This window comes from Diadema antillarum, unplaced genomic scaffold (assembly GCF_040938485.1).
Source record: "Diadema antillarum isolate AM-2024a unplaced genomic scaffold, OU_Dant_1.0 seq00001479_RagTag, whole genome shotgun sequence".
NCBI lineage: Eukaryota > Metazoa > Echinodermata > Echinoidea > Diadematoida > Diadematidae > Diadema > Diadema antillarum.
In genome coordinates, this window is record NW_027272218.1 from 291,085 (window position 1) to 435,263 (window position 144,179).

At 38.1% G+C, this 144,179-nt stretch overlaps 5 protein-coding genes and 1 long non-coding RNA gene across 6 annotated transcripts; 3 read left to right on the top strand and 3 right to left on the bottom strand.

The window, feature by feature from the left end:
* Positions 1-13,209: 13,209 nt before the first annotated feature.
* LOC139709888 (mitochondrial intermembrane space import and assembly protein 40-B-like) lies at positions 13,210-18,627 on the bottom strand. Its single transcript, XM_071621844.1, has 3 exons — positions 18,466-18,627; positions 15,134-15,229; positions 13,210-14,182 (listed from the first exon to the last, which is right to left on the bottom strand). The coding sequence occupies exons 1-3, from the start codon at positions 18,485-18,487 to the stop codon at positions 13,884-13,886; spliced, it is 417 nt and encodes a 138-aa protein (XP_071477945.1). The 5' UTR covers positions 18,488-18,627; the 3' UTR covers positions 13,210-13,883.
* Positions 18,628-23,954: 5,327 nt separating this feature from the next.
* On the top strand, positions 23,955-47,201 carry LOC139709889 (UDP-galactose translocator-like). Its single transcript, XM_071621845.1, has 4 exons — positions 23,955-24,088; positions 37,579-37,913; positions 45,352-45,474; positions 46,005-47,201. The coding sequence occupies exons 1-4, from the start codon at positions 24,022-24,024 to the stop codon at positions 46,551-46,553; spliced, it is 1,074 nt and encodes a 357-aa protein (XP_071477946.1). The 5' UTR covers positions 23,955-24,021; the 3' UTR covers positions 46,554-47,201.
* Positions 47,202-60,571: 13,370 nt separating this feature from the next.
* Positions 60,572-69,419, bottom strand: LOC139709890 (cyclin-dependent kinase 20-like). The gene is made up of 10 exons (XM_071621847.1): positions 69,293-69,419; positions 68,285-68,358; positions 66,277-66,316; positions 65,727-65,915; positions 64,927-65,048; positions 64,510-64,572; positions 63,524-63,647; positions 62,652-62,744; positions 62,176-62,238; positions 60,572-60,745 (listed from the first exon to the last, which is right to left on the bottom strand). Exons 1-10 carry the CDS (start codon positions 69,365-69,367, stop codon positions 60,572-60,574), a joined length of 1,017 nt encoding a protein of 338 aa, XP_071477948.1. The 5' UTR covers positions 69,368-69,419.
* A 14,841-nt stretch (positions 69,420-84,260) lies between these two features.
* LOC139709898 (DALR anticodon-binding domain-containing protein 3-like) lies at positions 84,261-103,744 on the bottom strand. The gene is made up of 10 exons (XM_071621854.1): positions 103,586-103,744; positions 96,723-97,024; positions 94,283-94,683; positions 93,783-93,853; positions 91,227-91,530; positions 90,358-90,440; positions 89,621-89,750; positions 87,743-87,915; positions 87,311-87,379; positions 84,261-85,824 (listed from the first exon to the last, which is right to left on the bottom strand). Exons 1-10 carry the CDS (start codon positions 103,604-103,606, stop codon positions 85,705-85,707), a joined length of 1,674 nt encoding a protein of 557 aa, XP_071477955.1. The 5' UTR covers positions 103,607-103,744; the 3' UTR covers positions 84,261-85,704.
* A 17,755-nt stretch (positions 103,745-121,499) lies between these two features.
* LOC139709899 (uncharacterized) lies at positions 121,500-122,366 on the top strand. Its single transcript, XM_071621856.1, has one exon. It carries the CDS (start codon positions 121,500-121,502, stop codon positions 122,364-122,366), a length of 867 nt encoding a protein of 288 aa, XP_071477957.1.
* Positions 122,367-132,851: 10,485 nt separating this feature from the next.
* Positions 132,852-135,051, top strand: LOC139709891 (uncharacterized). The gene is made up of 3 exons (XR_011709419.1): positions 132,852-133,214; positions 133,871-134,016; positions 134,898-135,051. It is a non-coding gene; the product is annotated as an uncharacterized lncRNA (long non-coding RNA).
* Positions 135,052-144,179: the final 9,128 nt, after the last annotated feature.

Here is a 144,179-nt window from a genome sequence, read left to right on the forward strand (position 1 = left end):
CATTATTAGCAACATGTCGGGGAAGGGGGTCGGGGTATGTTGAGCTAATTTTTGCTTTTGGCTTGATACAACAGAAGTTACTGGTTTTCTTGCAAAAAGTAATATCTTGTCATCTTATTTTATAACCCGCTGCAAACATTTTGTTGCTAGTTTTTACTCGCTATCCCCACACAGGTCAGTATGACCTTTGAAAAAAAAAAAACAGAGGTCAAATGGCTCAATTTGCCCGCCTATGGGGTAAGTTAATCCAACAAGTGTGGCAAGTTGTGCAGACTGGGGTAAGTCGAGCATTGATCTAGATTGATAAATCAATTACAAAAACATTATTCTGCTTGATTTTTTTAATAAAGTTTGACAACACCCAACAAAATGATTACCTTCTGTTCATACATTATGGTTAAACATTATATATACATGTGATTATCACTCGGAAACAAATTTAGTCATTTTCATACATGCACTATTGATTAACAAAACGAAGATTGTCTGCTTGGTACGAAAAGCCACCTCCATGCATTAAATTGTCAGAGTGTCTTAAGCAAATCATGTCCCAAGTAGTGTTGACCATAATAGCTGAAGCATGCAAACTTCAAGTACATTGTATTGTCAATGTTGCGGTCACAGCAGTGAATTAATGAAATATTTCAAACACGTCCGGTACTTGCTGTTCCTTATATTTCAATAAAACAAATCCAAAACAGTATCTCATGTAAAGTACACCATTGTCCCAATAAACATAAGAAAAGTCCAATCCACTGTTTTGTCTGAAGAAAAACAAAATCTGGTCACTACAAAATTTACGAAAGATTTGTATCCCTGTACAGAGTTACAAACAAATTGATCCTTCTAAAAATCAAAATTGGCAAATATGGTAAGGAAAATAAGTTTAATCCAGCAGCAAGTTTCAAGTTACATGTTTGTATGTATAGTTTGACGGTGGACTCTCATTATGACCGGGGTTATGACAAAGTCCTCAGACCCAGTGAAAATACTTTTGTATTACGGAGAATGAAAAGACCGTGAAATAAGAGGAAAATCTAAATGTTAGGACCAAGAAAATTGTTGTGTTATCGAAATGTCAATCAACGTTATTCATAACAATTGAAACAAGAGTCCACTTGGTAATCAGTTTCAAAAGAATAAAACTATCATCAATGCTGAACTATATTCTCTCATTTCTCGTGTGCTTTCGAAAGAGAGAAAAATTGGCTTTAAATTACGTGGCAATGATATTCTATCTCAGAAAACTGCAATAGCTTTCAATGCAATGACCGACTTTAGGCCAATGGCATTAATGCCTTGGCCCAAGTAGAACATGAAAGTTTCTCATCAAGATCAAAAGGATAAGATAAGCAAAGTCCATGATATTTGACATTATCAACTTCCAGCTATTTGTGCAAACCAATGACACAAATATCAGGATTAAGTTTATATATCAAACAGAACTGTTAATTGTCTTTAACTACAACGACTCAACCTTTTCAAGAAGAAAAATCAATGTTTTTCTTTTATTTTTTTCTTCCTACCTTTGAACATAATATCTTAAATCTTTGTTTCCTATCTAAAAATCAAAATACTTCATGTATATTGTTTAAGATTTATAGCAAGATGGGCCAGGCATTGTGGGGGCTCAACTTGTCCCATAAATAGGTCTTGCTCGACTTACCCCATAGTCCCAACATTATAAGAGGTTAACAGAAATACACAAATTCTGTGCATCTATTATTTCAAAGGGTATGATAGAATAAAGACCCATATCTGGACTGCACAATCATCATCTAATATCCATGTAATTATATAGCTACCTGTCATGCATATTATGGAAAATTTTTGCACTTCTGACGGTGTTTCACACCTTTTTACTTTTATGGCCGAAAATTGCGTATTTCATTCTGCAACATAAGCTTCTGTTTCAATCTAGAAAATAATGTGGTGGTGTCAGGGGTTATGGCATGTGTCTGCAACAAATGGCACCGGTCTGCAACAAATGGCACCACTGGAGTGTCTAACTCCTTAAAGGGATAGTATAGTATTGGTGGAGATGAGAATTGGGCTTATAACTTTTTGCAAGATACCAAGAAAACACTTATTATATAGTACAGAGCATACCAGTTTAAGAGGAATTCAAAGTTTATTTGATGAAAATCGGGTTTGGAATAACTGAAACATCCAAAAACAAAGTAAAACAAAGCGATCGTAATAAAGTGTGGGTCCCACACTTTATTAGAATCGCTCTTTTTTGGATATCTCAGCCATTCCAAAACCAATTGTCATCAAATAAACGTTGAATTCCTCATAGAATAACATGCTCTTTCATATTTTATAAGAGGTTTCTCATTATCTCACCAAAAAATGTTAGAAACCTGAAATTATGTCTCAACCAGAACTGTGCGATCCCTTTAATACATGCATTTGGGCTAGGGGCTCACTTATAATTATACCCCTTGTATTCAACTTACCCCGCCTTCCCCTATATACTCTACCTCACTATAACCATCCATGCTGTAACCACCATAACTACTTCTCTGCATATACCAAGAATATCATGAAACCTGATCACTCTCTGGTTCGCTCAACCATGCCGTATCGTATGATACAGTATATTGCATGCCTGATTGCCGAAAGAAAAAAAGAGGAGAATAAAGCAATTCAGACACAAGACTCAGACAGCTCATGTATCATTGATCAGCTGTACACGTGTGAATTTACAACAGAGGTCAATCACAGCGTGTGTTAGGTGACAGTCATAGTATTCACGATGCGCAGCAAATAACGTTGCTCGACTTCACTGCTGCTTGTGGAGAGGTTCTTTAAATCTTGTAAGCCCACTGAGCATCAAATGTTTACCGAGGAGGCTGTGCTGCTCTTCGATGTAGAAGGCACAACAGCGGTATACTGCTCACGGTAAGGCTGTGGAAGCACACTCTGAAATACTATTATGTGCCTGTATAGCGACCGTACACCGGCTGAACTGCACATGATAAATTATTATCTCTATGCGTATGTATATTATACTCGATAGCATACTTTTGTCAGATATTGCGCAACAGCTAACGCCGCCTCGGTGGCATATAGGAGGTAGTTGTACAATAGTTACGGTCAGCCATGTCCCTCGCAATGTCCAGTGCGTGTGTGTTTTGCTTCGTGCTTGTTTTGTTTTGTGTTGGAGTTTTGAATAGCCACTTTCTCTAGATGTGACGACTGCTCATCATTCGCTATCACAGGATGTTTGAAATGCTACAGCTAGATTATTATCACCTATAGCTGCAATTATCTGTATTGTTTTTTGCTGAAATCAAATTCCTTCCACGCCGAGGTATAACCAACACGCAACAGCATGCACTCCAACCAACCACCCCCCCCCCATCATTCCAGCTGAAATGTTTGTTTTTTGTTAATAGTTTCTTTGTTTTGTTTGTTTGTTGTTGTTGGGTTTTTGTTTGTTTGTTTTGTTTGTTTTTTGCCGATGAAGCCATGTTAAGATCTGTTGCATGTATACATCGGATCGTTGGCCTATTCTATAAATACGATATAGAGAGTACTAGTATGCGCGTTCATATTGTAATCTTGACTTTTCAATGAAAGTGCCTCTTCAAGCTCCCCCCCCCCCCCCCCTCCATCATCAGTCTTGGTAATCTCCTGTTAGCGTTACTAGTACGTTTACTTTTATTAATTTAATCTATTTCCTCGTTTTCTCTTGTCTTCTGTTTTTTTCCCCTTACCTGGTAGTAAGAACCGAATCAGATAACACTTGCACGATCGAATCATGGCTGCCTTAGAGGAGCAGTCATGATAACAGAAAATTTGATCGCCATTATAGCCTGTTGCCGTCCATTAGCGGATACTGTTTGCCATAAATTTGGAAACTACGGGATCCGACCAAAGGAAGTGCTCTTGCCACGTGTAATACAGGCTACATGTATGCTCGTAGGAGAAATTTTTATCTTGGGTGGAGGTCACAATGTCAAACCGGTAGATCGGGTCTTTCGTTACTCGTCCCGCTAGATGTGATTGTGAGACTATTATCTCGCTTTCAGCTGCTGTCCCAGAGCAGAAGTTCAGAGAGGCACACCGGCAACGCGCAGCCAACTAACCGAATTGGTAGGGACGTTCATCTGCATTAATTTTGGTTGCATGAAGAAATCTTTTCGCATGATTTTTGTGTGGTTAGGGGAGCTTAGTTTGTACATGGAGTCATTCATGAGATGGTTTCGGAATAGGCCTACACACAGTGTAAACGTCAGTGATTGTGGTTATCTGTGCATATAATTTGCGCTGTATTTAGGTGATACGTTTCTGATGTCCTCAATTACTATAGTATTAGTACTGGTGTCTGTCGACTGTCCATTATTATGGTCAGGTTTTCATCCTCCTCTATCTTGAAAATCACGAAATTTGCACGAAATGAAATTAACATCATCCTATAAGAGGGTGAGCCTGATTATATTAAAGCCTTTTCTGCGTTGATATTTAAATCTCCGACTTCATTATACATATTTATAATCGCTGTATATCATTAACCTAAATCTATAACCACGCAAGGAGGTAATGTTACTAATGTATAGGACTATTATACTCGATGTACTCAAGTACCTCATTGGACCATGGACCATGACTGGACTGCCTCTCAACGAGCAGCATCATAGTGACACCATGATAGTGATACAGTTAAAAAAAATAAATAAAATGTTGTTCCGGATAGAGATCGGCTGTCATGGAACTGCTGTGCTGCAATTGGATACACGTGCACAGGTTGCATGCAGGTCTCCGTGGATTTTCTCAAACGTTAATTACAATAATGTGTATTGTGTTCTCTTTCTCTTCCCTCTCTCTCTCTTTCTCATAAAATTATCTCCTTTTGTACAATGAATATACGTCCCTGGATATGCCACGCTTGAATAGAAAGAGGTATATATACGCAAAGACACTATTCTTTTCCACGCACGAATGGCGTTCCTTGCATGGCAGAATACAATTGCACTTACTTCTCAATGAAAAACAAACGAACAAACAACGGTCCGTTATAGTGAAGGAGTCATGTTTTTGTTCATTTGTGTGTGTAGTATGTATGTGGGTATATCCACGTTGTATACACTCTATATAATAAAGTGTAAGAAATATTGTTGTGTGTGATTGTTGCCACAGTATACTCATCTTTGTTGTACATGCAGTACTTCGTATAACAAATGCCGGTTTTTCTTCCGTTTTTGTTTGTTTGCTTGTTGTTGTTAGATTTTTACTTTTTTTGGGCGGGAGGGTACTGCTATAAGCTGACGCGTTTGAACCAAAGTGTGCGTGGATATCATCATTATAATCTATGTATGTGATACCATAAAGGTATTGTTTTGAAAGGAGCTCTACAGCCTAGCATGGTGTCTGCGACGTATTATCATTGCATTCAGTCAACTTTCGCAATCCTGAAAGCACATTTTAAGCGAGCGGATAGATAATATCAACGATAAATAATTATGAGAATGTAGAGCCTATGATAACATTACGACTCCAATACAAGTAATATTTTACGTTAAATATTAGTTTTTAAAGCTTTCATTCTAGTATGTTGTAATTATGCATTATTTCAGTCGTCACCAAAATAAAAGAGCCAAGGATTTCTTCTTTTTTTTTTGGTAATTCATGGAGTATTTTTTTCCCCATTGCATGATGAAGTATAATTATGCTTTAAAATTGCAGTATGCAAGCAATTTATATGTAAGCTTACACCATATTCAAGATAATTTTCCATATCCTGTGGGTTTCCATATCTCAGTTTCTTTATACATGTATTTCCGCTTTTTATTTATAACAGTATACTGTATAACAGGTTGTCACCGTTGTTGTACGTGTGCGGGGGAATGCACCCTATATACAAGCACTGCTTTTTAGCAATCATCCCTTCCCATTTCCAGCATTTCCGTATGCTTAATGATATATTCTGTAAACTTATATTTTATGTATTGAAATGTAATTTATGTATTCAATTTCTGTAAAATATTGATGTTTTTGTTGGAAATGGGAGAAATAATGAATAATTGAGAAAATTAAATTCATAATAATGTATAGAACAGAAAAGAACTGTTTAAAGGTTTCATCAGACTTCGACTTGGTGAGAGTTGTTAAAATAATAAATGACATGCTTTCATGGAACAGTGATAAAGTATTAGCAAGCACAAAGTCGCTTTGCGGTGGATGATGCCAAGTCTCCCCTCAACCCGTAGACATAAAGAAACTACATGTAGTTCTGACTTTCCGTCATTGCTGTACACTATTTCTTAATTATTATAAAATCTTAAAGAAGGGTATTACAGTGGAAACTCTGTATAACGAGATCCTTGAGACCAATACAATTTCTTCTCTATATCAGATATTTTGTTACAGTATGTCAGTAGTCAATAAACAGTGCAAAACCAAGTATCTAATTTCATCGGGACACCAGAAATTATTTTGTTATATCAGGTATTTTGTTACATCAGATCTCTTCTTTATATCGATTTCCACTGTATTGGCATCATGCGTGGTTATGCTATTAGATTTCAATCATTTGCAACAATGACTTGTTTCTGGACTTAAGTGATAGAAGTATAGATTGTCCAAAACAAAAACAAAAACGAAACAAAAACGTTTAAACAAACCACGGATCGAGTTGTAACCTCTAAAATAGTCCATACTTTCAATCTCCGTTATACACAGACGCAGAACCTCAAAGTGAGACGATCCACATTCAATTTCTGGCGGAATGGAGGTCAGGGCGAAAGAACGAAAATATAATACCCGTCAGCGTTGGATCCAGATGGACAAAGAAACTGAGAGACACATCGAGATGAACGCGGACAATAAAGGCAAGTTTGAAGACACATTTTCCAACCAACAAAAAAGTTGTGAAACTTTGCGACTTATGGGTGGTTAGTGTGATGCAAACATCTCGATGCGTTAAAAACGCTATCAATCAGCAGGGGCCGCGGAACGTTTCTCAGGGTAGAGGCGCTCCGGGACTCGGGACGGGAGGGGGTGGGGCGCACTGTCGATGGAGCATCCCACGTCCATCCTGTTGGCACTGGCGTAGCCGGGGGGGGGGGGGGGGGGGGATGGGGGCGGTCCCCCCCCCCCCCCCCCCCCCCCCCCCCAAGATTTTGGACCGGGGATTTGGGAGGCGGAAAAAAAATGCGTGTATACTGTATGCATGCACATGAAGCGGGTCTCCTTTGCAACCTTTCATCAAATAAGATATTTTTTGAATATTTCACTCAAAGTGTGCACCAGATTGTTGAATTTCAATTCAAAATACGCAAAATCTCTCGTGCTTGGGAGGGGGTATCCCCCTCCCAAACCCTCCCCCTCTGTGCCTCTTTCCCTAGCTTAGTACACTTTTTCGATTTACAAAAAAATTATGAATAATTCTGAGTGCACAAGACTTATCACTTATATTCCGAAAATCATGTATAAGGGGAATTTCCCCTTTTAATCGACCCTTTCCTCCCTCAGTCCCCCTCCCCCATCAGTTTGTGTGTGTGTGTGTGTGTGTGTGTGTGTGTGATTTCCCAAATGTTGATTCCATCAAATATGCGTATACGAGATATCTCAATTTCAACCTTAAAAAGGCAAAAGCTCCATCGGAAGGGAAGGGTGGAGATAACACTCGCCCACGCCTTCTCCCTGCTCGCCCGCCCCCCCCCCCCCTTTCCGCCATACATAGAAGTAGACTGTGGCTATAACCAGATAGCTTTATTTCAATTCTAAAAACGGGGGAATCCCCCTTCCCCTAAGCTCTACCTCACTAGACTTTTATACATACACACAGATGGTGCACATTCGGAATAAGAGCTAAATTCCGTGATTTTAACACTTCGATGAAAAAGCATTGCACCAAAGATTTGCACCAGATCGCTGAATTTCAGGTCTGAAAACGCAAAATCACCTTCGTGTGGGAGGGGATATGCCCCTATCTACACCCTCGTGTGCATGCCTTTTCTGTTTGATTGCTGAACAGACAGCGTTCATGATATTCAGTGTAAGAATAAATATAAGAAGATTATTTAAATGATACCATTTTATAGGCAAATTGTTCAATAATAATCTACACTAAAATATACTGCAACCTTAAACAAGTGGAACTGTTTCAACTCGTTAAAACACGCAAAAACATGCATCAAATTGCACCATTTGCAACATCAAAATGCAAAAAGTTCTCACCGTGGGAGGGGGGACACCCCCTCCCACACCCTCCCCTCCCACTTCGCTCGCTCCGCTCGCTCGGGTTCAGTCGCGTTCATGATATTCAGTGAAAAGAATTAATACAAGAAGATTATATAAATGATACCATTTTATAGGCAAATTGTTCAATGATAATCTACATCAAAATATACTGCAACCTTAAACAAGTGGGACTGTTTCACGTCGATAAAACGCGCAAAAACATGCATCAAATTGCACCATTTGCAACATCAAAATGCAAAAAGTTCTTACCGTGGGAGGGGGGACACTCCCCTCCCACACCCTCCCCTCTCCCCTTGCTCGCTCCGCTCGCTCGTGTTCAGTGGCGTTCATGATATTCAGTGAAAAGAATTAATACAAGAAGTGTATTTAAATTATACCATTTTATAGGCAAATTGTTCAATAATAATCTACATCAAAATAAACTGCTACTTTAAACAAGTGGGACTGTTTCACGTCGATGAAACGCGCAAAAACATGCATCAAATTGCACCATTTGCAACATGAAAATGCAAAAAGTTCTCACCTCGGAGGGGGGTCACCCCCTCCCACACCCTCCCCCCCCCCCTCGCTCGCTCCGCTCGCTCGGGCTCGGTCGCTTCGCTCCCTCGCAGACTAACCGCCCCCCCCCCCCCTAAGATGAAATCCTGGCTACGCCGTTGCCTGTTGGGTTATTTTTGTTCTCTCAAAAGTGCAATAATCCCACAGGCAGTTTAAAACACGGTGAACCCAGCTTTGCAAATTCGGTGGACTTTTTCGCCGCTATTTGGGCATGTAGCAAGAACAGAAAACAAAAGCCCAGCTCAGTCATACGTCGTCCTTGAAAGGTGTTTTTTTATGTAGGGCCTACACGTATATTTCTTTATCGACCAGTTGCATGGGCAGTACAATCCCGATAACAGCTTGTCTTTTGCATATCTAGCATCGCCATTGCCAACCCGAGTACTCGTCTCATTAATACTCATTACACTCCTCATTTAGATATCATAATGGTGAGGATTCGAAGTTCAACAAATTACACTGACAATAATTTTTGATTCAATTTCACAGTATACCGTTTTACATGTAAAACGTATTCAGAACTTGTACCCAACATGCTACTGTGTAAAAAGTTTACAATACCGGTAAACTTTTTCACAAAAACCTGAATTCAATTATATTTATGCCTTTGTGCATGTGCATGAGTTATGTCACGAATAAGTACATACATGCTTCCATACAATTACAAGTTAATTTGGGAAGCGATGATGCAATGAGACATGTGAAAATGTAGTACTGTAAAGAATTAAAGGCATAATTTACCATTTGCAGATGAAACAAAAACCCAGCAGTAGTGCTTCAAAATAGTTCTAAAATGTGAGTTAGGGATAGAAACAACCACTGTAAAATTTAGAATCATTGTAATCAATGTGAAGTATTGTTCAATATAAAAAATGTGAACAATAGTTATGATAATGTTTCCGGGCTTAACGGTCTACAGTTATTGTTTATTGAGAAAAGCCGTGAAATCTCCTTATATTTTAGGCTTTATCGCGAAAATTTTATATGGTAGGATGTTTTGTGATACAGCTGATCTACACATATGCATCAAATGTGATATCTTGAACATTTTTTAAATCACTGTTCCCAAAGGTAAGCAGGACCTTTAACTTATGGAATCAAATTGTGGTTTATTCTAATGTTTCAGACAGGTCTAGTAAATATCCAGCAAAGAAGATTGGACAAAATACATGTACATGTATGGTATTGTAAGGAATTTCATCCATGTTGCTTCACTGGCAAAAGAGTTGTAAAGTATCCATGTTCAGAGTGATCAAATGAAAACAAATTTCACCTCATATACAACTGTACAATATACCATGATTGCTGAATGCACACCGTCAGTTTTATTCATGAAGAAAATGAAAATGTTCTGAAATCACAACCACTGTATATAGTTGTCATCTCAAAGAGGGATAACACCAGATCATAAACAGTACATTATACTGACAGACAGTGATGATACCATCTACACACAAGATATCATTGTAAGGTACATTCATGATTCGGTATCTTCCATAACTGTTAGTACGTGCACTTGCAACTGAGATCAGAGAGACTGGTACAACAAGCTTCGAGTGGTACACCTCACTTGACATGTGTCTCAGCCGTCAATGTGCAAACAGGATGGTTCTTTCTTTTTCTGGTGTACCATTTCACATTCCAAGTAAGGGCATGAAAGCCAAGCCTCAACACTTCTTGATTGACTTTTACTTTGTTCTCTTCTGTTTAAGAACGTCAACTCCATTGAGTGGAGCACTTAGTAAACTCAGAAAACACATCTGAGTTGACCCAACTCCTTGGTTGACCTAAAAATTGCATATTATGGTGTATTTCACCTAATTTAAGTTTATCTAAGGTGCGTTCGAGCACTCTCCTAAAGTGTACCATACTGTATCGAGCCAAAAGTGGACCACTTCCTGATGTGCTCCAAAAGCGTACCAAAAACGTATCAAAAGTTTGCTGTAAAGCATGCGCATATCATGCGCATATGTCACAATGCAAAAACATAATTCTCTTTGTTCGGGACAGCTGTAAGTAGTTCAAGCGCCAGGTGGATGACATTCTTGCTACAAAAATGCATGACCTTTTCTAAAAATAACTTGTGAAGTACGTTTTCTCGACAGAGCACTCGAATGCTTCAATTTCGGTACGGTACGCTTTGGTACAGTTCGCTTTGGTTCGCTTTAGAACGCTCGAATGCACCCTTTGGCTCCATACAAGATCCAGCTAAACTCTCACACAATACACATACAGGTGTTGGACGTACGGGCAGACCAACACTGCAAACAATGAGGACATTTCTTTGAAGGGGACTGCCACGTGGTTGCCCATAATTTTTGAAGAATAATTCTGATTCAAAAAGAGACCTTTGAAAAAAAAAAGGTGCCCAAACCTGTGATTAGCCAAAATGGTGGCAGTTTCAGATCCTTGTCAGAACTGACAACCCAAGTAACAATTATTTCACTTATAGCTTGGAAACATAATTTCATGTGCTGAGAAACTTTTTATCAGTACTGCTAGATCTTTGTCAGGTCCAAACCTACATTCCTCATACAGTAAAATACTGCTGTGGATTATTCCACAAACCTGCCTCACATGTAACATTTCCTTCCTGTGACAATACAAACTACGTAGGATACGCCTCTAAAATGTAGGAACTGACACTAATTAAATCAGAATAGAGTATTGTCTCTCCTTTCCATGGTCATAGTATACAGTGGAACCTTAATCAAAAGAGGTTGGATAAAATAAAACAACACCCTCTTATTGATGTACAGGTTGCAATTTTTCATATTTCTTTGCTTTTGTACAGAGAAACTGGATATCTAACAAGGTAAAATATCATGGTTTTCACATCCTCATTAGACCAAGGTTTCTCTGTACCTCAGAGTTTAATTTGGAATGAACTATCCTTGTATGCTTTTATGTCTTTCCTCATACACAAGGTGGTGCAACATTCAATGGCAATTATAAATGCCCAACATTTTTTACCCATGGATGTTGCTATGTGTCTTGTGAGCTTCTACATCTAGTAACTTTTTACAAGAAAGCATACACTGAGAAGTCTTATCCAAAACTCTGCAAGCTAGGAGATATGGTAGACAACATTGCATTCACCCCTTCAAAAATCGATGCAACTGTGTAAACAAACACTGAGCATTTACTTTTTTAGAAACCAAGGTAATCAACACTGTGCTACAGTGGACTCCCGTTATAACAAAGTCCTTGGGACCGGCAGTTTTCTTTGGTTATATCAAAATTTCGTTATAACCCAACAAATAAACAATGAAAAAACATAAAGTGGATAATGTTGCGGCCTGAATTTTTACTTTGTTGTCTGGAATTTCGTTATAACGGGAGTGCACTGTGCTCTTCCTGCCTCTCTGTGTAGAGTCTGCACTAAGTTGCTTGTTAGGTTTATAAATAACAGTTGCACCGATACAGTGTGACGTATTGGATAATTATACAATCGGATGTACAGTCTATGTCTTCACAGTCCTTGGGTTAATCATTCAAACTTCCTTGAAATAAATACTTTCTCTTTACCTCTGCTTACAATATCATAGTAGACCATTTTGGTAATGTATTCAGATTTTAAGCATGCTTTCCCTTTACCACAAAGCTTGCTGGAGGCTTGCCCCACATAGCAAAAACTGAGTCTGGTGAATTCCTGCCCAAGAAACTGATACAATATCCATGAAAGACAATACATTAAAGGGTTTATTTCTGGTAGAAATGAAGTAAATACATGTACACGTACTGTGTACCAGGTAACATATTTTTGGTCTCTCTACTTATCGTGTATGACACATGAGAAACACTGTAGGTGATTCCCGTAATAGGCGAAGTCATCAGGACCGGCAGTTTACTTTCGCTTAATTGAAATTTCATTAAAACCAAACAGTAAAAATAGAAAATGTAGGGATATGAATCTTTACTTCATTGTATCAAGAATAATGTCATAACTGTGTTAACTATAACAGTCCGAGTGCACTGTAAAACACTAGTGACATTTCAGTCAACTTGAGACAGGTAGGTTTAGGTGTCTTTGATTCACATGCCAGTTATTAAAACTTTATTCAAACCTGGCCTTTTCACACAAAATTTAAGTGTCTTAACTTTAATTTTGCTAGAGTTTATGCCACTGTCTTGAAGCTGCAGTATTTCTGTGATAGAGGTAGATAATGCAAACCAATTGTTCATGCAATTCACAAGACTTTCACTTGTGATTAACATCAAGTCCAGTTTTAAAATACTCTAAAAAAAAAAAAGCTCAACAATATCTACACTTATATTCAGTATCATTACTGTAGGTCTAGGATATGGGAACCATATTTAATCTAAAGAATCCAGCTTCTATGGCTCAGAGATATGACTACATCATGAATACCAAATACGATTCACAACTGTTTTTTTTTTGTTTTTTTCAAAAACAGAAAATTGAAGGGTTCTGTCATTAAAAAGTTTTCATTCTCTATCCAATGTCAAATCAATAATCTTATCAAGCGCTCAAAATACATGTAAAAGAATTTGCATCTTGTATGTTGTTGAATATCCTGTACAAGTCTAACCAGGGCATCCAGGGCATTTCTCGCAAGATTGCAGCAATATATCTGACAATCTCCTTCATTTCTCCAGTAGGTGAGGACTAAAAATTGACAATCTTGCTATACAGGAGGTCATGACCAGACTAATTCATCCCATACATATTCTGTGCGTACGTCTATAGTCCATTTCTTTACGTATAATCACATCCAGCATTAATACTGATTTAATTTGACCCCAAATATTGACAGCTGATTCGCAGCAGAGTTTGCCATATCCAAGGGAGCAGATGCCTTCATCCTTCAATCAGCACAAATAGCTTCTCCAAATTCCTCATGTCACAGATCCATTCATGAGAATTATGTCTGAATTAGAAAATCATTGAAAATGCATACCATTACGACATCCACCGAGCGAACCATCTTGAGTGCGATGGAAATGCTGATCAGAAATCAACCAAGTTACAGGGTTGGCAATCTTGCATAAAACAGGACAGTCCAACAGCTCCCGCTGGGCCAACACCGTAAACATCATTAAAATATTGTAATTCTGATACAAATTACAAAATCACATCATTTTGACTCATGCTAGCTGCCTGCACTGTCTTCTTTTTGCTTATCGGCACCGTCATCTTCCGGTGCCGCTGTACCTTGGTCCGGCTCGTCGTGTGGCTGCGACTTGTCGTCCAGCGGGTAAAGTTCAGGGTAGGATACCATGCATTCCTGCATCTTGCGGAAATTGTCTATGCAGTCTGAGCCTTTGGGTTCCGCCGTGCTGTAGTGGAAGCAGGAGAAGGCCTCTCTGAACTCCATCCCGCAGGGACCACTGGCCATGCCCCCTAGGCACGGGCAGCTCCAGTTGATCTCACCATTGGCTAGAATCAAGCCTGTGGGAAAACCATGAAAAAGCAAACATTTTGCTGAAATTAATAATCACTTTTGAAAAAAAAAAATGTTTTGCTCCGATCAAAGTCCTCATCATACCTGCTTTCACTTCACTAATGATACATTGCACTTGCCATTGTATGTGGCACACAGGTTAGCCAGTTTTCTAGCAAAATGCCCAAGCAAAACCTTATTAGCTGCTTGTCATGTTCTTCTGGAAGGAAAACAAAGCAAGGGGCCTGTCTGTATCTTATTATCTCTGTGATTGTCAGATAATGTATGCTGGTAACTCAAGATAGCTTTTCCTCCAGCCATAGCTTACATGCCATCAGCATGATTACACTGTAGTGTATCACTTTACACACACACTACATACAATACAGAGGAATTTTGTTGTATTGAGGTCTGCTTTGACAAACCCTCTTTTAACAAGGTGAATTTGCTGGTTCAAACTCCTTTTTTTTTCTCTGTTTGTACCCTGATTACTGAGAAACCTGGGGCCTGTTCCATCAAACTATCTACCTGAGAAAAACTCTCGTACGACTGAAAACTCAGGTGAGCAGGATTCTGCCGTTAACTTTAACACAGGAAAAAAGCATTGTTATAAATAACCTGAGTTTTCCCAGGTTGACAATTTTACGTAACTGGCCCCTAATATAAAAAGGTAATTATTATCATGGTTTCTAAGCTCTTGTTACAGAGAGTACCACCAAAAATTCAAGTTGAAAGTCTGTGATACTTCAAAGTACTTTGACAGACTCATTCAACATACAAGACAATTACTTTTTCGTCAGGATCACAGTGGAATGTTCTACCCTCAGTATTTGAAATGCTATCTGGGGGAGATCAGAAGATCCTCAATTAATTTCAAACCCCCTGGATTGAACAAACATTCTGTATGTTCACCCGCTTGCCAGACATCATCTATAGATCATGTACAACTGTAAAGATACCTTCTGCCTCTTCATCATCTTCTTCCAGGTATTTCAATTCATCCTTGATTGGGGCCTCGAGATCCTCCTTTGTTGCAAATAAAATTTTGTCCTTTCCTGCGCAAACAGTAAAACATACAGAGAATAAATGTTCAATAAGTAGTGCATTTGGCTTTCTTAGCATCAAAACAATGTTATACACTGTACTAATCCAACACTCATTTTGGTGTCCAAGATCATTATCAGCTAGTCACTCGACACTCCAAAAGCTGAGCAGCATTTAGGCAACCTCCAACAAACATTCAGAGCAAAAAGGGAGTGCTAGGCAGAAAGAAGGAGGTCCTCTCTCAGTGAGTTCCAGAGGTAGACTGACTCTTTATTATGAACCCATAGGGTTCTTTCCATTCGCATACAATGTATCATAGACTACACAAACCAATCAAAACGAAGAGAGTGTGACCTGAGGTCAAAGAAAGAACCAATGGAAAGTAAAGATGGGGTGATCATGAGCTGATCTGAACTTAAACATGAATGGGACAGAACAAGAGTCATGAGGTGTGGAGCTGGGTGAGAAGTAAAAGTTCTAAGGTACTGAAAAGTGCATAATAGGCACAAGGGAGGGGAAAGGATTGGGATGTAGTGTATGGGAGGCTAAGTATGAGAAGAAATGATAAGGGGCACCGCATGTATGGAAAATAATCTCTATGGAAAGCCAAAAGAAAAATCGAATTTGATACAAATATATCTTTAGATCAATTTCACGCTCTTACACCTTACCATACCGTACAGTAGACTACATGTACAGCTGTTGTATGTACACTTTAAAATGGGAAGCGAAAATCTATTGGAAGGACTATGCTGTAATGATGCAGTTATGAGGTTATTACTCTCCTTAATTCAACTTCTCATGCATTGCTTTCCATTTTGTCCCAAATAAGTTGGCTGCAAGTAGACAAAAATAAAACAGCCTTGTTTGTTGTCATCAATCTAAAAGCTACTTTTGTTTGTACAATTGTATGATGGCTCCTCATCTAGCAGGTAGTGCAACTTGTACTGGTAAGCAGTGAAGGACATACAATGTAGATGTACATGTATCTCAGCTGAATCAGCAAGAAATGCATGTACACACACATAGATCTACATGTACATACTGTACATTGTAATGTTTTGTGGACATCAAGTAGGGGTTTAGACTGCATCTAACAATTTCAGATTTTGTACTTAGATCATTGGATGAATTTTTTTTAAGCCTATTGTGCATGATGACGGATGAACGCAGAATCTCCCATGGACCTAACTTTGAGGAAGCCCTGTTCATGTCCTGAAGTCTTTCCCTTTAATTGTAGAATATTTCATAGAAAAGGTGACTTGGTTTTCATTGTAATGACCATACACCTGTAGATACAATTCTACATGTATATAAAGATATTGTTAGTTGAACAGGATTTTACAGATGCATTAACTCCTAAGGAAGTTCTTTGTGTCCCCCCCCCCCCCCTTCACTCATTTGCCATACCACTTTACACTATCCTATCCTATTATAGCTATGATGTATATTGTAAATATAATGCATGGACGCATGCATGTCCTTGCCAAATGTGCCTGCATCTGTGCGTATGCTATAATAAGGGAAGGCTATGCTAGTCACGAAGTCTAGAGAGGTATGGCAAAATTAGTTCTAAAGGGAGACATCAACTCTTTCCAACACCTATAGGCCTACAGTGGAAATTTGATAAAAGAGATCAGATAACAAAATACCTGATACATGTATAACAAAATAATTTCTCAACCAGTGCCAAAATTTATTTCCTTTGTTTTGTATTGTTTATTGACTAGATCCGTCTACTGATATAACAAAATATCTGATACAAAGAAAAATTATCTTGGTCACAAGGACCTCGTTTCACATGTTAACACATTGTATACCGAGTTTTCACTGTAGACTCTACAGTGTATTTCATTTTATTATATATCATGGTCCATTTCAATGACTGAGAATGTTCCATTTCAGTGAGGTGTTAGATTCTAACTAAAACGCATTCCAATGTACAACGTGTATCAGCATATTAAAAGTGACTCCTACTAAACTACACCGTAAGTTACAGCCTCTACATTAGTACAGGTGTAACTGATATGGTGATAGTGACAGACTGACAGATAGTCTCTCAGCTCACACAGTGAGCCGAGCTGACATAAACCAAATGGGCAGTCAAGTGACACTGCACTGCATTCAAGTCATATTAAACTTACTCTTCACAAGTGTACTTTTACTGTCAGTGTTTGAACTTACAAATGCCTAATGTCTAAAGTTTTACAGTTTTGCAGTTTAGCAGTTTTGGTACTAATATAAAAATTTTACTGGTAGAACAGATCAATAAGACTAAGAGAAAAGTAACGTTAGAGTCCTACAAACGTACTACAGAGATGTCAAGTTCAAAAAACTTTTATGAGTGAGATTTTCATGACTCGGCATCTCGGCATGAGCGCGCTAACGAGGGGGGTGTCCCCCTTCCATGGTAGGGAGCTTTTTTAAATCATTAGCTCTTAATGATGCGATCTGGTGCATACTTAAAGGGAAAGGCTAGTAACTGATCAGTGGGAATCGGTGGAAATGCTGGGAGATGATTGTTCCAATCCTTATGGGATTCATTCAAGAGTTCATTGTATATCTATTGTTGTGTGAAAATGATTTGCTTCAGAATGGTCTCATATTCAAGTAATGTGCAGTTTAATGCTTCCAGGTTAGCGTCCCTGGTCAGTGACGGAGCATTAATCTGCACGTTACTTGAATATGAGACCGTTCTGAAGCAAATCATTTTCACACAACAACAGATATACAATGAACTCTTGAATGAATCTCATAAGGATTGGAACAATCATCTCCCAGCATTTCCACTGATTCCCACTGATCAGTTACTAGCCTTCCCCTTTAAGTGACTATTTTTTACTAATTTTGAAAGACAAAGGGGAAATATACCTTCAATTGCAACTATCACTTTAGTCCTTTGAGCTATGCTCCTTATTTTTGGCCCAAATTGCAGACTTCACCCGATGCGTGAGAAAAATGGGTGCCATGCGTGAGATCGTGAGACAGACCCTAAATGCGTGAGACTTGGTAGCTCTGGTACTAAACTACAGTCCATGCAATGCAGAGTTTAATGCAGTGACACGACAGTGTCGCTGAAGTGTTACCATTTACCATCTTGGGTACAACTAGTGGAACTACAAAGTATATTCAGTGTAACCGGGTGTTACAGACTACAATTTTGCAAATAGCTCCAGCCAGTGCAGCATGCAGCTCAGTGGCAGTGCAGTGGCAGTGCAGTCAGTGGAATTAGATAGTGGCAACTCACCTTCTGCTCGACAGTGAGACATCTTCGTTTCAGGCGCCGGGCGTAGATCTACATCAGATTTGCTAAACAATTTTGGTTTTGGCAATGTGATGTTATTGTGACACAATTCGTCGTAGTTTGGAACTGAACAGTACTGGAGATCGGATCATGTACAGTGTATCAAACTCGTACTTGCGTGGTCATACGCAACATTATTACACGTTCTTCCCTGATGTAATGTCTAACGCTGTTGTATTACGCAAGACAGTACGAACACATGTGGCCGGTGGCTCGTCCGTATACTTAGTATTACAGCATGTGCCAGTGCCGTATGTGCACTGCTGGTAATGCGTGTGGGCAAACTGCATATGCGGCGCGCGCCGGCGAGCTCTTGCCGAGGCTGCCAGCGTTAGGGAATGCATGTTGGGCGTCACCTCGGCCTAAGACATCTATGATCTATGTCACTGTTGCTAGACGACTCGACCTGAGGAAAAAAAAAAAAAAAAAACTGATGCGAAGAAATTCTAAGGACACTTGAACTTTGTGGAAGTGGGAATGAATGTTGGTTTATGTCCTCTCATCCCGGGAGTATATACCCCTAAAATATGTTCGTACGACATTAGATCGAGAAACTAAAATCAGCAGAACAAAAGAACTCATCTGTTTAAAAAAAAAAAAAAATGTTCTCAATGGAGCAATTAATCACGAAACTACAATTTGACATGTATACGGTTTCACGATGAAGCCGGTTAGCATACGATTGCCTTTAAATCCATGTTGATCCTCTTGACAGTTTAAAGGGAGTGTACAGTTCTGGTGGAGGTGAGGATTTAACATTTTTCGAGACATTCAGAAACCAATCTATGAGATGTCAAAGAGCGTGCAATAAATTCTAAGGGGTATCAAAAGTTTATTTGATGAAAATCGGTTTTGGAATGGCTGAGATATCCGAAAAAAACAATTAAGGTGAAACAAAGAGATTCTAATAAAAGGCTTGGCCTTTTGCTTTTTAGTATTATTATCACTTTTTTGGATTTCTCAGCCATTTGAAAACCAATTTTCATCAAATAAACCTTGAATCCTTCTTAAAATTACATGTTCTTTCATATTTCATAAGAGGTTTCTCATTACCTCACTTAAGAATGTTCAAAACATGAATCCCCGCCTCAACCAGTACTGTACAGTCCCTTTAACACTGACCCGAGAAAATATCAAAGTGTCATTGAGTTCCCACTTCCAACTCCTCAGTTAGCACAGACATAGAAGGCCTATACACGAGTATGTGGCATATCACTACCGAGCCTGCGTTTGGGGAACTCTGCGAGTTTACCACCCATGTAAGCCCCCGGCTGGCCCCCGGGCCCCTCCCGGTCTCCCGGTTTCGGACAAATTAATAAGAGGAAAGAACTGAAAATGACTGGGAAATCTTAGAGCATAAAAAACTCTGTTCTCTCCTAGAGATTCACTCTTAGAAAAACATGTAGAGCATCGCCTGTTCCCAACCATTTACTACCCAATAAATTATATAGTGAGCCACTCCCTTTGTAATTTCTTCTTCTTCTTCTTCTTCTTCTTCTTCTTCTTCTTCTTCTTCTTCTTCTTCTTCTACTTCTTCTTCTTCTTCTTCTTCTTCTTCTAAGTCTGCCTCCTTTATTTCGTCAGTAGGAACCTCTGGTGTATATATGAATTGAAATGTTCCTTGATAATTGGCGGCTTCATTTATTAGATATATTATATCCATCAGAAATAATTGCCGCATCTGCGGTTTTATTGTTGTGGAGCTGATACTGACTGGTATCAGGTTACCCCGATCCGAGGACAATTACAGAGCCCCCCCCCCCCCCCCCACCCCTTCCGTTAAAAGTTCAGGAGTATGGTTAGGGTTAGAGTTTGGTATAGGATCAGGATTACACTCAGGATTGGGATTAGGGGAATGGTCAGGAGAAGGGCCTGGAGTAATTGTCCATCGAGTAGGTTTACAATTGTCCTAGTTACTCCCAACCGTAAACATGTATCAAGTTAGCAAGTTATAACTAGTCGGGTGGGAGTTTATTCGGCCAAATTGTTTATTGGTCGAACTGTCCACCGGTTTACGTAGCTGTAACGTAGAGGGCGACAGAGTACGTCGTGTTATTGGTACAAGTAGGGAACCACCAAAGAGATTTTCTCCACCTGGGGAAAAGCTCTTTGGGAACCGGGCACCCCAGCCTCATCTCTCTATCACTTCCCACTCCCTGGTGCGTCTAACATCGAGATCAGTGATTTGTACGAAATCTTTGCAATAGTTGACAATGATTAGAGATATGAGGTCTTGGTATATAATATCTAGGTCCATCCCTCATTACAGCCTTTATCTTTATCTTCTAAGGCTGGCAGCATGAAAATCACTTGGAATCACAGTCAGTTTAAAACAACGACAACAACTATAACAGCAACAAACATGACAAATATGCACACTTATAGAAGAAATCCATTCCTGAATTTTATCAATTTCATAAGAGAAAAAATAAAATCCCTGCAGAAAAGTGCAAAAATTATCAAAATCGGATATGAAATAAGGAAGATATGACAGTCCGATTTTTTTTTTCGGAAAACACTAACCTCTTGACCAGTCGGTTTTTGGTATGAATGTTTAAATCAGCACGTTGATGATCACGCTGTCACAATTTCCAACTCATTTCATATTAGAAAATGACGAAAATCTCACATTTTAGCTGTGTGAATATAAAACTTGTCTTAAAACTACCCAAAATAGAAAAGAACAAAAATGTTGACTGATAGATACATGTAATATATTTTGGTATGGGAATATGATTTATCTCCCCTCCCCTCCCCCCGCCCCACCCACACGCACGCTAGGACATTAAAATGAAAAATAAAAAGGAACCGTCGTCACAACACACGCATTATCAAATGGTTCTGTCCGTAAAGATGGGAGGGGAAGGGGTTCACTGATGACACCAAGCGTCCCTCTCCCCCCGGCTCGAGGCCCGTGATCATGATGGCAAGATAGACTATACCATAGGCCTACATTTTCACTTTTCACAATTTTTTTTTCAAAAAACATTTCTAAACCAATCTTTATGAATATGCAAAATGAGCAAGTTGATGAAATCATGCCCTCACAATTTTTATGTAACCTATTAGGAAAAAAAATCCGATTTTTTATATTTTTTTATTTTTTTTAGCAAGACCTTGCCTGCAGCGGGTAAAAGCAAAATAAGCCATACCAACATGAGTATCTGTCAGATGTAGCATCAATTTGTTTATTTATTTTTTTAGGGGAGGGGGTGGTTTAGTCAAGTTTTATATACGTACAGCTGAAAATTGAGATTTTGTGATTTCTGTAGGACCTAGGCCTATAAATATAAAATTGTGAGAGCATGATATCTTTATGAGTGCTAATCAGAATTCAGTCAAACCTGTCTATAGCGGCCACCCAAGGGAGACGAAAAAAGTCGCCGCTTTTAGACAGGTTATCCAACTATGTGTGCATTGCCTACATTTATTGTACATTTTATATCATCGTTGTATACATCCTACTAACTTACATGTGCATGTACTAGTATGTATGGGTGTACGTATATATGGGGACCGTACAGGTACGTATGAAGAGTTGAAGGGTTTGTTTGCAAAAACCGATAAGTCCATTTTTGAAAATTTTGAAGTGCGATCTCTGTCATAAAGTTCAAAATAATACCTTTTAAATGATATATTGGTCACTACATATTATGGTATATTTTTTAAGTTATGGTCAAAAGAAGCAAGAATTTTCTTATTCTCTTTATTTTTCTTGACCTTTAATGGCAAATATCTCTATTTTACAAATATGGACTTATCGGTTTTTGCAAACAAACTCTTCAGTTTGTTCGCAAAAACCGATAAGTCCATTTTGATGATTTTGAAGTACGGTCTCTGTCATAAAGTACAAAATAATACCTTTTGAATGATATATTGGTCACTACATATAAAGGTACATTTTTGAAGTTATGGTCAAAAGAAGCAAAAATTTTCTTATTATTCTCTTTATTTTTCTTGACCTTTTATCGCAAATATCTCCATTTGACAAATATGGACTTATCGGTTTTTGCGAACAAACTCTTCGTATGCACACGTGCCTGTCATATACATTGAACAATATTAAATGGGTTAGTCAAATACCGGTTACAGTCATCATCTATATAATGCTCCCGGTATTTATGTAATTGTTGCACAGTGGCTGCATGTGGAGTGTACAGTCGTGAAGAAAGCTTAATATAGTGCATTACAGGGGCGGCGCAGCCGTGGGGGCCGTGGGGGCCGTGGGGGCCCCACACTTTTTGTACACCATACAAAGGAATACATAAGGGGGCCCCCACACTTTTTTCAACCCGGAAGTACGTAAGTGGGACTAAAATGGGAGGGGAGAGAATGAGCTGAGGACCTTTTTTTTTTTTTTTTTTTTTTTTGCTTGTTAGCTGAAGAAACCCGGAAGTGGACGGGGAGAGATGAGCTGAGGACCTTTTTTTGTTTTTTGTTTTTTTGCTTGTTAGCTCATGAAACCCGGAAGTGGGCCCCCACACTTTTGAAAACACTGCAGCGCCGGCCCTGTGTTATTACGACTGAACGCGTGACGAATGCAGCGGTGGCAATCACTGAACGTTGCCCATGAATGACTGGCACGGCTGCAAAGCAGAAAAACACGCTGAATTATCGGCTCTGTGGCCGCTATAGACAGGTTAAAATCTACCGCGGGAAACAAATGTGGCCGCTGGTCGTGTTGGACAGGTGGCCGCTATACACAGGGTCTTGAACATGGCTTTTCTCTCGAGGGGATTTTTTTCAGTGGCCGCTATGGACAGGTGACCGCTATATAGACAGGTGTCCGCTAAGGCAGGTTTTACTGTATTCATATTTTCAACGACTGGTGAATGAAATTGAAGTGTTTTCCGAAAAATTTTGAATTGTCCGATTTTTATTATATTGGCACTGATGTGCAGGAAATTTTTGTTTATTTCCTATGAAATTGATAAGATTGTGTAATATATATTTATTATCTTGTATTTATTCTTTTCTTGTACTTTTTTTGTTTTTTGTTTTTTGTTTTTTAATGATTTTTTCTTGCATACCGGTACATACCCAGCCTATTGTCTACGGCGGCTGCTGTCGCTGCGCAGACCCTGTCGGGCGTGGTGTTTGTCACCAAGAGTTTGTATTCACGTACAATCTTTTTGTCGTCGTCACTACTTTCCACGTAGCAGGACGACACGAGTGGGTGCGGATTTGGTTGTGTTCACACTGTGAAGTTTACATGCCTCGCCACACGGAGATTGACCATTGATGTACGCCCGTCTAAACGAAGCTACCACACATGTTCATTAGCACTTGCACTACGATTCCATGTCATCCATATTAATGGGTGGGACTACATAATTTCTGGAACGAACGACGGCCAGCACGGTGCACTGCACTAGCACTGCACTTCGTACTAGCATTGCAATACTGCCGTATTGTACCACCGTACACGTACACACGGACAAACTATAAACACAACGACAGGAGCAAAAGGAGACGAGCGTTGCTCGAGTATATTTCACAATGGCGAACTTAGCTAAAGGACATGTTCTCCCAACGACGTCTTTAAAGGAATCAGCCCAGAGTGGAGGTAATAATCGCATTTTTTGTATTCTGCCATGGAATTATAAAAACCGGAATTACCGCGACCGACCACCGTACTCATGAACAAGATTCACCAGTCACTGTGTAATCTTGACACGTACCATACAGCAAACCGCTCTGCTACATGCGGGAAACTTGCCGGTGCAGTGGCTGGCTGGTGAGTGGTGGTGAGCGGTGTAGGCCTAAGGTGAAGCTGCGGCTCTACATTTCTTTAATATAGCCACACACAGCTCTGCCTTCAGCTCTGCTGCTGGACTGTGACTGAGATTACAGTACATGCGCTTCAGTTACGGCAATCAAAGATTCTTCACAAATTTATTAGGTGAACAATGCAATGTCAGTCATTGACCACAATGCACAATCGCACTGTGGTTAAACGAAATGCAAATATTGCAAGATTGAGGACTGCCCTGAGCCTGAGGTTATCCCAAATTCTCCCCTCCCCCCCCCCCCCCCCCCCCGTAGCCTCAAGATGCCCCTGATGACTAACACTAACAGTACCTCAGACCTGTGTATGCCCGTACATACTAATTACTATAGCTAACGTTAGATGTATCCTGATTGAGTCGTCAGTCATCGTTTGCTCAATTAATGTCTACCATTGTCATGATTAGGGAAAAGGGGGGTATCTCTGGCGATATCGTGATTCATGGCAATTGTGCACTTTACGGCCCTATATTATCGGTACTTTATTCGTCGTGTGCTAAGGTGATATCCCAAAACCATTCCGCACTGAGCAGCTGGCGAGCTTCTCTTGCTGTATGGAACGCCGTTTGACAAGTGATAAGGTCACTAAAAGCCCGCCTCACTCACGGCGCTTCTGCGGAGCTAGCTGATCGCGCAAACCAACCATGCGGGCGAGGCTTGTGCTAGTGTGTGTGTGTGTGTGTGTCCATGTAGTGGCTGCCCGTAAATCGGTAGCTAGGGTTTATACACACTTCGCACGGCGTCTGGTAGACTGTGTAGACGAAATAAACACTAACAGACTGATGAATTGAGATAAAATTTTGTGTTTTTTTATCATTATTTTACAGAATAATTCCGCCAAGGCCGCAGCGGACATATGCCCTCCGCACAATAGGTTTAATTAGTGATACCCTGCTTAATATATCACACAAAATTCATTCATTTAAAATCATGATTGAAGCACGCAAGTTTACCACTCGTTGCGTTCCAGTTGTGTGCCAATCAATGCACAACTCGTGCTCGATGACGCCGTGCCGCACAGGCAGCAGGGAAGGGCGTTAGAGCAACCATGTGGCGTACCGTAAGAGCTTTCATCACGCACACGCACGTTGACACATTCACACACACTGCATGCATCCCAACACGAAATCTCACACACATGTACACAGTACAGTGCCGGAAGACCCACTGTCGAACCGCGGTGCCTGATAGGAACTCGAATTTGCACGCACTGCTCGATTAGGGTAAAATCTCGCACCGATAATATAGGGCCGTAAAGTGCACAATTGCTGATATCGTTTTTTGTTTGTTTGTTATTAATGTTTGCTTGTTTTGTACGTAATTTGCAGATAGTCCTGAGTTGCGCGTGTCATAGCATGAAATACAGTACTCCAGGCCTAGCCCCCCCCCCCCCCCCCCCCATGATATTATTATTTGACATTTCAACATCTGGACCATGCCTGCTATGTCAATACTGTATTATTTTCCCGAGCGAGTGAAGCGAGTGAGTGCTTGGGAAAATTATTTATACACAGACCTTTATACATACAGTCAAACCTCTCTATAGCGGCCACCCAAGGGAGACGAAAAAGTGGCCGTTTTAGACAGGTGGCTGCTATAGACAGGTTATCCAACATTGTGTGCATTGCCTACATATATGTATCATCATTGTAAGTACTACTGTATGTACATGCACGTATGTATGTTCACTATGTGTGTACGTATGCACATGACGTGTCTTTCATGTATTGAACAATGCCGGTATTTGTATGAAATTGTTGCCCAGTAGCATGTGTACAGTCGTGAAGAAAGCTTAACACTAGTACATTATATTATGAGTATGGCTGAACGAGTGACGAAAGCAGCGGTGGCGATCACTGAACGTTGCCCATGATTGACTGGAACGGCTGCAAAGCAGAAAAACACACTGAATTATCGGCTCTGTGGCCGCTATATAGGTTAAAATCTACTGCGGGAAACAAAATTTGTGGCCGCTGACGGCATTAGACAGGTTAGACAGGGTCTTTAACATGGCTTTTCTCTCGGGGGGGATTTTTCAGTAGCCGCTATAGACGGGTGGCCGCTAAGGCAGGTTTATTTCCTAAAATATCATTCTCTGTTTACAATTGTAGCTCTCTGAGGGGGGGGGGGGGGGGGGGGGGGTAAGAATGTCATGCAATATGACAAAATTAATACAATCACATTTCTGCTTCATCCATTTTCCCCCCAAATTACAGGGGAGGGGATGATCATACAGGCCACCCCCCCCTCCTCCATTTTGGGGGAGGGGGGTGGGGATGCATACCCCTCCCCCATCCCCCAGGATTAAAGCCCATGATTGGTGGAGAGGTGTAGTGCTACTGCACAGTACATGGAAGTCAAATCCGAAGTGTGAATGGGAGTTTGAACCCATTTTCCAGGATGAGGGTGAGAACAGAGAATTTTGTGGAGAATTTGCAATGCAAATTTCTGCGGCCAATTCTGTGGCATGCATCTAGACAATTTTACTGAATGCTTACAAACAAGCAAAATGTCTGGAATTGGGGGAAAAAAAAACAACAAAAAACTTTCTGACCTGGAAGGATCATCCACTGGTGTGAATGACATGGGAGCACCCTGAATAGCATGTATTGTACCACCTTGATACAGCGCTACCCCACATTGCTCAGTAAGGCATCATACAAATGTATGATGTGAAGAATTTGAACATCCTCTGTTTCAGTGCTAGCCAATCTTCTCGTGTGGACATTTTTTTTTTTTTTTTTGGGGGGGGGGGGGGGTTGGGGGGAGGGATACCGTACACTTAGTAAACAAAAGACATACAAAAACAACATAAACAACTTCCTGTGAGTCAACAGCTTTTTTCTTTTTTTAATGAACATTGTATGGATAACTTCCTGCTAACCGTAACCATGCAAAACTGCTCCTCTCTTCTTCAAAAAGAGACAGGTGTGGAACTAGAATAGGTTTACAGTGCTCCCAAGGAAGAGTAAATTTTTATATTGTGAAATTACAGCTCACCACCTGAGTATGTATACTTTAGTTGTGATATTGGATATGTGAGCATTTACGTTTAACACTTTGTGTATATTATGCACGTTTTTTGAAGGGCTGCTGTACTTGATGGCAAATAGGTTGATGTTCAAAACAAATTCTATTGAAGATTGTTTTTGTATTGTGAAATTACAGCTTACCACCCGAGTTTGGAATTGTGATATTGTATGCTATGTACATACGCTTGTAAGTACACTCGTATACACGTTGTATGTGCACAATTTTTGAAGGGCTTCTGTTATATTTCGTAGCAAATAGTTAATTAACAAATTCTAAGATCTGAATTCTGCACATGGATTAAATAGAAATCGAAGAAAGTTACATCCTAAGAGTGACAAAACTTACCAGGCAGGTGACAGTACATGTTGGTTGAGCTAGCAAGTGAATATCTTAATTTTTGTGAAAGTCAAATAAAGTTTCTTTGTGCACAAAGCAATTATATCTATGTCTTGTAAAGCTACTGATCACCAGCTTGTAAACCTTTTAAAAGTATCATGTATTCTTATAGTGCAAAAAAAAAAAAAAAAAAGAATGAGAAACAAGGCCAGTTTGAGATTCTGACAATAATCAATGATATCATCAATGTGAACACAACTGTAAAACAAGGAATGTTTATGTGCATTTTATTTCACAAATTTTGCGAGAACCAAGATTCACAAAATTTACGTAGTAAGCAGAAGTTCTTGTCTACACTATGTATAATGCATTGAATGCCAGTGGCAATTTGTGAAAATTTCATGCCGTGAATAAATCTTGCTAATGCTTAGAATATCATAATTAGTGGATGAACAGCTAAAAACAGGTCTGCATTTAGTATCTCTAAGATAGAGCATAACTTACTAATCTTTATAGTGGTGGCACACAACTCAAATAGACACAGTTTCCATTCACACAAAGTATCTTGTTACTGTTTCATCTAATAGAAATGAGCATGGAGACACTTGCAGGTCCAGTGCAAAGAATCCAAACATTGCATTGTTTTGTTCAAGACACTCAAGTTTCTCCTCTTGTTTCATGAAGTTCATGCACATTGTGTAAATTTCAAAATTCTCTTGCTCAAATTTGCAGGTACTTGTAACTTGGAGCCTTAATCTGAAATGCCAAACATACCCTGTACTTTGTAGTTCTGACTTCAAACTTATTTCACATATTGTACAAAGCATATTGCTGCCCAAAAGTGTATACTGTATGTACCACTTGGTACAAATGTACAGGTATATACATGTACGTCTCAGTTTGACTTGCAATTTTCCCTATCTCCCTATAAATGCTTCATTTCGTTGCTAGCAGTCAGGTCCATATGTTGGCAGCGAAAGTTCTTGTCTGCACTACACTGTATGCATTGAATGCCAGTTGCACTTCATGTCAAATGGAAAATTTGATTTGTGAATAAGGCAGTTGGCCCCAATTTTCAAAAATTTTATGTGGCAAATATATCTGGTTTTATAATGTTGTGCAGAAGGCATGAACAGAGTAAGGATATGCAGTAATCTAAATCTGATTTTGCTCTTCTTATCATGACAAAAAGTTCTACATTGTCAAAATGTAGAAATACATAAATTTTCAGAGCTTACACTGTTTTGTTTTGTAAAATTTCTTTCAAGTTTTAATAAAGTGATCTACAAAGCTCTCCAGTGTAGCAAATGCAGTAAAATTCTGAGATGCCAATCTAGTGAGGATAATTTGAACATTTCAGAATTACCCTAGGACTTAATGGGTTAAACAGAAGTTAATGTGGTCACTGTTTTTCATCCTGTTGACGTACAATGTACACGAGGCGCTAATGATACCTCTCTCCGTCATGGTGTTGAATATTACATAGCAACAATTACATTAAAAATGAAAGTGGTGCTCTTTTCAACTTTTTTCCTTCGATGTTAAAGTACCCGGTGCGGGTAATAACCAAATGTGTGCATTTTTTTGTTGTCTTTATTTTTGAATGTGCACAATTTGTTCGATGATCATACATTACAATGTAGGTACCGGTACACTAAGTAGCTCTTGGAGAAATGTAAAGTTCAAGTTGAAGTTCAAGTTCAAGTTTCTTTATTTCACCAAGCAAAGAAGATATAAAAACAAACAAACACATACAACAACATTAGAATACAATTACAAAATATCAGTTAAACAGTGTAAAAGGAATTGCTGTGGTAGGCAGCAGCCAGAAAGGAAATGTCCCTTATTTTCGGCTGACCTAAAAACATACGTTAAATTTCTGTTACCAATGTGTTCGAAGCAAGTAAAACATAAGAACAAGACAAGACTAAGACATAACAATCAACACACAAAGACAATAACAAACACCTGATGTCTCAAAACGTAAAGGGTAAAAACTCATACTCTAACTTAAATGAATTTGGTTGTAATTATTGAAGAGAATTTTTTTATAACCAGACTTAAATATATTCAATGAGTTAGCATTGCGTATTTCAAAGGGGAGAGAATTCCACAGAATAGGACCACTGTAAAGAATAGATCGTTGATAAAAAGATGTACGAGATAGAGGTAGGTGAAAATCACTCGCGGTTCGCGTATTGTAATTATGAATTTGATTATTGTATGTGAAAAAGTCCAAAAGAGTTTTTGGTAATATAAAGTTCTTACATAAATACATAAAAATCCCCACTTGGTATTTATACATATCACTCAATTGCACGCGTAGTACCCTGACCTGCTAATCCTTGCCATCAACCACATTGGGAAGATAATGTCTACTTCAGTTTTATTTTTGCGCTTTTCGCGCTTTGAGGTTGAACTGCGAATTTAACATCACGCGAAAATGTTTTGAACGCATCGCTTATTACAACGCTACATTACCGACCGCGAATTTATTCACACGCGAAAAAGTCAACACCGATGGAAACCGTGAAAGTTTCTGTACGCGAAAGAAACCACTTTTACAGTAACTGTATGTGACTTGATGCCAGTAAACCAGTCCACAAGTAGGCAGCTGTAACCGTATCAGTAATCACATACCTTGTTCCGAAACTTTTTACCTGGCAACCAGAAGAAAGCTTGCCTTGAGGCTTTATAGGGTAAATAGCAACAGGCAGTTCATGCTGTAGTGCATTCCTTTATAGACTGTATGCATTCACTGGAAATGGGTAAATTGAATTACACTCTGAGAGGCATAAAAGAACCAGCAACAAACAAGAACATCATTTAATAGTAAGCTTAAATATCTTGCAGCTTGTCAGCTATGAAAAGCAAATGATATATTTTTGACTCCATCACTAGTGTAATGCATGACTTGGATACGGTATAGTCAGCAGTAGAAGTGCAATACAATGTGGGGCACTCCTATTCAATACCATCTGGTGATCGATATGAGCTCTGTTACATTTAGTCCATGTAGTCTTGAAGTTTAAAGGTGGTAATCTTAACATCATAAAAAAGAAATATTGTGAAGATTTGTATGTATGTAAATGGGAGAAATTACATTATTACCTCGTCTACCTTGTTATGTAATTTATGCATAGTATACATGTACAAATTTGTAGGCTACACTGTATTTTTGACCCATCTCTCTGTAATACTTCTCGAAAACATGGAAAACTCTGAAATTCCCTATTTTCTTTTTGTACAAAGTGCATCAAACTTGAGCCATTTCTTTTTAAATTCTAAAACTCCAAATATGGTGAACAAAGGGTGGTACCTCACTTTGAATACAGACCTGCATGCATGTACGTACATGTACATTTTGTACGTACATTGTAGTACCAGATGTAGTTTTAAAGTTGTTTCCGAAAGTCCTGTGCATTTCTATGTGTGGAATGGCCCATACATTATACTTTCATCACAAAGAGCTTGTGCTTATGGGAAACCAGTGTGTACAGTATGAATACTACAGAGTACTTGCTCAATTGCTGTGCACATTATCAGTATTGAGAGTATGTTTGCACAGTTCATTGTTATTTAGCAAGAGCGTCTTGCATCAAGGCCACATGCGGCTCTCCCGGTCCAGTCTGTATGCTGTAAAGCTTTTCTGCTTCCATACATTTAAACTGTATACGCCATGTATTTTGCGAGGTTTTTATTTTCACGAATTTCACAAGTCTGGTGCTTTTTGTGAAATTAACAACAATTGATCCAAACTTTAATGCGACCTGCACTCGTACATTTTTCAGTTCATCACTGTGCATCCTCATCGCGAATTTAACCACTCGCGAAATTGTCAGGAAGTCCTGATTCACGAAAATTCAGACTCACTAGATATGGCGTACATACAATGTACAGTCAGTTTAAGGGCTCTCTTACTTTTTATGCCAGTTTTATAGCATCTTCAAATGAATTGATATTTTATTTACTCTAAAGACTTACAGTGTGCATGCTGCTTTTTAATCACACCTATACTAGCACCTGTGCTACCTCTTGGTTCTTTTAGCAACCTCATTGTGTACATCATTGCCATATTGTAGCTCTTTTTTTGATAAATACTGTAAAACATGATATATTCGTGGCACGAATGTTTCGCAAATTGGAGCTGACGGCCTTTTTTGCGGCATGAAATTTTTCGAGAACTGCCACTGACATTCGATGCATACAGTGTAGACAAGAACCTTCGCGTGCATTTTAATTTCGCGAATTTTGGCGCTCGCGAAATTCGCGAAATTAAAATGCTCGCGAATATTCCTCGTTTTACAGTAGTGTTAGATTACATTTTATTTATAAGCACTTATCCATTCTATATTATAGATTATATTCAATATGTTTTTAGATCGTTTCATAGACAGTTATGTGTGCTACAGTTGATGTAGACATGTATTCAAACTTTCTTGTACATAAGATATGTTGGTAAATAAACTCAAACTCAAACACGTACACAATGTATTCCTGGGTACTTTGACTGATTAGTTGCGATCGACTGGATCGACTGTGCATTGTATGCACCTGCTGCAAGCTAAGTGCCTACATTACATAAATACAATGGTACCGTACAAGTTCAAGAGATTTGATTTTGTTCTTCTTCATTTGGTTTATTTTCAAAAAGGAGGGACAACCGACTACCAGTGCTCAGAATCGTATACAGTGTACTACAACTGTAGCTATCAGTAGGGCGTTAGGTGTACAAAATATGTAGAATGCATTGACAAGGAAGGGATCACAGGAAATATTTTTGGGAGTACTATGCATTTTAATGAGAGACATCACAATCACCACAATGATACATCCTCATTCCGGCAGCGTACAGATCATTATTGGAAGTCCCTTGCTCAATCTGATTGCTGCCCAAGTCCCTACAATGGTGGGAAAACGTTGTGCTTACGTTGAATGAATAAAAAGTGATTGAAATGAAAGCAAAATCTGACCTCTCGCAGTGTACAACATGGAAAGTAAAAGTGCATAAATTGTATAATGGCCTGAAGGTAAAGAAATTCAATGTTCATGTGCATGTGTGCATTGTGGTACACTGTAAAAGCAGAAATATTCAGGGTACACATGTACGTTAATTTTCGCATATTTTGCGTAACTTCTGGCTAGTGCAAATTCTACAACCCACGAAAATGTCTTCACAATTTTCTCTGCACATTCCGAGTGGGTTGACAATTGCACACTGCGAATTCAAGAACCGGCATATATGTTTTTGAGCAGCTTAGAGCAAAAAATAGTCTCGCAAAAATATTGATGTTTACAGTACAGTACAGGTAGTGCTCCCGTGTATGCTGCATGCATGCTACAATAGGTTTTTACATGGGTTTCGTGTGTCTATTATTGGCTTTTAGTGGCTGATGCTTCAGACTTGCTTGCAATGTGGAGTTGCGATAAAAAACAAAGAGAAGACTTTATAAAACTGTTTTGCTGACTTTTATAGAATGAAGTTAAGAAGAGCTTTTTTTTGGGGGGGGGGGGGGGGGGGAAGGTGGTGGTACATAGACTGTAAAGATGATTGTGCCTCTCTGGCAAACAAAGCCAGAGACTGTAAACAGTTTGCTGCTGTACTGACACTTTGTGTTCTCTTACTAATTCGAGATAAAAATGGATGTGTGGGAGTTGGTTGTATTACATCAAACAATCTTTGTTGCTCTCTTTTTGACCAATAAGGTGTTCATCTGCTATGAAATTTTGTGGATGTTTGGTGACAACCTTATCAGCATTTCTAATTCATTGGTTAGGTGATTGAGATGGTTTAAAAAAAGAAAGAAAGAAGGAAAGCAGAACTGCTAAAGCCTTCCTAATTCTGCGAGAAGCCCCTGAAACTGAAAGTAGAATTTTCTTCATGCCCTGATGGTAGAATGCAAAATATCCTTGAGTTGGGTATCAGTCTGTTGTCTTCAGTTAAATGTTATTCACACTTCTTTTCCGGATTGCTTTTGGAATCTCCCTAATTTGGATGCTGGAAGTGGAATGTGGGCAGGCTTGGGAAAGGTAGCAAATAAGGAGTTGATGGAGGTGATTTCTTAAAGGGATAGCACAGTATTGGTGGAGATAAGAATTTGGCTTTTAACTTTTTGCGAGATACCAAGAAAACTTATGAAATAGTACAGAGCGTACCATTTTAAGAGGAATTCAAAGTTTACTGTAAAACATGATATATTCGCGGCATGAATTTTTCGCGAATTGGAGCCGACAGCCTATTTTGCGGCATGAAATTTTCGCGAACTGCCACTGGCATTCAATGCATATAGTGTAGACAAGAACTTTCGCGTGCATTTTAATTTCGCGAATCTTGGCGCTCGCGAAATTCGCGAAATTAAAATGCACGCGAACATTCCTCGTTTTACAGTATTTGATGAAAATCGAGTTTGGAATGACTGAAACATCCAAAAACAAAGTAAAACAAAGCGATCGTAATAAAGTGTGGGTCCCACACCTATAAGAATCACTCTGTAATAGATATCTCAGCCATTTCAAAACCAATTTTCATCAAATAAACGTTGAATTCCTCATGGAATTACATGCTCTTTCATATTTTGTGAGAGGTTTCTCATTATCTCACCAAAAAATGTTAGAAACCTGAAATAAGGTCTCAACCAAAACTATACGATCCCTTTAAAATGTGTGCACTCTGCATGCTGCAAGCTCTAATGAAGGGTGCTGCATAACTTTATTTTACCACTTGCCCGGTTGGGCGAGCAGATTTTCAAATTTGTTGCAAAGCACTTGTCGGAACATTAATTTTACTTGCCCGAAAAGAGAGTCCAAAATATAAGGAAATGATATAGAAAATCATGTGTAAGTCAAGGACTTAATAATTTTACATTCATTTAAATAAACAGCACCCACTGATTTGCATGCTTAGGCACAATGGAGTAGCCTAACAAACTCTGTCCAATCAAGTGTTGCCGTTGCATTGTATAGGGGCTTCTTCACATACACTAGTGTACAAGTGTTAGAAAGTTGCTGAAGTGAATAGTAAGTGCTTTGCATCACTAAACAGCCATTAATATCTTTTGGCTTCTGTATGGTTGACTTCGTGGGGGTTTGTCGGGGGGGGGGGGGGGGACCAAGGGAACAAAGGTGGCTTTTAAACTTTTTACTTGCCCTGTGCAATCGGGCAAGTGCTTATGTACTGCACACTATAATGCATTAATTTTGGAAAACTGAAAGTACTTTAATGATATCGAGGTGAATGTACTGGTACTCTTCAGTCGGTGGCAGTACTCTTGGGGAAAAAGCCCTTGCAGCTGCCCTAGACCAGGTAGAACTGTGCTTGACTGTTCTCTGTTGGGATCCATTTCAAAGTAAAGAAGAGTGAGGGCAAAAAAAAAAAAAAAGGCCGAACTGAGAGAGTTGATGATGTGTGGCCTGTTTCTGCGGATGTGTGAGGTCAGAAGTTTTGGAGACGGCAGAATCTACGTGTCTCACTCTTGTAACGTATTCCACAGCAAGCAGCATGTAATGTTTGCACGATGTACAACAGTGTAGCAGACTGCAGCCACAGTGTCAGTCATTACCATGTAGCAGTTGTTAGTGTGTGATATTATATGTTTAGATGTGACTGTGATTCTCAGTGGGTAGCACCTGTATGCATATTAAAGTGTGGCAGAGCCCAGTGTGTGAAGGGCGAAGGGCTTGGGGGATGGAATTGTGGAGGATTTCATTTCGACGACCGGTGAGGCAACTGTGTGAACTGGGTGAGGAGGCAGATCACATCTTTTCTAGTTACAATCCATTTTGAGGACTGTAAGATACATGTATCAACAGCACTGATGCAAGCTAATGTCCTCCATGATTGCATGATATTGTTGTTTATCATTATGTTTCATGTATTTTTCCCCTTTTTGGACAGGCACCATACACTGGATGGAGTTTTTAGCAATGGTAGCAATCTCATGCTTATGACACCAATTTTGTCATTGCTTTTTTTTGTGTGTGGTTGACCAGGAGGTTGCTTTTTTTTGGTCCAAAGTTTGTGACTTTATGAAATCTTTGTATTTCAGTTGATCTTGTATGCCATGGAATGCACTGACATCATCACACATGTGTAAACTTGCAATAAGTGGTTAACTGCCAATGGAGGGCAAACATCCTTTCTCCACCATTGTCCCAAAAGACTGTCTTTAATTGGGAGTGATGAAACAGAGACAAGAAGTCTCTACCTAATCATGTTTCAAATATTCGCACTGTCTCTGGGCCATTCAAGTGTACAACTGTACCTGATCCCAAACTGCGGCAGTGTTACGTAAGGTGTACAGAAACAAGTGATGTCATATTATGAGCCTCCCCCCCAAAAAAAAAAAAAATAAATAATAATAATAATAAAATAAAATAAACAAAACAAACAAACAAAGCAATGTTCTTGTAATTTTCAGTTAACCAAGCCTTTTATACTGCCAAGAGAAAACAATAACAGTCAACTCTACATCAGATATCACAGACAAAAGAATGAAAATTACTGAATTTCATCAAAACAAGTGAAAATGTAATTTTTAAGTCCAAGCTTACTCTCCCCTTCCAATAGTGGCATGAAATCTAGCAAACAAATAAAGTTATGAAACTTAAAAATTTCATTTTTGTTTTTGTTGTTGTTTTTGTTTTTGTTTTAGTATAACATTTGTTATCTTGAAAGAGATGAATGCATGGTGGATGAGCCAATGGTATAATTTCATTACAATTTAGCTCTGCTTCTTTGTACTCGGTACAAATGCAATCATGTCACAGAAATGTAAGGTGTATTTCCCTGAAAAGCTCATCATTGCTCAATCAGTATAATTTTTCGTCAGGTGAGAGCCTTGGTGTTTGAAGCGTCTCGACGCATCTGTCATTCTCAGCCAACATTTTGCTGAATTAGATCAGATTCCATCTTTTTTTGATTTGGTTTCAGAAGGGACAGTTAGCAAAGATTTCTGTGCAGACCAGGGTGAGAGATGTTTGGTGACTTCAGGGTACATAATCACATCATCTGATTTTTTTTTTTTTTTTGTCATTCTGCCTATGGATATTTAATACCAAAAGGTACTTTGCTGTAGGCCCTATGGTGTGTGAGTGGGTAAGGACTACAGTGTACATCCAATTGCCAGATTAGGGTACAGGTGTTTTAAACCTTTAAGGCAGATGTCTGGAAACTATAGCTGCTAGTGAATAGAGAACACCACTTGAGTGAATACCCCTATTAAATGCCTCTAATCCCTATGACTATTGTGTCACCATGGCCTTCCTGTTCGACTATTGAAAGGCTTATTGCTGTAGTGAGCTTGCTACCTCTGCTGTACATCTAGGTCAAGTGTAGATGGATTCTTTATGCTAATGAAAAAGCTTAGCTTGGGTATGTAAAGGGTTCAGGAGTCACAATTTAGGATTATGTGGATGAAGACAAGTGTCCATCCATTCGTAACGTGTCATGTCATGCTCTGAAAATCTCCCTGAAGTGCTGTTGATTGTACCCTGATTGTATTCTATTCAAGGGGAACTATTAATAACATGCTTCTTGATGGCTGTGGGAGTTCCTATGTGTTTGCTGGCGATGAAGCTGCATCCAAATGTGGTGAAAGAAAGAAAGATTATGGAATGTAACATTGTCTGTAAAGATTGATTAATTCAGTGGATGGTACAGACTTGCTCATTGGCTTATGTATAGTCCTATCCCTGATTATGTGTGACAGTCAGACAAGTGATTCACTGGTTTAGAAAGATCATGATTTGGTTGTGGTAGCACACAGGCCACACCCAGAATTTTATTTCTTTTCAAAATAATGTGGCCTTATTGCCAGTGAATACTTTTGATATTATCTTGATCTCAATGTTTAACCTCTTCTATATCTGCTTGGTGTATATCTTTTCCCCCGCTCTCTGCAGGCAGAAACAACATCAAGTATGTCAGTCTGTTCTTCCTGGTGGTGCAGAATGCATCGCTCATCCTCACGATGCGCTACACCCGCACGCTGCCCGGCGACAAGTACTTCACCTCCACGGCGGTGGTGCTGTGCGAGGCCATCAAGATGACAACCTGCATCGTCATCATCCTTGCCCAGATGCGGGGCAACGTGGTGGAGCTCGGCCGCTTCCTCTGGCAGAGCATCGTCATGCAGCCAGTGGACACCCTAAAGCTGGCCGTTCCTTCCTTCATCTACATGGTGCAGAACAACCTCCTCTTCATCGCCATTTCCAACCTCAGTGCAGCTACTTTTCAGGTGCGGCTCCCCAATCCTTTGTGGTGGTTAAAGAATAGATAGCTCTCAGAAGGGCTCAATTCATCTTCCACCATTTTGAATTTGCTTGCAACACATCAAAAGTGTCTACCAAGAAACTTGTCTGGCTGATGCGATTTGCCTCAATAATGACATGTTTTGGAGTATTTGGAGATCAAAAGAGTAAAAAAGTTTCAGTCATATTTTAGTCATTTTTGTCACGCCCACCGGAGGTGAAGGCGAGACTAAGGGATCCAAATGGCGTCCATCCGTCGTCCGTCCGTCGTCCGTCACAAATGTTATAAAGTTTACCTGCAAGACTCTCTTATGATGCATAACTTGGCAACTTTTACAGCAATGGCAGCCACACTTGGTTGATAGAAGCACTAGGGGTATCTTCATGTTATGGTGTTGTCAGAGGTCATGTGATGATGTCAAAGCTCATTTGAGGTCATATCTTAACCCTAAAAAGACTGGGGGGGGGGCCTAAAAGGCCCCCCTAGACATTTCGCGCGATTACTCAGCAACATGCAATGCTCTCGCCGCGATGCTCTATGACTTTTTTCTTTCGAGTTTCCCGCACATTTTGACACCAAATTTGTGACGCCCGGGGGTACAGTTCTGAAGTTACATAACTTTTTGTACATGCACGTGAGGCCGAAAATGGCTCAAAAATGTGATTTTGTGTACAAAGTCAATGCAAATTGAATTTTTTCGCATGGTTCATATAAATATGCTTATTTTTACTCTCAATGGCTAAAATTAATTTGTTTTAGGAGTATTATGCTTCAAAAAGTGTCTGCCACAAATTTTGTTAAAAAAACAACAAAAACAAAAGGTCGAAAAAAACAGAGAAATACATAAGAAATTCGTAAAACAATAAAATAAATAAGAAATTAATTTTGATACCGATTTTTTTTTCGAGTACATTTGCTAAGAATGCCACAAAGAATAATAAGACGAAAAATGAGCACTTTTGGAGCTTTGTTTACTGATTTAGATCAAAGAGTCTGATTTCTTGCATAAATTAGCATAATTAATCAAAATGAAATAAAAGAAGACCATGTGTAAAATTTAAATATACGATCTTGTAGATTACATCACACACTACCATTGTGCAAATTTCCGCGGCGATCGCGCGATCCACGGCCGAGATCTTAAGGGGGGGCCCTTTAGGCCCCCCCCCCCCCAGTCTTTCAAGCTACCAAAATAGCCCAGTCTTTTTAGGGTTAAAGAGAATGTGCAAGACTCTCTTTTCTATGTTAAAGTTTACCTGCAAGTCTCTCCTTTGACAAGTAACTTCACATAAGTTGCTTGGATTACAACCTAACTTGGGTCATAGATGCACTGGGGGTACCTTCATGTTATGGTGCCGTTGGAGGTCACAGAATAAGGTCAAAGGGTATTTGAGGTCATACGTTAAAGTTTACTTGCAAGACTCTCTTATCACACATAACTCGACACATGTTGCTACAGTGGCAATCAAACTTCGGTGATGGATGCACTGGGGGTACCTTCATGTTATGGGGCACGTAAGAGGTGACATGATAAGGTCAAAGGTCATTTAAGGTCATACGTTCAAGTTTACTTGCAAGACTCTCTTATCACATGTAACTCAGCACATGTTGCTACACTGGCAATCAAACTTGGGTAATGGTAGATGTCTCTTGGGAAGTTGAAGGTTACCACAAGGTCAAAAGGTCACAGACAGGGGTCAACAAACTTTGAGGGCCCAATGTTAGTTTTTAGGGCGCATTTCGTTTATGGCTCATAACTTTTGATCCCTTTGTCTGTTTGTGACCAAATGTAGATGGAAGATGTCCCTTGGGGAGGTGAAGGTTGTCACAAGGTCAAAGGTCACAGACAGGGGTCAACAAACTTTTAGGGCCCAATGTTATGTTTTTAGGGCGCATTTTGATTGTGGCTCATAACTTTTGATCCCTATGTCTGTTTGTGACCAAACTTGGACAGTAGATGTCCCTTGGGGAGTTAAAGGTCATCACAAGGTCAAAGGTCACAGAAAGGGGTCAACAAATTTTTCGGGCCTAATGTTAAGTTTTCATGACCCACATTTCGATTATGGCTCATTACTTTTGATCCCTTATATTGTCCGTTTGTGACCAAACTTGGACGGTAAATGTCCCTAGGGGTGTTGAAGGTCACCACATGGTCAAAGGTCATAAGCAGGTCAATTAACTTCTGGGAGTTATGAAAAATATTAATGTAATTCCTTGTACGCAAATGGGCGAGACACAATTTGGCACTTGCCTTGTTATACCAGAAATATGACTTTTATCCCTGAAACACCCTCCCCATTCAGTAATGGGTTGGTACAGCTGTAGAAGGTTATGTTACGATCAGTCATGCCATGGCAGTTACATTTTTCAACAAGCTGCATGTGTTTCACTCTAGCGCGGAGGATTGGTGGATGCTACTGTGGGCCGATTTGTCGCTTATCAATTTAGTGCACATGTAGGTAGCAACCACAATTGGGTGTGCACTGAGGCTGTAGTACTTCCGGCAACCTCTTTTCTTTGAATTTCACATGCTTGTCGTAATCCCTTTGACTTGGCAACCTACAGTTGTATGTTTTTGTTATCTTGGTAAGTGTACTGTATTAGTTTTATCATAATCATAGTTATTATATTTACTCATGTTGCCATTATTATTACTGATATTATTCATCATTGCAAGTTATTAGTATAAATTTGTTATTAGGTTGTAGTAAAAATAAAATTATTAGTAGTTTCATAAAGACACTCCTGATCTACACATAAAATGCAATGTATACCGATAGTGGTGTTCAATTACTGTATGTTCAAGGCATTACAATCATGTAGGAATTAGTATCTTGTATGCGTATGCTTGTACATGTATTCATTTGTACACAGTAATCATATTCCCTGCAAACCAATACACGTTTGTAGGTCTGGTTGTGAGACTACCATTATGCACATGTACAAAATGTACTTGATTTTCAAATATACTTTGTGAGTAGCAAGGATGAAAGGCTGATTTCAGTTTACTGAGTAAAGTCAACAATCCTGATTTGATATGATTTTTCTGTGAGGCAGTATGAACATTTGATGCATCACGCGTTACCCCGGGGTACCGTAGTACCCCGGGGAACCACGTTGTGTAGCGCCACCTCACGTCCAATCGAGGACAGCTGCAGAGAAATGCATGCACTGTGTGTGGGTGTACATAGTCATTCCCGTGCCACTGCATGTTATACTATGCATGCATGGTACGCTGTGCTAGCAATAGCGTGTGCTTCAGTGCAGTGCAGTGGCTAGCGCATGTTATATTCCACTCAGTCTTGCTATAGGATGGGTCAAGAGCTGATCACATGATAAAACATAGTTGTGCCCATCACATCTGAGAAGAAAAGTTCGTTACACTCTGTGTTGATAGTCCCTTTTGTTTTGCTGATCTTTTCAGTCCATACAGTCCTTACGCGAGATGAGTATGCGCGAAATAAAAGTGCGTCAACGCACTGTGGACTATCATTTAACTAGGTCACTTGATAGTTCACAGTACAATGCACTTTTATTTTGGTGATGCGCGGTGAGCGGAGCAAATTCATTGTTTTGTCATCTACGCTCATACATCTAAAGTAAACTACGTAGCCTAAGAGAGCTAAAACGGTTTGAGATGTGGAATAAAATGGGAATATCCAGGACCCTAGCTGTGGAATATAAAGCAAATAATTGACTTTTAGTTTCATGCAATGAGACAAACTATCACTTCCTCAGCGATCTGAATGTGTACGCTATCTTTTCTCAGCTGCGCTTCAGAAAGATACAAAAATGTAGCTACATCCAGATCACCTCGGAAGTGATAGTTTGTCCCATCACCTTCACCAACATTGATTATGGTCAATTCCAGTGTAACGGACATGACATTCAGACCACTTTTTTGTGATTCAAACCATCACACAATGAAATTGGGAGTCTCCAAAAGATTCTAATTGAGTTTATCAGACACATGTAAGTATATGTAATGCAGAGACTCCAACCCGAAGCACCTTCTGATCGGGAGATTCTCCCGCCCGAAACCCATAGCAAACGGGAGACTCCAAGTTGATGTGTGCGAAGTGCGAAGTTCCTAGGATTCTAGATGTTCACTGGTGCTATCTTAGGCCTATTTTTTCAACATACGATAGAAATAAGTAAGAAATCCTTTCCACCGGGAGACACAGAGCTAGGGCGGGAGAAATCAAATCTCAAACGGGAGAACGGGAGATTGTGCAAAAATGGGCTTTCGGCGGGAGATCTCCCGTCGAAAACGGGAGAGTTGGAGTCTCTGGTAATGTACACAGAAAATTTCATGGAAATTTATCAAGTGGTTGTTGAGAAATTGCATTTTTAGCGAGCGTAACGGACATGACACTAAATGGACAAGGCATTTTGATCTACTTACCATTATGAAAATTCCTGTGAATTTTTGGATAAGATGCAGCTGGTTTTGGTCTTGATTAAACCTTTAGATCATGCTTTACTCATAAAGTCCTAATTTAGAGTAGTTTTACTGTTCATTCTTTTTTAATAGTTTAAAATATTGCGTAACGGACGTGACACTTCGAGTGTAACGGACATGACAGTTTTGTCCACTTTTTGTAAGCTAAGAGAATTTTTTTATTACAAGGTATAGCAGATATTCAATTGTTTGCATAGTAAAAGGTTAGAACATAGGGACACACATCATAACTGCAATCATGTAATATTTCTTATATTTATATCATTTTAGGGGGTTAGTCTTTGTATATATTTACAAAACAAAGAAATATAAAACAAATTCGCTCCTGCACCAGCTAGCTACAATTAGTAACAAATTTCCAGTTACTACCACCCACCATAGCAAAACAGGACATATTACTATCTTATACTATGGTTATTTTTCTCTTAGTGGCCTACTATTTGATACTTAGTATTATACAGTAGCGTAACGGACATGACACCCTTGTAAGGACCACAAAACTGTTTGGTACCATTATCAAATTAGTGTTATCATCTGAAAGAAATAAGGTATGAAAATTTCATTTCTGCAAAGTTCTTTCATTTGGCATTAATGTCATCCTTGGAGTAGAATCATCCTCTGTTATCCAATCTTGGATAGACTATTGTAAAAATTCCACTGCTACTACCAGTACTTTATCATTGTCAACAAATGCTTTCTTTTCTTGGCTAGAAGTGAATGATCAAGCCCCCTTTTTTTCTGAGAATTTTCACAACATACTGTATAATCTATTTCCATGTAGAGTTGTCACCTGGGCAACAAAGTATTTCTTGTTTTCTTCTCGGCAAATTCAACTCATTCAAATTGTATAATCAACTTATTGCTTGCTTAGGCACTTCTTAAGGCTTGCCAGAGTGGTGTACTGGTTACATTATTCTCACCAGCTTGTGAGGTTAGGACTTCTTGAAATACTGGATGCTTTCTGTACCAACTAAATGATTATACAGTGTACCTTTCAGTGGATAAACATCTTCTCATAGCATCTCAAAATTGTGCTTGTTGTACGATGCTGTGCGCTGTCATTATACCAGTATATCCCTTGGCATAGAGGTACATCTAGTTTAGTTGTATTGATGAAATGGATAGCCAGCATTCAGACCGACTTTCTCTGACAATAGAGCTACATGTACTGTCAACACGCTTAATAAAGCAAACAATTCCATTCTCAGCCCTCTTGGCAAGTGATATCTCATTAAAGTGCCACTGAAGGTGTGGATTTATATAGTCATAGAGATGAGAGAGGTATGTATGGATGCAGCACAAACTTTTTTTAAAAATTATGAGGCAACACCATCATTGAAGACATTGATGCTGGTGACATTTGGATTCTTTGTTGTTGTATCATCAGTGATCATGTTCATTGGATGCACGAGGATCCATTTGTGCAGGAGTTCCTGTGTTGACTCCATGGTGGTTATGTGTTAAATGTGGTCTACAATGTACTTATATACAGTAGAAAGTGCTCACTTTAAGTATTGAAGGGAAGGCCAACAATGAAAACTCCATTGTCTAAATACTCCTTGGAATGACAGCTGCTGTTTATCAGTCAGGATTACAAGAGGTGGGAATGGATCAAACCGGTGTAACAGGGTAGCAAGATCATCTAAAATCAACAGTCTTCCAGTAGCAGAAAGCAAACTCTGCTTGTTTTTGTTTTATTGAGTTATGTGCAGACTTAATTATTTACTGAAGTATAGAAATGTCCTACTATCCTCAAGCAATTAAAACTAATCACCACCCTGTTTCACTGGGCCACAGTGTTATTTTTGCCACTTGTCTAATATGAGGTGTCATGTCCGTTACGCAAAGTGTCATGTCCGTTACGCCATTTACAGGAAAACTAGAAGTGGTATAGAAAAGTGGTTTTCACACATGCAAGGGGATTCAATCCTAACATAGAAAATTAATTTACAGCAACTTTACACTAATTCCCTCTTGGCTATGAAAACTTATAGTGAAAAACGTAACGGACATGACGCTTCAAATGTTACAGAAATCACACAACTTTGAGGATCAATGGGTCAAAAACTGATGAATGCTAAGGAAGTTGGTTGTGATTTTCCGTTGATATATACACTGGACTATAATTTAAAAGCTGAGCAAGGCCTCTAGGACATATCTGGCCTTCTTTAGAGACAAGAACACTAAACTCTTTAAAAATAGCCAAATTTTTGCATCATTGCAACACATCATACAGAATTTTCATTGACTGAGAAAAATACAAAATTTTGTAATGACAAAGATGCGACTAGTGAAAAATGAAAATATATATGTTACTTTCTTAGAATATTTGAGAACTTAAGTGAAACTCAAAACTTCATTTTTTCACCAAAGTGAACATTTTTCATGGAATTGCCCTTATTTGCTTACTAGCTCCAGCACCAAAATAATTTCCACTTTTTGGCAACCCAGGGTACAACCTTTAAAAAAATAATTATTTAACAAAATGGCTGATTTTTATTTGGTACCCCGGGATACCATTTATGTCATCATTTCATAGTGTTGTTCTTCAGAGGACACTCATAATGCTTAGTGAAATCCTTGACATTATTCAGTCTTCTGGCTGATTCCTTCTTTTTCACTTGATCCGTAAATTAGGCTCAGAGTGAGCACGCAATCTTGTCTAGAAAGTCACAGGAGAATATTAAAACATCTTTGATTACGCTCTCTATCATACCCACACTCTAAAAATATAAACATATATTTCATTATTGAGATATATGTAGCAAACTATTTAATTTCTTGGTACATTATATTTGAGGGGAAATATGCAGCAGCAGCAGAGGTTTGTACTCTGAAGTACTTTGTTGTCTTCTATGTTGTCTCTTCTCCTTTTGCTTCAAACGTGATATGAGGCTTTTTTCATAACTTACAGAGCACCCTTTCATGATTTCTTGTGAATTGTATTTGCACCTTTGCTCAGGTTTCCTACCAGCTAAAGATCCTCACGACAGCTCTGTTCTCTGTTGTGATGCTAAAAAAGAGCCTCTGGTCCTTGCAGTGGGTAGCCCTCCTCATGCTCTTTGTTGGAGTTGCCATTGTACAGGTGAGTTACCTTTGCTGGACTGGATTTTCTTCCATCAAATTTTAGGCTTACACTCCAAAGGAGTTCCAAAACAACCTCATATTGCAAGAAGAGAGATTCACATTCAACAATTTTGGATGTGTCTATAAAAGTGATTGCCTCAAAGTCCAGTGAATAGAATGCAAAAGATTGCCATAAACATTTAGAGTATAGGAAAACTTTGTTGATTTTCCTCAGACTCCCACCGATCATTATTTGCTTCTTTTTAATTATATCCTAATCATGAATTCCATGAATAGGGGTTGGTGTTTTGGTGTTTACTCTCATGATTGATAGCAAACATATCATATGTTCTTTTTTTTGTCATTGAATTGGTCAGTGAAATTCTTTGTAACTTTAACAAACATGTAAGGAGAATATTTCCTGTTACATACTATTTGACTCTTTAACATTTGCGATATGTGCTGTATTGCAATATTTGTTAGTGTCCCATGATGACCAACCAAGTTTACTTTATTTTGTTTGTTGTTTATCTGTGTGTCTTCTTATAGATGCAACCCAGCGACCCTTCAAAGGCAGCTAGTGAGAAATCAACCACCGAACAATCACCCATTACAGGCCTGATAGCCGTCATCGTATCCTGCTTGTCATCAGGGTTTGCTGGGGTCTACTTTGAGAAGATCCTCAAGGGCAGCCAGGCATCCATCTGGCTGAGGAACATCCAGTTGGGCCTGTTTGGGACCCTGACTGGAATCATCGGCATCTTCATAAAGGATGGAGGTGGCGTTCTTGAAAAGGGCTTCTTCTTTGGCTACACGGAGTACGTCTGGCTGGTGATTGCCATGCAGGCGTTGGGTGGATTGCTGGTGGCCGTGGTCGTTAAGTACGCGGACAACATCCTCAAAGGATTTGCGACCAGCTTCAGTATTATTATATCCACGGTGATGTCGGTGTATCTATTCGGGTTCCTTATCAATCTGCAGTTCTGCGTTGGAGCCGCTCTGGTCATCTCGGCTATCTACCTGTACAGTCAGCCCCGCCCCGCTTCCCAGACACCCACCGTGTCGGAATCGACGAAAGCGACACAAAACGGTTCGTGAACAAGCGGGCTGTAGAGCGTGGATAAAGCAAGGAACAATTTGTCTGTTGCATTCCATGGTATCTCCTCTATTTTTCACAAGTGCTTTCCATAAAATATATATTTCAGATCCTTGTATCATGTACAGTATATTTCTTTGAATGCGAGGTCCATATTGGTTCTTCTAGATTATTTTTCACGAAGGTCAGCAGAACAGTATTGTAGTGCTTTCTCAGTCTTGTTCAGAGATGGATTTTTCTTCTTGTCTTTGAAATGCTAACAATTCAAATCATTTACTGTTACTACATGAGAGTCATCCAGATGCAGTAGAGTAAATCATAAGCATGTGACAAGTATCCACCTTTCTTACTAGCTACAGTATATTTGTGGAATTGTCTTTAGAATATGTAGGAGTACATCCACCCGCTGTGAACTGAATAGTCCAAAAGACACCCGACCTAGTGTAGCCTCATGTTTATTGAGACTATGAAAGGTCGCCTTGTTGGTAGGAATTCAACTAACACCTCTGCTGATTCAGGGATATTATATGACACATTCACCAACTAATATGGTGATCTGCTCTAGATCTATGCACAAATGTTCTTTATGACAGTTACTAGGCTAGCATGGAGCCATCAAAAGTAGAATTAGGGCCCCCTTGTTCACCTAAAATCAGAGCTGTTAACCTTAAAGGACAAGTTCACCTTCATAAACATAAGGATTGAGAAAATGCAACAATATTAGTAGAACACATCAGTGAAAGTTTGAGGAAAATTGGACAATCTGTGAAAAAATTATGAATTTTTTAAATTTTTGTGTTGGAACCGCTGGATGAGGAGACTACTACAGCTTGTGAGTCATATGCGTACAACAGTATAAAGAAAATGTAAAAGAAAATTCAACATATTTTCACTTTTTTCGCATAATAAAAGAGCACTTGACTTGCCTCTTTCTAAAGGCAGGGGGAATAATATTACCCATAACATTTGTCGGTAACGAGTCAGGGGAATGTGTACTTTTTTCAAAAGATGGAATTTTGTGAAATTCTCTTTATATTTTCCTTATATTGTTGTACGCATGTGACATCTAAGTTATTCATACACTGCAGTAGTCTTCTCATCCAGCGGGTACTGCACAAAAACTTCAAAAATTCATAACTTTTGAACGGATTGTCCGATTTTCATCAAACTTTCAATGATGTGTTCTACTAATATTGCTACATTCTCTCAATCCTTATGTTTATGAAGGTGAACTTGTCCTTTAACCCTAAAAAGACTGGGGGGGGCCTAAAAGGCCCCCCCCCCTCAACATTTCGCGCGATTACTCAGCAACACGCAATGCTTTCGCCGCGATGCTCTATGACTTTTTTCTTTTGAGTTTCCCGCACATTTTGACACCAAATTTGTGACGCCCAGGGGTACGGTTCTGAAGTTACATAACTTTTTGTACATGCACGTGAGACCGAAAATGGCTCAAAAATGTGATTTTGTGTACAAAGTCAATACAAATTGAGTTTTATCACATGGTTCATATAAATATGCTTATTTTTACTCTCAATGGCTAAAATCAATTTGTTTTAGTAGTATTATGCTTCAAAAACGGTCTGCCACAAATTTTGCTGAAAAAAACAACAAAAACAAAAGGTCGAAAAAACAAAGAAATACATAAGAAATTCATAAAACAATAAAATAAATAAGACATTAATTTTGATACCGAATTTTTTTTCAAGTACATTTGCTAAGAATGCTACAAAGAATATCTAGACCAAAAATGAGCACTTTTGGAGCTTTATTTACTGATTTAGATAAAAAAGTCTGATTTCTCGCATAAATTAGCATAATTAATCAAAATAAAATAAAAGAAGACTATTTTGGAAAATTTAAATATACGATCTTGTAGATTACATCGCACACTACCATTGTGCAAATTTCCGCGGCGATCACGCGATCCACGGCCGAGATCTTAAGGGGGGGCCCTTTAGGCCCCCCCCCCCCCCCCCCCAGTCTTTTGAGCTACCAAAATAGCCCAGTCTTTTTAGGGTTAATAGGGTAATGGTAGTGTCCCTTCAAGTTTTGACCAAAGATATCTAATACTAATACCACAAGAGTCGCTTGTGCATTTTAAAACAATTTTTTGATTCATGCATTGTAGTGCAAACTGCTCTGCATGCATTCTAGTTTTATGAAAGATGCTTTTGCATTACATTATCACAGCTTTTCGAATAGCCCTTTGGTCTCATATCCGCTTGTGACTGCCCTTCTTGAAATTCACTAAACTGAATGTAGCCATGAGTCCTGCATGTGAAAGATGTTTGTATTTGCCCAGTTTTTTTCATCCGTATTTCACCATCCTCTGCAAATTAGTTTTAACCATAAACACTTTGTGTTTAACTCTAAAAGGGCTGGGGGGGGATCCCCCCCCCCCCCCCCCGATGTTTCGCGCAATAATTCTGCAGCATGAGAAGACCTCGCCGTTAGGCTTCTTGAATTTTATTCTTTCAAAGACTTGTGCAACTTTTGAGATCAAATTTGCAATGTCTGCATGTACCACTATGAAGTCACATCTATTTTTAGAAGTGAATGTCACCCACCTCGATTTTTGTGAGTTGCTGTGTAAACCTTCAGAAAATGTCATCTTCCACAAAGTCTCTCTTTAATGCGATGCTGGAATGTAGAGTACAGATTTGATTGTATTTCATCTGAAGCAATGATTGAAAGAAGGTCCTGAATAGTCATTATTTCCATTCATTATTTTTAGATAAATGTGGCTAAATATGTGTTGACTAGTGTAGATGACGTGCAGGGACCAAGTGTGCATAAACTTTTATGTTTTAGGCAATGCATTTTTTGAAGGGGGAGTAATGGATATGAGGTTGTACATAAACAACAGCTGTTACCGCAAGCTGTTGAAGATAATCAGCATGATGGCTTTTATCAATGGGTTTCAGTCGCCTAAGGGGTGCAATTTTCTTTTTCACTTCTAGGCTTTTTTGGGGGGTGGGGGTGGGGGGGGGGGGAATTAGTAGAGAAACATTGCCTCTTGCTTTGATTGTGCTCTCCTACTTAGTGTGCTGAACAAGAAATATTTCGAACAAGAAATATTTCCCTTTGTTGTGCATTTTTGATGTGTTTTTTTTATATCTTCAAGAAAAAAATGCTACTTAGTCTCAGGATGTTACAAAATCTGCTGATGCAGTGTGATATGAGTGCTCTTCTTTGGTGTGACAGCTCTACCCATGACTAATATATTGCCATCCATGTGTTCTACAAATTTGTATGAAAGGAAAGATCAACTCTGTAGAGAGATATTGATGCTGTTACAGTCCTAACTGCCTAGACCTGCAAATATCAAAGAATTCTGATATCCCCGCTTGATTTACAATAATGTTTTAAAGCTCTTCATGTAAATCTATCAGTTGACTCTCCCATACCCCAGTGTGCCCATGGAGTATTCAAACTGTGCCACTTCTCTTATCCTTTAGCACCAGATTAGTTCAGAGACAAATAACAGTAGTTGACACTATGAAAAAGAGTGCTCAAAAGGCATTTTTGAAAACCTGGCCTGCTATGGGACTATCGAAACAATGGAGTCAGCCATGCATACAATATGCTACACCAAGATCAGACAATGGCTGTTTGCCAATAGAAGGAAAGCACGAGCGTGGCACTCAGCCTTGAGCTGGTTAAAATGCAAGTTGCAGACCATTGGAGGCAAGCTACATACTATGTAACAGTAGTACATCCTGTAATATGGATCAGTACTGGTGCCGAGAACTGCAGATACAGTATGCAAAAGTTTACTTGACCTTTCAAGGTCATTGCACCTTTGAAAGGCGTGGTGAATATTGTACAATAGTGAACTCACCTTTAACAGCAATGAAGAGCTATCTTCAATTCATGGGACAACATGTGCTTTACAGTCATAATGTGTATATTTATGCACTGCACAGTAAATGTCAATGCAGAGTGGCAGTAAGTTCAGCTGAATGGCTGAAATGGGAAATCTTGAGAATGATTTCATATCATGCCAGTATAAGAGGAAAAGGGAGCTGTAGCTTGAACTGCAATTGGTGCCTGCTATACTTACATGTAGTCAGCCAGTTCCGAGTTAGCTCATTGGCACATTTGTAAGAATGACCTTTCTCTCTTTCTTTTTTCAGTCGAATGGGGCATTTCACTCGTTTTCAGAGCGACACAATGCATGAGCTTTATGTAAAAATGTATGGGATTCATCAATCCTGTTCAAACAACAACAACAAAAAAATGAGCTTGCATAGACCAGAATGATCCATCAATTAACTCTTGGGAACGCATCCATTTCATTATTTTGCATTGAATGTATTATCAATCTCTTTCTGTTGATATTGCCAAATACCACTTTTGCTCTCAGGTGGATGTGCTGGCAAGCAGCATTTATATATAAGGATTACATTCTGAATAATCATTACATCCCAGATTCTTATCCCAGTGAATTTAACAACCAACATGCCTGTTGGTACGATTACCTTTTTCTGCTCATGAGCAAAGTGGAACTCCCAAATGGCTTATTCCAGGTGGCAATGAATACATGTAATATCCCACCAATATTGCAATATACAGGAGATACTTGCAGAACTTTGATTTCATAACAAGATGGTTTCTGTATTAGGCAGTACATGTCAGTGACCATGTGGCTTTGCCCCAATGTCTACACTGTAGTTCTGATCAGAGTGTAGATCAGATTTTGCATATTGGTATTTAATAAGGAATTTAAAGTGCTCCTGGTTTTTTGAGTCCTTCAGCATGTTTATTCAATTTCCAAGGCCACTTTTTACATTTTATAAGGATGTGGTATATCATGCAATGAATAGTTCCAGTGCAAACTTATATAAAATTTATAGAAACATTGTAATATTTTCTCTACTTTATGTTCATACTGCAAAATGTTTCATGGACTGCTGTTACAACTAATTGTACATCAAGTACTTGTGTATAACGTATGTGTTGATGCATGTTATCATTAACTGCATGACAGGGAGATGTTTAAATTGAGCATATCCTACATACCTTTTTACCTCACTTTGAGAGAAGTGACGCTGAAGACTTTATGACTGTTGCTTTTCATGTAGCACAATAATTTTTAGCATCTTGAGACAATCACACATACAGTGTAAAGTGGGTGTATAAAAGCTACTCATACAGTGTATTGGACTGTGCAGTTCGGATGTGCATATCATTTTAGACACCAATTGATAGTCAAATCCAAACAAGTTGCAGATGGGCTGGGGTTCAGCTGACGCTAGAGATGTATTAGTACATTTAGTTTGTCGTTATAGAATTTTGATACCAGGAGATATTTTGCTATTGGTAGAAATTTGATTGTATCAGCTGTTAAATAGAGAGTGTATTCAATCATTAACAGTGACTGTAGTCAAATATTTATGTTTTTAAAAAATGATCAGTTCTTGTATATTTAGTACACCAAGATCATTGTCTTTGAGGTGACAGTACAGTGCCTTGAATATATTCCTATGTTGCAATTTATTATCATTTCAATACCTTTTGTTAGCATTGTTTGTATTTAAATGACTGTTACTTAAGTTGTCAAGCACCCTTTAATACAATTAAGGCAAGCTTGTGTTTGCTGCAATTACAGAAGCCTTGAATGTAGTTTATCGTCTGTGGGGTGACAAGACCATGTACAAACCTGTATCTCAAATTTTAGTGAAAAATCAGTTTTGGGGATTAATTGTAAGCTGATCAGTCTTGATCTTGTCTTGTCATACCCCAAAATGAAGACACCATGATACAAGTAGCATGTCAAGGGAAAGGAGATAACATTTGTTAGGCTGCTTTGACTGCCATGTTTTTTCGCCCTCAATATTTGACATTTTTGGGATACAAGGTTTTGTCGCCCTAACAGCATTAAGTAAAAATGCTTTGTGGATATTTGCATTGTCTAGCATACTAGAATAATGTCTACATGTTGCTGTTAACATTGTGTTTCACCCCTGAAGATTGACTATAATCTGCTTGTGCTTAATATGTCTTGTTCATGATATACATTTTTTTAATGTTGCAAAACTGTTGGAACTATCATAAAATCAGTTCACAGAGATGTTACTTTGTAGACGTGTATCCACTACAATTCTCCTTTTCTTGGCTAATCATAACAATGTCAACTTTCAGTATCCTAAAACATGCGACAATTCGGTTCCTAGTGAGGAAGATTTTGTAGTCAGTCTGGATAGAAGTACGTACAGTGTATATGTTTCTGTAATTCTCTGAGTTGTACAGAATCATGACTGATAGTTACGAGTGTAACCTTTCTCATTTATTAAACCCTATTTTAACTAGGAGGGTCAAATTGACCCCCCCCCCCCCCCATCGACATTTCGTGCCACGATTCCGCAACGCGCAAAGATTTTGCCGCGTTGTTTCGTGACTTTTTTCATTGAAGCCTCGCGCATATTTTGAGACCAAATTTGTGACGTCCAGGTACACCGTTGTGAAGTTACGCAATGTTTTACATATGCATGTCAACCCGAAAACAGCTCAAATTCATGATTTCGTGTGCAAATCCAATGCAAATTGTTTTTTTGTTTAATTTATAGAAATTAGATTATTTCAACTTTTAACCATTGAAATTAATCAATTCTAATGTAGATAAGTTTGAAAAAGTGACTGCAACAAATTTTGCCAAAAAATAATAGAAAACAAAAGATCGAAAAAACAATAAAATAAGAAATTAACAAAACAATAAAAAACAAAAGAAACTGATTTTGATTGCGCTATTTTTTTACAAGAAAATTGTTCGATGTGTCTTAAGGAACTCTGACACAAAAATTTAGCAATCTTTCAGTCTTTTTGATGGAGTTATAGGTGAAAATATGATTTCATGCATAAATTTGCATGATTAATTTATTAAAAAATATAAAATCAACATTTTTCTATTGTATGACCATGCAGTCTTGTAGTTGACATCCAGCTCTATTTTCAGGCAAAATTTTGCGGCAATCGCGCGATTGGCGGCCGAGATCTGAAGGGTTAAGGGTTAAGTCGCTTGCACCTAAAATCTCAATACAAATAATTGTAACTGGACTGATTTCACTTCAGTGAAAACTATCAGCCTCTCTGTATTTGCTCAAAAGTGAAATACTCTAGAAGGTTTTTTTTTTTTTTTTTGCTTACTTGTAAACTCTTCTTTTCAGTAATATTGAGTTTGGGAATATGTGTTCAGTACATTGCATTTCTTATTTTCTTATGTGTCTTCAGTGACAAGACAGAAAAGCAAGCAACTATTGTATTGCATTAGATGGCTGAACTTTACACTTCTTAGAAATATTAGCTATTATCATTTAACTTTTAAGTTGTGGAAGGCTGAATATGAGGGCCTTGATGGCTTGTGAAATAAAAAAGAAGAAAGGATATGTGATGCTAATTTGACACAAAGTTTGGTGAGTACATTGTAATATTATTGCTCATGAATTTGTGGAAAAGTTATGTAATTTTGTGTTGGCTACAATGCAATACCTGTGTGGAGAACCACAACCCTGTGTTATGCCTGAACTGAAAGTTTGATATGTGTACGCAAGAAAATACTTCAGACAAGTAAAGCTATCATCGCAGGGACTGTCTCGGGAGTTTTACCCTCTTTACGTAATATGAGCTTGCATGGATATTGCCCGCTCAGCAATCTGCATTTGTCTTAGCACAACCAGAGACTCCAACTCTCCCACTTTCGACGGGAGATCTCCCACCGAAAGCCCATTTTTGCAAAATCTCCTGTTCTCCCGCTTGGGATTTAATTTCTCCCGCCCTGGCTCTGTGTCTCCCGCTTGAAATGATTTTTTACTTTATTGCCATCGTATGTTGAAAGATAAGCCTTAGATAGCATGAGAGAGCATCTAGAATCCTAGAGCATCCAGGGCCCTTAAGCGGGCCCTGGACCCTGGCCGCAAGGAACTTCGCTCTTCGCGCACATCAAGTTGGAGTCTCCCGTTTGTTAGGGATTTCAGGCGGGAGAATCTCCAGATCAGAAGGTGCTTGGGGTTGGAGTCTCTGCACAACTGTAGATTCAAAGTTGAGGCAAGCATTTGATGTTGCTCAGTGCATTAACTGATGATTTTGAGGTGCCATAGTGTGCCATGTAGTTTGATGTACATTTCTTAGTACTAAAATGCCTTGGTGTGCTCCCATGTTTGTTCTGAAGCATAATATGCTGTATTGTGGGAATTTAGAGAGTCCGTGGCTGTAGCATGGAAAAAATTATCAGTGTGCTGCAGTTTTTGTTGTCTTTGTCAGTTGAGAACATATGGAACATTAACTTTTGGGAATTCAGTCTCATAACCTTCTGCTCATTAGCTGATGGAGAGATATTGAAACTGACTTTTCCATGTACATGCTCTGCCACAAAATTGATTTCATGTGCAAGTGTGATTTACTGTGAATTATGTTCTGATGACGGGAATCATAGATAAAAGATGAATAAGTCACGGTTATTGTAAAGGTAAATGTTTTATTATTTAATTCTGCTGGGATATATCCATGTGATTTCTTGATTTCCTTTGACTGTGCTTACACATGTCAGATTATTTCATTAACAGAACTTATTTGCTGTATTTCTTTATTAATCTCAAAATCTGCCACATGCATTGGATGAATGTAGTAGCATCTCTGTGTACAATGAATGAAGCAGCAGGTCAGATATGTCACATCGAACTTTCTTCTCTAGTATTAATTGTTTGATAATAAGAGCATTAAGCATTACACCTTTATTGTGTAACGTTATTTAAATATCTTCATCAATAGTGTGCTTTATCATTTGATAGTACATGAATATAAAAAGTGTAACTGTATTTTTTTGTTGTTGTTTTGTTTCAGAGAATCAAGCAGTGGGTTCATCAGTTTTGATGATAAGTATTATGGTATATCAACCACAACTTTACAGCTTGATGTAGCATTATCAGTAGCATAGAGTCTACAACATACTGTGGTATTTACTTTATGCATACCTGTAAAAATTGGGCCAATGGCCAAAAATATGAACAAATAACAGATTTACGAAAAATTTATTGAATATTGTGATCATAATTGCTATCTACTCCAAGGCAATAAAGTATGCATAACAAACTTTAACTGCAGCATGTAGTGAAATTGTCTCTGTTTGTGTTTCTGCTTGTCTACAAATTGTTGTACTTGTAATTTATTAAGCACATAGAGGTATATGTATAGCTGTGCAAGATACTATGAAATCTTGGTGTATTATGATTTTACACATCCTCACATCCATCTTTCAACAAGCAAAATCTGATAATCACATATCTAGAAGAACATGCATTAGGCAGCTATTCCAAAAGTAAAAATGCAAATGAAACTACAGGCAGGTGAGACTGTACTATACACATACACTGTGGGTATAAATCAGCTCTACATTCTGCATATACACGTAGATCAAATTCAGCATGCCAAACTTCATTCATCATCCAGCCAATAACTCACATGTACATGCTGTTCCCTTTAATGGATGATTAATATTGTCTAGCATTCTACTGCTTGTAGATCAAACAAAGCAGTCATATATCACAGAGTAATGGTTGAACTTGTAAGGCTTGCAGTGAATAGATTCCTGTTGTCTCCCACGCACAATGATTTATCATGTAAAGTCGGAGATAAGTAGTACTACACGTTGTATTCTATTCAAATATTTGTTATACAACAATGCAAATAATGATTTAATTACAACATCCAGATTGGTCGAAAGGTTGTGTGTATTGTGTAGGCATGTCATTGCACATCCAGGTGTTAGAGACCTTCTTGCCACACATTTCATTTTACTTTGTATTTTGTGTTGTGACTAATTGAGAGAGAGTTTGCATGAAGCAACTGGGAAGGTCATAGTGGTCGCTATATGGTGTTTTAATAGGACTTGAGGCTTGTCTAATACACTGTAATGACAATTTGATCCAAAAGAAATCACTATTGAGGAAATGGGTATGAGATACTTTTTGCAATGTGAGCATGCTAATATATTTGTCACCTGAGAATGTGTACACACACACATACACACACACACACACACACACACAAATAAGCAACAAACAAAAACATTGACCGTAAGTATTTGATTACCAAAGGTTAAACTGACCAAGATAGTGCCGCTTACATTGTAATTGGGCACCATATCCATGGCACATTATATTCTCTTTCAATAAAAAAAAAAAAATCATAGTACGTGCAACTGTGAGTGGGAGATTGGGGAAATTTACAATTGTACTTTCACCGTATGCCAATAAATCTATGGTGTGTTTCAGCTTACACACAGAGTCCACATCTAGTGAAATGGCACCTGTAATAGGTGAAATGACTCCATATGGATGAACAGCAATTCAACCCAGCTGCTTGATGAGTACACAGTAAAATACACATCATTATATTTATTTTGTAAACATTTGGAGATTGCACACTAGCAGGTGTGTGGTACTGAAGTAATGGCTTTGTACTTTCATAATATCAGATAACACCATGCTTTCAGTAGCCAGCAATTACATTTTTTTTTCTCTATATCATTTAGAGAGAAATGATATTAATTAAATGCTTAAATTTTATATTAAGAATAAATCACACAAGCTTCCATTACCTCTGGATCATGCAGCATAGCAAAGGGTAGACAGTTGTGTGTGTGTGTGTGTGTGTGTGTGTGTGTATTTGTGAGAGGATGTGTGTGTGTGTGTTTGCAAAACATTTATACAACAAAATTTGAACATTAGTGTGCATACATAATCATGTGCAACAGAGACTTCAAAAATTACTTACTTTAGAAATATTAAATCATGTTTCATAGTGACAGATGGTTTTGATCCTGATCTTCAATCAAATCTTAACATGGCTTGAGCGATGCTGTTTTAGAGAGAAATGAAAATTACGTATATGGTGCACAATTACAGTTTCTGTGAAAGATATTCTGGAGCACGGCAACTCCAGTTGTAAGGTACCCTTTACATCTCAACAGCATCAACAGCAGAATATACATACATATATATATATATATATATATATATATATATATATATATATATATATATATATATATATATGTATATATATGTATATATTTATATATATCATCATAAGCCTCCAAAATGAGGCAATAAGAGATACAAACGATGCAACATATATTTATGATATTGTCAAAGAATTAAACCACTAAGGTTCACATCTGATGGAGGAAAGCTAGACTATCATTGCACAGCAATACTTGTACTAGCATTTTGACTATCCTTGGCATATTCTGTTCAGTGACAAATAACAAAATAAAGACTAACACAATGAAGACTAACAAAATGACAGCAAACAAGAAGTTGTATCTGCTGTGTGATGTGCATACAGTTTACAGGTTAGAACTTCCCGCCCAGTCGAAGGTCATCATGACATTTATTCCCATCTCAGCCACTTCGCATGTGGTCTGGACGAGCGCTTATTCTCTATGAACAGACTCACAGGGGCATACGTTGAAGCACTTTAAGAGCACTCCCGGGCCAAACTTTGTACTTAGTACTTTAATAGAGGAAGTCATTTAGAATGACAGCTGAAGTATTTGAGTACTCAGTAAACAGATTCATGAAAGTCTTATCAAATTTGAAGATAAGGAAAATTGGTACTAAGACTCACAGAAAATCACCACATATGACATTCTCTGGGTCAAACAAGACAGTATTTCGTGGCAGAGCAACCATGAGGCTTGTTTCCCTTCTTGATTTATTCATACTCAGAATGACTAAAATAACATGATTTTCAAGATATTTACATTCATAGACAACTAATACCAGGCACGGTGTGCTTCAACATAATTATACTTTCAGGTCCAAGCACAAAATATGCCCCTTTAACCCATTGAGGACGGACTGATTTTGCTATAACACGCATTTCCCATTGACACCTGAATGAGTATAATTGGGACTAGTCTTCAACGGGCCAAGAACACATGAAATGAGTGACATTTCAATTAAAATCAGTAGTGAAATGCTCATTAGGTCAAGGTCACATGACTGAGAGGGGCTAGTTGACTATGACCAATGCGACATCCCACTGATCAGATTAACACTGACAATCAAATGTCCTAGTAGTACAACGCTGCACACTGGTACTTGTCTGACAGTTCCTGACCAGCAAAAATCACTGTCGGACCAGTAAATTTTTCAGGAACGGACCAGTAAAACATGGAAAAACTGGGTACCTACTGGTCCGACCTGTCTGTCAGGACTCAGACCAGTAGAAAAAATAGGTTAGTATGCAGCCCTTTTCACTAATTCCATCTTTGGGCAAATCCTGTAACATGCAAAGTTTAGCTTGACTTTGTACATATCTACAAATTTTTTAAATATATTCAAGGTAATAAAAACATACTGGTAGATTCAGCAGAGCGCTTGCCTATGCAGATGTATGCAAGATTGTAGACAGATTAATGATTAATGCTGAAAGTCTCTATAATGTCACAACCGATTTAATAACAATGCTGCTGCTACTGTCCACATATCATGTTACTGTCCACAGCTAGAGGGCAGCATTTTGTTGATGGTACATGTAGTCAATATTCTGATATTGACAAAGCATGCATACAGAAAATGAATAGCCTTAAAGGACAAGTTCACCTTCATAAACATAAGGATTGAGAGAATGTAGCAATATCAGTAGACCACATCATTGAAAGTTTGAGGAAAATCGGACAATCCGTTCAAAAGTTATGAATTTTTGAAGTTTTTGTGCAGTAACCGCTGGATGAGAAGACTACTGCAGTCTGTGAATAACTTAGATGTCACATGCGTACAACAATATAAGGAAAATATAAAGAGAATTTCACAAAATGTCATGTTTTGAAAAAAGTACACATTCCCCCGACTCGTTACCGACAAATGTTATGGGTAATATTATTCCCCCTGCCTTTAGGAAGAGGCAAGTCGAGTGCTCTTTTATTATGCGAAAAAAGTGAAAATATGTTGAATTTTCTTTACATTTTCTTTATACTGTTGTACGCATATGACTCACAAGCTGTAGTAGTCTCCTCATCCAGCGGTTCCAACACAAAAATTTTAAAAATTCATAACTTTTGCATCGATTGTCCAATTTTCCTCAAACTTTCAATGATGTGTTCTACTAATATTGCTGCATTCTCTCAATCCTTATGTTTATGAAGGTGAACTTGTCCTTTAAGTCATCGCTTCTGTTAAATTGAGGATCTTGGGAAGAACCTCAAGTTTGACAGTGCTAATATTCAGAACATCAGAGCTAAAACAGTTCTGTCATAGGAGGAGAAAGCACAAATTACAAAACACTATTCTACTGGATATTGGCTAACAGCAGAGGTGGTGTCATATGCTGCCAATGCTTTCTCCGTACTATAGCAACATGCACTATTCTATCCACATTTTGCCATTTTCCTGACCTCTCCAGAAGACGTAGGACAGAAAGAGTCTCATTTCCACATTGGGTCAGAGGCGACCTCATGAAACATCCCACATTTGATGTCCTTTGTGGTGACTGTCTAGAACATGGATTCTAAGGCCCAGCATACACGACTTCAAAATGGGCTGTAGGCATACAGTACGCAGATTACATGAATTAGTAAAAAGCCCACTTTAAGACACACTGAATCAAAATTACTTGAACTCTTCAGCAAATCCGTACATACATTGTACACTACTGAATTTGTATAACAAACAAACAGATGGTCTGACGTTGCCAGTTGAACTTTGACCTCACTGTTGTTGAGAGTGTGGAGATGAAGTCTCGCCAATCAGAACAAGGATGTAAGATGTAAGATTATCATGCTATCTTTCTTCCGCAGGCAGCAAGCACTGTCTTTAGGTTCCATATCCTTCTAACTAGGCACGGTGTCACAGCATGTCATAGAGAGCCCCCTGAAGCAAAAGCCTTCACTTTCTGCTCCAAGAAGTCAGAGCTCCATTGTATTGTTCTTTAGTGACTGAACATCAATATGCCATTACTTGTCAGGCTACTACACAGTGATGCAATCCCCAGGTGCATCACACATTGTGTCCTGCCATCACACAAATGGAGCTATTTCCTGTGGATCAATCAAAGTCTGCTCCAAAGGGGTGTCAATGTCGTACTCCTTGGCATGCTGCGATCGTCGACCTCGCTTGCTCCGCTGGGGGATGGGCAGCTCCAAGTGGTGGGCAGGGAGAGGCTCGGTGAAGAAGTAGGGGTGCAGTAAAGCCTGTAGAGAACGTATTACACAGGAAGTGATATTAGGAGATGTGCATTTGATTCCTCTGTCAAAATGACTTTTGGGAATCAGCAATTATGTCTTTAAAGGACAAGTTCACCTTCATAAACATAAGGATTGAGGGAATGCAACAATATTAGTAGAACACATCAGTGAAAGTTTGAGGAAAATTGGACAATCGATGCAAAAGTTATTTTTTTCGCATAATAAAAGAGCTCTTGACTTGCCTCTTTCTAAAGGCAGGGGGAATAATACTACCCATAACATTTGTCGGTAACGAGTCAGGGGAATGTGTAATTTTTTCAAAAGATGGCATTTTGTGAAATTCTCTTTATATTTTCCTTATATTGTTGTACGCATGTGACATCTAAGTTCTTCATACACTGCAGTAGTCTTCTCATCCAGCAGTTACTGCACAAAAACTTCAAAAATTCATAACTTTTGAACGGATTGTCTGATTTTCCTCAAACTTTCACTGATGTGTTCTACTAATATTGCTACATTCTCTCAATCCTTATGTTTATGAAGGTGAACTTGTCCTTTAATAACTAAACTGTTAATTTCCCCACAGAGGTTGGGTCAGTTTGGTGTAATGGTCACCAAGCACATCACAAGAATAATCTCTGCAACAATCTGCAATTTGTGAGCTTTCATGATAATGAAATAAATCAAGAATATGTTACAATCATTTAATGTCAAGTTCAGGGGGTCATTTGACTCCCACCACCTTAAAATCATACATTGAGATTAAACAATGTGTGAGAAGAAACCAATCAGGAAACATGTTACTAGTAATTACCTCAAATTTTTTGCACTAACAATTTTTGCTAATTGTTGCGTATCATCTGAATACCAGTACATATCAGAAAACTGTGTTAAGCTGATGTTCAAGAGCAGTGAGTACTGCAAAAAATGGTGCAAGATTTTTATTCACCACAAAATCTGCAGGCTGAGTGCTGTAAAAAAATTGTGCAAGTGTTATTTTCTGCAAATTCTGCTTGTTGACTGGTATTTCACGGAATTTAACAACTCACAGAAATATTGCCTCCCATAACACAAGTAGATTATGAATTGTCTCCAAGTTGGGCAACCATTAATTTTGTTTTTCTCTTAAAAAGTCAATGTTTCTTTCTCATTCTAACAATGCCATTCTTGATTGCAAATTCAACCAATCATGAATTGGCGTACAAGTCCCAATTCATAAAAGAAGTGGTATACTGTATGAACTAACTTTGCTTGCTTCATCCAAGTAAAAATGCACATACCCCCAAATTAACCCATTGAGGATGGCCTGATTTTGCTACAATTAACACACATATCCCATAGACACTTGCCTGAGTATACTCGGACTAGTCTTCAATGGGTTAAATTTTGTTATACACACAGAAGTGCTGGTCAAACTTTGAGATGTCATATCTCACCTCACTTGCTGATATTCTCTGCTTTGATGGGTACACCAAGAACTTCTTCAGTAAATCCAAAGCCTGTGTGAGAATAAAATATTAGTGAACATTATTCTTCAAGAAAAATTGAGATTATACAGTTACAACACATGTCAATAATTTGGACTGAACACATATGTTTGTCTGATTGAGGTAGAAAAAAAAGGTGACTTTTGAAATTGTGCATTCATTACTAATTCAGACAGGAGGTGATAAAAAAGAAAAGTTGACTGTTTAATAACAATTGTTTGTTTAAGCTTTTGACCTGTGAATTAATCTCTGCGGAGCAAGGGAGTGTTTAAATAATACATGTATATAGGGAATTACAGTAATTGACCCTCCATCAGCCCACATGGATGGGACCAAGGGATGCACCTTCAATACACAGATCATCTGAGCAAGGAATAAAGAAGGACCTACAAGTGCAGATAGATACACAAAACTGACTGTCTTACCTCTGGTGATGCATCAGGTACAATTTGCTCAAGAGGAATGGGAGGGTTCTCAGGAAATGTGATCTTATTATAGTCAGGCAGATCTTTCATACCCTGGAAAGTAACAGAATTAAAGGAAAATGATTCAGTGCATTGACACTGACTTTACATGTTACAATTTATCATGTTATCATGTTACAATGACGTGCCTTTTACGACTTCCAACTTTTTTTATTATCTAAAAATCTTGGTTTTCAAGAGTTGTGATTTCTTAATGGATTATGTTCTGACTTGTTAGAAATCACATGAGCTTCACTTTTTTGGATAATGATGACTTTTTAATGCTAAAAAATTTTACACAGAACTGGATCACATTTGCAAAGTGTTCCCCCCCCCCCCCCCATTTCAAGACCAAAACTTTAATTGCTTGAACCAGCAAGTAAATTTTGCCATTCAAAACACAAAATGAAAAAGGAAGAGAAGGTGACAAAATGAAGGTCAGGGCAGCACACAAAAGTAAAGACATTTACTACTGCTCAAAGGCATGTGAAACTACAGGTTTTCCTTATACTAGGAACATTAATAAATACATGCAATTTACAGACTTAACATACAAATCTAATTTCAAATATTATACCGTAAACATCACTCTTTTAATACCTCATACAGATAATGGTACGTATCAATACCCTCTGGTCCTTTGTACATAAACACTTTTAGGATTACACAAGAAGAAATATCTTTCAATCCCTCACCTGACTTCCCTGCTTTGGTTTTTTTTTCTTCTTCTTTTTAGTAACAAACTGGATATCAGAGGCAGCAACACTAGCTTATATGCTAACATACAGTCATACTTTCTCACAATGAGATAGGAAAAGAACTGGTGAACATACCGGCCACGTCTTCTCAGTCGGTGTGCCCAGCACTCTCAGCACACAGCAGAGCTGCTCAATGTCATTCTCACCAGGAAAGATGGGAGAGTTGTTGAGGAGCTCTCCAAAGATGCAGCCGACAGCCCTGCAGAATTAGACATGGACAGACTTTTCATAATACAGTGGAATCTCGATAAACAGTATGGTGAATACAACAAAACCCTTTCATAAGAAGGTGATCTTGCAGGTTCGATCTCTTCATATTACATTTTGTGCTTTGCCTTTGTATCCGGATATGTTGAGAAACCTGATATAACAAGGTAATTGTCATGGCTTTTAGTCCATTGTTATAACCAAGGTACCCCCTACCTGACAAGATGGATAGCTGTTCATATTGCAAAATGAAAGAGGGAGGATATCTCAAGAAAAGTTGGTGAGATTGCAAGGAAAATGCAGACAGAGCATGGAGGAGAACACTTACAAGCAGACAAGGGGAAATTCACAGTTTGATGTACACATCAATCTTCATTACAAGAAACAAATATTAAAGATATGAATAATAAGCAAACAAAAATGAGATATGGCAACCACAGAAAGAATATTTGATTACTTTTCTAAAGATAGATGGATTAAGCTCCATAAAAAGACATGAACTCCAGCTACACGGACAGGTAAAATCATAGGATGACTACATTAACCCGTTCCATACAGGAACCTGGTGGCCTGTGTATTAAGTCTACTGGGATTTCAGAATTTAGTATGGAACGGGTTAATTGTCGGAGAGACATTTTAGTGTGAAATGATCAAAGAAGCACAGAAATACAGTGTAGAACCATGAATTGCCAAGAACTACTACTTCTTGTCTGTACTAACTGTCCCCCTCTATCATTAAGAGAAAAAAAAAAAAACGAAAGTAGATAGACAAGATAAGACAATGCTCCATTAATTCAGTAATTGGGATAACCTAGCAAAGTTTCCACGATGTACCTCTCTATTTCAGTACTCACCACAAATCTGCACCTTCATCATACTTCCTGGCTCCATACAGCAGTTCGGGGGCACGATACCACCTGACAATAGGACGAAAGAATGCAACACAAATGACACATGATGTTTCTGCATTTTGACTTCATTTTCATTTAGCTTCTCAAATCATTCCATTTCTTTAATAGAGACTCACAACCTTATCAAAGGCTTAGCACTTTTGCATGATCATTATCATTAATGTGGAAATAGTTTTCCCTCTCTCTTTTTGAACATGTTTGTTTTTGTATCAGCAATAAAATCATTATCCTGAATCATTCCAGTTTCTATATACCATTTTGCCTGTCTAGCTTGCCAGTTATAGATACAACATTGTTTTACTGATGAGCTCTGAATAACTTTCCTGGTGAAAGACTGATTCATATAAAGTTTGGTCTCACCTTGTTGCCACCTGATGACTGTACTGCCTCCCCTCGTCATTGCTGAATACCCTCGCCAGGCCAAAGTCAGCAATCTTGAGGTGACCTGTCTCACTGATCAGTAAGTTGGCTGGTTTTAGGTCCTGATAGCAGATTTCAAAGAGAAATGAAAATCTTAAACAGAGACTAAAATCTCAGACATGACCCCTTTAAGTCCTGCATATTTGATTGATTGCAAACCATGACAGAAAACAAAAGGAAAAAATATGTAGTCATGTACCTACTCAGCCAGGTACCTACACGTACTTAACCAGGAGGAGCATTTCTTGGCTTTGCAAGAATGTAGCAGCTAAAAACACCTTTTATCCTCTTGATGAGAAGCCATCCAGTTTTGCTCCCTCGCATTCTTAGGTCGCCACGAACATGAAATAGGTGGATTATTTTGTAAAGAGTGTCAGGATGAAGGACATGAACCCTCACCAGGTGTAGAAACTAACCTAGGATCTCATGGTATCAAGTCTATTGCCTTGACCAAAGATTCTCATAAAGTAGCACATATCTTATGACTCTCCCAGAATAAGGCAGCATAGGATCATGAAACTTAGTTGCAGAGCCAGTTTGGATATCTATGGTCAGTCATAAAGCTGCGCCCCTATGTAGTAACTGCAGACCAAATTCTTTCAGCGACATCTTTTCATATTTGTCTTTTCCCTGTACCCCTTCTTTTGACTGTGGAGATTATGATGTTCATGGTTAATGCTTTTACTTACAAGCATCAGCCTAGGTTTGTGACTGTGATGAAAGAGGAAGGAGAACATTACCCTGTGCATTATGGAGTTCTCATGGCAATGTGCAATGCCCTTCAACAGCATCAGCATGTAACTCTTGACCTGTGCCTCGGTCAGTGGCTGGTCTGAATTCCGTATCACCTCTGACAGGTCCGAGAGCATGAACTCGAAGACGAGCACGAAGCCCGTGCCATGGGGGAAGACATCCTTCAGCTTCACAACCTGTCCAATCAATCATTTTATGCACAAAGTTCAGACATTTATTGTGTCCAAGAATAGAGTTAACTGTTCACCACCTCATACATAGTTTGGTTTACACATTACATTAATAATGATACATCAGATAACTTGAAACAACATACTGTAGAATACATAATGTGATAATAATAGTTCATATACTTGATATAATAATCCTTATCATAATATTATTGTAAAATTCCTTATTATTTTCACAACATGGGTCAAGAGATGATCCATTAACTTGAGTGTCATTTTTAAGGGAAAGGAAGAAAGAGTAATCATTGTCCAACATTGTACTTTACGTCACTGAACAATATATATCATATGAAGTATTATCACTTACATACTGGTTTTCTTCAATTTCTTGCAGTGCTTTGATTTCCCTGAAACATAAAAGATAACATGAAAACTAGATGTAAGAGAAAATGCTTTGCAAAATGTGATTGAGATGCTCCTTACACAAATAAATCAGATGCACACCTCACATACATGAATGAAGTGGATACACCTGAGAAATATGAAAATCACCTGTTAGCAGTGATGGTGAAAGGCAAAACAAATTAAGATTCATCAAAACAGGTACAGCCCTATACAAGATGCAACAGTGAGTAATTAAGAGCTCTATGAAGGAGAAAAACAAAATCCAAATGCATATTACCGAACTGAGAATTGCTCATTTACTTTAAAATTCCATCATTAGATGAACGCTTTAACCCTAAAAGGGCAGGGCTTTTTTGGCTAGAACGGGGGGGATTCTGCATTCTGATTTTGCATGCGTGAGACCCACGTCATAATCTACAAGATTGTGTCATAAGATTTTTTGAAACAATCAATTTCTAATTTTAATTAATTATGCAAATTAAGCTCAAGATCATATTTTAGCCTAATTAAAAGCATTGAGAGTCTAATTTTTGATCTGTAAATCTGTTCTAGCATATTCAACAATTGTACATCACAAAAACTTCCAAAACTCATTCCAATTCTTATGTATTTTATTGTTTTCAGAATTTCTTATGTATTTCATTGTTTTTCAACTTTTGTTTTTTTTGTTTTTTCAATGGACATTTTCACTGACCACTTTTCTACCATAATTAGCACAAAATTAATCAATGAAAGTGATTAATTGTAAAAATAATCAGGTTTTTATGACTTCATGACAGAGCACTGTTTTCCATAAGAAATGTACACAAAATCACAAAATTGTGCCCGTTTTGGCAAAAATAGGCAAAAGTATGCGCGGACGTTGCAAATTTGGTCTCAAAAGTTGCACGGGACTTGAACAAACAAAGTCAAGAAGCCTCGCGACGAGGCCTTCTCACGTTACAGAATTATAGCGCGAAACGCCGAGGGGGGGGATTCCCCCCCCCCCCCCCCCCCCCGGCCCTTTTAGGGTTAATCTGATATCAATATCTATATACAGTTGAACCTCTCGTATCCGGACAAGTCAGGACCGGGGCTCATCCGGATAAGGGATTTGGCCGGATACGGGAGACTCAATGCTTTACACATGTACATATACATACACATGTACTGATGTAGCCCATTGTAGTACCACATGTAGTAATGTGTATACTGCAACCTTTTCATTGTCACACTTGGGGATGTTTGGGGATGTTGAAATGTCTGAAGGTAAGCAATTTGGAAGGAAATTTGATGTAATGTATGTTAATCATATTGGAAGTAATATGTAATTCATGTGTGTTTGGGTAGGAGTTCTCAAGGAGTTGGGAATCCCCCTTTCCTCCCGTAATTATTTAAAAAAAATCACGGCGAGTGCGTCCGCATAATAGAGAGATCCGGATAAAGGGAGGCCGGATAATAGAGGTTCAACTGTAATTCAAAGGAGATGTCACAATTTAGTTGATGGTCAAGGAGAGTTGAAATCTAATTCTTTTTGCCAGAGAGATATTTGAAAAGTTTTGCAAACCCATACATTGATGACTCATCATTACCGAACTGAAATTTCCATTTGACTGAGTGACATTATTTTTATTTTATTTTATTTATTTATTTATTTTTTATTTATTTTTTTTTTTGGGGGGGGGGGAGGTGATGGTATGTGTGTATTGTTCGTTGATGTCCTCAGATGACACAATTTTTTTCATTACATTATATCTATATACATGTATATACTCGGGGGTGAATCCAGGAATTCCGTAAAGAGGGGGCACCTTTAAAAAATTACAGGGGGTACATGCACCCCATCATTTTTCTTTTGTTTTTTTTAAACCAAAATATAAAGGGGGGGGCGCACAGTGCACCCCCCCCCCCTCCTGGATCTGCCACTGTATACCTGAAAAGAGAAAGCTAAACATCTCACATGTAAATAGGGATGGGAGCAAAACACTCACCTCAGTGCAGTATTTGGAATGCCATCATCCAGTTTCCTGAGTGGCACTTTCTTCAGGGCTACAATTTCACCAGTCTGTGACAAGGTATGCAATGAGTAAATTGACAAATATACAAAATGAAACTGACTAATCAGCTATCCACAGAAATGCAACTGAAGATCATCAGTGTACCATTATTACATGCTTTCAATAGATATGACAATTCCATTACTCCTTAGTTCTTTGCTTTTGTTCTTCACTCAGATATGCAGTAATCATACACTATAGCTACACAACTTTCACTTCGGAATGTGGAAATGTGATGTTGAAATATGACATAGAACATAAAAAGAGATTATTATGAAAGCAGACAGCCAAAAAGGTATGAAAAGAAGCATAAATCTTTACAAAGAAAATACAGCACTATAGCTTTAGAAAGAAAGAGAGAGAGAAAGAGAGAGAAATGAGCAGTGGCAGAGGAAAAGTGAGATTAAAGAGAGAAAGTCCAAGAGGAAAGGAGCACAACAAGGAAATTGACAACACTTGATAACAGAACACAAGTATCAAGTTTGCACTCAACATTTGTAGAAGAAATCTCCTTTTTGCTTTGTTTATTAGGGGTTTTCTAGCAAACATGTGTGTGCATGAATATCAATGGCTGGACTAAAAACGACTACTTTTCTTACGGAAAGAGTTCCTTATTACGTCCCCCCCCCCCCCCCACCAACTTGCAAAAAATAAACAAACCACCATTCCCCCTTACTAATATTAATAAACTAAATAAAGATTATGGGAAGTTCTCCCATAAATGGTAAAACCTTTATTTAGTCCATTATTAGTTTAAAAAAAAAATAGCAATCCATTTTTCTTCTTCTTCTTCTTCTTCTGATTTCTAGTATAGTATTACAGTCCACCATGGTATTGCCATGAGGTGTATCAGCGTACTGATTGCGCAAACTAACGTAGTACTAGTAGTAGTGCCAGTAGTGGGGGGGGGGGGATATAAGGAACAACTCTTTCCTTTCTTACCTCTATGTGCTTTGCTTTGAAGACAATGCCATGGGCCCCTTCTCCGATTCTTGCAAGTATCGAGTATTGGTTCATGGTACTGGTTCTAGTGCACTGGTGTCAAGATGATGATGCCGTCCACAGTACACCATGCACCAGACTACGTCCTGCGGGTGTTTTGACACAACACGAATTCAAATAGTTGGGACCAATAAAAATTTCACTGTTGTTCGCTCGCACTACTCATCTCGCTTTTGAGGAATGCAAACACGCTATATTCCACAGAAATACTGGAAATGCCGGAAGAAAACAAGTAATATACTCGAGTGGTATGACCGTATCAAGGAAAAGGGATAAGAGAAACTGGTGAAAGTATGCAGTATTATCATAACATACCAGTTCTCAATCTTCTCCGTTTGTTGATGCTCACCTAGCAGCTGATTAGTCTACTCGCAAGTCGTCGGCGGGTTGTCGCATCATGTATAAAATCACGCACCTCCATTCCTGCAGCTGCCATGCCAATCTGTGTGCTGGGCTGCTGACGACAACCCCCCCCCCCCCCAAACAAATTAACGCTATAGGCCTACCAATTACTTGTAGGCCTAACTACGACCAGAATCCCGTGTCATAATACTTTTTATCAGTAACAACTGCCACATTTCTGACAGAATTTGCTCTCAGTCAATCAGATACAAGGATTTCAGTAACTTCTAGCAACTATTGTACATGTACAAATAAATTTTGTACTGTTATTGATAACAAGTTTTATGAAACGGGGCCCAGTTGTGAGAGTTAAGTTACTGATGTTGATGAAGTTTTTAGTGAAACAATGAGAAAATCCATCTATCAATAATCGATAATGTTGTGACAAAAATATACGTACATTGTATATGATACAATATGCATGATATATCAGAGTAGCATATATAAGCTTACCTGATGTGCATTAACAGCAAAACACAATTATATTTGCATAGTCAGTCAAGATTGAAATAAGGCCTAAGTGATTTGTAGTGCATAACTGCAAGTATAAACCCACCTGAAAAACAAACAAACAAACAAACAAAAAGACATCACTGATGGATGTCATCAATACAAGAGAATGTAATGTCACCGTGTATGGTATACATTGCTTGTGAATAAATAGTGCATACGGCATAACATTTCCCGCTCCGTCATATATTATAATCTTTTTTTTTTTCCACGGTACTGCGAGGTATTGAGAATACGTAATGTTGGTAAATTGTAATGTGATAGTGTCATAGAGCTGTATCATTAATAATCCAACTCTATGGATAGTCTGTGTAGGATTGGGCCGTTACTAGCTGATTTTGTTGGTGCGCCATAAAGAAAGAGCGCCTGAGTTGTGCCGCGCGCGCCCTGCTGCACAACGCAGCGTAGCTACAGCAACCACAGCTAAACATGACGAACCTTAAATACCAAGAATTAGAAAGAGTCCACATCGAGACTCTCATCAGCATCTGAACTGCCTGGGTGGATGGAGGGTACAAACCCTCCTCCACCGTGGATGATTTCAACATGACTGGGGCAAAGAAGAGGTTAGACTGATTAACGTTTCACGATGTCGTTAACTCGAGTTTTCGGCGTACTCCCTAAATTGGCGGAATTCGGCGAGGCAGGATCTGAAAGTGATGCGGCTCCAGTTCCAACCGGCCAACCTACGCCCAAGATTCGTGTCTCTCGAGTGTCACGGGTATGTAATAAGATGTTTTGCCCGATGATGATGATGATGGTGGTGGTGGTGATGGTGGTGGTGGTGGTCATGATGATTGCATAAAATGCTAAAGCCGTTAAAATTTGTTTGGTAATGAATAGACGTCGACGCTGACGATAAATATCATGGAGTTTATATTTTCAGCCTGTAGACTTATTCAATTTGACATTTGACTTATCCAACAACTTATATCATCGTCCCGTTTCTCCAGTTACTACGTTATACTCTTTCTCTTTCTCCGCGTTCTTTTCTTTTTCTCTTCCTAGATCTACTCTTGCCCTCTCCTGGTTTTCTTCTATTCCTCTTCCTGTTGTTTTCGTCGCTGACTTTCTTCTCATGTCCTTCTCTTTGTTAGACTTTCACCTTGACACTGAATATGATTTATGATCTTGATATATTGACTCTTTCCCAACGTGAAACATTAGTTAACGGCCGTTTTATTCATACTCCACACTTGAAGCGAGCTTGATGAATTATGTTACGACCGCAGTTTTACGTAATATAAAGGTAAATCGTTGTGGTTGTGTGACCTTTGTGTATAACGGTGAAGTTTGGATATGACTGACGAGAGAATTGCTGCGTTTTATACAATACAATCATTCACATGCAGTTCACTAATAATTGTATATACCTTTTCCCAGATACCATAATATAGAATCAGTCTCGAAAATACAGCACATAGGTGGAGACTATGATATTCATGCTTAATGACTGACCCATTCTCCATAATGTAATAATAATAATAATAATAATAATAATAATAATATCTATAATGATAAACACTTTAATTACAAAGCGCTTAATACTGACATTTCTAAGTGCATCAATACGGAAAATATCAAATTAAAATACAGCATTATGTACCTAATGATACATGTAAAACAAAAAAATTAGGGTTGAGTAAGTAGATAAATTTTCAGCAATGATTTAGACTTATCAACGATTTCAGCATTTCGAATGATTTCGAATAAACCCATTATTTATTGACTATTTTCAAATGAGGTTTCGATTATCTCGTATCGATGTCGTCAGGGCCTTACAAGATCGATTCGACGTCCAAGCGAGCACAGCAGTCTCGACACAGAACCCGGCGTCGAGTACCATCAGGGAAGCCAGTCGCAGCCGTTTCAGACCTCCCCTGATATGATCATTTCGACGACACACCCCAGGGCCAATCTCCATCTTCCAACCATCGAACTTGACGACGATGATGATGACGAAGAATTCGACGACGATTTGAGGACGATGTGCTTCACGTCTCGATGCGAAACCCCCATTCCACCGCTGCCGCGTGCCAGGGTTCCTTCTCGGGTTAGACAATCCTAATAGCCTAACAGCTTCGCAATTTTGAAGATATACCAGTAAACCTGAATATGTCCGTAATTCAGTTCTACGGTATTTCTTGCTATACTAGTTAGATCTTGTTTACCACTGGTGGCAGTGATTTTATTTTTTTTTTTTTTTGAGATATCACATTTGATGCATATGAGTATAGGTCAGTTGTATCACAAAACATCCTACTATATAAAAAATTTGCTATAAAGCCTAAAATTATAAGGAGATATCACTATTTTTCTCTATAAACCATAACTGTAGACGGTTTAGTCTGGACACGTTTTTATGATAACTATTGTTCATATCTTATATATTTAACAACTGATTCACATTTTTACATCGGTTGTTTCTATCCCTAACTCACTATTTTTATAATTATTTTGAAGCACTAATGCTTGGTTTATGTTTCATCTGCAAATGGTAAATTATGCCTTTAATGTAGTATAAGCGGAATGTCAGGCATTAGGTCGATTTTTCAATATCCTTGCTATACACCTTTTAGTCGACTAAGAAAGAGAGTATGCATGCCATCCATTTACTCGTAAACGGATTCATATTGTCAGTATATTATAAAAAGGAAAATAGGCGGGATGGAATTGGAGAATGTTGGACTACAATGAGTCACTAACATTGTGTGATTTTGTTGGGGAATGTCCATCCGTGCTATGTCTGATAAAATGTCAATATACGTCCCATGGAAAAAGCATTTAAATTGACGTATTCATATTTACATATACACGCAGATCATATCTAGGCCTACATTATACTTCAGACATATATCGCTGGTGAGTTACTTGTTAACCAACACTCTTTCTCTGTAAAGTAGCATTAAAGCCTGAGAAAAAGATGCAAGCATTATAACTCAAACTGAAGAGTTAATGGTGAAAATTGATACTTCCGGTACTCCTATAGAATAATATGATCTTGATATCAATATCAGAAATTAGTAATGATGAAGCTGATAATGGTATAATGATAATAACGGTGAACATCCGTTTGGCACGATTGTTTGAAGCTCGGAGCTGCATCTGTTCAAGCACCAGATATTCACGAGCCGAACGAAACAGGCGCCACCGACGGGATGATGCTGATTGGTAGACCGGCCAGTACGGCGAGCTACAATCGCATGCATTTACTACCAGCAGACGAGCACAAAGCGGGAGAGGTAACTATTATGTATGAATATTATTACGTATTGCAATCTGCCACGTGCCATCTTGTTGTGATCGAATTTCAGAGCGATTTATAGTAGACTTGTTTAAAAAAAATAAATAAATCTTGAAAACATGTCAGGCGACCTGCACTGGTGACAGAAAAGGAACTTAATGAGTGGCAGCATGCTCTTTGTAATAATAATAATAATAATAATAATAATAATAATAATAATAATAATAATAATAACAGTGGCTACTTGTATAGCGCACAGGTCCACCTTTGGATACAGTGCTCGTGGCGCTTCAAAAATGGGGAAAAATAGATATACATGTATATACATGTTCAAACATGACAACAGGGAAGAAAATGACAAACAACAAACAAACACATACCACATAATTGTTCCAAACATTATAGACAGCAATTATAGTCCTCAATGTGAGAGGAACAGATACGTGTTAAGTTTGGATTTGAATGTTTCTGTATGATAACAGTTGCCTTAACTGAATAGGTAATTGATTCCACAATTTTGGAGAAGGCACGATCACCCCATCTATGTTTTACTGTGGGTGTTTGGGGTAACAACGCATCTGAAGATAAACGTAGACTTCAGAATTTTTGTAATATTTCATTCGGACTTTCGTTTTACGGCAGAACGTCAAAGCTTCGCACCTGCGATCGTCACCCGCGGCAAATGAAACCAAACCATTTGGCATCATCACGTCACTGGAAGATGATCTCAAGCATCTCCTTTTCTGTCAAACAATGGGCATCAAAATCGTAAGTATTATGTGCTAAAATTCTTCCAAAAAGTCTGTTACCTTAATTAATAGTTACAATGTTTAGACACCTGTTTTCTTGATATGTATTATATTGTATTGTATTTGAAATATGATGTTATTTGAAATACTATAGGATGTATTACGTGTACAAATATGTCTGATGCAGAATAATAAATATCCCAGTGTGGAGAAAAAAAAAAATAGTTACAATGCGCAGACGGGAAAAGCAGAAAATAGTCGGGGCCGAGCCCCTCCTTAGGGAAAAAGTAAAAACAAACAAACAAACAAACAAACAAACAAAAGAACAGTAAACAAAGGAAAAACAACTAACAACAAAACAAACAAACAAAAACAAACACAAACCAACAAACACCAACAATAGAACAAAGCAAAGTCATTTACTTTGGCAATGAATTATTATGTTAATCGTGCATACCCGCGAAGAAAAAACAAAACAAAACAAAACAAAACACGTGGAATCAGAGAAGAATTTGTGCAGGCGCATTGTATGTAAGGAGAAATATCTTTAGTCAGCGGTAAAAACCGCGTGACTATCAAATAATTCTTAAAAAGTGCATTAAAATTTTCATTTTCCTTCATGAGCGGCCGTGTTAATATGCGTAATATCAGTTCACACTATTCTTCGAACTCAATGAATTCTAACTTTTAAATTTAAACTTTTCTTTTAAATTTTCAGCAATTACAAATAGTTCTGATAAAGATATAATATTATTTGGCCTATGTGTATGGATGAACATTCTCCCGGGTTATTTCAAGTTTGCATGGGGTTTACAATAAATTGTTTTTGACAATTTCTCGAAGGTGACGAGCGCGAGAGATTTCATTCCCGGCACAATTGCGCAGCTGGTGTTCCACTGTCCTCGTTGCCTCAAGCACTGGAAGTTATCCGGGAAACCTCAGGCACCATCGGAATGCAACGAACCGGACGAACCGACGCAGGGTCCCGAGTTCGAAATTAGCAGTCAGAGTCACAAGATAATGCAGGCAAGACGTTGGGCGCGAGGAAGAAAGAGTAGTTTTAACAGCGGAATAACAAGAGTGGAAGATGTTTTGTCTTACCACCCTCACCTCCCCTCCCCCCCCCCCCAAAAAAAAAAAAAAGTTGTAAAAAAAGTTGTAGTTGCTCACTGTGGGATGAAGTAGGCCCTACTGTGGATTCCGCTAAACCAGCATGAATTTGTACAAGACATGACACAGCATGACAAAGACGGACCAGTTTGCATGCCCTTTACATTTTATTCAGATGAAATGAGAGCAAAACATAATAACTTTTCTTGTGATGGGTATTGTGCTTAGAAACACACGTTTCAAAGTTTAATTTGCTCACCGACATCCATTGCTCGGCCAACAGGAATTGCAGAAGCTTCCTGAGGATGACAAACAACAGCTGATTAATGTTCTCTCACGGGCGGGTTCCCCCGGAGCCGACGAAGAGCTCCTGGACCTGGTCAACTCGGCCAGCAGCGGGTTCCTAAGGGAGACCTCCGCATCGCCACATGCATCGCGGAGATCCAGGTCTCCCGATAAGCGGAGCATGATCCGGTTGTCAAGGGAACGGGATGCAGATAAATCATCATCCCCTAGTCCTGTCGATCGAATCCGACATGCTACTGGTCTGGATGTCACGCTTGGGAAAGGAATGCGATCACAGAGTGCCAGTACACATCAAAAGACCGGTGAGAACTTTCTTCTCATCTTTCCAAGCTCCCCCTTGGGGGTTTATTATCAATTTTCGTTCATAACTCACTCTGGCAGTATGGAAAGCTCCTGGGCGAAGTGTGAGTCCACTTACGTCAGCATTTTGATGATTTCTACAGGAAATGCGTGTCCGAATTTCGTCTGATTGTTCAATATCACGTGTCTTTCAAGCAGAGAAGAATTAAAACGCTCAATGAATATCTTTTTGAAAGAATGTACTGTCTTATGGGCATGTTAAAAAACCCTACGTCATAGGAACTAGGAGTGAATTTCCAGATATTTCACAATGCTACACACACAGGTTCTAATTTTGTGGTACAATGGGTACAATTCTGATGAGTTTCCCTTGAAAGTTTTACACGTGAAGGAGTACTGTGTACTCATGATCCTTCAAATGTCACTTTAAGCTCATAAATGCACAGGCTAAAATGTAACCTCGCTTCCCATCAGCAGTTGCTGGTCCACGACAAGGGGTAGCCAGTGCTGGTTCCAAATATTCTGAAAAGAATGCCGAAACCCACACCCATAGCAGTTTTCGGAAAAGCAGCACACATAGCGATGAGAAGCGACGCAGAGACGAGAAAAGTTACATCATTAAAGAGGAAGACGACTCGGGGCCTATTGAGATGAGAGAGGAGGCAGAGAGCGTGCAAATAACGCTTTCCGCTTCAAACTTCGGAGTGCCACCTACTGGTGTCCTGCCACACACAGCCACGAGTCAGCAAGAAACTCGTGGTAAGAGCAAATCGCCCTCTTTTCGACAATGTAGCTTTTTATGTTCACTTCCGCGATTCTCGTTATGAGCCAATGCTTTACTAATTTATTCATTCACCGTTTATTTTGTCATTTACTTAGCTTCATAGGTACAGGCTTACAATTCATCGGTTTGTTTGTTATTGATCTGCTGTACCAAAAGTGCTAGAATATGTCGATGTGTTAATGTAGCGTGTTGTCTTGAAAGTGTGATCATAATATACAGTGTATCCATTCATCGGAATGAAGATGAGTTTAAATGGGCCTTTTATCGCATAATACATCGTAGGTGTCATTTTCATTAATATGGCACAATAACTCCAAAAGATGACGTTGAGGATACATGATTTGAAGGTATGTTTCGTTTTTATGTGCGGTACCAGTTAGTGTTTGAATACACACGGTGTTCCTAGTGAATGTTATATTGGCTTTTACTAGAAATTACTGTCATACAATTTCAAAAAGAAAAAAAACACATCACTTGAATTCAATCAATTCTTACATCTTACAGACGAGTCCAGTGTCTCCGAACCAGTACTCCCTCGACTCATTCCCCAGAACGAAAGGTCTTCTGCCGGGCAGTCAATTGTTGAGTTCCAGGATATCGACGGCGCAAGGTACCATGGATTCCTATCGTCTGATGGACAATTCATACCAATTGCAAAATTGGATATGAAAGGTTCTCGTCTCCCAGTTGCTGTCAGACCCGACGGCACATACTGCATCATTGGCAAGCAGAAATCTCAATCTTTCTTGACGAGTGTTTCTTCCGAGAGCACCACAGGCGACGAGGAGACATGTTTTGGACAGAGCGTCACAGAAATACGAGATGCCACCGGTGTCACTGTCAAAGGGTACAGGGATATCTGCGGGAAATTTGTTCCAATATCGCGAATTGACAACGCTGGAAATGAAGAAGTTGTCATGATGAAGCCTGATGGCTCCTGTTATGTCGTGAAAGATGGGAACAGTTTAGAAAGTGTGCAGCTAGGTCATTACTTCGGTTCGCCGAGAGTAGACACTGCAATGTCTGACCATGGGGTGAGTCTGGAAACTGGGCGCGTAGATCAGGCTTCAAGCGCTCATCGGCTTCATGCATCGAGATATGCGTCGGAGACAACAGTGATGCGAACGGTTGCAGTAACTGGTCATGATAAATACACATACCAAGGATTTGATTCCCCAGGCATTGGGTTTGTGCCAACGGCTCGCGTGGAGCCCGACGGTGAGAAACTGCCAGTGGTGATGAACGCCGAAGGTCAATATACTGTCGTCAACAAAGAGGGCGTCATGGAGGTGATCGATCTAAGATGTTACTCGGACAAGCTCAATGGTACAGTGTCCAAGGAATGTAGTGTTTGCCAACTGCTAGCTCATAATCAATCACCTTCAGAGATAACTTTTCAAAGGCGTTCATCTGGAGCCTTGGTCATACGTAACAGTCACAGGGATGCAAGGAGGTCCAAACCGAGAGAACCAGACACAAATGATGTGTTCACTGTCGGCAGCTTCGCAGACGATCTCAGCAAATCGCCCAGTCCTATGAAAACTGGATTTCCAAAAGGGTTTCATCAGCTGTCTCTGAAGCGTGGTTTCGATGGATCACTCTATCATGGTCGATGCCATTCAAACCATTTTGTGCCCGTTTTCCGCCTCGATGAAAAAGGATATCGACATCCCGTACTTACAGATTCAGTTGGTAGATGTTTTATCATCGATAGCAATGGCAATAATCGATACTTAGACGAAGATGGCACGTCCGACATGGAAAGCACAGTACAACATAATAAAACAGTTGTACGCGATTCCAGTGGTTTCGTTTACGAAGGTACGAACACTATAGATGGTCGCTTTGTACCCGTTGCTCGAATTGATGAAGGTGGTGGTCGACAAGCTATCATCAAGACGAAAACGGGAAAGTACAAATTTCTGGACAGAGACGGAAAGATGAAAAAAATCGATGTTGCAGAGTTACAACAGACAGGCACCCAATCTGCACAGCAAACACTCTTTAACTCTTCCAAAGGTTCAACCCAACGCGGTGAGGATGGATACATGTATGAAGGCGACTTCGATGGAACCGGGCAATTCATACCTACATTCCGAATTGACGAATCCGGATATCGACAGGTTGTACTGCGGAATTCCAAGGGGCAAGCTTATCTCCTAGGCATCGATGGAGGAATTCACCTGGTTCCCGATTTCATTTCGAGCAAAGCCGGAGTCAAAGAATACACTGACAATCTTGATTCGAACAAGATGCCTGAAGAGAAAATCAATCAAGAAAAGAGTATCCGACATGAAAATGACCCAGATCATGAGCCAGAGCATCGTTGGATTAGTAAGGAGTCATCCACGGATGACAGCTTGAGTACTATCGAAGATGATCTTACGGCAGCTGGAGACCCTATCACTACAGCAGAAGAACAGCCGCAGGGTAGTCAAGGCAGTTTCAAATCATCTCGTCCACTGTCAAATGAAAAATCGCTTGCTGTTCACGATGAGAAACACGAGAGGCGTAAATCTGAGCAAGGAAGCATAGGTAGATGCAGTACAACGGACTCCAAACCGGACTCGGTTATTGATGAATTACCAAGTAGAGATGCAACTTGGGAAAACGTAACAGTACTGTCACAGGATGAGGCTCTGGAAGACTCAAATAGATCGACAAAAAATGAGTCCCTTGCAGTACAACCTGAACAAGAGAAAAGCAATGATATCGAAGTGGGACTTGAACAGCCACTGAAACGAGGTAGACGCGAGAGTACGATCTCATACCTTGGTGTCAAGGACGACTCGAGTAAAATCTCCCCGCAGCTTGATGAAAATGCAGCCGTCATTGATTTAGAAAAAAAGAAAGAAAGGAGGGAGTCGGCTAAACAGAGTGAAGCACGAGGCAAATCTGCATTGAGTAAGCAGCAGCCCGTGAAAAACACTGCTGTGCATAACAAAACGGGTAAGCCCGAAAGAAAAGGCGGACAATTGCAGAAACACACATTCGCCACGCCTCAGGCAAATCTAGCGAATACCATGTCCATCGGACAAGGTGGTCTCACATCGCAGAAGGCCGATTCTTCAGTGGTTGGAGAATCATCTACGCCATCACAGCTTACACCTGAAAACACTAACAAACTGCCTACACTGTCCAACGCTCAACTTCCAGATATTGCGGCAAATGTCCCAGATCAAAACAATCGGGAAGTCTCGCCCAAGCAGCAGTCACAGGAGGCTCTCCTGTTACCTGACATATCAGACAGAACCAACACCCTTCCTCGTTCACGCCGAGGAAGTACGAAAATCGTTCAGAAGAAACTCCCATCGACAAATCGGCGACGAGCAAATAGACCTCTGAATTATGACGAGGTTGAGCAAAGGGCAGATGGAGATAATATCCGAGAAGAAGAAGCGGCAGATCAAATCACCGAGCGAAGTTCCTCTCCTTTAGATCTCATTAACAAGTTTTCGCGCTTCAAACTCTCGGCAGAACAGCCTCTTTCCCCTCCTCCACCTCCTTCCGGAAATCAACCCACTTACCGGATGATGTATTCGACGCTACCAAATCGCATTCAGAGCCCACCTTCTCCAAACTTTTCGACTAATGTCCAGAATACTTCAGTCGACACAACTCCGATTCAAAAGAGCTCCCCTGCACCAGATGTAAACTCCCAGGAAAATTGCCAGGAAATCGTTATACCGTCGGTGAAGCTATCATCAGCACATTTCGAACGCGCACGTCCGCAGAGCTTCGTCCGATCGAAGACTTCCATGAGTATCCGACCGTCAAGTAGGATATTGGGCATCGTGGAGAACATCCCGGATTCAGTCAGCTTGATCTGGAGACAGCACGACCGAGAGGTTGAGCTCCTTCGACAAAAGTTCCAGCTGTCCCTCACTAATGCCTTTACCTTCTCCATGTTTGAACTCCCCGAGCAGTACGCAGAACACAATCACAACCTGATGCAACAAGCACGCCAGATACGCACTCTGAAGAAGCCCACTAGACTTGGAAAACCGCCGACGATAGCACAGAGGCAAAAACGTCCCCAACCTCTAAAGAAGATACAGCGGTCCTCGTTGAAGAAGCCACAACGTGTGAAGGCCTGACAGTCTTTTTCAGAAGCAAAACAGAATAATGTAATTCAATTATGGTCAAACCATGTCCTTTGAGGTTTCCCTGGATGCTCTTATGGGGTCGGGAAACTCTAAAATTCAGTGTGTAAGATCGGTATGAATTATGTTGCATTTGGACTGAATTTGAAATGAAAAAGATTTGCCAGTTAATGATCGAGAGACGTATCAATGCATTGCGTATCAGTTCATACATAAGCAAATAGAAAAATAATGAGAATCCAATCTGATGGAATTAAGAAGAGAATTTGTGATGCATTTGATATTCATTATGAAAATTGAGGGGGGGGTAGTTGCTGATCGTGTTGGAAACAAACAACGAACTTGTAACAGCCTGTAAGTTGATGGTATCTAAAGAAGTGAATAAATTACGAGATGCTGAGCACAAAAACCTGTCGAATCCCTTTCACCTCTTACACCATGGCGTGTTACTAGTAGTTTAAAGTGAAAACTAAGTTTCGGTAAGTGCTTGAGAACCCGTCTAGCACCATTTCATTTTTGCTTGCAATATATCGAAAGAGTCCACTAAGAAACTTACCTGGCTGACGCGGTTTGCCCGAATGATGAGTCGGTTTGGAGTATTTTGAGAAAAATAATAATAGTAGGAAAACCGACTTTTATTCCAGAAGGCTCCAGACTAACTCGGTCTCGGGAAAAATTCGACCCTACTTCAGACAATTCACACGCAGTTCGTGATCGCCACATTCTACTGGCCACTGCATAATACCAAATGAGGCCTACTAGTAACTGAATGGACAGGAAAGTGCGTGCTAACGTAATGTAATCCTGTACAAACAAAACAAAAATGACAGCGCGCGGTCCTCAGTTGCTGAGACGCGCGGTCTTTGGAGTTTTTGTTGTTGTTTATCAAGCGCCTTTGATTGTTTTAGAGGTGCTTGATAGGCGCACACTAATTTTACATGCGCGCAAAAGAGGTTTTTGATGCGCGCGTTGTAACAACTCGGACCATTAATAGCCGGGTTCACACGCACACCAATTAGCGGGATACAAATCTCGAGATTTGCATCGCGATCGTCATCCCGAGTTTTTTGCACGTGTGGACAGAAAAAACCCGAAAATTAGCGGGATAAGCATCGCGATGCTAATCCCAAGAAATCTTGCGCTGGTTCGTCAATTAGCGGGATAATTGGCCGCGCGCTGGTACGTGTGAACGGTCGGGATTACAATCTCGAGTTTTTACATCCCATCATGCAATGCGCACATCACAACAGCGAGGCCTCTGCGAAGAGGTCCTTCACCTCTTTGGAGCACAACAACAACAGCGCGCGAACCACACCACTGACGCGTAAAAGACAATAGACAAAGGTAAGTGCGCGCAGGCAGTGATAGAGAAGGGCGCTGTGTGACCCAGTTTGCAGGCTTTGTTGTTGTCTCTATCGGCAATTAGCGGGATAATTCGGTACGTGTGGACGCTCGCCAAATTAGCGGGATACCGATCGGGATCGCCATCCCGCTAATTTGGTACGTGTGGACGCTCGCCAAAAAACTCGGGATGAGCATCGCGATCGTCATCCAGCTAATTTGTACGTGTGAACCCGGCTACTGCGAGTAGCCAGAACACGAAGCGCTAGTTTATACAGGGCGCTCCCATAGGACAACACTGTACACAGAGGGACAACCATTACAACTCATCCCGCCGTCATCAAAGCGAAGCCGAGCTATCCTCGAGTCCGAGTTTAGCCTGACCCCGTTCGGGTAAGTAGGGTTGACTGAACCTTTTTGGTTAATATTTCGCATTTTCGTCGTTACCCATCGAATATCTTGTTATAACATCGTTATCCTGCACATTTCCTAAGCATACGTTCACATTTGGGAGCGAAATTTGACAACTTTTGCAGTCGTACCAGAACTTTGTTTGGGCTTTAAGGCAAGTGTCACATGCACACACACACACACAACACAGACACAACAAAACGTAAACACACTTAATCTATTCCTCATACTCATTAGTCTCCAATCTTAGTCATACTTGAAAACACGGGCATCATGTCTTTTTAGAAGTCTATCTCTCGTAACTTACAGGCAGACTAAAATCCTCTGCACATAAACACAAACACACAAGCATGAGATTTCAACACAGACTAGAAGTCAAATTTACACCTATGATTCCCTATTACTGGTGTGCCTCGTTTCTTCGTTCAAGTGTATTCCATTGAATATCTTACATTTTATGCCACCTACGTTACTTGCAACCGTTTGACTGCGAACACAATCACAGGTGGAGAAGAAGAAATGTGTCCCAGTGTTGTAAAGAATTTCTTCAAAGTTTGGCGAGTGCTAACACAAGTAATTCCCTTTGATACACATGCATACTGTGTAGAATATTGCTGAGACACGTCCATAGAATGGAGTACACTGACACTACAATTACCACATACTCCGTCCATTTTTTTTTTTTTTTTTTGCAACATGGTTTCATTTTATTTTTAATTTTCTCTGTCTGCATTTGAGCCTTCTCACAGGCATAATAGGAACGTACAGTGTACTGTAAGAGTGGATATTTTCAGGCCACTAATTTTTCACGCTGAGCCGGGTAAGAAGAGTTTCACGAGTTTGTAATTCCACTAAAATCGATACATAAACTACTGTAACATGGCAAGCAAGAAAAATATTTGCATGCTTTTATTTTCACGCTAGTTCCTGGTTGCGCGAAATGAGCGAAAATGTCAACATTGCGAAAATTTCCACTTTTACAGTACACTCAAAGTAATCATTAGGAAGACACATTAGATCATTTTTTTAAAAGAAATATGCAGATGTTTACTGAGAGGTCAAAATACTGTTATACACCACATATTTTGCGAGTCTAAATTATCGCGAATCAGGGATTCCCGACGATTTCGCGAGTAGTTAAATTCCTGACCATGGAGCCTTGTACTGAACGGAAAAGTGCACATGTGTATGTCACATTCACATCGGGATCAGAGTCAATATTTTCGCGTGTCTTTAATTTCGCGAATAGCACCTGACTCACGAAATTGCGAAAATAAAAACCACGCGAAATGCTTGGCGTATACAGTATGTTATCATAAAATGAGTCTTATAATATCTCCAATAAAATGGATTCATCGCACTGTATCAACACATTGAATGAAAAGCTACATTGAGAGAAATTATTAAGCCATGCATTTGTAACATTTTTCTGGTGAAATTTTTCTATTATGCATAGTGCATGGCCATGGGTTGGAATTTGCTGGCTGCTTTAGTTAGGTGGTCGCTATAAACAGGGCTTTTCTCTCTCATGGGGGGTGGGGGGGGGGGGTTCAGTGGCTGCGTATGGCAGGTTGATGCTAAGGCAGGTTGGAATGTACTAGTATCTAAAGGGCATAACAAAGATCTGACAAACTAGAAGGGGCTTTCTTCAAAATTGGCTGTCCTGATTGCATTCTGAGCACAGAAAACTTCCATGTACAAATAACCTTAGCATTAAAGGGGGAATCCAGTCCAAATATACACATGTAAGTTAGTCTGACAAGAAAAAGTAAGCTATTATGAGTTCAATGGTAAATTTTTGATTGAAATCAGGTGAAAAATAAAGAGGTTATGACATTTTGAAGTTTTGCTAATTTTTCAAGAGACAGTTCTTGAAAGTGAGCATGTCATTCCCTCACAACTTGCCATATAGTTTGTACATAAGATTTTAAAATTTCCAGTTTTTCATTAAAATGCAATTGTACCCGAAGCTCAAATCCTGGTATATCTAACTGATCACTATTCTGAAGTTATTAAACCAGGAATAACATCATGTTTCAGACTTCAATGACAGAAACATTGAATTTTCAAAAAATTTTTGTACACGATCAGTGGAAAATTGTGAGGTTATAACATGGTCAGCTCACTCATTTGCATATTCATATCCACTGTACAAAAACTGTTTTGCAGAAAATAGCAAAACTTAAAAATTTCCTACATTTCTTATTTTTCATCCGATTTCAGTCAAATTTCTACTGTTGCACTCGTAAGATTTTACTCTTTTTTATCTGACTCACTTACTTTTGGACTCGATTTCCCCTTTAACCCGTTCCTTACGGGAACCTGGTTTACCAGGTTCCCGTGGGAGCAACTGATATACGGGAACCTGGTTTACCAGGTTCCCAAAATGAAGACAAGGGTGCCTGCTTCAGTGGCCTAAATTTTCATGTTTCTTTGTGTTAAAATGCTCAGAAAAGTGGGTTTGATAAAAAGATCAGAGTTTATTCTATCAGGATTTATTCTCCTGCTGTTTAAAAAAAAGGGGGTTTTACAGTATTATGTACCTTTTCCTGATTTAGTTTTTTGCTTGTTCTGCTGTAAACTCGTACAAACATGTACATAATGATCAAGACTGAGATCAGTTAGAAATGCGGGTTCGCTGACCCCAGTCACCTCATTCAGGTACCTGGTTTTGTGTAGAACAAAAGATTCTGAGAGCTCATCAGCGCACGCTCTATTCATACCTCGCACCCGATCGATATTTCCATTGTTCACGGGCACATGTAGTTGACAGTAGAAAGGGGGACACAATGAACCGCTTGACTGCCTTCACACAGCTGGATTACCAACCTGTGTGCCTCTCTGTCGACGGGCAAAAAGAATCTCGTTTGGGGGCATTAAAGGCACTCAGAGAATTGCGGAAGGAACGGGTTAACATAACTTCTGATCTCCACATTTTGACATATCAAGAGTTCTTTGGATTCTTAGAGGTGACGGTACAGCTCTTGACACAGCCCGTTATGATTTTGGCCAAAACAAAGCAAAAACAAGGAAAGGTTGCCTGTCTATCACACTGCTGAGCTAGATTTCCCTTGATTTCTCCTCTGTGATCATCACATCTGAGTCAGTGGTCGTATTCTGAGCAAGGACAGACCATTGCCAAGTACGATGTGGACAGCCTTGAGGAGGTACAACCTTGCAAACATGCAGGGCAGGAGGTGGGGGCGTGGTTCCTGAAACCAAGGAGAGAACAAGATAAATGAGGATGTGATTAAAAAACATATAATAAAATTATGATGATTAGAATTCAAACGAATGAGTTTTTAGTCAAGATGTTTTTATTGCCTAAGATGCCCTTAATCGGCACTCATTATTCACTCAATAGTACCCATGATAAAGAATCATATGCATTAATACTTGGATTGGATTTGAAAGAACAATCTCTTAATTACAACTTGACACAAAAATTCATTAATTTGAAAAAAAAAAAAAAAAAAAAGTACCCATGAGCCTTGCCAAAGACAGTCATGTATGCTATGAGCACCGAAAGGAATCCAATCCAAGTACATATGTATGGGTGTGATATTTTATCATGGTTACTACTGCAACACCAAATATTTGGTGTCTATATGTCAATGAAAGGCAGATTTTCAATCAGGTACAATAAAATTCAAACTGCCTGTAAGTTGACTTGACTAGGTGCTGTTACCTTCAACGTAATCATTGTACCAGGTATCTTTCTTGTGGAATGTGAGGGCAAGGTTCCACTTTTTCTACCAATTTCTTCATAATTCTTCTTCCTCAACGTCTGTCTTCATCCCCTTCTTCCTCTTCATCTGTATCAACATCATCTTCTTCTACCATCCTTCCATTGCTCTCTCTCCTGTGCATATTTATCACTTCTGTGCAGTGCTAGAATCAACCTTTCATATTTTCTTCACAGTCCCCACAGTGCTCCCTTCTCCCCTCTTCTCTTCATTCTCTCCTTTCTCCTAATCCTCCTCCACCTCATCCTCTTCCACTATCAATCAGTAAAGAGCACGATTATCTTTTGTTTTCAGTTTATCAATCATGCCTGCTTTTACATCACATTTTCATCCCTTTTTTCCCTCCTCATTCTCTTCAACCTAATTATTTCTCTCATATCTACCCATAATGCACAGGCAAGCAATTACAAAGTGTACCTGTCTTTTTCGACTATGTAAACACACATCACAATGAAGTTCTTACGGGTGTCGCTCACATTCAAGCGATGGGATGTTGTCCCAAAGGCAACTTATATTTTACTTCAAAGCGTTTTAATCACTCCACTCTCGTGGAGGGATTGTTTTGTGTTTGTGTCCATGAACAGATATTAAAGGCATGATTTACCATTTCAAGATGAAACAAAAACCTGACAGTTATGGTTTCAAGAGAAAAATAGTGATATCTCCTTATATTTCAGGCTTTATTGCAACATTCTTATAAGGTAGGATGTTTTGTGATACAACTGTCCTACACATATGCATCAAATGTGATAACTTGAAGATTTTTGAAATCACCATTCCCAATGGTAAACAGTACCTTTAATCATGAATGCAGAATGATTGTCCTAAACCCTTGATCACAGTGACTCTACCACAGATTACCTCCAATATGCATTTATTTTTAACATTTACATCATTGCCAAATGTCCACAAAGATTGGCAAAATGGAAACAATCAAGTTGCCAAGACTCACCATCAGGATTCTGAATCTGCTGTAGTAGGCACTAAGGTCCTGACTTAGAGTCACCAGAAAGCGGCAGACCTACCACAGGACAAGAGAGAGTGGTGGTGTGAGACAGTAAGTAACATCACGGTGCTTTATCAGAAGGATAAATTACTACTTCTTGAACAAGGAAGGACAAGTAAATCCCTTATCTGTCTTACAACACATTTCCAGAAAATAAGAGACATCCATTTGGAATTCTAATAATGTTTCCATTGCTAAAACATTATGATACTTGAAATCTCATTCATTGTCATTTTCATCTTTCATTTTCAGATTTCAAAGTGATACTGAGTAAACTACAACTTTCTTAACATCTTGCAGAAGGGAGGGTGGTTTTGATCACATTATAACTCAACAAGCTGAAATGGATAATAATAAGTGTTTTTACGCAATGCTGACCTTCTGGGTTTCAAACTTGCAATAGAGATCCTGAGTGGTGAACCCATTTCTGATCGTGTCTGACACAACATCTGGGAATGTTAGCAGGTGAGTAAGGAGCAGTTTCCATTCTGCATCTTCCTTCAGTGTACTGAAATCTATAGTCTCCAATGGCGGTAATGGTGGGTATGTTCCTGAATGAAGCAAAAAATATATGATAGCGATAGAAAAAATAAACAGATAGCAAAAGTCACTTTAATAACAAAGCAGCAGACATCTTATTCTTACATCTCCTTAAGAGTGATTAAAGAGATTGTACAGTACTGGTTGAGGTGGGGATTCACGTTTATTACATTCCTAAGTGAGATAATGAGAAACCTCAAATGAAATATGAAAGAGCATGTAATTTTAAGAAGGATTCAATGTTTATTTGCTGAAAATTGGTTTTCAAATGGCTGAGATATAAAAAAAAAGTGATAATAATAAAAGGCGACAGGCCACGCCTTTCATTAGGATCTCTTTGTTTCACCTTGTTTTGGGATATCTCAGCCAATTAAAAAACCAATTTTCATCAAATAAACTTTTGATACTCCTTAGAATTGCATGCTCTCTGACATCTCAAAGAGTGGTTTCTGAATATCTCGCAAAACGTTAAAAGCTAAATCCTCACCTCGGCCAGAACTGTACAGTCCCTTTAAAGTACCCTACTCAATGACTTTGTCAGGCAACAAACAATAACTCCTTTAATTCAAATGATGAACAGAAATCTAGAAGAGGTACAATTTCTACCTCTAACTGATCTGGTGGAACGATCTTTGGACAGTCATTGCATTGATTGTACAGGAGAGAAGTCCCCTGCTTGCTGTTTTTGTTTTCGTCTTTTTTTTTTGGGGGGGGGGGGGGTGTTGATGTTGTTGTTTTTGTTTTTTTTAAGAGTGTGAGAGGATGATGATTTGGCTAGATTTGTTACTACATGTACTTACAATATTGCAGATTGGAGACAGTCAACATGTACAACTGGAGTATCAAGAAAGGATGTATTGTGATATACTTACACGAACAGTGATTCCTATGACTGCAGTTAACAGCCATGCATGAATGTGAATTAACTTTCTTGTAACTTTGGAGCAACTACAGCACTGAGTCAATTTCACTAGGAAAATGTACAAGACCCCATGATCAGGAATACAAAGTGAAGGTACAAACCTCCTCCATCCTCTAACTCAGTGAAAGGTTTTATCATCTCTATGATCCACAAAACTATGTGATATATAAACAACTGACACCACATTTCTGCCAATATGACTTTGCTGTCACCATTCAAGTAGGAGTGTGAATCCACTGAATTGTACGGAAATTACTGATACCTTTGTCACAAAATATATGGGACATGCTTCCATGAAAAGTGAAGTAAAGGCGGACGAACATAACATTTCTTCACAGTCAGCATCACACTCTTATTTCGAAAGATTTCCTTCTATAATCTACATATCTAATGAATGATAAAAAGGGCATGATATATCATTGATAATCAATGAAAAAAACAATTTCTTTTATCATCAATGTTGATGATACTTGTGTTGCCATGACCATTTGCTACAGGCATGCATAACCATCTTGTATGGCTTGGGTTTCTGCATTTGCCAAGTCTTAATTGCGAAATGAGTTAACTCCATTCTTGTTAACCTGATAAATTTACGATTAAAGCTGGTGAAAAAAAAAAGAAAATGATAAGAAAATATGAATATTTCTAATCATATCTCCAAGAATTTTTCTCGAGATAAAACAAATGAGGTTTCACTGGGAAGGTTATACTGTGCTCTACCTGATGATGGACTTACTTTAAAATGTCAAAAATGGCGCTTAACTCATTTTGTGGTCAAATTCTTTATTTCTAACCTTTGCTGACTTCCTCCTCAAAACAGGAAAAGAGTCTCGAGAGTCTCGCGTAGTTATAGACAACAAACACTCCATTCCTGTTATCTGGCCAGGGGTTGTTACTTTTGCTGTCACCCAGGTCAACCTTCACCTATGGAATTTCGAAAGATTGAACGACAAAAAAGGAATCTTGGAAATTAGGACTGTAATGTTTCTGTCAACAAGACAAAAGAACACACCTGCAAATTAGTCAACACTGTCAATCGTATCAGAAAAGGTCAAATCTAGGACTTAGTGAGCTTTGTAATATGACATTACAATATATATCTTGATTCAAATGAGTTCGAATGGAATGGTTTCTTTTTGTTCATTTTCCATTTGACAAAATACTGTATACGCCATATATTTCAAGTGTAGGGTGCAATTTGCGAATTTAACATACAAAAATATTAACTTTGATCCCAACATGAATGCCATGTGGACTGTTCATTACTCTACTCCATGATGGCGAATTTATCCACTCACGAAATTGTGGGGAAGTCCTGATTCTAGGAAAATTAGACTTGACAAATATTTGGCATTTATACATTGCTCCATTTAATTTTTCTTTTTAATTCTGCTAGACTTTTGGAGATATCACAGACATCAAATGAAAATAGAGTCATAGTGACAAAGAGACAAGAATAGTGAGTAAAGATATTAAACTTTCATATCAACAAAATGAGCTTGCAACCTCATAAAGGTATGATTCAACTCACCAGATGTCTGACGTGAGTTCCCAAAATGTCAAACTTTATGCCCGCTGCAGTCAAAGTCTCAATCATTCCATCCCACGAGTCACCTATGAAGAAATGTGAGGCATTGATTACTTAATGTTTACACGTCATGGCAATGTTCCACACACTCACAAACAAGGTGGTAGCAATGAGCTAACAGAAACTGATGTCTATTTATAATCACTTTGTAAAATACACACATCAAACATACATCATCACAAAATATTTTGAAACATGTCAGCGTTTCGAACTCAAAAGAGTTTTACCTTCAGACGATACTATCATATAGTTGTGGGTTGTTCTCTTGAAGTCTGAAATATCATTACAGTGTCTGCCTGTTTTTAGAGTGGAAAAAATGAGCACAGAAAACGGGATTCTATTGGGATTCAAACCTGAGACCTCCGGATTGCTAGCCCAGTGCTCTACCGACTGAGCTTTAGAAAGCCCAAATACAGTGTTCGTCCCACAAACAAATGCTCGAATGGTCAGAAGCTACAGCAGTATGTGTGTGACACACATGCACACAATTAAACCTGACATAAACACAAAGGATAATTCAACTTGTGTACAAATCCGAGGGATTACCGAAGTGATGCAGCTTTTTTAGTATGTAGCAAACGCAAACAGAAGGAAACCTACCAGAAATGGAAGAATGAGCAAAGAAAATGGGACTTTTTTTAGTGTATGATACATTGTATGCGGAAAACAAGCATACCTAACCTTCATGGAGCAATGAGTATATTGTCAATAACGTTACAATACTAAACACATACACTCTGCCACTTTGTGGGTATATTACTGATCATACAAGTAAATAAAACAAACAAATGATTCATCCCGTCATGGCTCACCTTGAACCTGGTCTCCATATTTCATGACGGAGGCTGCCCTCATCTGTGACTCTCGTACTGAATACAAGGCGTCCGCATCCATGGTGCTCCTCACACCACCTGGAACAGCCCCCTCTACAGCTGGCTTGGGGCCATTCTGTTGCGAGACGGACACTGGCGCACACGAGAGATGGAACTGCTGGCAAGAAGAAAAGTCTGTGGACAGAGCTCTCAGTGCAAGATCGCTCTGCTGCTGGGTGAATTCACAGCTGGACGGGACAATGTGGAGAATGTAGCAGCCTTTGGACAATCCTTGACTGCTCAGCTTGTGTGCAAGATTGGAAATTATACAGCCAATCAGAATTTATTCAAATCATTTGCATTTTTCGGTTGATCATATTCACTTGTCACATCTCCAAAAATGAAAACACGTCGCCACCAATCAAGATTCCTTATGAATTCAGATTTCCTACAAGTTCTCAGTTTCTAGTAGATAATTTTTTTTTCAAGGGTTCCTAATAATCTTTCTTTTGACTGAATTTCATGCCCCTTTGGTCTATACCACATGGAATTCTCTCTGATCTACTGCAAGGCAATAATTTGACATTCATGTTTCATACATAATTACAAGCCATCAGTGTATGTTTACATTTTACCCTTGCATTCACATAGTCCATCCCTTTTGAATACAATTGGATTGTAATCTGAATCAACAAACTATGCTAACTGTGTGACTCTATAGACACAAGAGGATAATTCTTATTTATACCACTCATTAGTCAACTCATAAACACTTTGAAATCCATATTTTATGACGGATATACAGATCTTACAGCACCATAATTCATGGGTTTATGACAGTTTCTAGTTTGGGTCAATGTAGTAAAACAGAACTCTTGACTTTCATCCAATTTACTTGGATTATACAATCTTTGTCATGTTTTGTGAGACAAAGTCTAAAGTTCTGTAATTCAATGCAAATAGAGCACATGGCGCAGAGATGAGGCAAAACACAGCATATTATATAATCTATGTACTCTTTTAGATGCCCAAGATATGATTGTGTCATAACAGATTTATAAGATTGTTATCATTTCTGACACACTTTGCAGAGGGGCATAGAATTTTCTTTTTCAACAAATGCTCTATCTATGTCATCTGGTCATTTAAGTTACATATATATGACCATGCATCACAAAATCAACAAAAAGTCACAAGCACTAATTTTGTGTTAAGACTGAAAATAGGTGAAATGGGTCAACCAAGCCAATCTTAAGTTTTTAATATTTTCTGAAAGAGCAAGTCTTCTTTTACATTATACTAAAGTTTTTTTGGGGGACAATAAATTGAACAGGAACTTGTGTTTTCAGCAGTTTTTCTTGAACACTTTTTGGTGGAAAAGTGTGACTAGGTGTTTCTAATAGAGCCCTCTTTTCATTTCTTAAAAACCCAGGCCATAATTTTCACTTTCAACTCCAATTACTTTGGAAAGAATGATGCTACTGCATTGAAAGTTGGTATTAATCATCTACAGAATGTGTTAATAAAGCACGCTCAATTTCAGCTTAATCTGATAATCCCTTCATTGTTGTTGCTCCAGTGGTTAACATCCTGTTTTTGTTCCATTCATTGCACAGCTAGCACAGCTTGGTAAAGATTAAGTGCTTGTCCCCAATGCTGTATTTTTTTCTTCCATAAAAGACAAATATGAATAAGATTCATTTCTGCAAATATCTGAATGAACTAAATAAACTAGAGAACACCAGCTATGCTTTAATAAGAATCGGACCAAGGTGTTTAAAAGACACTGTTCCTCTTTGTGTATCAACAAATATTTGAATGAAAGTCAGAAGCAGGGCATGTTGTAAGCGACATAGATGATTCACATACAAAACATTTCTGAAACATCTGATAAGGTGATAAGACCTGTCTGTAAGGCAAAACTGTGCTTGCACAAGTGTTGTATTTCAATTCGAAGCCTGTAACATTTTTGCTTTTCATTTCTTAGTTCTTCACCGAGGTATGCAACATGAGCATCAAAACATGTCAAAAGTGTTGGTATATGCCGGCTGGAGGACCGCAGCTGGTATGTTCTACTGTGTAAAGGTCAACCAAGCCTAATTAAAGGTCTTGCCAGACGTCTTACCACTCATGGCCACAACCTCAACCCTATTACCAAAGAGGTAAATAATCTATCCATGATTGAAGAATATTTTTGTCACTGTTTATACTGCAACATAGCCAAAATCATGCCTATATAACCAAGTCAATAAAGAGGGTGTATTTTCAATCATTCAATTGCTCAGTAATCAATCGCCCACCTGCAGTGTATTGGTATAATCATAAATGGAGGAACCCTGAGAAAATCTGAAAAATGAATTGGAAAATCCTACTGAATTTGTGAATCCTGTGCCGGACTTATGAGCTTTGAATAGAGATGATTTAAACAGCTAAACAAAACTAAATGCTAACACACAGCCAACGATAGTGACCAAAGGTCACACAAAGTGTAAGGGAAAGGCACAGAGTGTTATGAACTCTTTGCCATGTATTATTGATTGCTTCTCTGATAAATACCTGATCTAGGGCATATTGCACTCTGCTGCACTCTTGTAGTAGATGAGACGCCTCGCCACTTCTGGATGTCACTAGGAAAAGAGAACACGTTCAAACATTCACAGATAAAACAACTTCTTGTCACTGTTCTTTCAATGATTTAAAAGCTTTAGCTTTGAAGAGCATTTCTCTGTCAGCATTAATTCATTCCAATATTTTCATATCATTGAGAGTAGATAGATATCCTGGGATGACTAAGTTTTATATGTTTGTATGATCCTTGTATATTGACATGATTCAGAATGTCTGTATCGATGGTGGCACAGTCTGAAATATTTGTTAAAAACATTGCTTGCTCATCTCGGTACTAACAGATATTTGGTTCTTTCAACGGAATACGCAATTTAATACTAGGCTCATATGCACAATATTCTGCCATACATGATACATAGTCGACACTTAAAGACTAGGAATTGACCAACTAAAGTCATTAAAACATGGGGAATGAGTTTTCACCATACACTGCACTTTAGTCAAATTCTGGCTGTATCCTCCTTTCCTGGTTTGAATGTCAAAGTCCCCAAGCACGTCTAAGAGGTTCAGGCTCAGTTGCGATGGCAATCTAAGTTTGTTATCACCGGGTCCAGACTGCTCTGTCCAATCGCCATGGTTACTGGAAGTGGTTGAACCACATGTTCCTACTGGTATAGCATCCGTGTTCTCTCCTCCATCCACACAATCTGCTGGAGCTACATGTCTTGATTGTGTGAGCCCTCGCACAATCTTGGGATGAAGTCTTTCGCTCTCAGACGCGAGGACTTTGTCACTGGCACTGGAAGCAGGGTGCTGGTCTTCTCCAAGAAGTTTGCAAATACATGTAAGTTGGGATGTGAAACGGTGGTGCACTTGGTGAACATCATACCTGTACACAATTAAAAAAGAAAAGAAAGATGGAAAATTATGACAGTAGGCCCTATATATGAACTTCATGTTTAATATCCTTTTCTGATTTTTGTTTTTCCCTGATTCTCTCTTCACTTTTCAGTTGTAAGATTTAAAATTGTATACTATTGACCTGTCACCAGATTTCCAGATAAAGTGACAAACCCAGCATTAAGTTTAGGTGATCTCGGCAACTATAAATCTGAGGTTTGTTTAAAGATCAAAGTTTGATATCTTAATTGCCTTCTGTTCAAATCTTAAAGTCCAAAGCGTTTGGAAAAACTTTTCTTTGATGGACCACTCAGCACCAACCAGCCAGGTATTTGAAAGGCTGCATTGGATGACACTTTGAAAGAGGTGGCGATTGAATGCAGGTAAATAAGTTTTTAAGACATTTTGTGGCAGCACCCTTATACCCATTGGTCATACTCAGATTTTATGCAAAAGGCAAGAAACAATGGTACCATAACCTCACAAGTTAAGACTCAAGCAGGGAAAAAACAACAACAGATTCTAACACTATGCTGCATGTCTTTGGAATTAGCTCCCCACTGAAATCTGAAACGCAACCTCCCTTCACAAGCATTCAAAAGAGGATACTTCACTCTGTTTTATGGTGCACTCCCGTTATAACGAACACAGTTATAACAAAATTCCAGTTACAACAAAGTAAAAATTCAGGCCACAGCATTATACACTCTATGTTTTTTACAGTTTATTTTTTCAGTTATAACAAAATTTCAATATAACGAAAGAAAACTGTTGGTCCCAAGGATTTTGTTATAACAGGAGTCCATTGTAGTAGAAGCTGGTAAACTTAATAAGTTTAACCCTTTATTGTGTCAGGGTATAAATCTGCTTTTCATACTAATGTACTTTCTGTAATTTTCGATGATTTACTTTGCACTCCTTACATATAATTTCACCATGATTTGTATTGTAAAGTACAACTGGATGTCTTTGATTTGTTATTTTAGTAGATGTTAAACAAATTGTTACAATGGGCAAGGACCCTAAGAATAAAAGTGTATGAGCCACTGATTGGGCTAACCATGAACTGAAAATACTGGATAGATGAATTTAAAAAAAAATGAATGAATAAATGTAAACATTTGCCACATAAAATGATGCAGCCCTGGAAATGCATTATAACAAATTGTTTGGAAAATGTGTGAAGGCTATATCCATGTGTCTTGTTTGACACCATGATTTCACCATGTCACCAACTAATGATGAAATAGATATTAATATGTATCTCCATGCACTTATATTTCTAATGCTTCAATGTTATTAAATGTTGTTCAATAAATGTACACATTTTCAAGATCAATATTATAGACCAGCATATTCCCTTGAGCAGAAATACTTGGCACAAGCTAACTGTTAGCTGGAATACTGGACTCTCATTATATTGCTGACACCATCGTCAACAATTTACCTTCTTTAATTTGTCAGATACAAAAAAAAAAAAAAGTGCATGAAAGATTGTCCAACCCTTAGTAAGGTTGGGGGACTGCAACACAACCTCTCCTGGGAGTACAGTTCTGTCATACCCAGAATTCCTTGACAACTGACTCCAAACAATAACATATCGGTAGCAATATGTCTGCGCCGATTGGCAACGATGCCTTCCTGCCATCAAATCAGACAAGCTGATGAAGCATCCAGGATCGGACTTGAAACCGTTCTCAGAATTAAAACAGTAAGTTCACATGAATTGATTTAATTTTGTACCTTTACTTACATTAAAGATTAATCAGTCTCTACTTGAAAATACACAAGTCTCCAGCAAGAACATCAGTAATTTTGTATCAACAATTTTACCAAAGTCACAACACGATAATCCTTCATTTACATACTTCATCAAAAGAATCTATTGATCTTCACAAGTTGCCAGATTTTTTTTTCCAGGTAGGACATTTAGAGCAATATAAAACAAACAATTTAGTTGACTAACCTATCTCATATTCAGTATCAAACATCTGTTACCCTGCTACTACAAGTAAAAATAGCACTCACCCATTTGCCTTCAAGAGGGCTGACACATGCTGGGCGACCAGATTCTGTCGTAGGGCCGCCAAACTTTCTTTGTCGGTCTTCAGAGCCGGGGGAGTGTTCACCAACACCGTCCTTTCCTTGACGCCGGCATGATGTCCGTACTGCCCACCCTTCTCCGTGATATCTTGGATGACGCGTCTGAAGGCAGTGGGCCGATGTAGCCTGATGCTGATGAAGCCGTTTTCGCAGGGAGAACAACTGACGACGGGAACCGGCAGAGACTGACCCTCAGACAGGATGGCTGCTGTCACGGCATCAACGCGCTAGTTTGCATTTGGAACAAGCACATATCTTATAAATATTGTACCCGATATGTATTTTTTCTACTTTCGAAACTTCTCTTTGTCAGTTTTTAAACATACTGGCATTTCATCTGGAACTCACTTTTGATGCATATAATCATAACTATTCACAACAACATATGAAGTTTTTGCTCCTACTTATAGAAACAGCATATACATTTTGTGAATCATGACTGTACTACACTGCAACCTATCTGTTTTACATTGTACTAGTATACAAATATACTTTGCCTTGAGATGGTTCAGGTTAAAACTATGGGCAGAGGTGACTCCAAATATGTGGTACTATTCACTGAGGAGTGCAGCCCCAAAGTGATGGACAGTACTTCTGGATGCATCAAAGCCTATAGTAACCAGAAACTCGTAATCCGGCAGAGTATTAGTTTATTGTAATATTTTGGATTGAAAATAGATATAAATATAGATCTCTAATTTCAAATATTTACTGAGCAAGGTACAATGTAAGTTAATTTCTGTTCATTTTTGTCCAGATGAAATAATACCATCAGTGTGACAGCGAACACCTTTTACATCAAAAACAAAAATCAACTGCCAAAACTTTGGAACAGCAAAATTTACTAATTCCACAGCAAATTTCACTCAATATCTTATACAATGACTGGTTGATACACAATGTTTCTGAAAATACAAGAACAAAAAGTAACAATATGCAATTCAAAATAAAGCTTGTAGAATGCATATGTAGTTAATAGGTCCGTAAGACAAAAAAAAAACCAAATAAACAAACAAACACAAGAATGCACACACAAAGATATTTGTTTCTATATAGAAGTTAAGTATTCACTTTATAGTAATTTACACACATGAATACAGCAGTATATTACAAAAACTGAAACAATCAAAACAACAGGGATTATGCCTTAGGGCTTGGACATTTTGTAACCACATCAGCGACCTCAACACGTTACTGGTTACAGTGCCCTGCAACAGACATTTCGTAGCATTCATTTTGTGCTTAGATTTTAGTGAGAGAGGGTGAAAGAATTAAACAAAAAAATCAATAATAATAATAATAGGTACACTATGCTTTTACTAAATGCACTTATAAAGACAATGTTTCTAAACACAAGGGGAAATGATGAAAAGAAAGAAAAGGAAAAAGGAAAAATGCAAGATAACAAACAAGTAAAAAAAAAAATTACAGATGGTGTCTACATACAAATTACATAGACGTCTAACATTTAACTATCAAGAATAGTATGACATAGGGTACATAGTAAGTTGTAAATTACATCAGTATGATCAGTGGGTATCGGTAAATACATAAAAATATTACTGCACGGGTCATCACGCACAGTACATTATTCTTACCGGGAGGATCAATTGAATTAGGTTTATGGAAAAACCTGATTTTTCAGGTTCTGTCTAACTTTGGGAACAGTGATTTTGAAAATTTTCAAGATATGACATTTAATGCATATATTGTACCATAAAAGTAACATCTTATCACATAAAATTTTAGAGATAGCCTAAAGCCTAAATATAAGGAGATATCTGTATTTTTCTCAATAAACCGTAACTGTAGACGGTTTAGTTTGGAAATATCTTTATTATATGACTATTGTTCACATTTTGTATAGAGGATCTATTTTACAATACTTGAACTTATATTAATTTACTTGTCTTAACATCAATTTTACCGTTTCAAATTTTTACAGTGGTTGTTTCTATCCCTTGACCTTGACCTTGATGTAGTAATCCCTTGAAGCAGCTTGTACATGAAGCTATACTGGGATGAACTCGAACTGTGTGTCATGAGGGGGTGTCATTCAGTGTATGTACAGATGTCTCACTATCATACAATAAAATGTGAGTATAGGTGCTCAGTGCGAGTAAAAACAGCGTCGATCCTCTTACACAGTGGCTGATCCAGCAGGAGGCTGCATTGCCCTGAGGATGGGCAAAGCAGCTCCTTGGAATAATGTTGGGTTGGCGGTGCTTACTATGGGTCCCGGCAGGCGATTCCATAGTCTTATGGCTCTTGGGTAGAATGAATACTTGTGGGAGTCAATGGTGGATCTAGGGATTGTGTATTTGAGTTGGTGATCTTGTCTTCCAATGGGCATTTCCATGGTAACTCACGTTACATTTTGAACTCAAAATTAGGTCGTTGAGATCAATATCCTTAAAACCTAATTAGTGATATGAGTTACTATATGTGAATGAGTATCATGCACCTCCATCCTACCTCACAGCAACATTACATCCACAGACTCTTATGAGAACTATGAGAAAAAACACTACAAATGTCGGTAACTCACGTTACATAATTTGGACATGCAAAAATTTGGCATATCTTATATTCAAAAGTTTCCTCAAACAAGAAACAGAGAGACTTTAAAGTCTATTGTGTCAAAGTTATGGACTAACAACATACATCACCGAGTATGGTAAAAATTCAAATTGTCTTACATTCTCCAGGTATCGTCATGTGAAGCGGTAACTCACGTTACGGTAACTCACGTTACAGTTTGTCCACATGATCACAAGACGATTTTTTGTCTTAATAATCCAAAGAAAACTTACCAAGACAATTTTTTTTCACAAACAAACTCCATGAATAAAGAATCTAAATTGATTTGAACATTGATCTGACAGTAATTAATCCCATTTTATCCATGAGATTACCAAAAGGCAGGAAACTTTACATTTAGAATACCAAATTGAAGATAAATTTCATTTTTAATTGAGTCGTTTTCCAAGCTTTCATTTGTACTGAGACAAAAATTGTATTCAACAAAATGATATGAAACAGAGTCTATTTCATTAAATTACACTCTTTTCCAGTTAACAAATGCATCAGAAATTGAGGATTTAATTGAGAATTTGATTTGATTGTTTTTTTATTTTACTAGATTTAAATGGATTTCAGGCTATCTAGATAAAACAAGTCATCCATAAACTATTTCATTTAATACACTGAGTCACGAGACTAGAGACCTATACATGTAGTCTGTGGAGAGTTTAAAGGTTCAGAAATGAATGTTTCAATAAATCTTTTAACTTTTAAACAATGCAATTTATATTCCAATTATTTGATAATTGTTTGAATTACTCAATAATCAATTGTTTGTATGTTTGATTTGTTTACATATTCTTATACTAAACTGGTACAGAAATTAGACTTGAATTACAGAAACTGCAGATAGATTTTAGTTATCTGCTACCAGTATTGATCAGTTTAATAAAACATGTTCATAAATGTTTAAGCCTTAAAAAACAATGGCTTTGGTCTATGAAATGTCAAGTAGCCATTATTTAAACCGTACATACATGTAAAAAGTATACCAGTATTTTCTAGAGTAATCAAGCAGACTGAAGCAGTAAATCCCAATGAAAAACATGAATAGTAAATATTTTGTGATCAGGAGGCTAACTATTAATATCACAAAATGTTGATAGTTTGCTTTAAGGTACATGACTGTACAGCTCTTAAAGAAAATGTCTGATAATGAGGTTCACATTCAACAAGTTTTTGGTAATAGATCAGCATGTAAAGTAAATTATAGTAAACATGGAAAAGTTTCATTGTAGGATTTTGCAACAGTATAGCTAAAACCTCAGAGTAGAATAGTATAAAACACATAAGCGTGTCAAATTCACAATGTTCAGTTCTCAAAAATCTCAACAGCAGGAAGCGAGCTCCAATCTTAAAATTCTGTTCATAGTATGTAAATGTTTCAGCCTCATAAACAATGGCTTTGGTCTATACAGGTAGGTATAAACTATGAAATGTCAAATAGTAATCACTTGAATTACAAAAACAAGAACTTTTCAAGAGTAATCATGCAGTGATTATCCCAATCAGGAGGCTATCAATAGTTATCACAAAATTTTGATAATTTGCTGGAACAAGGTCCATGCAGCTTTAGAAGAAATGTCTTTCAACAACTTTCGTAACACATCAGTATACATGCACTGTAATATTAAATAGTAAATGTGGAACAGTTTCTTTCAGAAGTTAACATGTGATGAACATGTGTAATTAATACATTGTACATGTAGACCAGTTGGTTTGGTGATAGAGAGAGACCAAGAGAATAACAATCTACTGGAAATAGAATCTTAATACAAGAGTTCAGTAATCATGTACTCATTGGTAATACTTACAATCACAACCTTCATATCATTTCTTGGTATTAAAGAAAAATCATGTCGGTAACTCACGTTACATTGTGGTAACTCACGTTACATGGTAACTCACGTTACAATTTTAAGACCTCTGTTATGAGAATTTGAAGCAAAGATTTTAAGTCCCATCATATTTCTTGGATGTGTGCTGCATAGTTATTTGATAATCCAAAATACCATGTCTCAGTTGGGCATAGTAAAATTGCTAGGTTAAAAAGTTCATGTTTCGGGAACTCACGTTACAGCAGCTTCTCGAGCTATGTAAGAGCACGCTGGTGTCCGAAGTACATATCTTATATCGAGGTCTCCACTTTATTTACTGCTAGATTAATATATTTTTGATTTGTAAAACCAAACAAAGTTTGATTTGAGCCTCAAATATAAAAAATAATCACAAAGAGCAACAAAAATGCATTGTCAGGGATTTTTAGGTCAAAAAATGCTTTCTGGTTTCAAAAGGTATAAAAATGCACAAAAGGGAACTTTTCTTTAAGGTAAAGTTGGTTTCACACACTTCAAACTATGGCTAACAAAGTAAGATTATCAGTTGTCCTGAAATATGTGGGTAAAATTTTGGTGGTCATGTCGCACAACTCACGGAAATGCCCCAATGTAGTTAGCTGGGGTGATATCGGGTGGGAGGGGCATGGCAACCAGGTGATGTTGGATTTTGTGAAAAAGTGTGCATTGTGCAAGAAGGCGGCGAGAGTGAAGGCTATCCCATCCGAGTGCTGTTACTAGGGCTGTGGAAGATGATGTTGGGCTGTAATCACATAGGACAAAACGGGCTGCAGACTTTTGTACTTGCTCGAGTGAGTTGATATTAATAAAAGTGAAAGGATTCCACACTGCAGAGGCGTATTCTAGTTGTGGACGGAGCAGTGCAGTGTAGGCTCTGGCCTTTACTTCTTTAGTACATGGAGACAGGGTTCTGCGGATGAGTCCCAGGGTTTGGCTTGCCTTGTGCCTGATGGTCTGGCAGTGCTTGTTCCACCGAAGGTCAGCCGTAACCGTCACACCTAGGTACTTGTACTCGTTGACTCTGGGAATTACTTGATTGGAAAGGAGGTACTGATAAATACTGGGAGTGCGTTTGCGGGTTATTGAGAGGATGCCGCATTTCTTCACGTTGAAGTTCATGAGCCAGTTTTGGGACCAGGCCGATAGTAGTTGAAGGTCTTGCTGTAGTAAGTGAAAGTCATCGTCAGTCACAATCTCACGGTAGACAACACAGTCGTCCGCAAACAACCGGATGGAGGATTGGATATCATCTTGTATGTCATTTATGTACAAAAGGAAGAGAGTCGGGCCAATCACAGATCCCTGGGGGACTCCTGATGGTACAGCTCTCCATGAGGATTGTGTACCATCAATTACCACGGCTTGCTTCCTTTCACTGAGAAAGGACATGACCCAGTTGAGAGAGTCTCCTGAAATTCCATAGTACTGGAGTTTCGTACGCAGGCGTTGGTGTGGCACACGATCGAATGCCTTCTGGAAGTCCAAGAAGACTACATCAATCTGGCTGCGTTTTTGTAAGGTAGAGGACCAATCATGTACTGCTGACGAGAGTTGGGTGGTTGTAGAAAGCCCTTGGCGAAAGCCATGTTGAGCACCAGTGAGGATGTCATTTCTTGCTAGATGCTTCGATACATGACTGAGTACAATGTGCTCCATGACTTTACAGCATATACAGTCTAACTCAGAACTAACTGCTCGTAAGTGTTAGATCTAACATTAGACTACAGTGTATTTTAAAGCATTAAATCAATGCTGGTTTTGTTTGTTCGTTTGTTTGTTTGTTTGTTTTGTTTCATCTTCAAATGGTAAACGATTCTACTGTTGGGGACGCGTGATCCGTGACGGGGCTTGTCATGGACTCATATACTGTATATGAATGGGTAGATCATTCCGCAAACTGGGGTGCAATAAAAACAATAACAAAAACAAGGCCCTAAAAACAAATAAAAATCAGATAAAAAAAAGAAGAAGAGACAATTACAACTTACAAACAAACAAACAAGAACAAAAAAAAAAAAAAAATTGAACAGCGGCAAAAGGAAAAAAAAAAGAAAAAAGAACTCTTTCACACGATCAGTCCGGCCTAGGTGACGTAGGTCTATGCGCCTATGTTGAGTATGGCTATAGTCTAGCTACATATAAATAAGTCTAACTAAGACTTATCACCTTAGACTCTAAGGTGATTCTGGGTAATGAATCGGAGTAGGAAAGGATACCGGTATCTAAAATTACGTTTGTTAGGTAGGCCTGGCCTATGTACCTTTAATACAGTGGAAGAATGGACGGATTAGGAGTGCGTCGTTTTAAAGTTACACTCAGCACAATGCTTGGTCCCACGTATATACATACCTGTCTTGTTTGAAACACCATCGACACTACTCCACGAGGAATACAAACATCGCCATATTCTGCTCTTGTACTTAGACGTACTAGGTTGGACTCATTCTTCTGATTTCTTGGAATTACCTCATAGCAGGTTTTGGTAATAATTCTCGATAAATCAGTCAGAATTTGTCGCAGAAGTGATGGCATACTACTACTGGTGGTCTCGGAATGTTCCGTCATGGTCGCGCTCGGTGGCTCGCGGTCGAGAGTACGGAACGCTGAACTATACATTGCATATGGAACGCTTGTGGTATACTAGTTTACTTTCCGACAAATTTTAGTAACGCCTTACGGAAAACCAAACAAAGCAAAATCAACGAAGTCACCGAGATTGTGGCATCATACGATCGCAATGCTGTAGTGGAACCCCACTGTTGTTCCAACCCCCCCCCCCCCCACACACACACACACACCTTCGTTTAGGATCGCGGCCGAATTGCATAATACTCTTTCTTGTCAATAAACAACAGCAAAAAATAATGGTAACAAAAAAAATATATAGTAGCTATAAATATCAGAAATTGCACAAGAAGAGAAGAAGATAGTGCATGATGAAGAAGAAGAAAGAGAAGGAAAACGACAAAGAAAAAGAATAAAAGGAAAAAGCAGATGATGAAGAAGGAGAAGAAAGAGAAAAGAAATTTCTCTTTCCTCTTCATCTTTCATTTTGAACGAATTTGCTGTGCAAAGCGCTATCTCTGGTCATCAAATTCTCGGAGCAAAATAAGTAGATCAACTGTCTCGAGCTCACTCAACAGCCACACGGGCCACAGACAAGGTCAAGCCTCTAGCGAAATTCTACTTCTACCCTCGGCCTGTTGGTTCAACTCTGAGCTTTGCATCACATAATCGAACAAACAAACAAACTGGCTTGTTTAGCGGAGAGGGAACATTTTGAACCGAAAGTGGTTTCATTTGGCAGAAGGGCATCCCCCTCTTGATCTGATAATATTTCATTCCACATAAACTTCGAAACAAGAAACCATGCTGCAAAACGTGCTCTTAGTTTCTAAACTTTTAAGCCAGGCCGGGGGGGGGGGGGGGGGGGCTCACCGAAGTAAGAATGTTGTCACATGAAATGTGTGAAAGAACTTTCCTCCCAAACATTCCTTGCAATGGTATTGAAACTTGAATGACTGTCTTAAAAATACTGTGTCTTTGTGTGTGGGGTGAGGGTGAGTGCAGGTGTGATATTGTTGATTATTGTCTTTTGAATAAATTATGACGCTGCAAAATGCTGTAATGATGACATCAATTCCTAGGAGCAATCAATGATTATACAGGCAGTACCATTATTCCATTATTAGCTAAATATGTATAAATGAATAAAACAAGATAAAACGAAAAACTAATGGACAGCTAGAGAGAGGGAGAGAGAGAAAAAAAGAGGGGAGACAGTGCGTGTGTGTGTATGTGTGGTTGTGTGCATTATGTAGATAGAGGAAATTGTGTGTATCAAATATATTTCAGCATTGTCTTTTCATATCACTACCTATGACATCTGTGTTTCGTTGGCGTATATAAGAAAATCCTTTTAAGAGCATTATTATTTTTTAGTTATGTGATCTCATATGAGATCGTAATATTAAGTCTGTTACGTATTTTGAGTAAGTGATACAATGACAAAGAGTAAGGCATACCAATGATGCAATGTAGTTCAGGTTGCATTTCCTTTTTCTTTTCTTTTTTCCTGTCTATGTCTATTTCTGCGGATATTCTCTCTGTCTTGTTTTGCTCCCGTTTGCTTCTTGTCGCGATATTTCCATATTACTAGGGTTGATTTTCTTTTTTTATCTCAGCGTTCATCTTCTATTACTCAATCTTCGAGCGGTCATCGACAGATATGCTGATTGAAATTTAATATACGCACAAACGTTCCGAAATTTCGTCGGCATTTCGACGCTTTCCTGTCACAGAATTAAAAAGAAAAAAAAAGAATAACAAGGCAGAGTAATATCCCCTAAGTCGGCCAACATAAACATATCGGCGAGAGACAACAGAAACGCGGAATACAAAGCTGATCTCCCATTTTTCATCTTTATGTTTGTGCAGAGAGCATTACCAGAGGAACGATAGAGATCAGGGGGAAAGCATATAGGGACGGACTATACCTGCATTAATGCATTATAGAATTATCAAGCGAATGCAGGTTTATTCATTATAGGCTATATGTATTGGCGATATCCATCGTGTCAGAAAAATGAAGGTGTATCATGCAAGATGTCCTCATTTTGGCACGTCGCGTACGTATACCAATCTATATAAATACACACACACACACACACACACACACACACACACACACACACACACACAGATTATCAAGACCGGATCACTGGTGAAGATTTATTTATCTGTATTGGTTTATTTGTCTGTCTTTTTTTTTTCTCCATAAGTCTTCATGTTCTTGTTTTCGTATGTTTCAGTGGATGCAATTGATTTTTCTTTTTGAATGAATAGTCAATAATCAATAGTATATTTTATTTTTTCCTTGCGAATTACGTGAAGTGAGGTAAGAATAAGTAATCATCGCAATTAATCTGAATGTAGTCAAGGAGGAAAAAACAAACAAACATGCACTTAAGTCGTTGTCAGTTCTTATACAATGTGCCTTTTTCCAAAGCATGCTGTTAATGAAGATAATTATACTCTGTGATAATCATTACATGTAACGAACAATTTACTGTCGAACGGCCTGTATAATGTAGGCCTATATAATTCAAGTTTGTATCAATACAATGTCACAGTTGCCACTTACATTACACTGATACCTGTATGAGACTGCACAAGAAGATGAAGACAAAATTCTGATCGAATTGAATCCAATGATTCGATTTGCTCACATAATAGTTCACGCTGTTCATTTTCTATAGACCCTACACTACCTTCAGTGCAAATCCTCTCTATCTTACTGTTTGAGGAAATAAATTTCAAATAACAAAGTTATGAGACATGAGTTTTCAAATGATTCAGTGTTCTATCCTTCTTCGTGATATTGGCCCCAACCACACAACATAATGCGTTATGTAAATTGGGTGAGATGCTGATATTATCGCCCAACATGCCTCCCGTTGACCTGAGTGTGTACACGAGTATTCAGGCATTTTGAAATTAAGTCTGCCTTGCTACATCATTTTGGTAGGGCTGAAAGGGCAATCAGTTGAGCAACGTACAGAATATCAATGTTGTGTTCTTGTTTTTTAAATACAAAATATTTTAATACCAAATCATCATTCATTTGTAAATGAACTGTAAATTATAGGGCACGTTATTCTTTAAAATACCCCCTCCAATTTCCCCGCCCAAGGACAGAATGTAAAGGAAATTCTTTTGCATATAAAATATATCGGAGCCAGTTTGTTTAATGCACTCCCTGTAAATGTTCAAACATGTACATCCCTTTATAGATTACAAAAAAATAAAACAAGCCTTATTGACTCAATTGATTTATAACTGTGCATCATACACGTATATTATATCCATGTATATAGTATGGCGTACGTGTATTATTTACCATTAATTCACTCTCAATGTTTGTAGTTTACAATGTTACCTATAATTGTCATGCATTTTGTATTTTCATGCGTAGAATGTTTTTTGTCACTGCAGGAAAGCAGTTTTACAAAAGTGAACAGGCCAATCCTGCACTATAAAATAAATAACACAAATAATAGAATAAATGAAATGAAGAGTTTGTTCGCAAAAACCGATAAGTCCATTTTTGAAGATTTTGAAGTACGGTATCTGTCATAAAGTACAAAATGATACCTTTTAAATGATGTATATACAAATAAAGGTACATTTTTGAAGTTATGGTCAAAAGAAGCAAAAATTTTCTTATTATTCTATTTATTTTTCTTGACCTTTAATCGCAAATATCTCCATTTGGCAAATATGAACTTATCGGTTTTTGCGAACAAACTCTTCAAATGATACCGGAACAGCCAAGCAGTGGTCGCCTGTGGTAGGTATTATAATTGCTGAAATACTAAAAAGATTTACCTCTGTTTTATAACGTTTTTGCGTTTATACCTTTGGGAGTTTTGTGATGTATAGTGACATGGTCACCTCATCCAATTTGAAAGTAAATGCGACCAATGTAAATATTTCTAGATGGCATGCTACAAAAAATCCTGAGTTTCTTGTTTATCTTTGCAATATCATTAATGGTTACTATTTACTTGCCTTTATTCCATTCTATTAAAAACAATTCCAACGTGGAGCACCACTGCACTCTGAAAAGATAAGGAGCGCTACTACTTTAACCCACACTCGGGAACGAAAGTGTATCTGTCCTCATTTTTTCGGTGGCATAATTCCTTTGGTGGAATATTGCTTTCGTCTTTCAAAATCCACGTCCAGTGCTCGTCGATTGTAGCTTTCCTGATCATTTCATCAGTCACTGTCCTGTTTAAAAACATGGTATTATGCTTCCTTCTCACACACACACTCTCTGTCTCTCACTCTCTTCATCTCTCCCTCTATCACCATATATCTCTCTTCTTCTCTCCTCTCGCACTCACCTCATCACGCATATGAATATTATGCACACTCTCCTCGATCTCTCTCTTTATCTCTCTCAACCCCCTCCCCCCCCCCCCGAAGTATAAAGATCGGGTTACGGCGGGGTTCAAAATAAAGATTAACATTTGAACTTCAGAGAAGCGATCTGAAGCGAGATAAGCCGCATAGATGAAGGTCGATAATGCACGTGTACTGCAGTCCCTAGCTGGCCCGATTCCTGTATTGTTGGTTTTTTTCTTTTGGATTTGTTTTTTTCTTCCTTACCGTGTTTTATTTTGTTTCATTTGTGTTTTACTATGAAAGGTATGCCTGGCATGATTGCCTTCTTTTTCTTACAAAGATAAAAACGAAACAGATTGAAATACTGGATAAAAGGGTAAAGACAAAGTATTGAGACAAAATATGACTTTTGAAACCACAAGTTAGTATATATTCGATATCGTGTGTTAAAATGATCATATCTTAATTGGATAAAAATAAGAGGCCAGGCCAACTGTATGTTCTCTCATCACCACCCCCCCCCCTTACACAAACACACACACGCACGCACGCACGCACACACACACACACACACACACACACACACACACACACATAAACACATCATTAAGGCAAATGGACCTGTGTACATTCCCCTATCACTTAATTCTTTCAAGTACAGTAAATCCTAATCTATAATACAAAGTAAACTGTGACAATTATCATAAAATCTAAATACTAAAATTTTGTATTTATATAGATCCTTCTCAACCACAGAATGACACATAATTATAATCTCTATAGGGGATAATCACGTACATGATAAAAAGGAAGTTATATCGTTTGCTGTATCGTAAAAGATGGTTACTGTCTAATCAAAGTAGTTACTTGCAAAAAAAAAAAAAATGACGATGATAAAAATGGCGGCTGGAGGAACAGAAACGGTGATGACGACAACAGATTAATGCTGGCATGATTATTGTGTCGTGCTTACCAAGAAAGCCGTGTTTTTACTCTTAAAATGTATTGCATTTGACCATTTTCATCTTGTCTGGTTCTCTTATATTAACTTTTTCCAATCAGTTTCTTTTCTCATTCGTTTATGTCCGTTATTCTCTGTACATAGGGTAACTAATTTGCCAAAAATAAACACGATCTTCCATTTTCTCTGCATGCCGTCATTGATTCCACCTCTTTAACGTTCTTCTTCCAGCTAGCTATTTTGTCCCGCTCCCGCAGCCCCCCCCCCCCCCCCCCCCCCCCCCCCCCGCCGCATTTACTTCATTGCACGGGTCGAGATCGAGCACTGTTTATACTCTCCTCTTCCCTGGAAGTATGAGGTAAGTTCCCGCTGGAACCGCCTTTGGAAAAACGGGATGAGAGAGGGCGGGTGGTGGAAAAGAAGGGGTGCGTTTAGCCTTTACGTCATGAACTTGCCCTGTTTAGTTCATATGATGTCTTATAGGTCATGTTTCTCTGGCACATGGTACATTATGAACATAATTCGTGTCGCAGACAAAATGGATTTTTTTTTTCGCTTTACATTGACAAGAAATGGCATGTCATTTTTCCCATTACCTCCTGTCAGATACCATTGAAAAATAAAAATGTAATGACATACAATTTTCGCTCGCTGTACAACAGATTAGTTTCATATTTTGGAGAGAGGGAAAAATCACGTAACAAGTTAGACTTCAACAGCAGTCTAACGGCATGATCAATTTGTGTAATAAGTTCATGTAATTGTTGCTTTCATCCACAATGCTTGGTAAACATGTCCAAAGGAGTAGCATATTAACAAGAGGTATAGATGCTAGTCAATTTGCTTCACATCTAGCTCATTATTATAGGTCCACTGATCCTGCCTTTGGGGCATGAAACGTCTCGATCTATGCATAATTACGCCTTGAGCGATTCTCATGAAAACATCACATTAAATTGTTACTATTTCTATCTCACGCATATGCATTCCTTAGCCAGTGACCTGTTCTCGTTTCTAGGTGGAAGGTCTGCTTATCACCTCAAATTTGTGTACGCATTCAACAAGAGGATTCGAAGGTCCCTTCATCACGCAGTCACGACGTTCACGATACGATGTTACAGCGTTTACTTGGTCAAAGGATAATATTTGGACATTAAATCACATTTTACAAGAATTTTACAATGCAATCCCTCGGGGAAGATTTTCGTCATGAAAATTGTACTTGTTCGAGTGATGGCATCGCTTGGAGGTACGATTACGCTTTGATAAAAGAGCGCAGAAGTCGGACATTCTCTCTATGATAATTATGTATTAATATTATGATAATTATGTTGGAAATGGAAAAATGAATGAATGAATGAATGAATGAATGAATGAATGAATGAATGAATGAATGAATGAATGAATGAATGAATGAATAAATGAATTCATGGATTAATGAATGAATGAATGAATGAATAAATAAATAAATAAATAAATAAATAAATAAATAGATAGATAAATGAATGAATGAATAAATAAACAAACAGATAAATAAATAAATAAATAAACAAATAAATGAATGATTCAATGAATTATGAAATAAACAGGTCAATGCACACTGTATTATTTATGGTCTTTGACATCAGCACGAGAATCTCAAGCCCGAGAACATTATGGGAACATTGACCCGAGAGACAAAGCTATATCAAGTAAACTTTTTTTTTCTTTTTTTCTGTTTTTATTAAACACTGTATAACATTTGCCATGAAACAAAATACATATCACACTATTAAAGGGAAGGTAAACCCAAAGAACAATGTGGAGTGAGTGAAAGCAGCAACATTAGTAGAACACATCAGTGAAAGTTTGAGGAAAATCGGACAATCGATGCAAAAGTTATGAATTTTTAAAGTTTTGGTGTTGGAACCGCTGGATGAGGAGACTACTAGAGGATATGACGTATGAGTGGACAACAATACAAAGAAAATATAAAGGAAATTCAACAAAAATTCACTTTTCTAGAATTATGAAAGAGCAATGGACCAACCGCTTTCAGAAAGCAGGAAGAATAATTGCTACCCTTAACATATGTCAATATCAAGTTGATGGAATTTGTAATTTTCATGAAAAATGGATTTTTGCAGAATTTTCTTTATATTTTCTTGGTATTGTTGTCCACTCATACGTCATAACCTCTAGTAGTCTCCTCATCCAGCAGTTCCAACATCAAAACTTTAAAAATTCATAACTTTTGCATCGATTGTCCGATTTTCCTCAAACTTTCACTGATGTGTTCTACTAATGCTGCTGCTTTCACTCAATCCACATTGCTCTTGGGGTTTACCTTCCCTTTAAGTAAACTCGGTGCAACCGCTAGCAACGAAGCAGCCAGCTTCTAAACGAAGCCGAAAAATAACATAAAAAATAGAAGAAAAAGATACTTGTGCTAAAAAGTCCGTATGGGATATAGCGCCTCTCAAAAATGAGATTGATCTCGCCGCCTTAGATCCGTGATTGTCTCTTTGCTTGCGTAGAAATGTCTCACACACTTTCACACACATGAAATACTCACACTTTTTTTCACACACTCTCATGCACACCTAAACACACACACACACACACACACACACACACACACACACATCACACACTACACACACACACACACCTATACACACTCAATATGACACAACACTGCAAAAAATCCGGTGTTAAATAGTGAACACCGAGCTGGTGTTAAATTTTCGGTGCTCATTTATGGTGTTAAATTAACACCTCCGGGTGTCATTTCCAAATTTTAAACTGTTTTTTGAAGAGTTTCTTAGTAACTGCACTTCTTGTTGATTTTTAATTTAAACAAGACGATCACGATCAAGAAAAATACTAGATTTTTGAAAAAATGTGAAAACAAATTTACACCAAAGTAACACCAGCTGGTGTGGTCTCTTATTGAAGCTGGACGGGTGTTAAACCATTGATATTAACACCAACAAATATCAAATCAACACCATGTGGTGTCATTTTTGAATTAACACCAGTACAGTGTCAAAATAACACCAGGTACAGTGTCAAATTAACACCACGAAGTGTCAGGTGAACACTTTTCAACACCATCACAGTGCATTTTTAACACCTGTGGGTGTGGTCCTTTATTGAAGTTTGATCGGTGTTAGATTTAACACCCGTGGTGTTAAATCTAACACCGATGTTTTTACAGTGAAGCAAGGAAAAAAAGTCAATTTTTTATTCATTTATTTATTTATTCATCTATTTGTGTTTTATTTTTATTGTGATATCTGGATCCCTTATGATTTGGATGAAGGGATATCGTACGGTATGTTTTAAGTTTTTCTAATTCTGCATTTTGACAATTTAACGCAAAAGACGTCAAATCACGTGACAAAAAGTAATCAAATCAACATGCCCGTTGACGGGCGTGCTAAATGACTCCTCCACATTGGAAAAAAAAAAGGACCAAAACAAATAAGCAAGACTGATCAGTTGTAACGGATCGCACAAATAATCTGATCTGAGCATGTCTTGAGTTACGAATTGTCCAGACCTGTCAGAGTGAAATCCATCTCCTCACCGACCGCTAACCGCAAATGATATTCATACCTTTTTACAAAATCCGTGTCCTGTCAATAAAGCCCAGAAAGACACTTCCATGTGTCACGTAAGATACTACATGGTGGACGTGGACACAAGGTCAGGGTGTATAATTATGCTCCTCCCTCAAGATTTTGTCAGCGAACATACCGTTCAATATATCGCGAAGTGCTCACTCTGAATCAAGCCAAATTCCGGACAACAATATTCACATCGGTCAAAAGTATTTCAGATTTGGATGGAGAGCGTGATTCAGATTTGTTTTCTTGAAAAAAACAAAAATACACTTGAAAAAAAGAAGAAGAAAAAACTACTATAACAGCATAAAACGTGTATCTAAAACAAAGTAATGAATGGGCTCTTTGGCAATCTGAAAGGGCTATACATGTTTGTCTGTAAGGGATGGCGTCGTTTTATGACCTCTTGACCCCTGCTCAAGACGTCAACCGGGTTCAAGTTGACTGGCTAACGATGACGGCAATATATAGGTTATTGGCAATGATACACACTAGTAATACACTTGATGATACTGATCTCTGAATATATCATGGGTCATTCATATTCGCCTCTCTTCATTCTCGCATGGAAGGAGTAGCTGAAACTTTAAAAGGTATAAAGAATCTAACACTGATTATGATGAAGGTCAGTATACGTCGGTGTGTATACTCCTCATCCGGTTCTCATTGATGATGATCATAATAATTTCCTAAATACACTTCCGAAACGTTTCCCACTATTATGATGATAATCAGAATAATAACAACGATGAAATTGATTATGTTGATAATAATGATAATAATTATTATTATTATCATCATCATGATAATGACAATAATTCGCATGATAGTGATGACATTTTTCTTTTTTCCTCAAATTTCGCATATGCCCGAAGAAGAGTGAACGACTAAATCAATGACTTCAATGAGAGAAATTAAACAGAGATAGCACCTTTTAAATTACGTATGTTTAAAGTATTGCGTAGCTGATTTCTCATTGGTGCATATTCTTTTGGAAAGGACAACTGCATGTCATGACGCAAATCTCTCGTTTGAAGAGGCTACACCCCAGTAAATAATGCCAGTGCATATCTTGGCAATCAATGACTTAAAGTCAAAGATATAAAACACCTGTTTCTTGACCCTGGCCTAATCTAAACATCAGTCATCGCCACAGCGCCACAGGAGGGGGGGGGGGGCACCGCGAGAGGAGGAGATTGTTTTGGTTTTGGCATGGGCCATGTAGCTCCATGGTGCGTGTGTGTGTATACGTGTGTGTGTGTGAGTGTAGACATTCAGCGTATGCAGACAGAGCATGCCTGTACTGTAGTGACCGGAACTATTGTCATTCCATTTTGCTCTCCCCTTCTCCCTCCCCCATCTCTCCCCCCTCTCCCTCCCTCTCTCCCCCTCGCTCTCCCTCTCTCTCTCTCTCTCTCTCTCTCCCTCTCTCTCTCTTTCTCAATGATCCAGTCAGCAGGCTGATTGTAACCAGGGAGGTAGTCTCACCTCCCCGTTGTAACTCACTGCCAAATAGCACATTGTCAGCACCGGCAAACTGGCAATGCTCTCCTTCTTATTCCTGTATTTTCGTTATTTACGGGTCGATTTTTTTCGTTCGAAATGTAAAATGGATGACCATAGAATTTCTCAATAGAATATAAAATTGAAAACTTTAGATAGGATAGAGAAAATTGAGTTCACTTTGAATGGTCTGCCACAGGCAGATATCCTTATCATGCTCTTATGTAATACGACAGCTGCTTTCTCAACGATCCAGTCAGCAGGCTGATATTAACCAGGGAGTAGTCTCACCTCCCCGTTGTAACTCACTGCCAAATGGCACCGGCAAACTGGCAATGCTCTCCTTCTTATTCCTGTATTTTCGTTATTTACGGGTCAATTTTTTTCGTTCGAAATGTAAAATGGATGACCATAGAATTTCTCAATAGAATATAAAATTGAAAACTTTAAAAAGGATAGAGAAAATTGAGTTCACTTTGAATGGTCTGCCACGGGCAGATATCCTTATCATGCTCTTACGTAATACGACAGCTGCTTTCTCAATGATCCAGTCAGCAGGCTTGTAACCAGGGAGGTAGTCTCACCTCCCCGTTGTAACTCACTGCCAAATAGCACATTGTCAGCACCGGCAAACTGGCAATTCTCTCCTTCTTATTCCTGTATTTTCGTTATTTACGGGTCGATTTTTTTCGTTCGAAATGTAAAATGGATGACCATAGAATTTCTCAATAGGATATAAAATTGAAAACTTTAGAAAGGATAGAGAAAATTGAGTTCACTTTGAATGGTCTGTCACAGGCAGATATCCTTATCATGCTCTTATGTAATACGACAGCTGCTTTCTCAACGATCCAGTCAGCAGGCTGATATTAACCAGGGAGTAGTCTCACCTCCCCGTTGTAACTCACTGCCAAATAGCACCGGCAAACTGGCAATGCTCTCCTTCTTATTCCTGTATTTTCGTTATTTACGGGTCAATTTTTTTCGTTCGAAATGTAAAATGGATGACCATAGAATTTCTCAATAGAATATAAAATTGAAAACTTTAAAAAGGATAGAGAAAATTGAGTTCACTTTGAATGGTCTGCCACAGGCAGATATCCTTATCATGCTCTTACGTAATACGACAGCTGCTGGAGTCATCAAACCCTGGCTTGGCCTCCAGGTTTGTCACGCTGAGCAGAAAGTTTATTTGTAATGGACAAGTACTTCGACTCCCAACTCTCAAACGACAGATAAACGCACCCCACTTTGGAAAAATTCGGCTGGGGTCTCGCCTCAAACGAGAGATTGACGGCATGTAATTAGACAAAAAAACATACAAAGATATATGTCGGCGAAATTCATCTTTTTTTTTCTAAATGGGAGAAAAAAAGGGATAAAATCATCAACTGACTGATTTTCTTTTCCACAATTCAGTTTCGGGGGAAAGAAGGCAGATTTTCCGAGGGATGTGAATTTTCTTGGCAACTTTGCTTTCTTGATTTTCCCTCAAACGTCTTTCCGTAGATTCGGTCACGAAAACCCGAAAGCCCACATGCCGAGAGTTTCTTGCGTATTTTAGGAATGTCACCTGATCTAAGGACATCACCGCTCCCTACCCCCCACCCCCTCCATCTCCTTTTCTCGGGGTAGGGGCGTGAGGTGATGGAATAAGGGGAAATCGAAAAGCTGACTACTCATGAGAGTTTCTTCTTTGGTTTCTGGATCAGTAATTCAAATTTGACCCTTTCCTATTTATTGTCCTAATGTTCTTCCATCAGCGTGTTCTTCTTTCTAACGGAACCCTTGATGAGACCGCTCTTCAGCCGTGTTTCGCCCCCTCTTCACCCCCTCACATTCTCCTTCCCTCCCCACCCCACCCCCACCTTCTTGTCTTTCTTTCCTTTCCTTACTTTCTTTCTTTTTTTCGGAGGATTCGGGTTGCCATTGTGTCAGGCTGTGAGTGACAAGGGCCAAGACACCAGGACTACGCAGCAAATCAAATCCTCCAGCGAGAGAGTGTCAACTTGCCGCTTTGTGTGTCACATTATGATTAGTGGCAAGACAAAGGGTACCGAAGTCGGGTCACCTCACCTTAAACCAAGGAGGACATTAATTCGTGTTTGTCGTCCTGTTACACGGTTCCTCACACAACCGATTACGGTTGTTTCACACAGTTTACAAATATCTGATTTACAGCTATCTGTGTGATGTGTAGTGCTATCATGGTCTGCATTCAGAAGTCTAAAATGATACTGTGATGTGCCCAAATTGAATTTAAAGGGCAGGCAACTGGACGAAGCTTTAAAGTCTGACAAAATCGAAGAAATTTAAAGGATCTTACAACTTCGCATATTACTTATCACGCAAGAGTGACATCTGCCACGATAACAAGAACGCAAATCAGATGGGTATTTCCGTGTATCATTTTGATCGATGTCACCATATCTTGCATGAAATTAATCATGATTGGAAGCGTTCTTTTTTCTTGTAGTCTTCTTAGTTGTCAAATATCGATAAAATTCTTACTGCACATGCAATTTACCTATGCTACCTTTAAGTCAACTCGAATAAAAGAGGTTACAGTGACATGTAGACCTACTAACTTGTATACAGGTCGTACCAATTGCACGATTTTGTCAATCGTTTAGTTTGTTTTCCAGCTTCCTCTTTCTCTCCGATCTGTCTGTCCTTCACAGTTCTCAGTATGTTCCCTGTCACTGAAACATCTATTGACCTTAAGTGCCCCTTCAATTTGTCGATCTCCTGCGGTGGAACTTGACGTTTCATGAGTTTTAGGCAGTTGCCCCCCCCCCCCTCCCCAGAAATGTTCAAACCCGCATTTTTTCTTTAGAGTCGATTATTGCATTTTCAAACAATTCTTTTGATAAATGAGAGAATCCCGCAATGGTTAGAAAATTTAGTTTGTCTGTGCTTCTTTTGCAACGACGATAAATAACCAACGTTTATGTGATTTAAAATAATCCAAACCTTACCACCTTAAGTCTGCTCGAGATCGTTGATAATTTCAATGCCAATCCAGCAAAGGCTCCCTGGTGTGGATGGGGATCAACCCGATCCCGTATCCTCCCCGGCTCCATTGCTATACTCGGGCTAAAAGACATACACACCCTCGCTTCCGTGTTTCTCCCCAAGATTGAATGATATTATTCTAATTATAAAGAAGAGATTCCTGCATACATCCGCTAAGAAAAATTTGATTCATCTTTATGTGTGGCTCAATATTAGCACCTTTACGGGCGCAATTTGCACCTTTGAGACCAGTGATCACCTTACACAGACTATTTTCCTGCGCGGTCTATTTACTCCCTCAGACATGTCCTCTATTTCCAAGTTTGAAACACTGCCCCTCCCCCCCCCCCCCATAAAAAAAAAACAAAAGCAAAAACGAAAAAAAGAAACACACACACAGAATAATCCTACAAGTTCATTATTTTCTCATTCTAAGTGCAACTGTGATGTAAATTTCATCATACGCAGTGCGTCTGACTTACTTTATTCATGTATTAATGCAGATTGAGCATGTCGAGGAATCTAGTTTGAAAAGCTGTTATTCCAGTGGTTGATTGCTATAACACTGTGATCCACGGTTTCTTGAGCAGCCACGTTCCTCAAAACACAGAATAATTCTCTTACAAAGACAGTTTACCTGACCTGATCATTATACCATCTGTCTCTTCTGCACAAGTTCTCGTTACCTGAACTTTTCATTTTCTTGACTTTTACCTCGATTTCCGTCAACTTGACATCAACAATTTTCACACCCTTCCACGTAATAGACTATAATCTCCATTGCCCGGGCATTACCTTAGCGTGACTTGAGTTCGGATTTTGCATTACATCAGCTATTAGTACTGAGTAATACCACTGTTCTATATAGGTCAAGGAATTCTTTGTCGGACAAATTTGCTCTCAGTCAATCAGATGCACAGATTTTGTAACAGTTTGTCAGAAAAATATTTGACGAAACGCTTTATAAAATACCCCCTGAACTCGTCGAACCCTCTGAATGTTCGCTATCATCATTTCACTCGAACATGACTTTCCTTTCTATACCAGGTAAAGATTTTGTGCTAAGTGCAATATCATTGTTTCCTCCAACGACACGTGTTATAGGTCTACTAATTCACCAAACAGGAGCATGAAATACGACGAAGATAATATTAATAAGATGACGGCAATAATTACGATAATCATCGATTAGGCCCTATTATCAAATGACCTTCTGTAACCGTCGATGTCACTGACATTGACACTGAGGCCCGAATTCACGAATGTGGTACAAATGAAAGTAACCATGGTTTAAACCATGGACAAAAACCATGGAGCGCCAAGTGTCGCACGGAATATTTTGTTACGAAATTGGTCATTTCGTTGACAAAATGACAGCTTTTTTAACGAAATTGTCATTTCATGGATGAAATGTTCATTTAGTTACAAAGTGATGTCATTTCGTTACAAAATAATCATTTCATCGATGAAATGACTGATTTCGTAACTAAATATTCCATGCGATACTTGGCGCTCCATGGTTTTTGTTCATGGTTTACACCATAGTTTCATTTGTACAACCTTCGTGAATTCGGGCCTAAATGTTTGGATATTTATTACCTTATGCCTCTAAGTCAGAGGGAAGATGACGTCATATCTCCTTCATTACTTATCTGAGTTCTAAGAGTACAACAGAAGCATTATAAAGAAGGGCTAGATCATCAGTTTTCACAGCTCAGATGAGAAAAAGTGACACTTTACAATGATGTAGTGACGAATGCACATAATGATAATTTATTCAGACTGTATGAGCAACGCTGTAACGTTTGTTGTTTTTTTAGGTCATTCAAAGGACGGGTGTGGTTAGTTTTGCCATAGGTTTTGGGGAAATGACCCTTCGGTGAAAACATAAGAGGGATGGATGAGGTAAACGCTTAAAAAGTATTTCTGAGATGTTTTCTATACTTGGAAACATTAACTCAATTTGAGTTAAGAAGTGAAGTAGCAAAAATGAACATCGTCATTGCGAGTGAAACACTTTCTCTAGTTAGTCCATAATCGCATCATCCAACCTTATCCTGTGTGATGTCACCAGTATTCATTACAATCTGAAAATCCAAGTTCATGAAAGCACCAATTAAGGGCCACGTATACCAACAAAGATACCCAGCGGCGCGTGACGCAGTTTCTGGTGGATCGCTGTTTCTGCTATCATCTAAGCTCGCCCTGGATACTTTCCAAGATATTTGCCCTCTTGTATTCTACGATATTTCTCTACACCAAAGTCATAATAACCCCATCCGCTGGGAGTTGAAGCTCACAGAGAGGTTCACGGGCACAGGGTTGCACGATTGGTAATAGATTTGCCAAATGTTGTGCAGAACATCTGTATCTTTTCTTTCCTCTTTTTTCCTGTGCGTGTGTTTTTCCAGGGTTGTTGAATCTTCCTGGAAAAGAAAAGAAAATGCAAGATCCGATCTCAGGCAGTATATTCACTCCTTGCCGGGAAGGAAATGGAGATGGTGATTGCTTTGCGCAAATACTGACAGAACATAATTTTGTTCATTTTTTTCCCCTAACATCTCACCCATAACCTCTATCAAAGCTATAGTTGGGGGAAAGGGGAAAACATGATTATTGAAAAAATGGCTGAAAGTGACAAGTCGTAGATAATCTTTATTGTGCGGTTTTTCACCACGTAATGGTTTTTTGATAGCATTCCATAGCCTTACATAAATCAAACACAGCTCTCACTCGCTCTCCATTCCTTGTTACACATTCCATCTATGCTTTCGACTCACTTTTACTTAAAGGACAAGTTCATCTTCAATTACATGTGGATTGAGCGAATGCAGCAGCACTTATACATGTGGATTGATTGAATGCAGCAGTACAAGTAGAACACATCAATGAAAGCTTGAGGAAAATCGAACAACCCGTTCAAATGTTCAAACGTTCAAGTAAATTTTTGAAGTATTACTACAGCTTGTGGTGTCACGGTGATCTATCACTTGGTCTACTCCCACTTCGTCTAATGACCATTTACGTCACTTAGCCTCATTACCAGTTGGTCTATACTTCCAGATGGGCTATGGCAATAAATAGCAATATACAAAAATATACATATAATATAATTATGGACACACGGAGGATCTCCCATTTAGCCGTATTTACAAAATACAGCTGTTATTCCCTATAGGGGTCCTGCACTTTGACCATAAAAATCATATTGTTTATAGCATGAATTCTTACACACAATGACATCTTTTACAAATACAATGAAAGAAAAATGTATTGGATACCATACTGGCCTTTATCCAGCATACAATTTAATGATGACATGATGGGAATATCTGCAGTACAATTCCCCAAGAACTTGATTGGTTAATCCACACTAGAATAGAATACCGAAGCGTGACGTCACAACCAGAACGTCGCGTATACCCGAATATCAGTGTGGTCGTGGGTCACAGCGCGGTTTTACCATGGAGCTGTTAGTAGCTCCATGGTTTTACCAAGGAGGTAAGCGTTGCCTAGTACCTCCGTGATATTGCTAACAGGCTCATTCCCGGTTCCAGGCCACAACTGCCTGAATCCTTGTGAGCGAGGTAGCCTTTTGTCAAGGCCCTCTCGCTGTATATGGTGAAGAGAGCCCAGCAGAGTGGGGCTCCTCGCGCTGTCGTGCTCGGCTGACATATTACAGCGAGAGGGCCTTGTCAAAAGGCTATGTGCGAGGGTACTGTGTGGCACCTACACAAGCTCCAGCAAAGACTGTAACATTAATCACTTCGGTAGTTTTATGTTCAATGTCACATCGGAATAGACCGTTTTCCTAATGTATTCCGATTTTATGCATCCCTTTTAAACAAAAGTTGTTCTTGACAACCTTAAAGCTTGTCTGAGGCTCGTCCGACATAGCAACAAGTATTGTATACAAACTCGATTCCAGCAATTGAATGTCATTCCCAAGAATGATTCTGAAGCATAAACAAATTTGAATATTATGATGAAAACGGTCTATATTCGTTGTAGAACCGTGTTGATCACAGCGGTTACAAAAGTGGCGGGTGACTCGGATAAAGCGCTTTCCTTTCTCAAAGAACCGAAACTCTTCGATTTCAGAGAATAATGCTCAATCCACAAGATCACGTCTCTGAAGCATTGTCGAGCATAATGTGACTTTCTCATCTCTTACTTTGAAGCAAAATTTCACCGTGTGATATAGTGATTAATTCCCCGGGATTTTCGCAATGGACTTTTAATGTGATAAGGATTATTTTGTTCTACAATGGACCCTCCAAAAGTAACTAATCAGTTGGAAAACACTCCAAACAAATCGTCCCCTTCCGCTAAGAAGCCGAAGATGTCTAACTGTAGTCCCACCGCTTGCAGTAGCCGTATGGAAACAAACGACGTAGCTGAAACCCCAGGTCAGTACGATAGCAACATGGCCGCGCCCTTGCACGGAGCCGAACCCACCGGCAATACACGACGGTCTCTAGACTTATCTGCAGAAGCACCCCCAGTGTGGTTTGTCACATTTTTCAAAGATTTTGAATCAAGATTTGACTCACGCATTGAAGCTCTGCTAGACAAAAAGCTCAAAGACATTTCACTGAAAGTATCTGATCATGAGGAAAAGATGAATAACATTGAGATTGAAGTGGGCGCCCTGAAAGATTCAGTCAAACAGTTAGAGAAGGAGAAAGAGATCCTCGTAAATAAGCTTGATGACCTTGAGAATAGGGGACGAAGAAAGAATCTCGTACTCTTTGGTATTGCAGAATCTTCAACCCCATCAACGGAAGATTGTATGAAAACGGTCACTCAATTCCTGCAATACGCTGATGTTCCAGAAGCAGATCTCTCAAAGATAGAAAGATGCCACCGAACGCCCACACATCAGCCTGTAGGCAAAGATGGGACTCATTCCAAGCAACCAAGAAGAATCCATGTTGCGTTTTCGACATTTGTAACTAAGGAACGGGTCAGGAAAGCATGTATCAAGAAGCTTAAGCAGACCAGCTCCATGTACCATGATCTTAAGGTCTTTGTGGCAGAGGACTTGTCGCAAAGGGTTCTCCTGTTACGCAGGAAGAAACAGGAAAAATTCAAGCGCCTGAAAGACGAAGGCAAAAGGCCGTTTTTCGCTTAATATCCTGATAAGATTCGATACAGAGATCAAACCTCCGGGAAAGTTGTTTCAGTGGACTAATTCCAGGCACTACTACGGCAGTTTAAGATTTCAAGAAATCTTTCACAACATCAGCTAATGAGAGAAAGAAATTATTAAATAAAAACATCTAACTTTTTTTTTAGATAATGAAGTATACTTCGAGGTCTTATCTAGTAAGTTTATTACCATACAGCTGAAAGCTGTACCGGTATTGCTGAAAGAAAAGGAGTATTAAGTAAAGACTAAATATATTGACAAGTGGAGTTAACAAATACCTTCTCCGAAATATCTCTTATTTTAGCTATATGTACATCGTATTTACACGCAACCATTGCCTTAAACCATAAGTAGCTGTAAGTGTATTTGAATGTAATACAAAATTTGGGGTTCATTACTATTTATTTTGTTATAATGTTTATTACCAAGTTAGTAATTTAAACTTCATCATGGCGAGTGATGTGGTTAAAAGGAAAAAAGTAAGAAAAAAGTTTGAACATTGGAGAATCATGATGTTTAGTTATGACTTTGTTATGGTCCAGTCAGCTTTTATATCTCTGGATTTCCTATGATGCTCGCTTTAATGATGTTCCGTTTTATTCTGAGAAGGGGATGTATACATATTTGATAGGTATGTGTGTGGTTTTTTTATTACTCATCTCTCCCTCTTCTTTTTCGGGAGGGGGGTTCATTACAGTAGCTCATTGCGGGGAGTTGGGGGTTATCTATTTTTAGGTCGTACTATTACTTATACAGATGACGTGCCTTAAAGGTTTTTTTTATGTTGATCTTATTCCTCAGGTTGCTGCTGTAGCAATGTGACATTGCATTGCATGTATGGTAATGTGCCTTTTTGTTTTGGCTCTGTAGAAGTTGCTTATTATGTGTCAAAAAAGGCATACAATAGTATTTATAGCCACACAGTGTTTTTGTGTTTTTTTTTTTGCTCAAAGTTGCTCTTGTTGTTGTTTGCACTTCCAGACCAGGGCTGAGGTTGATTTGAAGCCACTGGTCACCTATCCTGGTGCAATTGCACCCCGCTATTGTTTTTGCTCAATCTAGCTTTTTTATGTACTGATTTTTTTTTCCAATCATGTTTAGATTCAAAGCAGCAATCAGTGTTTTTTCTTCGTTTCTTTTTATGTTTGTACATGTAATAATAATTGATACTTTATATCAAGCAGCTCTATTCCTACATTTTGTTTCAACTACATGTATGTTATTTCCAGGCTACACCATGTTCTACAATGCTAATGCTTCTGGTGTTTGGTTTACGCAACTAGTGATATTATATCATGAGTATCCATGGCACTAAAACTAAGTACATTTAATTGTCGAGGTATTCAAAATTTTGTAAAAAGAAGAAAGATTTTTCATTAACTACGATCAATTGACAGTGATATCATTTTCCTTCAAGAGACACATTCCTCTGTTGAAGATGAAAAATTTTGGAAGCAGCAATGGGGGGGAACATGCATGGTTTTCGAGTCATACTTCCAATAGTCGTGGTGTTGCTATTTTGATTCGCAATCATGTTTCACCAGTAATTCATTCTTCATATTCTCATCCAAATGGGAGATTTTTGATTAATAATGTCACTATTAATGGTTTATCTCTTTTACTTGTTAATATATATGGACCTAACAATGATGACTCTGATTTTTTCCTTGAAATTTTTGCTAAAGTAGAACAATTTAATTATACATCATTGATATGTGCTGGTGACTTTAATAATGCTGTGTTGGGCCCTCAAGATTACCGAGGAGCTAAACAAAGGCATTCAAACACAAAAGTTAGTGAAATTATTCAAACTTTGATAGTAGAATACAATTTGTGTGATATTTGGAGACATTTTCATCCAAATTTAAAACAATATACCAGACATCAAATAAACCCAAAGGTCCTATCCCGATTAGATTTTATTCTTGTTTCAGACAACTTTGTTAATAACTGTTTGCAATCAAAAATCATCCCAGGGATTCAATCAGATCACTCTGTGGTTACTTTGAATTTTAAGGATGATCAACCAAAGAAAGGACCTGGTTTTCGTAAACTTACTTGTAATTATTTACATAATGATGCTGAATTTGTAAAACTGATTAAAGAAAAGATAACAGATTTTAGAATTGATAATAAAGATAGTCAATGTAATCCTAATATTATGTGGGATGCTCTTAAATGTACAATAACAGGTGTTTGCATAGAGTACGGTGCCAGAAAAAAGAAAGAAAGGAATGCCACTAAAGATAACTCGTTTAGAGAGATAGATGATATTAACATGCAAATAAATAATGACCCTGACAATGTTGTGTTTATTGAACGCCTTGAAGATTTGAAAGCTGATCTAAATAAAATTTTAGAATATGAAACTCAGGGCCTTATTATCCGCTCAAGAATGCGTTGGATTGAAGAAGGAGAAAAAAGTTCCAAATATTTTTGTAATTTAGAGAAAAGGCATGGGGAAAAAAAATTCATAGAATAAAAAATTCTGAAGATGAAATGATATCTAACTATAAGAATATATTAGAAGAAATTCATAATTTTTATCAGAATTTGTGTAGAAATCAAGAAGGACAAGACAACAACAACACATATTTTTTTACACTCTCTTGAAATACCCAAATTAAAAGAAAATGATAAATTGTTTTTGGAACAACCATTCTCTAAAAAAGAAATATATGAAACACTCACCTCAATGAAACACAATAAAACTCCAGGATATGATGGTTTACCGGTGGAGTCTTATGTAGTTTTCTGGCCTGATATTTCTGACTTGCTATTGGATTCATCTAATTTTTCATTGGACAGTGAGCTTTTGTCTTCATCACAACGAAACGGTATTATTACTCTTCTCCCAAAGAAAGATAAAGACCAGATGTATCAAAAAAAATTATAGGCCCATATCACTGCTGACTGTGGATTATAAAATTTTGGCAAAGCTTTTGGAAAATCGATTGAAAAACTGCATTAATGAACTTATTCACTCGGACCAATCCGGTTTTTTTAAGGGACGAAATATTGGAAATGATATTAGACTGATTATGAATTTAATAGAATATACAGAATATACAGTCATGACCTCCCTGGTGCCATCCTCCTCTTAGATATACAAAAAGCATTCGATAGTGTCAACCATGAATATTTATTAAAAGTTTTAAAACGATTTAATTTTGGGGATAAATTTGTTGATTGGATTAAAACTCTTTATTCCGGCCGAAAGAGTTATGTTGTAAATAATGGATTTTTTACTAAAGCTGTTATGATGGAAAGAGGAATCTTTCAAGGTTGTCCTTTTTCTCCATATTTGTTTTTATTAGTTATAGAAACAATGGCTCTAGCTGTAAGAAAAGATAATGATATCAAGGGTATTCCTGTAGAAGGAAAAGAAGTGAAAATATCATTGTTGGCTGACGATTCCACATGTTTTTTAGATGGCTCATTCAGTTCTTTTGATCATTTGTTTGATTTGCTTGATAATTTTGCAGTATGTTCTGGTTGTAGATTAAATATATCTAAGTCGGAGGCAATTTGGGTTGGTGCTAAAAGAGGCTCTCAAATAAATCCATACTCTGAAAATGGTCTGATTTCGAAAACAGATACTTTCAAAACCCTTGGAGTTGTTTTTTCACTAGATGTCAGCAAAGTTTTTGCTCTTAACTACAAACCTAAATTGAAATCTATAGAAGCGACCCTAAACTATTGGCGCTCCAGAAATTTATCCTTAATTGGAAAGATTTGTGTGTTTAAAACATTACTATACCTCAACTGTTGTATCTTTTTTTCAGTATTATGTATAAAGATCCAAAAAAAAAATTCAAAGAGTTAGACAGAATATTTTATAGATTCATTTGGAGTGGTGGAAGAGATAGAGTAAAAAGAAAATACGTTTGTAATGATTTCGCTTTGGGTGGGCTGTGAATGATCGATCCATATGTTTTTGCCATGTCACAGAAAATGTCTTGGGTCAAACTTCTTTTGGACAAAAAATAAAGTAGTTTATGGAAGGTAATTAAACTTTCAGTATTAGAAGATTTTAATCAGATGAATGATATTTTATGGAAATCTCATGTACCTGAATCTGTTTTGAATAAGCTACCATGCTCTCAATTATCTGATTCTATTACAACTTGGTATTTTTTCAGGGAGAAAGCAATAAATAAGGAGTTTGGTGTGAAATTTTCAGATTTAGGATCATGTCAATGTTTATGGTTTAACAGAAATATTAGATCCAAGTCAAAGCTATTCTTTTTTTTTTTAATCAAGAGTGGTTTGATAGAGGTATAGTCTTTGTCAGTGATCTTTTAGATTCACCACTCCCTGGAAGCAAACTTTTTGAAGAACTTATTCCTGATTTCGGTATTTCGCCCACAGGAAGGAGAAAATTTAATTTTTTAATGAGCAATATTCCTCAAACATGGTTAACTATATCAAATTGGGATCATAATGAAATTTTTGACACAATAGTAAATAACTTATGTTTAGCAAAGAAAGTTCCGAAATATGTTTACTCAATTATGTCAGAGGACTGTGCTCCAGCAAAACAAATTTGTTTTTGGGAAGACCTGTCGTTAAATCCAGATTCAGAATTGTGGGATAACATCCATCTGAGAAATTGTAAAAGTTCTATTGACGCTCGAGTTCGTTCCTTTTATTTCAAGCTATATCATAGAGTTATAGCACTAAATGATTTTTTGCACAAAATCAAAAGGAAGGACTCCCCCAACTGCACATTCTGTCATAGATTGCCAGAAACTGTTATTCACATATTTATTGAGTGTCAGTACGTAAAAAAAGTTTGGGATGAGATAATTAATGTAATAAATCAAAACACTAAGAAAAATTATAACCCCTCCGTTTTTGAAAAATATTTCGGGTTTAAAGATGATAAATTTATAACTTATATTTTCCTTATCTTTAAATATTATATTTATTTGTGTAAATTCAGAGGTAACCAACTCTCACTTCAAGGATTTAAGGTGTATTTAAAAACATGTAAAGAACTTGAGTATCGCATTGCTAATAAGAATGAAAAACTTGTACTTCATTTCCGTAAATGGAGATTTGACATATGATGTAAAGGTATGTTATTGCGGTGAGCACTTTGAATTTAGCATATTGAAGCGATATTATTGTTTATGACTCTGTCATTATGCGCCAATCTGCGGTGCCAGTGGCAGTGGGTGTGGACCCCTTTGAGCTTTTGGGGGCATCTACTTGGTTCCACTTATAAAATGGTTTAGCCATTTGTCATGTATACATGTTTCTATATGCTGTTAAAATGTCTCATGTGGAATCTGACAGTGGGTTCTCCTGAGGGCGTCCTAAGGGCGACTTGATGCTCTCTATTATCTCTTGAGGCTGTTTTTCAAATAATGTACCATTGCATATGTACAACATTCTTATTGACTTTATTCTATGCTGCTTTGCTTCGATTTTCTACAATTTTTTGACTTAATTTTTTATTATTATTTATTATTAGTAGTATTTTTATTATCTCGAATTTTGTTGTGATGTTTTTGTAATCCTGTTAATTTGATCAATAAAAACTCAATGAAAAAAAAAAGATCACGTCTCTCACGACTCACAACATCTAAACAGTCAGATCAAAGTCTTTGCGATATGACGACTGGGAAACATAATAAGAAATCTGAGAAGAGTTTCAAAAGGCCTGATCTCTTCCATGCAGTTGAACCCTAATTCTAATAACAGAAGAATTGGAGAATGCACAGAGGGCTTCAAGAACTATCAAATTCTTTGTATAGTCTGTAGTCCCTACAAGCATTATGTCTTCTTTTAATGTTTGCCATTTCGCCTCGCCTACGGAGATTCTGCTAGGATCCAAAACGTAGACCCCTATTAACTGAAATTAAAATATTCTACAGTTTGAACAATAAAAAATAACCTCTTGATAAATTCAACGGTGGTTAGAATGGCTTAATGATTGATAAAGGGAATAATTCTACACTTATGTTAACCGAGGGTAGAGTTGCGATGTGAAAACATTAAAGTAATGCCAAATTTGTTGTAATCGTTGTGATCAATAAGCTTTATTGCAAAAGCAAGTCACATTTAAAATTTACAATTTCTGATATTTCGTTTACAGATCACTTTGAAAGTTATTTCAACTACTGAGAGGAGTTTTCTTTTTTAGTTTTCCTGGATTACAAAAGTTTGAGTTTAAGTTGATTTCATTTCGCCACAGTTCATTCACTTCAGCCAATGACATATCTTCTGTGAGTCCGTTAAAAATTATAAAATTACCCCCAAAAATTATACATAGTGTATAGTCGACAAAAAGCAAAAGCAGAACACACATAATCATGTAACTGAAACAAAAGAAAATCAAATCAATGAGCAATCTAGTTACTCTACAGAACCACAAGAAATTAAATAATACTTCAATTTTAAAATCACCTCTTCACATTCATAAGAATTTTTAGTGTTCTATGGAGTAATTTCTTAATGTTATCAATGTGTATTTTTCCCTCATTTCCTCCAATCATACTACAAAAATCAATCTTACTCTGAATAATTGTTTTGCAAAAATTCAATGCCATAAGCTCTGTAATATATTAAGGCCTTGTACGCTTTAGCAAAGAGAACCTTTGAAACTCTGTATATAATCAAATGGTGGAAAGCGCGAGTATAACGATTATGAAATTGTGCGTTTGGTGTGCAATGACCTCATTCCTGTTCGCAAAGTCATTGGTTGACGCATGGACATGATTATGATTATGATGATGTAGTAACTCCTTGGTTCAGGTGGTTCACTCGGAATTTGATATCACAAGACCGTCCGAATTCCTTTTCACTTCGGAGAATCACCGAGTCCCCCTTAGGCTGTATGAAAACATACTATGACTTTTCGTGCACCATTATTTGTGACCGCAAATCAGATATTCTTAAAATGCTTCTTGTCTGATTAGTACACAGGTGTGTATATAGGGCTAATCAGCGTAAGCTGTCACTCTCGTGATGCTTTCCCAAATAAACTCAAGCTGCGGAACAGCGTGATGTAATCCTTTTCTGAGCAAAACAGATGGAAATCATTCATTTTTTCAGTGAGTTTGTGGAGTTCACTTCCATCTTCGTTGGGTTTTCACGAGTAACACTCGTCCTCGTCACCGATCTCAACTAATGAGGGCGGAGAATTTCACAGTGAAGTTAAAAAATTGCCGGAGAAAGCTTGAAACTGATGTCAGGCGACGTGTACATCGCGTAATGTGTGTGTGTGTGTGTGTGTGTGTGTGTGTGTGTGTTTGCTTGTTCGACCGATTATAATATGTTTACATTCTGCTTCGCCGTAAATTTCTTTTTCCACTTGAATTGTTATGAATGTGGGGAATGAAATCATTCGATGAATGAAATCACTTACAATACACTGTATTTTGTATCTCAGTTTACAGTTTCTTTGTTGTTTACTAGTACTACATTGTACGGATTTTGTGTCGTTACGTGTATTCAAACATATCGTTGTATTCACATTTTGTTGGAGAAGAAATAAACAACTTGAATTTGAACTTGAAATGCCTGATGTGTGATATCAAGTTATGATTTGTGCTTTTGTTACTTGCGTTAAAATGTTTCACTAATATAACGTGTTATGTGAGTACAGCGCGCGGTACCAGCTTATCGTATTTTGTATTATTTTGAATGGTAATGAATAGACACCATTGGAAAAAATTGTGTGGGAGAGGGAGTTCTTAGCTATAAACTCAACCAACTTTCTTTTTTTTTTGGGGGGGGGGGGGGGCTTGTGTGTTGATCACTCGTATGAATAATGGTCGTAGAGTCGAAGGGATGATGCTAAAGGTAGTTTCCGCGGTTTGAAAGATACACGTGTGCAGACCTATGTGTACACTACGTCGTCACATTTCAAGATTGTAAAATGTCACAATTCATTGGACGTCACGAATTCAGAACTTGCGCAGAAGTGCGACAGTGAAACATACTGCGCAAAACTTTTCCGAAGGTCAGGCTTTGCAAGATTGATATTCGTACATACATTAAGCAGTACTGACAAGCTTTCATAGCAGTCATATAGTTTTGGATGACACTCCTTTAGAAAGAGTTTCACATTTTAATTTCCTTGGTATTATTGTAGATGAGAAACTTTCTTGGAAATCGCATATTGATTATATTTGTAATACAATTTCACGTAACACAGGCGTTATCAATAGATTAAAATTGTGTTTCCCGAAAAAAAAATCATTACTTATGTTATACTCCTCATTGATATTGCCTTACCTTAATTATGGAGTTTTAGTTTGGGGCAACACCCACCAAAATTTGTTGGAAAGAGTGTTCCTTTTGCAAAAGAAAGCTCTTCGCGTCATTTGTTATTCTCCCATACGTTCTCATACAGATGCACTGTTTGCTTCTAATAAGCTGTTAAAATTTAGAGACTTGTTTTTTATTCAATTTAGGACAATTTATGTATATGTATAGCAATAACTCTCTTCCTGATGTTTTCCATTCCATGTTCCTAAAAAATCAGTCATTTCATGAATATCCAACTCGACGTTCTAATCAATATCATTTACCTCTTTTTCGTACGATTTTAGCCAAGAACACATTTGTCTATACTGACCCAAGTTATTGGAATTCCCTGCATCCCGATATTAAAAATGCCCCCTCTATATACTCATTTAAAAGGAAACTGAATTTTTTCTATTACAATCTTATAATTATACTGAATTGAATTAGCCAGCTGCCATAACTTTTTATCTAAGAACCTACACACTAAGAAATTAGGGTTCAATTTGGGGTTGAATTTGACCCATTGCACCCTTGCTTGGACTAGGGTTGAATATTTAACTTCTATGGGTGCTATTTACTCCGAATGGGGTTCACCTTTGAGAAAGTTTAATTTTTGAACGTCTCCAAATAGAAGAGTTAGTCTGCTACAAAAACCTAGATCATAGTGTTGCGTTCAAACATGTTATGATTTGTAATGCAGTATCAGTAGTGATTTGAATTGTGGATGATGTTCATCTTTAAGATTGCAAATCAATCAATGTAAAGATGTTTATTCGTGTTTGATAAAATGAAATAGCATTTTTTGTTCGTGCCAGTTTCATAAACAGTACGTGAGCAAAGACTAACACGCCAATCCCGGAAATTAACCAATCACTCACATCAGAGAAGACGATCGAGGCATACAGCGAGCTAGCTACTGTTATGTACAGTATGTGTATACGTGTCACAAAGCAAAGCGTCGCTACAGTTCACTTCCATTTCGTTCTAGAACTCCCGTGCAATTGCATTGAAGCGGGGCTTTTTCGTTGCAAGACTTGCTGATTTATACAAGACTAAGGTGAGTAAATGATCACTTTGTAAATCATGACATATTTGGGTTGCTTCTGTACGGCTAGATCCTTCAATTCTTCGGTAATAGGCCTAATTTCAATCGTTTGTCGTGCCGTTCTTTGTTACCACGTTCACGCGTGTATTAATACACTGTACATGCAAAATCATATGACCTATGAATGGGAAGTAATACGGGCCTCTTTACGGTTACTACTGCTTGCTACTGCCATTTAGCAGAGTTACCAAGTCTCACGCATTCTGAGTGAGACTATCGACAAGAAATCAAATAAGGCAAAACAGTTTGCATTGTTTAATTTAATGGTAGTTTAATGTATAGTGATTTGTGATACTGTTTCGTCTTCTATTGCATGTGCTTATATGAGACAGTCTACAGAGTCAGTAGGCTATTAACTGCTGCGACCTGCCCGAACTCGAAGCGTTCGGGCTCCGACAGTGTACAACTGTGTATGGGACTAAGGCTCGATCGCGCACTGTCACTAGTCATATCTGCATGCCCCTGATACAGTCTGCATGATAAGCTGTGTGAGAGTCGCGGTCGGCGGTGACACACATGATACGGATACCGGTGATTGAAACACTGAATGAGAGAATGTGCATCAAACTGTACTAAGGCAGAGGAGGTACAGCTAGTAATCATCAGTGTGAAAGAAATTCCTTCTTACTTGGGTTTGGTTGCACAGTGCCGCAGTCAGTACCAAGTACCACAGTAGTGCAGACTGAGTACAGTAAAATCCTATACTGGCATAATAAAGTTTCTTGTACGGTATATAGTGGCCGACTAGCTAGACTAAAAGGTTTAGCTGTGTCAGTGTGGCAAGGGTGTGAAGCTGATGATACCGGTACTGATTATCAAAAAAAAAAAGAAGAAGAAGAAAAAAAAGATATTTAAAGTAGATCTACAGTACATGTATAAACTTTATGGCCCAAACTTTATATCTATGGACATGGTGAACAACAGTCAATGATAATTATACTGATTTCAAAGTGAAAATACAAGTTGCCAGCAGCGTTGTACGTCATGTAGCAGACTTGTACATTGTATTAAGTGTGAGCAATCTATATAATAGCCTATTGACATCACCATGCGCTGTGCAGACATCATTCATCTACATAATAAACTGGTGGGTGGTGGTAAATTTGAGGTTACAATTGGTACCCGTACCGGTACAACAAATGTACGTTACTCAGACCCTTATGCTTTGTATCGCATTGACGGCACTGTTACCTGCAGATTTGTTATAGGGCCTACTGCACATGAACAGTTCAATATAAATTCAAATTTCTGTGTTACCATTGCAATTTTCTTTCTTTTTCCCCTTTCTTTCTTTCTTTCTTCAGGTCAAAGGTGTTTGAAGCATCCTTGTCCTTACAGCAAATGAAGGATGTTGTTTGTTTCATTATGGACTATGCTGCGCTGAACTGCATCCTACTCCCTGGGAGTATTCTCGGTATGAAACCTGATGTCAAAGCTTCTTCTCTACTTGTGACACCAAGGCAAAGGTGAGTTTTCTCTGCAGGCCAGGAAAATGCACTTTTGCTCCCTTTGATATAAAAACTGTTTTCTTATGAATGTTGCAAATGCAGCATTAATTATCTGTAAGAGTTGCAAAGATCGAATGGTTAATCTTGAAAGATTAATTGCAGTATGCCATGCAGAGTCTTTGTATCACTGTTGGCGGAAGGTTTTCAAAAGTGGGGGGGGGCACTTCCTAGTTTCATGAGCTAACAAGCAAAAAAAAAAAGGCCTTGAATGCAACTTCTGGTGACACTTCCAGGTTTCAGCTTACAAGCAAAAAAACAAAAACAAAACAAAACAAAAAAGTATTCAGCGCAAAAACAGATCCTTATGGTGCTCACACTTCCAGGTTTTTATCTACATGTATTTCTTTCTAGTGCCACTTACACACTTTCGGGTAAAGAAAGTTGGGGGGGGGGGGGGGATGGGGACCCGAAGTGGGGACAATTACAAAAACTGTATAATGTTTTCCTTTGTATTGTGCCGAAAAATTAGGGGCCCGAGTCCCCCTGGTTCCTGTGGCCATGTATATAGCATCCAATTCTTTCTTGCACAGCACTACATTACTGTTGTTTTTTAGTTGGATTATCAAAGATGACATACCATGTATTCGGTTTACTTTTGTACATGTGCTTAATAGATTTAACGCAGGAATCGCAACACTACAACGCCAAGGAAGAAAGAAACCTTGCCAACATTTCGCAAAGTCCGGAAAAGTCTGCTGCCATATGTCGCTGCCACCTAACCTGCAACTGACCTGTACTGGATCTGCCAAAGAACAATACTGTGAGTTGATCACGAGACTGCTGTGTCTCTTTTTTTTTTTTTTTGCATTGTATGTTCAGATGTATTATTTATGGAACTCTTTAATGCATCAGTCTTTATACATACACACAGTGCACTCCTGTTCTGATAAATAACGTTACAACAAAATTGAAATTGAGGCCATAATGTTATTGGCTCTACATTTGTTGCTTTATTGTTTACTTGTTTGGTTGCAACAAAACTTTGATAAAACGAAAGAAAACTGTAGGCCCTGAGGACCTCATTATAACAGGAGTCCAGTGTATACTGGGCCAAATACGCTGTACCGAATTGCTGATGCAGTCACTGCATCAACATAAAAGGAGGATGATCCTGGACAAGACGTTTGTTCCAGTACTAGTATACGACTGGACTGGTCATCTCTCTTCTCTCAATCAACAGTTGTTCCCAGTTCAAGGTTAATCTGCATTTTTGCATTGAATGTGAAAACTCGGTACATGATCAGTATGACCTTTTTCATGGAGAGGGTTGATGGCCCTCACAAGTAATTTTGACTTCACCTGTTCTTCATTGGCATATATTTCATCCAGATGGCAGAGCATTTTCAAATTTTCAGTGTAGAGTGTATGGTCTATTAAAGTTCTAGAATTACATTGTACATGTAGTATAGCATTGTTTTGAGATTGTTACCCTACAATCAAATTTAAGCTTAAGAGGGTGTGTAGAGTGTGTTGTAATTGTGATTTGTCAGGAAAGTGCAACCCATAGAAATGTTCAATTTGGTGTTTTCCTTCCTCCCAGAAATTAATCTTCTCAATAAATGTATGATATATTGTACATTTTTGCATCACTATACAGAGGAGAGTGTAAACACTTTTGTTGTTGTTGTTGTTTTCCCCCAGGTATTCTGCATGACTGAGGCACCTTCTTCAGCTGTCTTCGTGGAATGAATCGCTACAACTTCACTCAGTTCTACAGATGCATCCATGATGAAACCTTTGTCCAGGGCAATCAACTACAGTCTGAAACAGTCTTCATAAAATCAGTGTAGTATACTGGCAGGTAGTATTGTATTGTGAAGAACACTTCATCGAATGATTTTAAAGAAATCACTGTAGAGTTACAACCCTGTGGCTACTTGTATCGTGATGAGTTAATACTTGTATCTGCTTTGCATTGTGTATCATCCTCTGCCTAAATGACTAAAACACTAAAAAAATGTATTGTTTTGTATGCTGACACTTTGTACAGTACTATCATCCTCGAGGTTGTTATAGAAATTCTTGCAGCTAGAGTAGTTTGGTTTTCTTGTCATTCTTGCTTATGAATATAAGCTGCAGTTTGATGTTTTGGGTGGAAGATGAATTTTAGCCTTGAGCCAGCACTGAGAATTACACTGTAGTACAGTGGTATCATTCAAGCTTTCTGTATAAAGCTGGACAATTCCTGTACCTTCCTGTTTTATGCCTCTCCTATCCTGCCTATGCTATCCTACTATTATCTCTGAGTGTTCCTCTCTCTTCTATCATATCTTGTACAATGTGATTCTAGTTACAAATGCCATCCCTATATCGATGGAATAGACATATCCCCATACTTTGGGTTAATTGGATGCTGTTAGAGGAAGGAGGGGGGGGGGTCCTTTTTCCTTTTTTGCTTGTCACAATTTGCATGTGTGTGTGTGTATTAGTGGTGTTGATTATTTATTTTATTGCAGTTTCAGCAAACTTGGTATCCTTCTTTTCCTTCTGTTATGTAACAGGTGAGGATACTAACCTCTACAATTATAGTATGTAAACATTAGCCATGTAAAGATGTGTTCACGGAAATCCTACCAATATTTGTGTACTGTGCTTTGATTACTTGTTAATGATCCTTCTTTTTTGAAGGTCTCTAGATATTAATCTTTAATTTATGAAGTATTTTCATTCATTTGCATACACATGTAGCTGGAAAGTATTGTGGCCATTTTGTTTCCTTCTATGCATGTGGAAACTAACCATGAAGGTTTTGTAATGTACATGTATACCTTTTATTCAACTGTTTTATTTTTTTACCTGAATTCACTGTGTTGTAACTGCTTGCAAATGCAACATCTGGAATTAACAGCTCTGCTTTCTTTAGATGATAAAAGTGTACTTTTTGCACAACGCACATGGATTGCAAATGTCTCATTTTTTTTTTTCTGCTGGGAGAGATTTTTATGTTTATTTTTTGTCATGAAGAAATTCTTATAGGGAATTGAAATGATGTAATGATAATATAATGACAGATGTTTGATACATTTTTTTTTTCATCAGGGAATATTGTTTTCCCTTATTTACAAAATTTAAATATACATTGTATTCCATTACTATATGAGTATATGTTATGTACATGTATTGTATTTAACTTTCTTAATTGTACATGTATTACATTATAATGCAAAAACTTGATTTGACTTAATTCTTTGTTTTGAATGATGAAAACCTAGCCTATGAAATTAATACATGTGCATTTTTGTGTGAATGCAGAAATGCATCCATCTTGACAAATGAAAGTGACAAGTTTGTATGTACCAAATGATGAACTGTACTTAGATAATGTACGAAAATGGGGAATTTCTCTTTATTTAATTTTCCTCGTCTTTTATCATCCCAAGACTTTATTAAACAAACATGAAATGTAATCATCTGTGATGCAGATATGTTTTAATTTCTCTGTGCAAAGTGTGTGCCAAACATGAAGTATGAGCAGCATGTACAAATGAATTGGTGGTGGCATTGTTAAGGAGTATGTGTTGGCATTGCGAAGGAGTATGTGTTTGATTGAACAACTCTGAACACTGTGTTGTACTTTAAGCTTGAACATCTCCAGTATTTCAGCAGGATATATAATATATATAATATATATACATATTGTATGTAATATTGTATATAATATATATATATATATATATATATATATATATATGTCTATTTAATACATGCATGTATTCAAAATTGAACCCTTTGCGGTGCATCTACGCTCCCTGGTTTTTATTTTTCCTCCTTAATGGATATATATATAAAGTATATATGTAACCCATTAAGGAGGAAAAATAAAAACCAGGGAGCGTAGATGCACCGCAAAGGGTTCAATTTTGATATCTGAAAAGTTCAAGAATTAACCCTTTTGGGTGGAAGAATGAACCTTTTTACAACCTTGAGGTTGAACAATGTATCCTTCAGAGGTTCAATTTTTAACCTGCCTGGGTGCAAAAAATAAACCTTGAGGTTCAGTTTTGAACTCCGAGGGTTCATTTTTATGATTTTCAATTTTCAATTTTCAATTTTTCAATTTTGAACCCCATAAAAAATAAACCTTGAGGTTCAGTTTTGAATTCAGAGGGTTCATTTTTATGGGGTTCAAAATTGAACCCTAGACAGGGGTTCAAATTTTGAGGGAAAAGGGGTGCTGCTATTGCATCACGCCTAGAGGTTCAATTTTGAACCCTGATTTCTTAGTGTGTACGTTTTCACGTATTGATTGCTACGTATACTTTAGCTGCTTTTATTATACTCATATAAGGCTAGGATATTTCTCCAATTATATCTCTATTGCCTTGCTCTTTCTCCCGTCACTTTTTCCCCACTCTCTGGACATACTACTGACGAGATCGCTGTATCTGCTGAACGTTTTTGTCCGTTTTTGTCTGTTCCCTTCTGTTCCTTTCTGTTATGTTAGTTTTGTCTCCTTTTGTCTCGTCTCATAGTCAACTTTCCGTTGTACTGTTACTCGTATTTCAGTCCCGTTTCATGTTTATTTGTCTGTATATCTGCCTGTTTTTGTTGATCTCTCTTTCTAGTGGGCTTCCAGACTTTTACTTTGCTCTCAACTGATGTTGTTTTTTTTTTCCTCTGAGGGGCCCACATCGTACAAGCTTTGTCTTTTTAGTGGGTCCCTCCATTTTTCGAATTTTGCATACTGTTTACTTACTTCTAATCACTTGAGTTTTATGATAATGTATAATTATCGTAAGGTGCTACAATCATTGTACATTTTTTTCATCTTACATAGTTTTACGCACCTTACTTTCTGTTACGCAAAAAGTGATGTCTATATGTTCTTGTCGAAAAATGAAATAAAACATTGAATTGAATTGAATTGAACTGAATTGAATTGAATTGAATAGTGTAGCGTAATAAGGCGAGTTGTCTGAATGCCTATACACTATGTCCGTGATGCATGAATTTTAAGAATAGCTTGCGCTTTACGTGTCCAAAAGTGCACCTACAAGAGGAATACCGACTCCTGAAGCAAGTCTATAGTTGATTTGATGTTTTAGTCTGAAATGCGCTAAGAGAAAAAATAAATGTAATGTATATTATATATTCATATATATTTCTCTCTCTCTCTCTCTCTCTCTCTCTCTCTCTCTGTTTACACATTAAGAGAACAATGCCTAAATACATATACACATACATAATGCGAGTATTAAAAATAAAATCTGAGATAAAGTTCAGTCTTTTCTTGCTAGGATTCCCTGTCGCTATGCTGTGTTCACAACTTAACAGGACCTTCTTCCATGTCTAATCTATTTGCAAGGTTTCACCTTGTACAAATTTTCTCATCGTGGGTTATGTAGGTTATGGTATTTCCAGGTTTAGTGTTTTATTCTGTTATATTGTGACATTTCCGAGAGTGAATTCGAAGTTACCAGTCATTCAAAATTAGATGTGGTTTTTCTGTCCAGGAAAAAAAAAACCCACGTAAATAAACAAACAAAAATAACGTGAGAAGCTGTGATAGTTTTATGTCACCGTTTCCTTTCTTCTATACAAGTAAGCCAAGCGCTCTGACTCTGGCCGCAACCTCTGTTTATATCCGTGGTAGTAAAACACTCCGTTCACCGTCTTGTGATATTATTGCAATTTGCCAATTCGCAATGTCCGTTTTCCCATTACAATGGCTTGCGGCTAAACATTTAAAGATGAAATTGCAATCACTATTCAAATTAACTTAGATAAAGATAGAGTAAAGTTATACACTCAATGAAGTGAATAAGAATCATGAAAAACAACAATAACAGAAGTGCAAACTTAACGCCTTTTTTTCAGCAAAGCCTCTTGTGGAACAAAAAGCAAAACAACAAAGTCTTTTCGTTGACAAAATGGCCATTTCGTTAACGAAATTATCATTTCGTCTACGAAGTGACAGAATTCGTAACGAAATATTCCGTGCGACACGTGGCGCTCCATAGTTTTCGTCCATAGTTTAAACCATGCTTTCAATTGTACCACCTTCGTGAATTCGGGCCAATATGAATGTGCATCATCTCCAAAAAGATTACATTTAGTAAAGCATGTAATCTCTTTCATTGCCTCTTTGTGTAGCGCCATCTAAGCCAATTTTAGAACAATTATCAACGAAAAAGTTCATAATGCTGTTGGCCTTTTGATTTATTTCGTTGTTATTCCTCTCTCCGTTTTTATGTGGTCTTGTCTCTGGCATGAATAATCCGTAGCTACATAACTAATTATTTGTCTTTGTTTAAACAATAATGCTAATGAAGGACTGCATGACTGGTACTGTGTTTTCATTTATTTATTTATTTTTTAGAAATTGTACTGCCACATTAAATCATCTAAAAAAACAACAACAAAGTTTTGATATGTTTGATGTTCTGGAAAAACGGGTGATGTTTGTCATTTCAAAGGTTCGTTAATCCGAAAATGAAATAACCTTTATCATTTCCAAGGCCTATCATTCCAGAAGACACGAAATTCCCATACCCATATGTTCGTTAATCCGAAAATGAAGAAAGGCTCGTTGATCAAAACCCATTTTGTGGCGTTATTCCGAAGAATCGTTATTCCAGAGGTTCTTCAATCCAAAAATAAAACGAAGTTCACAATTTTGAAAGGTCGTTAGTGCGCACCTTTTCTTCTTTTTATTTATATCTTTTCTTTTTCTTCAGTTCAATCAAAGAACCTCCAAATAAACGAATCCAATGTCATTTCTGGATTAACGAACCTTCGACATAACGAATCTTATTTCATTTTGGGACTCACGAACCTTCATAGAAGAAACCTTATTTCATTTCCCGACTAACGAACCTTCTGCATAACGAACCTTCAGAATAACACCACAAATGATCGGATTAATGAACCCTATTTCATTTTCTGATTGGAGAACATCCATGCACCGTATACAGGTTTCTGTGTTCGGAATAAATGAACCTTCGGAAACAAGAACCAATTTCATTTTCGGATGACCGAATCTTCGAAATTACGAACACCACCAATCACTTCGATATAGTATGTTCTGTTCTCAAAGAGGACTTTCCAGTATTACCTTCGCCAAGGAGGTTATGTTTTTGCCAGCGTTTGTTTGTTTCTCTTTGTGTTTGTTTGTTTGTTTGTTTGTTTGTTTGTTTGTTTACTTGTTTGTTTGTCAGATTCATTCTTAGAGGCATTTTATGGAAAAATGTCATCAAACTTCAAAAGCTACAAATACACATTGTTACCTGCCTACCATGCTTTATCTTCAAAAACATTTAATTTTTCCTCTCCTGTTTTTAAATTTCAATATTTCATGACCTTTCCGTCTAAAGTTGGTCCTAAAGCGTAATACGTTCAGAAATGATTATGAGGAATCTTTATATATGTATATATATATATATACATATACATACATATACGTTTATACATAAATATATACATACATATATATATATATATATATATATATATATATATATATATATATATATATGTTTATATATATCTTCCTCACATCTGTCCTTGTCAACGTAAACGTTTTCCTCAAAATCCCATGGTCTCAGGATGCAAAGAACACATGTCTTCCGCAGTCACCGGATTTTGCGAGGCGAACGAAAATAATGTTCCATCTTTATTGACCATGAACAAAAACATTATACCTCCGTTACTTCCCACATGCTGCATGATATGACAGCCCAGGAATAAAATAACTGAAGAAGACAAAACGTAACAAAACAGAAGTCCCTCTTAATTTGTCTCGTGTTCACATGAATTCGGTCGTGCAAAGAATGTAAGAAAGTTTGCAAAGTCATTACATTTAAAAACATTTCATTATTTACATTGACATCAATTTGAAGCTAACACCTCTATAGATGGATAGCTTTACTAGAAATTTCCCTGAACCCAGCATATGTTTTGTTTTGTTTGTTTGTTTAATTTCCATCTGAGAAGATGGCTGGATAGCCCATATTCAGTTGCAACAGCTGGTCTTCAATGGGGTCCAGTTGGATGTTAGGCGGGACCACTTTATCAAGCTAAACACCTGCATGCTCTTTGCGATGTAATGTAACGAAGCGGAAATTTTTTGATGTGCATGAGTTTTGACTCTCTCATACACGGGACCTCCATTTTATGTCCTATCCGAGGGACAGAGTGTTTTGCCTCTTTTTACATCTCACCAAGACAACATTCGAATAGGAGAAAAACAGAAGTGTGTCCTGGTTGCATTTTTTTACTTTCCTGCGTTTAAAAAACTTCGTAATTTTCGAGGTAATGTCGATAAAAGGGTCATTTCACTAATTACCGCATAACAAGCGACAATAAATCACAACAGAATAACACCGTATTGTAGGTCACGTTTATAAGAGTGCTGCTGACTTACACACAACGGGTACGAGGGTTTTCTGGTACAATGTACAAATCTGCGAGACCAAACTATATACTTCAGTGGCTGGGTATCCAAATGTGTACATCACCAAAGCAGTGGAAATACCCCATACTCAGGGCTCCACTTACGTAAGAATAGAATAACATAAACAAAGTGGGAGTAATTTCATGGAAATCTTAAGTAAGATAAAAGCGTCATAGAATGCTAAATTTTAACACGTTTTCGCCCAAAAGGGGTAACCACAAATGCTATTGATGTCATCTCTTCACAACTTCCCGACTGGTTTCTTCATAGAAATTTTGATTTTTTTTTCACGGATAATCGACGATTAAACTACACACGCCACAAAAAAAAAATGAAATCATTGATTCATTTGGGATTTTATTTCTAAAAAGAGTAAATATTTGATGTATCGACTAGTAGATTTTTATGTGTGTATTGGTGTTGTAGTTGATTGACGACAATCGATGCATACCTCTTTGTGACTAGATAAGATCATCACGTATTTCAACTTGCATGTGTGCCTGCGATCAATTTCAGGGAATAATGAGAGAGTGTGAAACTCTACAGTTCCTCATCTTTCTCATTTTTTGTACGATTTTGAGGAATCTTTGATATTTTTTTTTATTTTACCTTATTCTATCTTTAAGGCCACCTTGAACATCGATGAAAATTGAACTTACAGGAGAATTAACCCAATCTGTTCGTCCACAAACACTTTATAAGTATGTATATACATATATATATAGATATTATAAATATATAAATATATATATATATATATATATCAGTAATCGGACATCTTTATATTTAGAATTTTGGTGGTAAGAAAAAAGTGGTGGCTCAAAACGAATACAAATGTTGCGACCCATTTCGCGTCTTATTTGCCCGAACTGGGCCAACAAAAGATAACCGTATATATATACATATACATATATATATATATATATATATATATATATATATATATATATTCGGATGGACTTTGCAGCTTCAACTGCATCCCATTATTTTGTTACTGAAAAGTTCCCGTTTAAAGCATCTATTATCATGTCCTATAAAGATGAGCAGTACCAACTGTATAGTTCCGCTTGAATTCATTTGATGCAATTCCATCCATGTGTGTATGGCGAGTCAATGTTACGATTCAGATACAATTATCAAACGAAGTTATATCAGGTCAGTGCTATCGAGATATACTTGTGCCTGAATTAGTCATTTCCGACCTAGTGTTTAAAAGATATAACGAGGCATTTCCAGAGGGCTCGGAACTAAAATATCGTCAGTCCTAATAGCAAATGAGATTAATCAAAACAGACTGAAGAAAGTCAGCAATAAGCGTAAATAATAGCTAGATAACGGGCATTGCTTACAGTAAACTTTACCAAAGAAGAGTCCCCAACTATTTTGAAATCTGAAAGATTTACACAATTGTACAAAACATTGTGATTTTTAGGAGCAGCAAGATTATGATCGTTAGAATATACATGATGCCATCATCTAACAAGACTATAAAAAATACGAATGAAAATTATATGCAATTTCATTTGTGATACGCGTGGGAAGGGGAAGTGATATCTTGAATATTGGTTTGAGAAATTGTGAAGTTAAGAACTATGATCCTAATCATATAGATACAATCTTGAATTTTAGAATGATTTACATTTTACTTTGTTTCACATCTGAATGAAAAATATATCACTGTGGACTAGGCAATGAGTTCAGCTAAAAGAAAAGATATGGGTAAAACCATGATTCTCCTGATTTGTTTCAGAACTGGATAGAGCCAAACATGCCTTTTGCAGGTGATATGATAAAGAATAGTGGAATCATATGTTACAGTATCATATCAAAATTGAAGAAAAATGGTTCAATATTAACTTACATTTTTTTTTTTCAGAATGCAAATGCAAGAATTGCACTGCAAAAGGTCTGACCAGAACAGATATATAAGGAAAAGTTATATTCAGACATCTTATAAAGTTAAAGGAGAGATTGATATAGAAAATCATTTAGAATTTGTTATTCTTAAGGTTCATAATTCTTACAAATGAAACAAGATTCGTTATTCAAAAGGTTCGCTATTCCGGAAATTGAATTGTTTGTTGTTCCGAAGATTCGTCAATCAGATTATTAAAAAAGGGGGTAGTTGTCCAGAAGGTTCCTTATTCCGAAGGTTCGTAATTCCGAAAATGAAATAACATTCTTTATTCCGAAGGTTCGTTAATCCGAAAATTAAAAAGAAGTTTGTAATTCAGAAGACTCCTGTAAGTACTAACCCTTTTCTTCTTCTTCTTTTGTTTCATTTTTTAATTAACGAACCTTTGGAATAACGAACGTTATTTTATTTTCGAAATTCCGAACCGTCGTAATAAGGAATCTTCGGAACAACAACCCACCCCCTTTTTTATTTTGCGAACTTTCAGAATGATTGGATTATTAAAGGGAACCCAAACCCAAAGACCAATGTGGATTGAGTGAAAGCAGCAACATTAGTAGAAAACATCAGTAAAAGTTTGAGGAAAATCGGACAATCGATTTTTAAAGTTTTGGTG

Excerpts from the sequence above, each read along its gene's own strand:
- LOC139709888 (XM_071621844.1), bottom strand. The coding sequence starts at position 18,487 with ATGTCTCACTGTCGAGCAGAAG. Across the intron at positions 15,230-18,465 it reads GTCTCACTGTCGAGCAGAAG|GAAAGGACAAAATTTTATTT; the intron begins GTGAGTTGCCAC and ends CTGTTTGCGCAG. Across the intron at positions 14,183-15,133 it reads AGATGATGAAGAGGCAGAAG|GCTTGATTCTAGCCAATGGT; the intron begins GTATCTTTACAG and ends GTTTTCCCACAG.
- LOC139709889 (XM_071621845.1), top strand. The coding sequence starts at position 24,022 with ATGGCGAACTTAGCTAAAGGACATGTTCTCCCAACGACGTCTTTAAAG. Across the intron at positions 24,089-37,578 it reads GGAATCAGCCCAGAGTGGAG|GCAGAAACAACATCAAGTAT; the intron begins GTAATAATCGCA and ends CGCTCTCTGCAG. Across the intron at positions 45,475-46,004 it reads TTGGAGTTGCCATTGTACAG|ATGCAACCCAGCGACCCTTC; the intron begins GTGAGTTACCTT and ends GTCTTCTTATAG.
- LOC139709890 (XM_071621847.1), bottom strand. The coding sequence starts at position 69,367 with ATGAACCAATACTCGATACTTGCAAGAATCGGAGAAGGGGCCCATGGC. Across the intron at positions 66,317-68,284 it reads ATTCCAAATACTGCACTGAG|GGAAATCAAAGCACTGCAAG; the intron begins GTGAGTGTTTTG and ends TTTATGTTTCAG. Across the intron at positions 65,916-66,276 it reads AAATTGAAGAAAACCAGTAT|GTTGTGAAGCTGAAGGATGT; the intron begins GTAAGTGATAAT and ends TTGATTGGACAG.
- LOC139709898 (XM_071621854.1), bottom strand. The coding sequence starts at position 103,606 with ATGGTGTTTCAAACAAGACAG. Across the intron at positions 97,025-103,585 it reads TGGTGTTTCAAACAAGACAG|CGCGTTGATGCCGTGACAGC; the intron begins GTATGTATATAC and ends AATGCAAACTAG. Across the intron at positions 93,854-94,282 it reads GAATTTGACTAAAGTGCAGT|TGACATCCAGAAGTGGCGAG; the intron begins GTATGGTGAAAA and ends CTCTTTTCCTAG.
- LOC139709899 (XM_071621856.1), top strand. The coding sequence starts at position 121,500 with ATGGACCCTCCAAAAGTAACTAATCAGTTGGAAAACACTCCAAACAAA.